Source organism: Rhamphochromis longiceps, linkage group LG1 (genome assembly GCF_057381845.1).
Source record: "Rhamphochromis longiceps isolate RC_006_pf linkage group LG1, R_longiceps_female_GT1.1, whole genome shotgun sequence".
Classification (NCBI taxonomy): Eukaryota; Metazoa; Chordata; class Actinopteri; order Cichliformes; family Cichlidae; genus Rhamphochromis; species Rhamphochromis longiceps.
In genome coordinates this window covers 42,360,421-42,504,599 of record NC_140557.1, presented here as the reverse complement: position 1 = coordinate 42,504,599, position 144,179 = coordinate 42,360,421, and the positions used below count along the sequence as shown (strand labels likewise).

Genomic DNA, 144,179 nt, shown 5'->3' with positions numbered 1-144,179 from the left:
ATACTCATGACAGAGATGATATAAAGCTACACGGTCTCGCCTCCTCTTTGTGCCCTGGAGGATGGAACGTCTGTGTTTCACTTTTTCTTTGGTCCAACTAGAGATGATGGTTTTTCATTATTAGTGAATTCAGGAGCAGCAGCATTTCTGCGTTTCCCCCAACATGTTTGTAAACAACATTTCAGGTCTTTCGTTGCCCTTCTTTTTTATTTAAATTTGCATAGAAAACAAACAAACACTAAATATTTATGATTTCTTTTTACAGTTTTAATTAAATAGGGTTTACATTTATTCCAAACCATTGCACTTTGTTAAAACATTGTTTTCTTGATAAAAGCTTATTTAACCAACACATTTCCCCTTTGTAATTTCAAATTATTTGTTGAAACAGTTCAGTGAAGAAGTCTTTCAGAAAAACTCACTTTGAGGATTCTTGTCCAGTTTTTAAAATCCATAAAAGGAACATTTGCATTTTTTTACAGTGTGATTTGACGTCCTTTGATACTAGAAACCTAAACAAGTATATAAAAAGACTTTAAAGAGACAAGACTGTCTGAGACAGAATACAACATAATTCAAATTTCAGACACCAGCTACGGTGAAACTATGGCACATTCAGTTGGCTTAATTAAGATAATTATGTTGTTGTAAACTCCCTCAGGTGTGGTTCAGGTAAGATCGGGTGCAACAGCAGCATCGGCTGACAGCTGAGAGCCTCCAGTGTTAGATACAGCAGCTCAGAAATCCACGGCAGCCACTGATCACCTGCTAGTGAAGAAAGGCTGAGATGCTCACTGGACATCTGGCAGCAAAAGCGCTTTTGTTCTTTGAAACCTGAGAAAAGAGAAGATCCGTCCCTGTAAGCACAGTACTTTACCTCCTCTTGTTAATGAGATGGAGGCTGAGGAGTGACTGATTTCCTAACAAGCCGTCTGTATCCAGATGAAGGCACTGCAGTCTTGGTTGTGAGGTCCGATGTTTTTATCGTACTTTCCGGTAGTAAACAAAGGCTACCACCAATACTACTGATGCTACCATGGCTGCTGTCCTCCATCGAGAGAAACCACGGATCACCCCCTCCTGCAAGATCAACAGATCAATATTAGGAGCTGTGGATGTACCTGAGGCGTCCAAACAGAAGACCGCAATGAGCTTTATGAACGTTTACTCACTTACCCAGCCCCCTTGTGCCACAAGCCAGCTGTAGACCTGCTCCCTGATGACCTGGAGGACCCAGCTGATGATCATTTGGATGTTCTCTAAGTGATTGGCGGTAATAGCCTTTAAAGGAGAAACAGATATGGAACAAAGCCATTAACATAAGTCGTAGGAACCCTGCTGTCAAATGTGCATGAGACCCTCCTGCAGGCATTGTTAGCCCTGTATGCACACTTACTACAAGTCTGTATTTCTTTAATTAATGTGAGGAATTTTGACAGAATGCTGAACGTACTGGAACCTCAGTGAGGAAACATTACTTACAGTGCAGAGATTCCACCAGAAGAGCTGTTAAGCCCAGTGGCTGCAACACGTTTGTGCCACAGCAATTGCGGCCCTTTTGTGGGGGCTTTTTCTCACACCCATTATGTTTGTACGTTTGGTGGGTGTGAGAAAAAGCCACGCTGGGGAATTCCTTTCCTATATCCAGCATGAGGAGAAAGATTCTGACAGGCAGGGATCACAGAATACCAGCTGTGGCAGATGGTGTACCTTGTGTATAAGTTTACAGGCCAGATGGAAGAGAGCCACTACTCGACCCCAGTTGATGCCATCAGCAAAGATGTTTCTTGCAACTGCCATGAAGACATCTTGAACGCAGTTCCCCTGAACCTGGTTTATCAGTCTGATGGGAGGAAATGGACACATTCAAATATGAGAATGATTTGGCTGAACTGATTTACTGACCCAAATTCTTCTTGCTAGTACTGTTCATAGTTCAGATCTGCTCGCTCAGCAGTTTAATCGTATACCGACTTGTCATGCAAGTGCAACACAAACAATCTGAGTTTCCACAAAAGCGCTACCCCTCAGCCTCCTGGTATCATTTTGAAAACCTCAGGTGACATCTTTGTCTTTAATGTGTCCACAAGATTTTCAGAAGACATGACCTCTGACCCCGAGGTTGAGGTCACTGAGATCCGAACTCGACAGAGGTTTTTAGTAGCTGCACCCATTAGATTAATGGCAAAATTCTTAAGTTATCGCATTCACAAACTTGAGCACCCATGCTGTCCGTTCACCCAGCACGGTGACCACAATGCCACATCGGCCTTTTACAGCTGAGGAGTTAAAGCAGGGGTGGGGAACTCCAGGCCTCGAGGGCCGGTGTCCTGCAGGTTTTAGATGTCACCCTGGGTCAGCACACCTGAATCACATGATTAGTTCATTACCAGGCCTCTGGAGAACTTCAAGATATTTAAATCAGCTGTGATGGATCAAGGACACATCTAAAACCTGCAGGACACCAGCCCTCGAGGCCTGGAGTTCCCCACCCCTGGGTTAAAGAAAGTGACTCAATATTTTAATTCACTGCTAGAGAGCAGCAGTAGGTGGAGCCAATTCTCCAGTCAGTACCACTGTGCTACGAGATAGCATCATGGAAAGAGCCATGGTCAAGCTCAAGAAATGACACGTTCCAGTTTGTGTTTTTCCCAGATTTTCATCGTTACACTGGAAGTATAGAGTGAACTTTAACTGACATGAGTTAGGACATCGCACCGGGATATTAGGAGATGGGTGATGAAATCCTGCATTTTAATGTCACCAGTCACATTCAAAAGTTTGCCTTATATTTACATAATATGTAAACAATTGCTTTAAACACATTGAACTTTGAAAAGATGAAAAGAAAGTGAGGTTTTGCATTGTAAATCTGCCAATAGTAGTGTCAGCATGATGTGGAAAGAGCATATTGGTAATTGGTATTCAAAGAATCTGCTGAAACAGCTGATGCAGTCACCTCTGAAGCTCAGCATTGCGGTTTAAACTGTCGGCTATCTTGCGCAGCTGTTCTACCACTTCTTTGACTTGTGGATCCTGTTGTTCATCTGGCCTTCCTCCCAAATCCTCAGAAGTCACGTGTCGACTGGGCTCCTCTGTGTTTATATGTGCAATCACATACCTGTAGCAGACAAAAAACAACACCCACAATTTTATTATACAAAGATTCTCCTCAGTAAACTTCAAACAACACCAAATCACAGCAGCGGTCACCTCAAGGCGCTTTATATTGTAGGACCCTGCAATAATACAGAAAAAACAGAAAACCCCAACAATCAGAAGATCCACTATGAGCAAGCAAAAAAAAAAAAAAATCCCTTTTAACATGGAGAACCCTCCAGCAGAACCAGGCTCAGGGAGGGGCAGCTATCTATTAGGGGGACTGCATCACAGGAAGTAGAGCAGGTCATTTACCAGAGGTGTGACCAAGTCATTGTTTTGCAAGTCTCAAGTAAGTCTCAAGTCTTTATCCTCAAGTCACAAGTCAAGTCTCAAGTAATGGCAGTCAGAGTCGAGTCTCAAGTAAATGGTAAATGGTAAATGGCCTGTATTTATATAGCACTTTACTAGTCCCTAAGGACCCCAAAGCGCTTTACATATCCAGTCATCCACCCATTCACACACACATTCACACACTGGTGATGGCAAGCTACATTGTAGCCACAGCCACCCTGGGGCGCACTGACAGAGGCGAGGCTGCCGGACACTGGCGCCACCGGGCCCTCTGACCACCACCAGTAGGCAACGGGTGAAGTGTCTTGCCCAAGGACACAACGACCGAGACTGTCCAAGCCGGGGCTCGAACCGGCAACCTTCCGATTACGAGGCGAACTCCCAACTCTTGAGCCACGATCGCCCCATGTCACTGGTGTAAAAGTCCGAGTCAAGTCACAAGTCTGAAACTTTGAATTTCAAGTCCTTTCGAGTCTTTAAACAAAAAAAAAGAAAAAAGCATGTTGCAGTTATGCTAAATGTAAATATTAGACCATGTGATTTTTAATTCTGTGTTTTTCTCAACACATGTCGAAATAGTGAACTTAGAAAATATACACAAATTGTGAAATTGCACCTCTTTAAAATGCAGCTCAATTAAACCTAGCTCCAAGAATAATTTTCACCGACAGTTCTGAGATAAGCTGCATGTTATTCTTGGATGCCCTTGTAGGGCCGGCTTTAAAATCACATGACAAAAATATCATACACATTAAAGTTAGTTGACATCACAAAGTTAGATGAAGTCATGATCTCATCGTAGCAAGAGAGAACCTACCGTTCTTTATGCAACTTCAACTGTCGGACAAAGTTGGAAGTTGTTCCATCTCTGTCTGGGATTCTCTTCTTGCATGTTTTGCATATTGCATTTCGTTTTTTTGTTGACTACTTCATAGTTTATGTACCTGAAAAAAAATAACTCCTTACAGCATTTTTTTTTTTTCTTTTCTTTTTAAAAAAAAATCTGGTTAATTTGATTGGCTGTGCTACAGCTCACGCACACATACGTACGGAGTGTGGTTTGAATAAATGAATTGAATTAACGGTGCACACTTTCTATATAATATGCGTGTTAAATTTTATATTTGGGGTTAGGGCTGCTCGATTATGGCAAAAATGATAATCACGATTATTTTCACTGAAGTTGAGATCTCGATTATTTGACGATATTTATTTAACAATAACAATGTGTTGAATAATGACTTTAAAGTTTGTCAAAAAATAATATAAAATAGTGCAAATACTGATAACAGTGCAAATGTTTGCAATATAAAAAATAAATGAAAAATGTAAACATCTGTGTTTAGTGAACTTTGCAGTGTTGCTCTGTGGTGCAGCTACATTGTAGCAAAGTTTTCACACTGTGTCTACTTGATCCACGTCTGACTGAACCCATAATGTTTCCACACCACTGAAGGTTTTTTACCTCTCTTTTCAACCAACAGCAGTCACTCTCCTCTCCATATAACTTCTGCTGAGCTTTCCGAGCTTCCCTCGGGTCCTCTAATCAGCGGTCCCCAACCCCCGGGCCTCGGACCGGTATCGGTCCGTGAGTCGTTTGGTACCGGGCCGCGAGCGTTGAGGCTCAGGTGTGAAATGTATGGTTTTCAGGGTTTTTATCGGTTTTCAGCGTTATTTTGTTATCGTTTACTCGGTTTTCCTGGGTCTTTTCACGTGTGTCATGAATAAATTTTCTTTTTTTCGGTACCGGTACTAGTTTTATTTTGTTGTATTTATCCGCGACACCTTAAAGGCCGGTCCGTGAAAATATTGTCGGGCATAAACCGTCCGTGGCGCAAAAAAGGTTGGAGACCGCTGCTCTTAATTGTTGTGACGTATGTTCGAAATGCAGAGAGGTGCGCTCGATTTGCCACACGGAGCAGCGCGAGAGTAAAGCACGAGGGAGGGGCTAATAATCAGCTCAGTCATTTTTAATGATCGTTGAAAGCCCAGATCGTAATCGTGATTAAAATTCGATTAATTGAGCAGCCCTATTTGTGGTGAAATATCAAGTCTTTTGGGAGTTTGCATGTTCTCCCCGTGTTTGCGTGGGTTCTCTCCGGGTACTCCGGCTTCCTCCCACTGTCCAAAGACATGCAGTTAGTGGGGATAGGTTAATTGGTTAATCCAAATTGCCCATAGGTGTGAATGTGTGAGTGAATGTGAGCGCGAATGGTTGTCTGTCCCTGTGTGTTGGCCCTGCGACAGACTGGCGACCTGTCCAGGGTGTACCCCGCCTCTCGCCCTATGACAGCTGGGATAGGCTCCAGCGCCCCCACGACCCTGAAAAGGATAAGCGGACACGAATGGATGGATGGATGGATATCAAGTCTTTTCAAGTAAACCGGTTCAAGTCCAATTCAAGTCCCAGGTCATTGGTGTAAAAGTCCAAGTCAAGTCACAAGTCTTAGAACATTTTTTCAAGTCAAGTCTAAAGTCATAAAATTAATGACTCGAGTCCAAATCATGTGACCTCAGTCATTTACTAATCAGATGGTTGGTGGTTCAATCCTTGGCTGTTCCACTCTGCGTACAAATATCCTTGGGCAAGACACCTAACCCCAAGTTGTTGTTAGAAAGCACGTCAGCATTATAAAAAGTGCTTGTATAATTCACTGAGTGCTCAGGTGGAAAAGAAAAGCCAATTCGTTTGTCATCTAGCATCTGCTGTGACCAGCTGGACATGCAGATTTATATAGAGAAAGTACCATGATCATTTTTTTTTTAAAGTTTTGTCTGCAAAATAAACTACAAGCTCGATGTAAAACCTACCTATGATCAGTGTTGTGATTTTAGTTCAGACCAAACAACTCTGCTACATTGTCAGCCCAGTACCCAGTACTCTGCAGTCTATTTACACGTACAGTGCACATCCTGAAAAGGTAATGCTGATTTGAGCAGGCAAAGACGCACGGACTTCAAAGGAGTATAACAGGAATGACTGCTCGCCCACTGGGTCCCTAGCTGTCTTGCAACCTAATAGACTCCAGTTTGTGCATGTAAATGGAGAGTCCTCTTCACACACTGAGGTTAATTATGGAGTTCCACAGGGTTCAGTGCTAGGACCAATTCTGTTTACATTATACATGCTTCCCTTAGGCAGCATCATTAGAAGACATAGCATACATTTACACTGCTATGCTGATGACACCCAGCTCTATCTGTCCATGAAGCCAGATAACACACACCAATGAGTTAAACTGCAGGAATGTCTTAAAGACATAAAGACCTGGATGACCTGTAATTTCCTGATTCTAAATTCAGATAAAACTGAAGCTATTGTACTCGACCCTAAAAATCATAGAAATATGGTATCTAACCAAATGCTTATTCTGGGCTCCAATAACACTGTAAGGAATCTTGGAGTTGTTTTTGACCAGCACATGTCCTTCAATGCACATATTTTTAAGAAGTACGAAGAACTGCTTTCTTCTATTCATGCAAAATTTGTTTTACATGGGTTCTCTCCAGGTACTCCGGCTTCCTCCCACAGTCCAAAGACATGCAGTTAATGGGATTGGGTTAATTCAGGGGTAGGGAACTCCAGGCCTCGAAAGCCGGTGTCCTGCAGGTTTTAGGTGGGTCCTTGATCCAACACAGCTGATTTAAATGGATAAATGACCTCCTCAAACTATCTTAAAGTTCTCCAGAGGTCTGGTAATGAACTAATCATTTTATTCAGGTGTACCCCTGGGTTAATTGGTAATTCTAAATTGCCCATAGATGTAAATGTGAGTGTAAATGGTTGTCTCTCTCTATGCATTGGTGTTAGACAGACTGGCAACCTGTCCAGTGTGTACCCTGCCTCTCATCTTATGGTAGCTGGGATAGGCTCCAGTAGGGCTCGGCCATATCACATCGTTCACGGCAATACCGGTATAATGTTGGGCAACGATAAGAAAATCAAATATTGCGATAGAATATGGGTAAAACGCGCATGTGCAGTGCCTTTGTTTTCATATGCACATGGCGGAAAAAGCACGGCGGCGACGCAGAATGAGAAGGGCGAAAGCGGATCGTTGAATGAAACAGATGAACCAGAACTGGTTTGTAAAAATGCTGCAACTTCACTGGTGTGGAACTGGTTTAGCTTTCGTCCGTCAGATACACAACAAAGCACTATTTTTGGTAGCGCATGCTAGCGGGCCGTTGTTATTACCGTGTTGTTTGGAAAATACGGCGCACTTAAAATCAATCCTTTGATTTTTCTGAAAGTCGACAGAGCCCCTTATAATCCCGTGTGCCTTATGTATGAACTCTGGTTGTGTTTACTGACCTCGAAACGATTTTATGTGCACGGCGCTCGAAAATCTGTCAAATGTTTTACTACGACTCTGCTAAGCTACGAAGCCGCACCGCTTGATGGATTGTTGGAGCATTACGGCTATCGTAGGCGGAGCCTTGCGGAGTGATACGTACTGTGCTTCAACATGATATTACCGTATTGTGTGTATAACCTCTTTTTAAGTTTTGTGGATGTTATACTTGGTTATGCTGAGGATATGTCGGCCAGTTTCCACTGGAAATACCTTTTGGTTAAACTGTCAGCGAGGAATTTGCATTTGCACTGTTACATGTTTATATAAACTTTAATGCACATAAAAAACAGCTGCTTGTTTAAGTGAAAATACATTGATTTTTTTTTTGCACTAATAAAGTTGTGGAGTTGTAAAGTATTTTGTCTAGTGTCAATTATATCGTCAGTTATATCATTATCACAAATTTTCAAATGTATATCGTGATAAATATTTTTGGTCATATCGCCCTGCTCTAGGCTCCAGCCCCCTGCAACCCTGACAACAATAGGCAATCTCTGGCACTCTTCCACAGTGCCTGACCTGTCTTCCTCTCCCATCACCCCCAACTGTTTGCCGGAGAAGGCTGCCCCTCCCTGAGCCTTAATCTGCCAGAGGTTTCTTCGTGGTTAAAAAGGCCGTTTTACCTTCCCACTGTCACCAAACCACTAGTTCACAGGTGGTTATCTCTGTGTTATTGTAGAGTCTTTACCTTACAATATAAAGCACCTTGAGGCAACTGTTGTTGTGATTTGGCGCTGTATAAAGACATTGAATTGCAAGAGAGTTAATGGATGGAGACTTAAGACTACATCTTTCACCATCTACAGCTCTGTGATTGCAGCCATTCCCCTTCTGCCTGTGAATAGTACTCATGGATACTGATCAATGGAGATGTCAGTTTGCTTAATAGCTATCCTGAAACTGAGCTCATGGCCCACTGTTAGTCAGTCGTGCTAGTTTCAGCCATTGTTCAAATGCACTGTTTATCACGTTGGGCAAACCTGCAGTCAGCTGAGAGTGAACATTTCACTTGGAAGAGTGATGAAATGCTTCTCGCACTGAAAACACTACATCCAGATGAACAGAATCAACTTTCTGTATCCATCCTCAGTTTAAAATGTAAGATTTTTATGGTCAAACACATGGGTATGACCGTACCCAACAGCAATGCTGAGACTCACCCTCTAAAGACAACCGCACCTTCTTCGAGGATGGAATCATCAACAACATCTGGAAGAGCAAGCAGATAATTAATAGACTATTTACTCATATTTTTATTCAAGGTGGGGGAGGGGCATAAAACAAAACCTTTACAATCAGTAGCAAAGCAATGCCAACAGTACAAAACACAATGAAGTTTTTAAAAACTGCCAACCAACTTATGTCATCATTACTTGACAAAGACTGAATCAAAGAACATGGTGGTTTGTTTCTTAAGAGGTACTTTGAGCTTGCTTTCACTTTCGCCAAGATCCCTGTTTCCAGCTGTAATGTGTCCTGTGGAACAGCTGTTTGCAACAAAGCAGTGAAGAATCGCAGAATTCTGGTTAAAGCAGATATAAAGAAAACATTATTCACGTTCACTCCACCAGCCCACAGTCTCTAATAGTCGCATTATCAGTTAACTACATTAAAGTTGGGCTGTTAAACTTTGTCTTCGTGTGACGTCACGACGACGTCATGAGTGGCCATAATTATCAGAGGTGTAGCATAGTCCACACAGGCTTCCTGGTGAAAACTAGCAGGCCGACAGCGGCCTGTTGAGGCTGTAAAGCACACACTGTGTCGGGGCAAGTCCCGCATGGAGTCGGTACAGCCGCTGTTCTCCGGGCTGAGCTGAACCAGACTCGGGTTTAGTGACAGCAACCAAGGTGATCTCCAACACACCAGCCCCTCTAACTACTAAAAGTAGTTCGAAGCAATTCTTTCATCCTAACTTTTTATTCCGGTTCGGACTCGTTATACTTTTGCCTCCGTTTAGCTTTTAACTTCAGCGGCTGAACCAAAAATGTCTCCACCTACCGTCTCCACCCGCGGCGCCCCTCGGCTCCTGCTCCGGATTCTGCCCCCCTCGGCCGTCAGCCATGGAGCCAAACCTCGTGTCCGCGCGGAGATGGACGAGATTTGAGATATTTGAATGTTCAACGCTAACTTGACCTCGTACAACCAAGAAAGTCACGGTTACCTAGTCTGTGGAAACCCGCCTTTCAACAGAAGCACACGGAAGTGATACGGAAGTATCGTAGCGACGGGACCAGCAGTCCGTAGACACGCCTCACAGAAATCCCACAGATGGAGATACTCGCCCAGAAACCTGCCCACAGAGGAGTATTTATCTGTTTTACTTTGTGTTCTTCCACAGTTCAGATACTCCGTACGAACCATCATTGTCAAAGCAGGACACTTGCCCCAAGGCCCGCTTGAAGTGATGTTAGTGATGGCGTTTTGTTTTTTGTCATTTGTGCGCCGCGATGAAGCCAGCCGCTTCTGATCCACCCTATAAATTATCTTGCGCTTCAACACCAGCCTTTATGTCAGCGCATGCTCTCGTTCGTTCCTGATCGCGCGCGCGCACAAATGCACGCTCACACTCACACGCCAGCGCACGCGTTGCACTGGGACAGCCTGGTTGCATCATATTCACAAATTCATTACAAATCACCCTTGATAGTTGACATTAAACTTTTAACAGATTTTTTCTCTTATCTGGGCCAAGCTTCGTCCCAAACTGCTTTCATGCTCCCAAGAAATCAAAGGACAAGTCTCCTCAAATTCAAAAGCTTCAGAGGAATGTGATGATGTCCTGTGAGAAATCTATTAAAAATCATCTGTGATAGCTGAATTCCTCACAGATTCCTTTTCTTGGACACCCACACTAGTTTCATCAGTTTTTCACGCACAGTTTCATCTCAATCCACTGCATAATTCTGGGGAAATTAAAGGTCTTTTATGGTCAAATTCAACATGCTCAATCGATTATATCACATAAAGAATAATAACAAAAAAATCCTCTGTGATTGTTGACATGAAAATGTCATTTGACTCCTCTTCGTTACCTTTTCTGCATGCGTGTCAACCTTCATCACAAAATGCTGCATGATTCCAGAGAAATTAAAGGACATTTCTACTCACATTCAACAAGGTTATTTTAATAAACAAAACCTTACAAAAAAAGTCATCTTGACATAGTTGATAGTTGACATGAAAGTCTCCACAAATGCATCATCTCTGCACTCACACAAAATATCTGCAAAGTTTTGGATCCAACTACTGCTATATTTCTCTTTTTTGCCTTTACTGGATAGTGAAGTCAAGACAGACAGGAAAGTGGTGTTGAGTACCCCAGTATAACATGGATTGGCTGTCTGTTTAAAGAGTCCAAATCTCTGATTGGTTTTAGCCGGCAAACAGTGCAGAGCTTAGATTAAGCCGACGTATGAGAGGACTCGCCCAGTTGTAACCCTTCCCTGCCTCAAAAGCTCTCTGGGGCTGCCCTCTCTGATGCAAACTGAAATGTAGGTAGTTTTGCAGCATCTTCCCTGTAGCTCAGTGCACTTGGTAACTGTAGATTATTTGGTTAAATGATCACTCTGCACCATTTGTCTCATATGAGCTACCGTACCTGTGTTGGCTAATCCAGTACGTGGGGGGTTACGTTTTTGGCATTGGCCATTATGTGTACATGTGCTTGGATGGATTAAAGTTCGCAGTGGAATAATATCTGGAGTTGTCACTGAATCATAGCACCTCATGAGACTGCTACAGTAACTAACTGGGCTAAATTTAGTGGCTTGGAAAACAGCCCTAAGGGTCTGTTAGTTTTAACGGGCCAGAGTAACCTGTAAGAGGTATTTGTACTGTAGAGAATTAATAGCGTTTCGAGTTTTGTGGGTTCATAATTTCCTTTGGTTTTATGTAGTTATTCACGTTCTAGTTCTGCGGTGTTTCATCATTTGAATATAATGTTTTCCAGCACATCTGACAATTTCATGTCAACAATTTCAGATGATTTTTAATTTTTTTATGTGATGATATAATCGATCGAGCATGTTGAAAATTGACCAGAAAAGTCCTTTAATTTCTGTGCACACATACAGTGTGGGTGTCCAAGAAGAGGAATCTGTTGAGAAATTCATGTCAACTATCACAGATGATTTTAATACATTTGTAACATGATGTTATCACATTCCTTTAAAGTTTTGTAAATTTGAGCAGAATTGTCCTTTAATTTCTTGCGAGTATGAAAGTAGTTTGAGATGAAACTTGGCCCAGACGTAGAGTCGGTGGGCCAGAGGAGGAATGTGTTAAAAGTATGACCTCAACTATCAAGGATGATTGTTAATGAATTTTTGAATACGATGCCATTGTATTGCATCAAACATGAGCAAAAGCCATATATTATTTTTTCTGGAATATTGCAGTCAATAGAGATGAAACGTTGCCCAGAGCTACAGTAAGTGGACTAGAGGAGAAATATTTTGAAAGTTTGACATCAACTATCAAGGATGATTTTTAATGAATATTTGAATACTATTGTATTGCATCGACTGTATCAAAAAGTTGATTCAGTTCATCTGGACGCAGTGTTTTCAGTGGGAGAAAAGTTTCAAAACTCATCCAAGTGAATTCTTCAGGCTGAAGTGACAAAATGTTTCTCCCATTGAAGACGCTACGTCCAGATGAACAGAATCAACTTTTTGGGATTTCCCTGCCTGGATGATTGAGCATGCATCGAGGCATAACGTCACAGTGTAAATCTTTGTAAATTAAAGCTTCGCAAAATAAGAAAAACTTGAGCTGAAATCTAGCTGAAATACACACAAGCTTGTTGAAATCATTTATAATTATCATTTGGCAAATTTATGCTATGTGGATCAAATATATTTGACCCACAGAATATATTTAAAAAGGGTTAAAGACTATACCTTCTCAGATAGCATTGTGTTATTGTTAGAGCCAATCTATAGAGAAATATTTTTGATACTGTTTCAGTTATTATGTTACATGTTTAATTTTGTATGATATGTTGTTAGAGAATAAATGCTGCGCGTTTAATTTGTGTCGGGTAAGAAAACATTACAGCGCATGTGTGGTAGCAGAACGCTCTGGGTAGCAGGTTAGAGTGAGCCAGGACGGCAATGGAAATGTGCGCTGTAGCAGCAAATAGTTTTTTGACCGTGACATCTTTTGTTTGCATGTACGAGTCCGAAATAAATCTGAACAGCTCACATTAAGAAGTGGAAGAATTATTTTTTCGAAGCTTGGGACAGAAATTTGCCACTACAGTTATTTACATGTAATTCAATATCTTAATATGTATTTAATTCTATTTCTGAGCAGTTTGATATGAAAACTCTACCTTATAACTAAAAACAAAAGAGTTGTTCATTCAACAGGGCACAATGCTTTCAGGCAAGCTAACAGACAGTTAAACACAAAACTGTGCACTTGTCCATCTTTGTGAGTCACTAAAAACGTCACAGTCCTGGGCCCATTTGTGGCTGGATTATTCTGTGACGGTCTGTCAGACCGTGGAGCTGCAGGTGAGAAGTAGGACCCAAATGCAGGACTCCTATAATGAACAGTGAATTTATTTACAAAGTGCACGATGAATAACTCTTTACAAGTCCCAGGCACTCTTATAATGTAAGACAGACCCACGGGCAGGACAAACCGCGAGAACCCGGGTTAATCCAAAACACCCAGGACCATGACAGTAGCCTAAAGACCTGGAAAAGACAATAATAGTACCAATAATAGTAACATTTTTAGTATTTTGTTACAATAATAGTAACAAATCACATGAATACTACATTCATGTAGTTGTAAAAAGCATGATAATATATTAAGTAATCCAAAGTATTCAGAATACGTTACTCTCATTGAGTAACGTATCGGAATACATTACAAAATGTATTTTGGGGCATGTAATCTGTAATCTGTAGTGGAATACATTTTAAAAGTAACCTTCCCAACACTGCCTGCAAGCTCCACATGATGGCGATGTTGAAACGTTTTCTAGCACTCATATTTATTCAGAGGGATGGAACAGCGAGTCAGCGAGTAACATGTGGAGTTGTGTAATGAAGTGTTGAGCCCTCACTCATCACCACACCCAGCACTACCGTGTACTACAAAACTAAAACCAGTCAGTCAGGTTTTTTATCAGCCACATCCGAGTGAACGGCCTGAGTAAAACAGTGTGTATCCTGAGGAGCTGGTAGTTTCCCATTCTATAAGCTATTAGCGTCACAGTAAAAAACATACTTGCAAGACAAAACAGGCCCCTGCAAATGTGACAACAGTTCATGTATAACGTGAGTCTACTGCAAACACAAAAGTCCTCTTTTCAAAACTTTCTGCACTAAAAAGATGGAAAAAAAAGACTCACAGAGGGACAGAACAAATGTAAAGAGTAAAGGTGTGTATATATGAATGAGGCATTGGAACCACATCAAGCTGAAAAGATAGCAGTAGAAACATTTTCTTTTTTCTATTTTGAAAATAGATCTGGAGTTTAATGAATAGAGTTGATTACATGACTAAAAGTACTAAATGTTTAGCTTCATTTGACATTTCAAACTTAAAACTCTAATCTGGGCACTCTAATGGTTCTTTTCAGTAGTCTTTCAGTTGCAAGAATATGCATACATCTAGAATTTGTGAAAAGATCTCCCTACTGTCAGTAATGAAAATGTACAAAGTAGTTACACAGAAAGCAGTCATTATACTAGTGTGCACTCTTGTAGACATCAGAGTTAATATTTTCCACAAACTTAACCATGGCTATATTTTCTAAGATGATGATTGGTATTGGCCAGATTTAGCTCTGAGCTATGGGCAATGACTCTTGATGTAGCTGATGTATGTCCTGTATGGCATATCAACAAAGTGTGCATTTCATTTGTTTGTAAACTTCAGCACTATGCATCAAATTCAATTTTATGTATATTATTCCCCCCAAAAATCATGCTTACTCTAGTGCTGCACTAAATGTTTAACTTTAACATTAAACCGTTTAACATTTAACCTTATTGTTCGGTGGCCCTAAAAGTTCAAATGTAGTGCAACTTAGGATAATGCAGCAAAAGCACACAAACCACAAGAGCTGGGCTGTGTCCCAATCCAGCGACCGCATGCTTCGGAGTACGTGCAGTACGCGCACTGAGTACGCGGAAGTGAGAGGCTTGTGAAATGGGACGGTCTACCCATATGGAAAAGAAATAGTAAAAACTTATGTGATTTAGTCGTGAAAGTGGCCACTTTCTCATTACTTTCATATATTTAGTAAGTATCCAAAACATACAAGTTTCATTATAGAATTTTTCAAGGGATCTTATATCTGTTTTCACTCTTGTATGCTTTTCATACAAGTTTCACACAAGACAGATACAAACTTTATAAGATTTATATATATCTTTTCCATATGGGTAGCCTTCGTCGCGCTGCTCAGGTTGCCTAGCAACCATGATACTAACCGCGAGAAACGTTACATACAGCTTTGTGTGACAGAAATGAAGGAGAAAATGGTTTTTTGGTCATTCATTTTTTTATGACATCACTTTGATTACTTGAGTATCTGAGGCTGAGACCACAGGACTGTAAACATGATTGTTGGGCTTCATTTCTGTGCTGAACACTCATTTAAGATTAGTTAGGAAATAACAATTAGCTCATGTTGTTCATGAGACTAAAATCATCTCACTCTGGTAATGTAAATATAATATGGCCAATATTATAGTTATTGTCAGATTATTATGATATATATACAGGGTGGGCCATTTATATGGATACACCGTAATAAAATGGGAATGATTGGTGATATTAAAGTCCTGTTCGACATGTCAATGGCTGTGAACAAAGAGAAACTTGTAAATAACTCATGAAAGAATAAAGTTATGTTGAAACCAAGCACAGCATTGTTTTTCTTGTGACATTACCAATAAGTCTGATGTGTCACATGGCCCTCTTCCTACTGAAAAAACAAAAGTTGTATCCAAGATGGCCGACTTCTAAATGGCCACCATGGTCACCACCCATCTTGAGGAGTTTGCCCCTCACATATACTAATGTGCCACAAACAGGACTTTAATACCACCAACCATTCCCATGTTATTACGGTTTATCCATATAAATGCCCCACCCTGTACATTACAGGATATATTACAGCAGTGAGCTTGAACTCTGTGTCAAAGGTTCAAGTTGCATTTATTTATATTTCCTATCACCTTAAATCTTCACTCAAAGACAAGTATCTTTGACAGTGTATCTATAGATGCATTACATATAAGAGACAAATATTGTTCTTTTAATATGCTGGCATTGCTAAATGTGGCTCAATGCTTACATATATGTGTAAAAAGCAAATGTGCGAGCTGTGGTAACTGTGTCTGATAGAATGAAGAGTAGACTGATATATGAAATATTCCTTTATTGGGTGAGAAAATCAGACCATGTCATAACTGCTGTAAGTCACACAGAATAGATATCAGAGCCTTAAACAGGCTGACGTCTGCTAAATGGGTCAAACTGGGCAGAAAGTCTACAAACACATAACATCCTTATAGAATATGATGTAACACTATAGATCAACTTAGCTCAGAATATATAAAGCATATAAACAGTTACAGCAATATGATGCAACAAACACAGCAGCTACTGATCCAAAATACTCAAAGCTTCATAGAACTGAAACCAACATTTATTTTAGCTCCATTCTGCTGCTGATACAGACTTTAGGTTTCTGAACATTAAACTTGTTGCTGCCTTTCATGGTGTGTAACTTGAAGGCCCTGAGTACTCTGAGTACTTTCTCCCACACTGGAAACACTGGGATGATCACATTATTTGAACATTACCTAATAAGACTGATTCAGCACAGACAGTTCTGTTAAACTTTCCTAGCAGTCCTTCACAAACAGGGAACAGTCTGTCTATTCTCTCCATCTGTCAGCTGCTGCTGGCTCTTCCTCCTCCTCTTCCTCACACACTGCTGAGTTTGTCCTGGTGGATCATCAGGGCTGCAAAGCCTCACAGATGATGTGCAGCAGTGGGTCCCTCAGTCTGTCCTCACTCTGGACACTTGCAGTCGTCACACATGGAAATCAAATGTGTGATAAGCTGCAGGATTCAAACACAAGTGTAACTTATAAACACATGTTCATACTTTTATTCCACAATCAGAGAGAAAGAAACAGAGAGAGAGTGCAGGACAGACAGACAGGTGACAGTCTCAGGTGTACACACTGCTACACAACAGCACCAGAGAAGCAGGATTTAGTGTTTGTGTTATTACGAGTGTAAACAAGAAGAGTTCCAGATGGTGCAGTGGACACATGTGTGACTGCTGTGATTAAAGCATCTTTCTTTCAGCTTAACGAGTGAACCGTCAGCTCGTTCACACACACGTTAAAGTCCGTTTGGCTCGACACCACCGAACAGAGGCAGCAATATAACATAGCTAACATTAACAGTGCAGTGAATCCTGCTTGTGCTGTGATATTCAGGACTGCAAACCGAGCAGCATCACTGACTTTCAGCTTGTTGTGTTTGTGGATATATGACTGACTTTAATTATCCATCAAATCACCACATTCTCTGTAAGATTAAGGTCGACTATTGAACGGCGTATATTTTGAAGTAAAGGCTTTAAAACCAAGTTAGTACAAACGTCACTAATGTCACATAACTTTGCCAACATGTGGCCAACAGGAATGTTTTAATGTTCTTCATTATTAAACATTTGCAGATAAATAAGTGACATAATATTCAGTACTTACTTTTGACAGTTCACTCTTCCGCCGCTCCCCTTCTGCCCGGCTAAATTATCCACACCCACCGCCGCGCTATGCATTCTGGGATATGTTGGGCCACAAAGTCTACACCGCCACATCCTTAAAATTCAGGGGAATGAAGGACGCATTTGAGGGCTTCAAATTGATGTAATCGGCCTTAAAATGCAGCCTTTAAGGCTGCAGACCCTGAATTGGGATACAGCCCTCGTCACCTCTGCAGCTATTGCTTCCCCCAAAACAGACCTTCCCAAAGTGTGGGGCAAGGCCATTGCAGGGGGGGCGCGGTATGAAAAGGGAAAAAAATGCTTGGACGCTGCTAGCACGGGGCGCCCACACAAATGCAAAGCAGGAGATGAAGCGTCGCTGAATATGTTTCCAAACCAACTTCATTCTAAGACAAACACTAGAAAATATGGTGAAGCAAATCTTCCCTTTGGCTTCACCTGCACAGGTGCTGAGGTAGGTCTCCCTGCAGGGTTGGTTTCCCCTGCATCAGGAGCAGCGCTGGGCTGTTTAAATCACAGACAAACAGGATCCCACAGCTGTTTATGTTTTTGAACCCATGTTACACAGAGAGGCATTTTTTGAAAAATGTATTGATGCAATGTTGAACATTATTACACAGGAAAAAACAACAACACATAAAATAATGACAGCGTGACGCCTCTGCCTTTGTAAACGGAGGGACAGTAACTGTGTGTAAAACCTGCAGACAGTCAGATTAACAGTATTTCGTCTCTATCATTCTGCAGTTCATCTCATGTAAACAATAACGTGGCCACAGCGTGACGTGAAAAAGGCGCATACCTTTGACGCTGCGTGACCAACTCTGTATTCCTCGTCCACACGGAAACGCAAAAAAGGAGTTTTAAAAAATCTCCGTTTTCGGAGATTTGAAACGCCGTTTACGTGGACGAAACAGCTGCGTGTTCAAAATCACCCGTGTAGGTGCGGACGCAGCGTAAACAAGTTAGTAGTTTATTTTATTACTACCTGTAATTTATTGCTGTTTACTTGTATTTGCTTAACTGTTTACTAAATGTTTGAGGTGTGAAATAAACCACAATGGAGCAAAATATGGGCGCGTGTGGTTGGAGGGTGTGTGTGTGTGCGCGTGGGGGGGGGGGCTGCGAACATTTTTCTTGTAAAACAAAGGGGAAGGGGGGCCTAGCAAAAAAATCTTGGGAACTATGGGATCAGAACGATGCCACCTTGAAATGAAACCGAAAAAAAATTATTGTAACTAAAATAAATGTACTGAAAAATCTTGTATTGACACTGTAAAAAAATGGTTAGTGAAAAAAAATTAATTGAAACTGTAATTTTTTTGTTTTCGCTTACAATTTCTTTTTTCAGTTTCAATCCATTTTTCGGTTTCAAACCATTTTTCAGTTTCACTCTGCTGGTATGGGCTCAAAATGTGGTCATAAATAGTTTGTACTTGTAAATCAGGATTTGTATGTGTAAAAATAATTTGTGTGTGCGTAAAAAAGATTTGTGTGTGGACTTAGCCAAAAAAAAACATGTGAATCTCTGCAAGTTACAAGTACGAATTTTGACCCTATTTTTCTTCCTTTCATCATGTTAATCACAAATGTAACAATCCAATCAGAGAACAGATGGGTTTGGCTGTCGGAGGGGAGCTTTTTTGAACTGCAGGTCCTTGAAGGGTCATACAGTTTCAGTTAGAAATACCATTATTACTTTAGGATTAGTTTAATACAAAGTCACGGCTGACCCGGGACCATTGCTGTGAGTCACAGTGCGCAGCATAAAAGTCTGGACACAGGATGTGCTGCTAATGCTAACTGCTAACTAAAAGCAAAGGATCTAGAATTTGTTGCTGGCTGCTGGGCTCTGTGGGGTTTTGCAGCAGCTCTACCTGTGCTAGATGCACCTGCCCCTTGTCGTTTCTATCTCTGACTTTATGTCCTCTACAAGAGTTTCTGTGTTCTTTGCTAGTTCTTCAAATGTTCAATAAAAACGTGTATGCTAATTCATAACGAAGAAAGCTTTGTAGTGAAGACTGTCATTTTCAAAACACTGGACCGGCTAGGTGTTGCAAGTTTGGGATGCTTCGCGCACACTTTGCAACTTGTGGTGAATGAGGGACTGCTTGCACAACGTGGTGTATGTGATGCTGTGACAGTGGGCAGAAAAATAGTGGGTCACTTCAAACACTCACCACAGGCATATTCGCATTTGGAGGACATTCAAATGGAGCTGAACATGTCACCCAAACGTCTGATACAAGATGTGCGAACAAGATGGAATAGCACATATTATATGATCAAGACCCTCACAGAACAGAAGCGAGCCTTGTGTGCATATTCTGCAGAGTATGATCTGCCTGCCACACTTAGTGCACAGCAGTGGGGGTTACTGGAAAAGGTCCTGAGAGCTTTAGCTCCCTTTGAGGAGTTAACAAAGGAGGTAAGCGCATCATCCTCATCTGCATCTGATGTCATCCCTATTGTCTGCGTCCTTAAGCGCGTGCTCTCCCGAGAAAATGAGGCCGACGAAGGAATAAAGAAAATGAAAGGCACTCTTCTGTGCCTTTTATTCTATTCTATTCTATTCTAAAGCATAATTAATCCCGCAGAAAATGTAGAAAACATTTTCTCCGTAATATGGTGGTTCTGAGAGGTTGCAAACAAATTACTTTGAATAGAATAGAATAGAATTCAACTTTATTGTCATTGCACATGCACAGGTACAGGGCAACGAAATGCAGTTTGCATCCATCCAGAAGTGCTTTAGTAATATAGATATATTACAATATATATTAGCAATATATATTGAATCGCTACCTTATCGTGGTGGAGGGGTTTGTGTGTCACAGGGATCCCAGGGGCTATGTTGTCTGGGGGCTTTTGCCCCCTGGTAGGGTCTCCCATGGCAAATTGGCCCTGGGTGAGGGACCAGACAAAGAGCGATTCATAAGACCCTTATGAAAAGGACATCGAGGGAACAGTTTACCCTGCCCGGGATAGGGTTACTGGGGCCCCGCCCTGGAGCCAGGCCCGGGGAGGGTGCCCGAGGGCGAGCGTCTGGTGGCCGGGCCTTAGTCCATGGGGCCCGGCTGGGCACAGCCCGAAGAGGAGACATGGGCCCATCCTCCCGCAGGCCCACCACCCGCAGGAGGCGCCATAGGGGTCGGGTGCATTGTGTGCCGGGTGGCGGCCAGGAGCGGAGGCCCTGGCGGACTGACCCCCGGCTGCCAAGACTGGCAATAGGGACATGGAATGTCACCTCTCTGGTGGGGAAGGAGCCTGAGTTAGTGCGTGAGGTTGAGAGATACCGGCTAGATATAGTCGGGCTCACCTCTACGCATGGCTTGGGCTGGTGAGAGGCGGCGGGCTGGGGTGGGTATCCTAATATCCCCTCGGCTTGCTGCCGGTACGTTGGGGTTTTTCCCGGTGGACGAGAGGGTTTCTTCCCTGCGCCTTAGGGTCGGGGAACGGGTCCTGACTGTCATCTGCGCTTATGCGCCGAGTGGCAGTTCAGAGTACCCAGCCTTCTTAGAGTCCCTGGGGGGGGTGCTGGAGGGTGCTCCACCTGGAGACTCTGTTGTCCTGCTGGGAGACTTCAATGCTCACGTGGGTAACGACAGCGAGACCTGGAGGGGCGTGATTGGGAGGAACGGCTTCCCTGATCTGAACCTGAGCGGTGCTCTGTTATTGGACTTCTGTGCTAATCACAGTTTGGCCATAACGAACACCCTGTTCGAACATAAGAGTGTCCATAAGTGCACGTGGCACCAGGATGCTCTAGGCCGTAGGTCGATGATCGATTTTGTAATCGTATCAGCAGACCTGCGACCATATGTTCTGGACACTCGGGTAAAGAGAGGGGCTGAGCTGTCAACTGATCACTACCCGGTGGTGAGTTGGATCAGGTGGCGGGGGAAGACGCTGGACAGACCTGGTGCACCTAAACGCGTAGTGAGGGTGTGCTGGGAACGTCTAGCAGAGGCCCCAGTCCGCGAGATCTTCAACGCACACCTCCGGCAGAGCTTCAACAGCATTCCGAGGGAGACTGGGGACATTGAGTCCAAATGGACCATGTTCAGCGTCTCCATTGCCGAAGCTGCTGCATTGAGCTGCGGCCGCAAGGTGGTTGGTGCCTGCCGTGGTGGTAATCCTCGAACCAAATGGTGGACACCAGAGGTGAAGGGAGCCACCAGGCTGAAGAAGGAGTCCTATCGGGCTTGGTTAGCCTGTGGGACTCCGGAGGCAGCCGACAGGTATCGACAGGCCAAGCAGAATGCGGCTCGGGCAGTGGCTGAAGCAAAAACTCGGGTGTGGGAGGAGTTCGGAGAGGCCATGGAAAAAGACTTTCGGGCTGCCTCGAAGAGATTCTGGCAAACCGTCAGACGTCTCAGGAGGGGAAAGCGGTGCTCTACCTGCACTGTGTATAGTGCTGGTGGAGCGCTGCTGACGTCGACTGAGAAAATTGTCAGGCGGTGGAAGGAATACTTCGAGGACCTCCTTAATCCCACTGACACGTCTTCCGAGGAGGAAGCAGAGTCTGGGGATGAGGGGAATGACCCGCCAATTTCCGGGGGCGAGGTCACTGAGGCAGTTAAACAACTCCTTGGTGGCAGAGCCCCTGGTGTTGATGAGGTCCGCCCCGAGTTCCTGAAGGCTCTGGACGTTGTAGGGCTGTCCTGGTTGACACGCCTCTGCAATGTTGCGTGGAGATCAGGGGCAGTACCTGTGGACTGGCAGACCGGGGTGGTGGTCCCCATCTTCAAGAAAGGGGACCGGAGGGTGTGTTCCAACTACAGGGGGATCACACTCCTCAGCCTCCCTGGGAAAGTCTATGCCAGGGTGCTGGAAAGGAGAGTTCGTCCGTTAGTCGAACCTCGGATACAGGAGGAACAATGCGGTTTTCGTCCTGGTCGCGGAACACTGGACCAGCTCTTTATCCTCTCCAGGATACTTGAGGGTGCATGGGAGTTTGCCCAACCAGTCTACATGTGTTTTGTGGACTTGGAGAAGGCATTCGACCGTGTCCCTCGGGGTGTCCTGTGGGAGGTGTTGCGGGAATATGGGGTGTCTGGCCCATTGCTACGGGCCATTCGATCCCTATACAACCGTTGCAAGAGTTTAGTTCGCATTGCTGGCAATAAGTCGGACTCGTTCCCGGTGGGTGATGGGCTCCGCCAGGGCTGCCCTTTGTCTCCGGTTCTGTTCATAATTTTTATGGACAGGATTTCTAGGCGCAGCCAAGTGGCGGAGGGCTTTCGCTTTGGTGGCCTCAGAATCTCATCTCTGATTTTTGCAGATGATGTGGTTCTGTTGGCTTCATCGGGTGAGGGCCTCCAGCTCGCACTGGAGCAGTTCGCAGCCGAGTGTGAAGCAGCGGGAATGAGGATCAGCACCTCCAAATCTGAGGCCATGGTTCTCAGCCGAAAAAGGGTGGAGTGCCCACTCCGGGTCGGGGATGAGTTCCTGCCCCAAGTGGAGGAGTTCAAGTATCTCGGGGTCTTGTTCGCGAGTGATGGGAGAAGGGAGTCGGAGATCGACAGACGGATTGGGGCTGCAGCTGCAGTAATGCGGACACTGCACCGGTCCGTCGTGGTGAAGAGGGAGCTGAGTGTAAAAGCGAAGCTCTCAATTTACCGGTCGATCTACGTCCCTACCCTCACCTATGGCCACGAGCTGTGGGTAGTGACCGAAAGAACGAGATCGCGGATACAAGCGGCAGAAATGAGCTTCCTCCGAAGGGTGGCTGGCCTCTCCCTTAGAGATAGGGTGAGAAGTTCGGCCATCCGGGAGGGGCTCAGAGTAGAGCAGCTGCTGCTCCACATCGAAAGGAGCCAGCTGAGGTGGTTCGGGCATCTGACAAGGATGCCCCCTGGGTGCCTCCTGGGTGAGGTGTTCCAGGCATGTCCCACCGGGAGGAGGCCCCGGGGCAGACCCAGGACACGCTGGAGAGATTATATCTCTCGGCTGGCCTGGGAACGCCTTGGTATTCCCCCGGATAAGCTGGAGGAGGTGGCTGGGGAGAGGGAGGTCTGGGCCTCTTTGCTTAGGCTGCTGCCCCCGCGACCCGGCCCCGGACAAAGCGGATGAAAATGGATGGATGGATGGATTAGCAATAATATAGATATGTGAGTATATTACAGAAATGGGTCTATTATGGTATGTTATAATGTACACGGTATGAAGTATGTTGTGAATATTCTATAACTATAAGTATGTACAGGCTGTAGTGAGTACAAGCTATGTACAGGCTATGAACAGGATATAAATATGAAAAACTATACAGAATCTGAGATATACAGCTATACAGAAATGTGAACTATGCAGGTTGTAAACAGTTGTAGGATTAAAAATTATCGTATGTACAGAATGATTATTTACACAGAACTATACAGTAGTGCAGTTAAGATAAGTGAGATATGTGGATAATTCTACAGAGGCTGTATAAAGTGCTGGTGGTTGTGTCAACCTGAAATTCCAAAGAATTGAGTGTACAGCACTACCAATAAAAAAGCCCCTCTAATGGAGCAGATCATAGGCCACAGTCTGGATATAAGATTTGGTCTTAAACTTAGTGTCTTCAGAATAATGTTTTATATGTTATTTCAGCTATACTTGCAATACTCCAGCACTAAAAACTGACCGAAGTAACATGAAGCACAAAGTGACTCAACGGGATCATTGCTAGTTTCTGTTACACTGCCTGCTATCCCCCTGAGCGCTAACAGAGCTGTTTTGTGCTTGTCATTGTTGAGCGAACAGCTTTTAGATGTGCTAATTTCACTTTCACTGTGCATTACTCTGAGTCAGTAATAAAATCACAGTAACAAGTTCCAATATCTTATTAAGATGACTGAAGACAAAATATCTGAAATGAATGAAAGTTAATGCTCTCCAATAAAAACAGCTTGTTTTGTTTGTTAGATTGAAAGGCACACACTTAGGCCTGTATGAAAGTGTGGATGAGACGAGCTGTAGAAAGCACAGTAGAAAAGCTCTACACGAGGACAATTTCATTTACCATTTACACACACACACAAACCTACATACAGAATGTTTGCAAGTTGTACCCCAGCACTACTGACTGCCTCTATCTGCATAAGACTGAGAAAATATCCCAACATCAGCGTGTGCTGTGAACGGGTTTAAACTAACAGGCCATTTTAATTTCAGCCTTGTCATGACAGGAAGTTTATCTGTGTGTTTGTATGTGTGTGTGTGTGTGAGAGAGTGACAGAGTGAGGGGGGAGAGAGAAAGAAATAGAGAGTGTGTTTGGAGGAGTCTGGGGAACAGCGGTGGAGAGAATGATGATGGGAAATAGTTAATAGAGCTATTTCTGCAGAGGATGGTGGTGTGAGGAGGGCTTCTTGACCTTAGTCCTGTTCACACTGATGCTAAATATGGCAGCAAAGAATTAATATAAGTTGTGACTGCATGTTATTGCAAAAAGAAAAATGCAAGATCAAGACACAAAGAAGACAAAAATTTAAGCTAGATGTCCGTTACACTGACGTCACACATAATTCTCTGACAAGCATCTCATAACTTAAATAAATCCCGTAGGGAACCACCACCATACAGGGGAAGTGTCCGAACTCTTCTTTTCTTTTGTGTGTTTAGTTCCACACAGTGTGATTAAAGTCAGAGAGGAAATTGTACAGTTCTAATATCAACTAGTGCGTGCCACATGTCATCTGCAGTCAATGTTGTCTGATATCGGTGACAACAAAAAAGGAAGCCTGGAGTTGTCCGTTCATGTATTTTCCACAGCAGGAAGAACACATACAGTGTAGACACACATGTAATAGCCTCCCTTTCTCTTTTTCTTTAAATTGCAAACATTTTTGTATGATAAAGATAAAGTGTCATAATCACAATTATGCTCTGCCTATCAACAATACTGATCCGATACCGATGCTCTGTACAAAAACTTATATTTCATTGTATTTCATAATACAATATACAATTGTATTATGTAATTGTAATAATAATATAGCTTCATAATCATTACAGGACATCAGACTACTTGTTCCCATTGCTTAATAACACAGTATAATCATATAGAAATAAAAAACCTGAAGTTGTACACTATCTGAGCATGTTGCCTGCCTGCAGCACTTTCCAGATTTACTTTCCTGGATGATTGAGAATGCATCGAGACCTGCAGCACTAAAGGACGAGAGACGTCTGTCTCGCCCCAGCAGCACCCGTCCCTCTCCTCCTCTTCAGTTCGTCTCAACATAAGCTCATCATACTCTGTGATATGATTTACTCTGAGGTGTTTGACGAGGTCAGTGGTGTTGCCACAACACCTCACTGTCTTTCCACATGTATCACAAACCGCGTCTGGGCTGTTTGTGGAGGTAAAATATGACCGCACATGACTCTGTTTACGCTCAGCCATTGTTGTGAGTGCCCACGCCAGGGGCTGCGACACATTTATGTCTATGAAAGGCGTAAGAGGAAGTAGTTCCTTCAAATTTAGACGATCCCAATGATGTAGTTTCTTTCCACTGTGTTCCCGTTAATGAAAAACTACAAATTTACCCCAGAGTACTAAAATATCGATATTTTAATGTGAGAATCAATTCTAGAACATAAATTGCTGGTATCGGAGGAACTGAGATTTCAATATCGATCCGCACACCACTACTGGAACCTGTGGATTATTTTCGCTGGTGACTGTACGAAGTTTTGTTTCCTCACCAGGATTTTTGTCTCCCTTTTTCTCCGGATCGCCTCGTTTGGTTTGTTTCCCTTTCGGAGGTTTTTGGCAAACAGTACTAAGTAAGTTCTCCAACTCTCGGTAAAGTCTCTTTTATAGTTTTCTCGGTTTCGGGCAAGACCCTCCTAATTCTCCTGTTCCTCTCTCCTCAGATCGAGTGCCAGTGTGCATCTCCTCACCCGCATGTCCCGGCTCCGCGTTCACATTTTATTGTATATACACTGTCCCTGAAAATGCATCCCCTTCACTGTAAATAAATTGTTTCACCGCAACTCTGTGCCTCCGTGCGTTCTGCCCGGTATGTTTCATGACATTTAGAGTCATTTAAATCACTTTTCCCCACTCTAATGCTCGTTTTCAACTTCAGCACATTGTCTTATCCAGGTCTGCATGCCTAACTCTACAGTTGCTGTATATATTTTTGTTAATGGCAGCTGAATGCTTAACAGGCGTACCTAATATAATGGCTTGTCAACACAACGTTAAAGCTTACTGTTCCACAGCCTAGTAAAGGAGACATTAAAATCACTTCTGTTTGTCACAGAAAAAAGTATTTTTAATGTGACAGATTGAACAGGCATTCTTGGTGTGTTCTGGTAGCTGCCATTGCAACAGTGTAAAATGGTCAATGAAACAAACTGACACTGACAGACAACCTGCTGGTCACAAGAGCAGCGCCCTGTATGGACAGAAACAATGAAAATAGACTTAGCAGCAAATTTAAATGAAGCATAAAAACATTTTTTAAATCACCAAGCGCAAGCGCAGATGGACACCTACAGACCAGTGCGCTCTAAAAACGAAAACTGATATTTACTTAACATTTTTGAGGCAACGCCTTTACACTTAAAAATATTGAGTAGATTGGAAACCAGTCAAATCTGTTCAATATACTTGATCAATTGCATAACTAAAGCTTGAACTAAAGCTTGAACATATTAAGTTGAAATGAATAATTGTAGTTGTTACAGAAACATGAAAAAATTGAGTAAATAACACTGACATGCTTGGTCATGTAACTGAAATATAGATGTCAGTTAATCCAAACTTTTGTTCCATTTGCTTAATATTGTAAACTGAACGTGATCAAAATTGTACTAATAAATAGTATTTGTATGTCGCTTTACTCAGTCCCTATGGACCCCAAAGTGCTTTACACTACATCCAGTCATCCACCCACTCACACACACTGGTGACGGCAGCTACGTTGCAGCCACAGCTGCCCTGGGGGGCACTGACAGAGCAGGCCAGGCGACTGAGACTGTGCCGGGGCTCGAACCGGCAACCTTCCGATTACAAGAGTACCTGCCAACTCCTGAGCCACGATCGCCCCCTGACATTCAAACATGAATGTTATTGTATTTCACTGGTAGTTTAAGGCTAAAAAACCAAACTAATATGTAGTTGTGTGTTTCATAATACATGCATGAAAAACGACCACATCTTAAACATTTTTCCAAATAAAAATTTTATTCTCATAAACATGGCGATAACTTGAAATAAACAAGCACTAAAAAGACAAGAGCCTCTCCCCTTTTAGCTCAAAGCCTCACATACTTGCAGGATGAATGTCAAACCAGGAGAGCAAACACAAACGCTCAGAGTATTTAAAAAACAAAATGAACAAAACAAGGAAAAAGGCTCATGGTACTCAATTACTCTACGTTATCGTGTTTTACTTGTTTATGATTTTAGTCCAAGATACTGATGAGTATAGATACCTATTTCTCAAATATTTTGATTCAATTTTAAACAAAAATATTAAGCACATGCAAAGAAGGTATTCTGTGAAGCACATACTGAATTTTTTGTCTGAGATAACAACCTTAATTTAACACAAACATATATGTTAACATTTTAGACATTTATTTCAACTTATCAAACTCAAATAATTACTAAAGGGATAAGATAGATTTTATCAGGCTCGTCTAACTTATATTTATAGTGATATTTACTAAGCCTCTGAAATACTTAGACTCTTTCAATGATGAGGATGTAACATCCTGGACAAGCAGGAACGCTGGTTTGAGGGCGGAGTCAAGGAGGCCATTTACGTGAAAAGGGAAAGACCATCTCTGAATGGAGGAGGGGCCTAAGGGTACATCTGTCACCATCTTACAATGCTGTGATTGCAGCCATTCCCCAACTCTCTGTGAATGGGACTCATGGCCATTGGTCAGTGGTTGCTGATCAGTGGTCATGACAATTTGCATATTAATGATCAAAAAACTCCCATCACAGCCCATTCTTCACCAGTGGTGGTCGTTTCAGTCGTTATACAAATGTACTGTTTATAACACAGGGGTTCAAACTTGCGGCCTGGGGGCCACTTGCGGCCCACGTCACCCCTACTTACGGCCTGTATATTTACGTAAAGAAATTAGTGCTGTCAGTGTTAATCTCATTAAAATGACGTTAACGCCATAATCGCATTAACGCAGCAAATCTCTGTTAGCGAGTTAACACGGATCGCCCTGCGCGTGGGGCACGGCGTCAACACGTTAGCACCTTAGCACCGTCCAGCCCCAACCATGGGATGATCCGCGTTAACTCGCTAACGGAGATTTGCCACGTTAACAACATTTTTTTCAGATTAACGCTGACAGCACTAAAATAAATGTAATGCAATTTGGCCCTTGAAGTTGTGAAGTTGTGCTAATGTGGTAGTGGTTCTGGTAGTTCAATGAAAGGCTTCAGTCAGTTAAGAGTGAGGAAAACACAAAAGATCTGCACTCACATTTGCAGTTTTGTCTAAAAAACAAACAAAACGTTACATTTTTGGATATATTTCTGGGTGTTTTCTTGTTTGTTTGATTTTTTTTGTACTACTTGAACAACACTAAAGTGGCTCTCCACTGAGGTGACAGTGGCAACAGTGGCCAACAGCTCATTTATGCTTGATACCCCAGGTTTATAAGGTTGGGGAAACCTGCAGTCAGCCGACTCTGGATGAGTGACGAAATGTTTCTCCCACTGAAAACGTTACGTCCAGATGAAGCTTTTGGGATCAGCTCTGAAAGTGAGCCACAGCTGATCAGAATCCAGCTAAAAAGACAAGGGGAAAGTAACCGTAAATGGGCGTAGCCCTGGGTCTGTGGCCCAGTGTGTTTTCTAGTTTAATTAAAATGAGTTGAATTTGTGTTATATTTCTAGCTCTTAGGTTCTTGTTCATGTAATCTGTATAACACAGATGAACACATATTCTGGCTCTCTTGGTCTGTGTTCTCCCAGCCTGTCGTGTCTCTCGCCCTCTCCGTCTCCTCAGTCTGATTGTTCCCATGTCTCTCTCCCCCAAGTCCCAGTGTCAAGATTTTATCTTTTAGTCTGCATCTCAGTGTGTTTCTTGTTTTATTTTGAAAGCCTCTCGTCCTGTGTTCAGTTTTGCTTCCTCCCTGCCCAATTGTGTCTGATTACTTCAAGATGTGTCTGTGAAGGTTCCCAGTCATCCAGGTTATTGTCTAAGAAGCTTGGAAAGAAAAGTGTCTGAATTTCTTTAAGTTTCCTTTAGAGATGGACCGATCCGATATTACGTATCGGTATCGGTCCGATACTGACCTAAATTACTGGATCGGATATCGGAGAAAAATAAAAAATGTAATCCGATCCATTAAATATCACGAAAGCACCTCACAAAACTTGCAACACGCCGTAACTCACCTCAGAACGTTAGCACGTCGGAGCAGTATGCATCACGTGATAGAGCAGCTGTGGCATGCGGGACCTGTCGGTGGTCTGGATAGCATGTGGAGCGTCGCTAGCAACCTGGCATTTCATCTCCGACAAAGTGATCCCGAGAGAAGTAAAGCAAGTGTGTAAGTCCATCTCTGAATGTTTGTAAAGCATTCCTGCGTTAAGCTTAACAAGCGATATATGGAGCGACTGCCTCTCCTGCTGCTACTTCAATCATGAAACTGCTTAACGATCAGCTTTTCTGTCGGGAGTCCGTGTCTCTAGTTTGTTTTTGGCCCACTTTGCACCAGAAAGAGGAAACCAGCGGCTGAACAACAGCAGCACGTTTAAGCTTGATAAGCTGTTGTTAGAATGTATTTAATATTACTTTCTACTCGAGGATCTTTTTCTACGTAGCTGACGGCTGGTAACTGTGCAGGGGCGGATCTAGCAAAGTTTAGCCAGGGGGGCCGATAGGGCATTAACAGGGAAAAGGGGGCACAAAGACATACTTTTCTTTCTTATTCTCATTTAAAATGTCGAGCTTTTAATAAATAATTATCTGACACCCAAAGTTTTAATTTGATGCAAAATGAATAGAAGTCAATTACTGTATATAGTAACTATTAAGTCTAATATATATACCCTAGTAAGCTATAGTACTTTTTCCTTTGGGAAGGTACCATCTGTGCAGTCTGCAGCTCTGTTGAAGAAAGATGTTGAATCTATTTAATATTTCTTGAAAAATAATTGATTTCTGTGCATTTTTTTTCACACTGCATCAAATTAAGGTTGATTACGTCGATTAAGCATCATGAGGTGGAGCGTGAGGGGTGGTTCCCTATTTTTTATTTATTTATTTTTGTTGTTGCTGGGAGTTGGAACCCTATTAGTTAGGTTGCTTAATATTTATGCTAAGTACTCTTTAAAATACCAGAATAGGGAGGATGGTGTAGGTTTAAGTTTATTAGATTGATCAGTATTGCTGAACTATGAAATATTCTTTTTTGCATACAGGTATAACAGAATAGCTTTAGTGTAGTTGTTGTTTTAAACTTGAGTATGAACTTATACAAAATGCAGCAAGATATTTAAAAAACAGTTTTGTTGATTAAAAAACACTATATCGGATTCATATCGGTATCGGCAGATATCCAAATTTATGATATCGGTATCAGTATCGGACATAAAAAAGTGGTATCGTGCCATCTCTAGTTTCCTTAACCTCCTAGGACCTGATGTCCACATATGTGGACATCAGATTTTGGGTTGTCTACACCAAAATACAGTGGAACCCCGACTTACGAAATTAATTCGTTCAAGACGGTCTGTCGTAAGTCAAAATTTTCGTAAGTCGAAGCACCTTTTTCCATCGCCTTTTGAGTGAGGCGATGCTGGCTGAAGACGAAGTTCTTGGTGGAGGTGGCGGAGGTTGAAGAAAGCATACGTATGCATGCATACATACGTACATGTGCATGTACATAACATGGAATTTCATTTCATTTTTTCTAATTTTCTATTTTTTCTATTTCGTTACGCGGGCATTTTGCCGTACCTCGGGCAGACATATTGCTTTTAAGTGCCTTCGTAACTTTAATTTTTCGTTAAACGGGGTCTTCGTAAGCCGGGGTTCCACTGTGTTGTAAAGACCCACGTTTTAGCACATCCCAGCACACCCACTCACTTCACCAGATGCACCTTGTTTACTTCTCTCCCCTTTGATTGGGTGTGGTGCTTGTCCTTAATTGCACTCACCTGTCACACATTATATAAGGACTGCATTCACTTTTGGCTCACTCTTTCTTCACTCCCACACGGGGCCCCAGCAGAGGTGAGGTTCTGTTTGGGGGTTTTTATTTTATGTATTGTTTAAGGTAATGAGTAACTTAAATCTGTTTTCTTTCAGCATTGGCAGTCCATGTGTGTCTTTCCTTCCTTCTTTGCTTTATTGATTTGGAGAATAAAAGGAGAACCCTGTGAATGATTAGATGACTGCTTATTCTTATTCTAATCGGATGAGCTCATGATGCTGATTACTTAAGCCCTGAGCCTTCCTTCCTTCCTAACACGCTGTATTACGTTTTGCTCTACAAGGGCCTGATATCCACTTACGAGGACATTAAACTGCCACTGTTCTATTGAAATTTTAAACAAATATCCTCATATGTGGATCTCATTTTTCTCAGAAACAAAAATTATGTAAAAAAAAAAAAATCTGGTAATTCTTTGTTTTTACATTCATCAGGTGCCAATCAGTCCAAATATCAAAGAGAAATTTAGATGAATGTCATGGAAGAGTTTGGGTGTTAGGCGGTTAAAGATATTTCCCCTCTCATCTGAGAAGCTTTTTCAGTTCTGAAGAACTGAAACGTCTTCAAGGAAACTAAAGAAGCCCAGACACTTTTCTTTTCACGCTCCTTAGATTTCAAGATGTTTTCCCTCCTGTTTCCTGTTCTCTCGTGATCCTGTGTTTTGAAGTCCTCTGTTGTCGTGTTGTCCCTTATTGCTGTGTGTCCCTTATTGCTACTCCCTGCTCCTAGTTTCTAGTTCCCAGTTTCTTAGTTTACTGTTCCTAGGTTCTAGTTTAGGTTTCGTTTTGTTTGTATTGTTTGAATTTTTCATAGCAATAAAGCTCCTTCTTTTTGTTTATCCCTTTGTGTTATGAGTCCTGATTTTGGGACCAATTTCACACATGACAAGACAAAAGGAAGTACCAAAATAAAACAGAAAGCAACTAAAAATAATAGGGACTTGGCATCAACGCACTGTAGAAACTAGCCCAATACCAGCATGAGTAAACTGAAAACAAAATGACAGTTCTAACAGAACCCAGAAATGCTAAAATAATCATGAAAACAATAAGAAAACTCCATTTACAATAATAACGAGAACTAATTGTCATAGCAACAAAACTAATTTCGAATGGTCAATAATAACCATCCATCCATCCATTCGCTTCCGCTTATCCTTTTTCAGGGTCGCGAGGGGCGCTGGAGCCTATCCCAGCTGTCATAGGGCGAGAGGCGGGGTACACCCTGGACAGGTCGCCAGTCTGTTACAGGGCTAACACACAGGGACAGGGACAATAATAACCAGAAACCCCAAAATAAGCCAACAAAAACAGACATATTTAACATACATGGACTACACACTGGGGGATGGTTGAATGAAGAAACTCTGCAACCATCCACCATGACTGCAGTGGTGTCTCCCCAGAGAAGTCTTAAGAAAAACTTGGGTGTGGGCTCTTTAAAGCAACACCCAGGGCAACGAAAGTCTTTTTATTATTGAGAAACACAGTAGGTAGACTAAGCTCATTAAAATGCACACCTCTTTTCCCTTCTAGCATAGCCTGTTCTGAAATTACCACTGTGAAGGCTTGAGTTTCAGCACCAGTGTCCATACTGACAGTCATGATGAAAATGTGGCAAATTCTTTGCAAACAGCAGTCCCTGGTTTGATTTGAAGCAGCTGTTGTAGGGTTAAAAGCACAGATGCTATAGTCTGACATCAGGCTATACCCCACACAGGTCAGGTTTGATTGCTTTCACTGTTGCATTAAGGAACTGTGCATTCACCAACAGTGTATACATGAATTTGCATGCATATGTGCATTTAGTCCTGATGTATGCACGTAAGCAGCGGCACCCAGTTCTGCTCTACAGATGAAAGAGCTTCCTCTTGACAGCGAGTAGATGTAAAATTCCACACCACCACATCTGCTCCTCCCACTGCAGCTCTTTGCAAATAGTAAACTGAATGTGCTTTTATTTTGTAGGGGCAAAAGTTTACAGTTCAACCATTCATAAGGTGTTTCTGTAATTATTGCAACTGCTGTTACTGCTGCTGCTTTTTCTACTTTTGCTGCTAATACTGCTACTACAACTGCATTTGTTGTTGTTCCCATTAAAGGAAGCAGGAGGTCGAAGGACTAAACGTAGAATAGATGGAAATACGACAGGATAAAGTGCATGGTTTAGAATGGCAAATAATATGATAATGCTTGTCCACACTGCTTAAGACAAAGCTATCTTTAGTGATGCACCACACCCGTTCTATAGTCAGTATGAGGTATTACGATCAGGATGGAGTAACAGGACACTATCTTTGCATGGTTTGGACCCACAGAAAAGGATCTAGATCACTTGTTCTAGACCAGCAATGCACAAGACATGCATTCATTTTTTAGTGGATTTTTTACTACTAGCTCTTCCTTTTCTAAACAGGAAACCTCTGCACACAAAGTTGCACTTTGAATAGGGAAATACACATGCTGCTGAAACATTTGGTAGGAAAACATTTAAGAAGGGTTCCCGATTGTTGTTCGTTTTTCTCTGCAACGCATTGCACATTGCCTGGTTACTGTCAACAAAACAAGACAGTTTCCTACATATATGCAGTTTGTCTGTTCTTTAAAAAATTTGCTCTGTCCTTAAACATGACTTCAGAGGATGTGTGTGTGTGTGTTTCAGAACTGGAAAACTACCAGGAGTCTTCTGCAAGTCTGAACATGCCTGTATGGGAATGACTGTTTCTGAGTTGCCTCCCTGTCTGCATTTGTGATATTGCCTTGCCTCTGTCCATCCATCCTTAATAAAGAAATTCATGCTATCACATCTATCAGCCTGACAGTCACAGCATGCATGTTTTATTTGCTTTTGGATATGTACTCTGTGGGCTTCGCACCATTCAGTCCCATGCTTGTACAGTGCCACATCACACAACCCACCAATTACTTAATTGTTGTGGGAGGAGAGTCTTTACCTGAGAAGACCAGAGGCACTTCCTCCTCCACCCTCTCTGTACAGGTGAGAGGGAAGTATTAGCTTGTCAGTACTTGCATTTACCTTCTACTAAACTTTGCTCTGCAACTCCGGAAAAACAGGTAAATATTCATTACTATCAACGAGACAGTTTTCCTTTAAACTGGTAGGAAAGTTGCACTTGCTGTCTCCTGCTTTCTTTATGCTTTTTGCAGAATGCAGCTCAGCCTGTTTGTTTTTATGTCATTTGTCTATATGGTGTGTGATAGCTGATCTCTCTCTCTTTGATTGACTTTAAAAACATGCATTTATTGTCTGTTTTGCGTCAAACGACGCGATACGCGTTTGCCTATGCGCGTTCATTTAAATCTTCGAGAGTCGTGTTTGTGCTGGCCCGCGGAAGGAGACGCGCTTACAGTTGTTTGCTTCATGAATTACAAAATGGATCGGTCGCGGTTCATTCGCGTCGTTTCCAGTCTCCGAGAGTTTAGACCTCAATATTCGCGATTAACTCTCCAGAAGGTGTCACAGTGTGACAGTCACACTGAAGGCTGGCGAGCATTCCCCCTGTGGGCACGGAGAGCAGACACACTGCAGTCTAACATGGAGAGAAGAAGCATTTCTTTCTGGTCTGGGTAGAAAATGTCCTAAACTGACAGAGTTCTTTAGAGCAGACCGATATCTCAGACTGCGGCGGCGTTTATAGACGTCCATAGCTGCTTTCTGCGGGCTTGGATCAGTCTGTTCCTGATTGCCACTTTACGCTCACCTCGCACCCACTGGAAAAGACCCCAGCTCGAGTAGGCGGCACCAGTTGACTCAGTGATGCTCAGGCTCGACAAAAATGCGGCATTCACATCTGACAGGAAATCATAAGCTCTACAGTTGAAGCAATTCCTGAGCTCCCATTGCATTTCTTTACTAATTTGCTAGTGCACATTTTAAATATTTGTCATCACAGCTGTTTGTACAGCAGATCTCTAATCTTACATCCACCAAAATGGAGGGCTGTGGGACAAGGTCGGGTTTCTATGTCCACATGCTGTCTTTAAATGTAATGACAGCATGGATGTAACTTGACCTCTGCACAAGAATTCCAATGTGCATGGACTGTTGGTCCTGTGCGCAAAATGCAAATAGAAATCTTGAATCTCACCTGCTTAGCTGTCTTATAAATGACCGTCTCACTGCCATAAATCAACGTTCATATTTAATTAGTACTTGTCTTGTGCTTTTAAATGAACAGTCATGTCTTGTACACGCCCTCTCAGCTTGTAAATGACATGTAAATGTCCTCCTCCTCTCCCCTCCTTGAGACTGGTTCTGCCCGAGGTTTCGTCCTCTTAAAAGGGAGTTTATCCTTCCCACTGTTGCCAAACAGCTTGCTCATAGGGGGTCATATGATTGTTGATTATTATATATATTACTGCTACTAATAATGTATGTTAATGAAGCTTTTCCTTTTCGGAGATATTTACGATTCCCAACCGCGAGTGAAACGTTTCCCTGTTTTTATCATGGAAATGAATGCAACATGCTTGTGGGGCTTTTTTTCAGCACGATCTTTCGCTGAGCGCCCGCGCGTTAATGCTGTGCTGTTTGTATCCAAAAGACGTGTTCGCACACACGGGCATGGTCATTTTGACACATTTCATGTAGACGGGGCTAATTAAATTCTGAAGGACCTCCACTTTTCATCGCAGTCACACAGTCGCGTCTCTGGTGCAGTTTCTTTGGAAACAGTTGCTTTTAGTCTCCGAGCTGTCCAAAGGATCGGTAGGTGGCAGCTCTCAGTCCAGCGTTTCCATGCAACAGCGCGGGCGGCTGTGAGGAATAGATGATGCAGCAGAGGGCCATGTTTCTGTAGATTTGGTAGGGTATCTGTGGAACCCTGAGCGCCTTCATATTTCCGATGGACCGTCAGAGGAAGCGGGCGGATAGCTTGGACCAAAATGATAGCGCATTGGAGCTCGGTAAGAGGTTTAACATTTTCGCTGGAATGAGTTTGATGATGATGAAATAAAGCTCTATTTTTGTCATCCGGGGAAGACCTTTAAGCCATTTCAGTAGCTTTCGCTGTATTGTGGCTGTAGCTGGGCACATAGGCGCACTGATACAGAGTCGATGGGGCTGTAGTGCTGCGCCATAGTCTCTAATCATGTTGCTACATTAAGATGCTGATGGCTTTGAGTGCCGTAGACTTGATGCCCATTTAACTTGCACGCAGGCCTGCTAGTACCGAAGTGAACTCCTATTACTTTACCAGCCTTGACCTTTAAACGGCTAGTTCAGATTTTGTAGTAGCTAATAAACAACGTGCCATTTTCATTTGAATGGCTTCTCTGATTTAGCCCGCAGGTCCTCTGGGGCTAAATCACAGAATACTGAATACTTGCTTTGCATGTTTCTACGGACCAGAGCGTGACCACATACACAACGTTGCGTTGACACAGTGTCCTACTTTGTCTTGGTCCCTGTTAGCTCCTGAGAAAACTGCCTGGATCTTCAGCTACTGAAGGCTGCACTGGGCTCACCTGTTGATCTTTCCTTTTGTCTGTGAGGTCGGGTAGAGTGCTGTGGCATGTCACAGCTTATTGGTAGGTTCAATTAGGTTGTGTGAAATCTGTGAACCAGAACAGACCGCATCAAAAAGTTTAATGTCAATCTCGAGGAGCACATTGTTTTCATCCTCACTGAATGAGATGTTCTCAAAAATGTAGATTTCAACACTGTTTTGTGCAGTAAATGAATGTAATGTAACAAATGTATTTCCACATATTAACATAAAAATATGCATTTAATTTTAACATTTTAATTATAGAAATTTCCAAAGAAAGCTGTTGATGTGAAGCTGCACGCGTGTGGTATACACTGCTCAGGAATTCCTGATGTAGCACACAATGACCAATCCACCATGCCATACAAGCAACACCAGTTTCACCTCTGGCATTTCAGGCTCTTGAGTATAAACAGGCAATATTTGTTCTCTTATGGTTACTGCACACATTACTCGAGGTGTGTCTGTGTGGGCAGGCCAGGTAAGGTCAAGGAAAGTTTAAAAAAAAAGAAAAGTTAAATCCTTAATAAAACAAACAAATTTTGAACTAACTGGGTTTTGAAGTACGCGTGTTTTATACAGAATTGTAGAAAGGTGGTCATTTTGAAATGGCTCGGCATTCTGCCACTTATATCTTATTGTATCAGTATTAGTAAATTTTCGCTAATAGAAACTGACAAAGAGGGAAAACTCCCTAATACGTACGTCCATAGTAAAGAGTATGTCCTCGCTCTTTGCCGTAAATGGACACAACCTCTTAAGACACGAGGTTCTTTATATTTCTGTCAGAGAGAGTACTTCAGAATACTTTTAGATGAGGTACATCACTAGGGTTTTCAGTCATTTTCAGAGTTGTGCGTCCACATTGAAACGTCTGAAAATGCTCACGTTCCAGTCCTGCGCATGCGTGAAACCAAGAAGATTCGGCCTGCCTCATTTCTGTCTGCCGTTAATTTACTTTCCAGCTCGTTGAAACGTCGCGGCAAAATGTCAAGGAAAAGCACCGAGTTTTTTTTTTAAATGGACCAACAATGAGCTGGAGTTGTTGCTGCGAGTAACACAAAAGTACAAAGTTGCAAAAGCGAGTGAGAGTTAAAGAATTTGAAGAAAAGCTCTCAGGAGCGCGTGCAGACTGATGTTAATCTTTAATAGGGCTGTCAAACCTGAGAGCAAACAAAACAACTGCTGTATAATGCCCTCCGCTATCTTAGTTTGATTGGTCACATGACTGCATCATATGACTAACATGTGTCATCGTTTTGGAAAGTTTGCACTTTCGCTGTCCACACTGCGACGCGAAAGCACCGTTTTCAAAATGCTGCGTTTTCCAACAGTGAAAACGCAGCATGGACGGGAGGCCAAAACAGAGAGAAAAAGATGCGTTTCCAAATGAAAACGCATTATTGTGGACATAGCCATAAATAGTCTCTGGTTTCTGAAAACTTTGACTCCAGCTCCATGTTTAACACAGCACTGTGAGAGTGGCAACCCTCTTCTTGAATTTCAAGTTCTTTCTTCAAAAAGCCAAACATGGGGTGCATATATCTGTGATGTGCTCATAATAATGAAATAAAAATACATCATAGATTAAAAACATCGATCGAATTACCGGTGTTCTTTTGAAATGTATATAGATTTGTATAAGCACGTTGGTGGGCTACAGAGAGCCCTTTATGAACGTGGTAAAGAACTGAACACTAGTATATTCAACTGAATATTACTTATTGATCAACAGACTGCTCTGCATATCATATTTAAAAACATTATACATGTATTCATAATTACCATTGCTCATTAAAGAGAAAAACATATTTTTCTTATCATCTTTTTGTTCTAGTAGACTCAGAGAATTTATAAGAGACGGCTGGTGTGTAGAATACTGTTGAATAAATATTAAGAACCTTTTCTGGAATAGGCCTGGTATCGCTGTTTTGGATATCCAAAGACAGTGTCAGCATCACCCATGGGAGTGGCTGTTGCTCAGGAGGTAAAGCAAGTCATCTACTGATTGGAAGGTCAGTGGTTCGACCCTGGCTCCTCGAGGCTGTATGGCAAGATACTAACCCCAAGTTGCTCTCTGATGCATCTATCGGAGTGTAAATGTGTATGAATGTTAGCTAGGAAGCACTAAGAAATTTATAAGAAAGTGCTTGGGTGAATGTGGCATGTTGGATTGAGTGCTTTGAGTGCTCCGGGAGAGTAGAAAACCGCTATATTAGAATCAGTCCACTTACCATTAGATATCACCTAAATGGGGGATAAACAGAGGATATAACTCAGTGAGACGTGTCTGTCTGTAGGGGGGTTTCAGGGCTTTAGCTTTGATGAATCCTCAATACCAAATATTCGAAGATTGCACCTTAAAAAAAATCTTAAGTGTATTTTATAGCACAGTAACTTTCAAAGCTTTACACAATTGAGACAATTGATTCTAAATGCACTCCAGGATGCTTCGTTCCGTTATCAGGGATATAGCAAGGCAACCAAGCAGATGTCAGGGTCTGCTGATGAGCCACCGTGACAGGTTGGATTATTTGAATGCTTCTCAGTGTAAATGATATGAGCAGTTTCTTGGGAAAGTGGTTTCATTTCAAAAGATGGTGTCAACACTGCTGATTATCACATTATGTTCATTTTCAACAGTTTTAGTGAAATATCAGAGAATAGAGGTCAAAATCAGCGGTGTGCAATACCACAACCTGCGGTGAGACAACAAAGGCAAGATTTCCTGAGACAGTTTGAAAAATCTACAAAATTCAGTAACTTGAATTAGTGGTACTAATAGAGCTGCGCCATTGTATTCTTATTGTTTACTGAGGCAGATTTAACAGGACTTTCTTTTTCAGGATTCATCAAAAGTGAAATGTTCAGCAGAAACATGATTTGTATTTTAAAAAGCTCTAAATGCATTTCTGATTTCCTCCTCAGATTCTAGCCCCCTATCATCTTGTGAGCACTCAAGCAGCCTGCAGCAGACGCATCCTACAATTATGAGTGCTGATTATGAGCCGGTCTGTAGTGAGGAGAAGAACCTGGACGTGGATTTTGTCACCAGGGCAAAGAACAATGAGTCTATAGTAGGTATCTGCTATAAAGGTTTCCACAGGTCTCAGAAATACATAGAAACTGTATGATGTGAAGGGGGTGGCTGCAGGAATGTGTTTGCAACTGCTATGCAATTGCAAATTTATAGCACCCTATCCCGTAAATGCAGGGAGGTGTAACACGCAGTGAGTGAAAAGAGGTGACTGAAGAAGAAATACTCAGTGCATCACGGGAATCCCCGGCAGCCTGGAGCTATTGCAGCATAACTAAGGGAGGATTCAGGGTCACCTGATCCAGTCCTAACTATATGCTGTAGTAAAAACGAAAGTTTGAAGCCTAATCTTACAAGGAGAGCTAGTGTCTGTCTCTCCACAGAAAGGGCCCTGAAAGCTGAAGGCTCTGCCTCCCATTGTACTTCTAAATATTCTAGGAACCAGGAGTGAAGCGCTCTCAGACTATGAGGTCTTTGAGATAAGATGGGACTTCTCCTTTCAGCAAGACAAGGCCAAATCACACACTCAGGTTGTCAGCAGCAAAAGCTTGAATTAACTGTACCAAAGACTGATTGGAGTCGTTTGGACGTAGATGTTTGACCTGATGCATCATTTGCAATAATAATAATGAAGGGATGACTGATGTTTGCAGTAAATTGATAAAGAAAAAAATCAATCATCAAAAATTTCCAAAGAACAGAAAACAAATGAAATAGAAAAAAAACAAATAAAAAAATCAGATGAAACTAAAACGGAACAAGTAGACACAAGAACAAAAATTTAAAAAGGCCTGGAACTCAAATTTTAATGCAATCGTAGCATCCCAGGCTCGACAGTTACTAGAGTCAATATCTTTTTCTTAATTCATGTCCATGAAATCAGTCGAGCTTTTTTTACTCCACCCAGTGTTACCAATTAATGCTACAAAGACACTCTTCACAATAAAAGAATCGAAAAATGTAGTCAGTATTATTATGCACTAAAATAAGATGCCTTGGAGCTTGATTATTATTTCTCACTGTCGAGTAGGGCTGCCACGATTAGTCGACTAGTCACGATTACATCGACTATCAAAATCGTCGACGACTGATAGTCGACGCATCGTTTGAAGCTTTGCAAGCTCACAAAAGACGCAGGAATAAGTAGCAGGATTTAAGAGTGTAATAACGGACTGAAACAGAAGATGGCAGCACTGCATGTACAAGGATGCCAGCTGCCGTTAAACCCCGAAGAAGAAGAAGAAGCTGTGTCCCAGAATTCATAGCGCAGCTCAGTTTCCAACAATGGTGGCAGCTAGTTAGTTTTAATATTACTCTTATTATTCTTTCTGGGTCACAAAATAAACGTTTTACATATTTTCAGGCGAGAATGTAGCTGTGTAAACCTCAAATATCTGCTCAGTTTATCAGGACACCAAATATTTTCAAAAGCGCTCCGACGTTTTCGGAGACGTCTGTTACCCACTAGCTCGATAGCGAGCCGGGGGCTAGGTCACTAGAGCCGCGAGAACACCGGACTCCCGGCAGATCGTTTTCAAACCCACCGCCGTCTTTCGCTACTCAGGTTAAACATGATATATGAGTCACTTAGATAACTTAAAATGTTATTGTTTGGCTTTTTTTAGTATTTTATTTGTTCCTGAGTAAATCGGTTTGGCTGAGATTAAAGTTATAGTTTTTACACAGCTGAATAAACTTCAAGCAGACAGCTGATCATCAGAAGTGTGAGATGCTCGAGAATTTACTGAATTTACTATTAAACTTCACCGAAACAATCTGCAAATTTCATTAAAATTTAATAAACTATCATCTTGTCTTTATTGTTAGTTAGCACAGACCTTAAACACTTAAAGCTGTAAGCTAATGATAGTTATATAAGAGCAGATGCTGCTGGTGCAATAAGCTGTAGTTTTACATCCAATGGATGATGATCTGATTAGTCGACTAATCGCAAAAATAATCGGTGACTAGTCGACTATCAAAATAATTGTTTGTGGCAGCCCTATTGTCAAGATTCTCCTAGTTTTAAGTAGAGCTGGGCGATATAAGATTTTTTCATATCACGATATGTTTTTTCATTTCAGGCGATAACGATATCTATCACGATATAAGCCAAATAACTATATTTGTAAGATTTAAATGTGCCGTTGCTCACAAGTAAAATGTGAAATAATCAGCAGCTTGTTTTTATTTAAATATTTATTTCCCATAATAAGTTCAACAGGGTAGATGTACTTAAGGAACATGAGACTTTTTCAGATAAATAAAGGCAAATATTGCAAACTACACAAAAGGCAGCCGCTAAAGCGTTTAAGTTTCAAAATAGAACAAACGAAACAGACTAAATTGTCAATTCCACTTAGAAACAAAATATTAATTCTAAAAATAAATCTTAGTTTGTTTTACAGAAGAACAGACAAAACTGACTAACTTTAGCGTTTTGAGCTAACAGCTACAATAAGCATAACAGTTACTGTACGGCTATCATTTGTTAACATGACGCTTGTTCTTATACATGTAATACATTTATTACCAACCTGAGAGTTTATCCGCTGGTCATTCGACATGACGAATGACTTCTGAAGTCTTAATTCAGCTCAAGACGCTGTAGATTCCCGTCAGTAACACTTTCGGTCCGCTAGTAAAACGTAGTTCTATTAATCTGCACTAATCACACTCTAACCGGATTTAAGTCCCAAAAAGCTGAACTGTAGAACTGAAACTGAATGGTGAGAAGTGAATCTGAAATTATTCGAGAGCTGAATTTTTAAAGGATAAAATGCAGTTTCAAAGCAAATGAATTCAATTTCAAAATATAAAATTCAATTTCAATTTAGTGATCGATTTAGTGATCATTTTCAAACCAATAAATTGAATTTCAAATTGGGCTAATTCAAATTCAGTTTTTAAAAACATTTATTCAAGTTACAATTCAGATTCGATCCGAGCAATTCAAATTCAAATTTAACTTATTCAACTTCAGTTTCTGATGGCACAGATTTCTGCCCATACATTTTTCTGTGCTTCCACACAATGACCTTTCTAAAACATAGTGACTTACAGAATTTAAAATGGGAGGCTATAACTATCAAAAGTTCCTTCCACCTCTCCTGTTCACTCCATTGTTGATTTCACTCTTCTCGAGTTAAAACAGAAGTGAAGGAACTAATTTCATTGTTATTTTTAGTGTTAGACACGCGCACACAAACTTACTGCTTTAGCCCTTTTTATCAAGTTTTTGACTGGATGTCCTTACCGGGCAAAGTTATTCCAGGGTCCTTCATTGAGAACATATTAAATCAGGAATAAAATGCTTCTAATTGGTGGATTCAAATGGAGTTCTCTCTGGTCTGTCTCTGCTGGACTGCATTACATCAAAATTCAAATTTTAATGTGGCCGTGGCATAAAGACAATCACAGGGAAGAAGCACCATTCAAAATTTCTCCTCAACTTGCTGCTGTGTCTGCTTAATGCGCCTTATAATCTGGTGTGTCTTATGGCCCAAAAAATACAGTATCTTCTACCTTCATTTACTTCATTTATGTCCAAAGTCCAACTTTTTGTGCGATGGTTAGCATCTTCCTCTGCCTTTTGGGTGCTACTGCAGGTGCCCTCCCATATGGAAAAGAAATAGTAAAAACTTACATGATTTACTCATGAAAGTGGCCACTTTCTCATTACTTTCATATATTTAGTAAGTATCCAAAACATACAAGTTTCATTTATATAATTTTTCAAGGGATATTATATCTGTTTTTACTCTTGTATGCTTTTCATACAAGTTTCACACAAGACAGATACAAGCTTTATAAGATTTATAAATATCTTTTCCATTTGGGTTTGACGGTGCAAAACGTTTCGTCGACATTGTTGTTTGTTGGGGAGAAAACGTACAAACATAAAGTACAGTATTTCAGAGTCACACTGCTAGCGATCGAAGATTTATGTCAATTCAACAAGCTGAATGCATTCTGTACGGCACGGCACAATACTGATCGACAATGGTCTCCAGCCAATCAGGATGCAGAACACAATGCGCTGTTTAAAGAAAAAGAAAAGCGTGCAAAATTGCACAAACAAATCTGCAAAACAACGAGGCCGCGAAAGGTGAACCGCGTTACAGCGAAGTTTGGAGTCTTTAGTGAATAACTCCATGACTCTACAGGAAGTTGGCGACCTCTGTGCACTATGCGCCTCCGCTCTGTGATTTTACTTGGCCTACTATTTTGTGACTGAGTTGATGTCGTTCCTAATTGCTTACACTTTGTTATAATACCATTAACAGTTGACTGTGTAAAGTTTTGTAGCGAGGAAACTCCATGACTAGACTTGCTGCACAAGTGGCATTCTGTCACTGTACCAAGCTGGAATTAACGGAGTACCAGCTGAGTGACCCATTCATTCACAAATGTTTGTAGATGCAGTCTGCATGCATGGTGAACACCTAAATTCAATTTGGGTGGAAGATGTTATAAATAAATTAGGGTGGCTCAACACTTTTGTAGAATACTATAGTTATTGTTAATATGAAGCATTTTAAAAGGTTAATTTGGTCTGTCCATTCAGGATATCCAGGTGCTTTTTGCAGCATAATTGAAGCTGCATTGTATCAGTTTTATATTACCGTATATTGAGCTAGTGTCAGAAAAACAAATGTGCAGATGCCATCCATTCTTGAAACCAAATGAATTATTTCAGTGACATTGCCTTTGACAAAGAATCATCTGTTGTGTGCTACATGTAAAAAAGCTTAACTTCACACAAGGCCTCTTCAAAGCTCATGTAGCTCGTGTGTAAACATGACTCCCAACAGCTACCTGTACTGTTTAGTATATCAACATCGGTCCTGTTTAAATAATAATATCAGTGAGGTTTTCAACATTGAAGGTTAAAACTGCTCAATGTGCCTGACTTGCATTAAAAATACAGAAGAGAAGAAAAATCATATCAAGAATGTCGTATATTTTTCCTCTGATTTTATTGCATACATAATCAGTGACGATCAATGATACTCCCTGTAAGTGTAAAGTAGTTTAAACAAGACTTTGCATTTAATCATCAGTTGTTATTATTCTCTGGTTCCCTTCCACAGTGGGCGATTTGTCTTCCTCCCCTCAGCCAGTTACAGCTCTATGGCCCTTCCTGTTCTGCTGCAGGTTTCCTGTTAAAAGGGAGGTTTTCTCTCCCACTGTCACTAAACCACTTGCTCAAGGGAGGAAGGGGGGTGTAATTGTTGGGGATTTTTTTTGTATTATTTTAGGGGCTTCACCTTACAGTATAAAATGCTTTGGTCCTATATAATGCTATATAAATACAATTTAATGGAAATGTTTTGAATCTCTGTCTTGCTTCCAGCCAATGAAGGATCTATGCTCAGACAAAGTGCTTGGCCTGTACTTCTCTGATGGGAAGCGACGTGTGGACTATGTTCTGACTTACCATATCCAAAAGTCTGGCAGCACACGAAGACAGTCATCGAAGTTTGGGGATAACAGCTTCATACGACGACTTCGGCGCAGCCTGAGCAAGAGAAGCAGCCGAGCTCCGCTACAACCAAAAGAAGACCCAGAGGTTGCCGCACAGGAGCATCAGACTGACTATCATGAGGATGACAAGCGCTTTAAACGGGATGAGTTTGAGGAAAACCTCCAGAAGACAGGGCTAGAACTGGAAAAGGATGAAGGGGTGAGAAGGGAGAGGGCTGGGGTGAGGGAAATTGTTTGATTAGGGTAATGTAATGATGACATTTTGATTTTAACATAATCCTGTTCGTTTTTGCTCAGGTTTATCCCTGCTCTCAGTTAATAACAGGACTGATTTGCTAACAAAAAGTCCTCTAAGCCGGTGGTCCCCAACCCACCACGGACTGGTTCATGTCCGACAGTATTTTCACAGACTGGCCTTTAAGGTGTCAGAGACAAATACAACAAAATAAAACCAGTACCGGTAACAAAAGAGAAGATTTATTCATAACACGTGGGAAAAGACCCAGGGAAACCGAGTTAACAATAAAAACCCTGAAAACCATAAATTTCACACCCGAGCCTCAACTTTCGCGGCCCGGTACTAAACGACTCATGGACCGATAGCGGTCCGTGGCTCGGGGGTTGGGGACCACTGCACTAAGCAGTATGTGCTGATTCTTGATCATCAGCTAATGGTGATGTTTCATTTCTTTTGCACTTCAGAAAACTATTAATCCCTAAGGAAATTCATACATGTGGTCAGCTGCTCCCGCACTCAATAAAAGGCAACAGTCACTCTATAATGAGTTGATCCAATAACGAATACAAAATATATTCATTAACAATAATTCAAAATAAGAACACACTTCCTCCTGAGGGTCCAAGTTCACCAACAATTGAGCCTTTTTGATTATTTTATTTAGTCTGTGAATGTTCTTTTTGAAACAGCACCCCCAGCACCACATAGAGAAGCATACTGGGAACCATCGACTGTTAAACTCACTCCAGCAGATGTTAAGATACAAGCCTCCATAGGGAGGTCCTTCCTGTAGAGAAGGTTGGTGTTAGGGGTGGGTTTTGATTATCGGTTTATCGATTAAAATCGATTCTGGCTTGGATAAGGTGATATCAATCGATTACAATCCTGAAATGATTTTTAATATAAATGTATTTTAGCCAAAATGCCAGAATCTCAGGTTAAACCTCACAAAATTTCAACAACCGCTAAGACAGTAATGAGAGCAGGAACACGGATTCTGCACAGAGACGTGAACACACAGCGCCGACCCGCCGACAGATCAGAATCAGTGAGATGCAACTTTCTCACGGTCGGGGCTGAAAGCCGACAGCTCGCTGATTCTGATGTTTCGGCGGGTCGGCGCTTTGTGTTCACGCCCCTTTTTGCGCTGATTCTAAAGCTGTTAGTTTGATCTCTCTCCAAACAACATTGACTGAACCAGCAGCAAAAGAAGATCCAAACTGGGCTTCACATAAACATCGTTATGGATTCAGTCTGACTTTTATTGTTTTGCTTCCACCAGGATAAAACCACACTTCATGCACAGCTCTCTCTCTCTCTCTCTCTCTCGCTCTCTCTCTCTCGCTCGCTCTCTCTCTTCAAGAACAGTTTCCTGTCTAAAAATCTGTTTTCTGCATTATTCGCTTGCTTGTTACGCACAAGTCTACCGTTGTTTACAGGCTGTTGGCCGCTGTTTTTTCCCTTTTACTTACTTCCAAAAAGAAAGCCTCATTTCTGCTGTTCAATACTGAACAAATTTAAACTTTAAAATTATGCAAAATTGCAAAACGCTGTGTCTCTAATAAAACCTGTAACTTTGCTCTGCTTCACGTCAGCAGCATCAGGTAACGTTCATATGTTGATTAATGGTTTTCTTTTGTTTTTGATCTACTGCAGAATGTTTTTATAAAATCCCAGGCCAGGAAATCACCTTCATGTTTTTCTGTGTTTTATGCTCAGACATCGGCTCTGATGCTCACACCTTTGACAAAGTCCCACAAGTGTCAGCTTTCTTTTTATAGATATAAAATTATCTGAATTATAATATTTCTGACTGTCTGAGGCAAAAATTCCCCGATTCGAATTGAATCGAATTGTGGATCGAATCGATTCGGGACCTTGTGAATTGGAATTGAATCGAAATCAGTGATGATACCCAGCCCTAGTTGGTGTTTGGCTCACAGTCCAGTTTATTGTCTAGTAGGAACCCCAGATATTTAGAACGCGAGTATCCCTACAGATGAAGACACTCCAAATTGACATTCCTGTGGCGTTCAAGAAGACGAGGACTTTGTTTTTGAAGCCCTTCAGTCTCAGATGCCATCTGATGGTTATGGGGCTGCAGCTACAGTAACTGCCTTAATCTGAGTCGAGGATTGTCCAGTGTCTTGGCGGACAGCCAATTGGATCCTCCGGCTCAGGACTGGTGACATTTTCCACTTGACTTTTTCGTTCCATAACCCTCAGGATCATTTAAGAAATTCCAAATGACTGTCTTCCTGCAACCCACCATCCCAACAGTGATGGCGTGTTGCAAGAGACCCTGCTTGTGCAGCTGAACAACGTTCAAGAGGGGAAAGTTTCTTTACCTGACAGAAAATGACAGTGAATCCAGATTTTTTTTGCACAGATTTACAGATTTGGCCTTTTAAAGGCATGAGGTCCTAAACTGTAAAACAGCAAAATATTTCAAAATATTTTTCAAGGTAAAAGAGTGCAAATGCATTTATAAAAATAAAAGGAAGAAAGAAAGAAGGAAAATGAAAGGAAAATAAAATTAAAAAGATGTTTTTTCTACTGGGTTACACAGTCTCTCCTGCATTAAGTCCAGATGGGTGGGTGTTTGATGCTACAAAGCTGACTCGGAGCTGTAAAATCCTCCATGAGTATGGTAGGGAACAGATTGCATTATTTAATTGTAGTAATAATATAGCTTCATAGTGATTACACGACATCAGACTACTTGTTCTCATTGCTTAATAATGCAGAATAATCATATAGAAATAAAAAAAAAATCTGAAGTTGTGCGCTAATTGAGCATGTTGCCTGCCTGCAGCACTAAAGGACTCTGCGAGAGACGTCTGTCTCGCCCCAGCAGCACCTTCCCCGTCCTCCTCCTCAACATAAGCTCATCATATTCTGTGATATGATTTACTCTGACGTGTTTGATGAGGTCAGTGGTGTTGCCACAACACCTCACTGTCTTGACACATGTATCGCAAACCGCGTCTGGGCTGTTTGCGGAGGTAAAATACGTCCACACAGGACTCCGTTTACGCTCAGCCATTGTTGTGAGTGCGCACGCCAGGGGCTGGACACATTTACACAACTGTGTTTTGCATATGACTATGAAAGGCGGAAGAGGAAGTAGTTCCTTCCAATTTAGATGATCCAAATGATATAGTTTCTTTCCACTGCGTTCCTTTTAATGGGGAAAAACTACAAAATTACCCCAGAGTACTAAAATATCGATATTTTAATATGAGAATCAATTCTAGAACATAAATAACTGGTATCTGAAGAATCGATATTTCAATATCGATCCGCACACCACTAGTCAACACACAAACAAAGACACAAAAATAATTGGTTGATGTTTACATTTTCTAAAGTATCAGCAGTGATTTAATAACTTTATGACCTCTGCGAAAATAATTTCCACATCATTTACTGTATATAATACAGCATTCAGGGCCTTTGTATCTTATCTTCTGTACCTTTACCACACGTTTGACTAGCTTTAGGTACTGTACAAATTCTACTGATTGAAATATACTGGACATTCAATGCTAAGATTCAGCATACCGTGTTCGGGGCTGGGATTGGATAAATTCATAAAACATCCAACTTTTATGTATTAATTTTCAAATTGCATTAATAAAGACAGGCATCATGTAAAAAATAAAACTGCACATTATCCTCGATCATCATTTATCTGCAGAATGAATGTGTGCACTCACGTATTCAAATAAATTAACTTAAATAGTGCCATCTCCAGTCTTAGCAGACACGAGAGAACTGACAGCTATCCGGTCGTTCAGTCTGACGTCACTAGCCGTGTCTGGGCCTAAACTCCGCTGCAGGTCCATATATCAAACGATCACTGTGGCATTACTGAGAGTTGAAAAACTGTCTAAAGTCTTTCATCTTTAATAAAATGATCAGCGTTCTGCTCTACCAGGTGTAACAATTGAGTTTAACATCCAGGCATCCATGAAAACGGAATTTATGACATTTAACAGAGTTAGAAGTTAGCAGGAAGTTAGCTCGCTAGCTTCTATCTAAATACAATATAGCATGTCCTGACTGCGGGGTTTTGGAAACAAATTAAAACGTACAGCTCAGCTATCACTTCCAGCATAAATGAAGACAGAAAACTAAACAGCATGACGTTTGTAGGGTTACTGAAGTTTGGCTAGCTGGTATATAATGATGTGCTACGTGACCGCTAGCGACACAGCTATGTTAGCATAATATAAACACGCTAACTTTTTTTCCACTCGATAAAAGTTAACGTGAGTGTTCTCGGTGGTCAGGAACAAATGTAATCGCATGGCAGGATGCTGTAAAAGGACCAAACTTTCAGCCAGGAGAACAACTGAGATAATCCATCCACAGTGTTGGGGAGTAACGGAATACATGTGCCGCCGTTACGTATTTAAAATACAAAATATGAGTAACTGTATTCCGTTACAGTTACCGTTTAAAAAGGTGGTATTCAGAATACAGTTACTTTGTTGAAATAAATGGATTACACTGCGGTACTTTCCTGTTTCATATTGTCGCGGGTCAGGACTGTTTGGGTTTTGTTTGACAGCTACGTTCTGTTGTTCCAGGCGGCAGCGTTACGGTTGCCATGGTTACAGGGCGACGCTCTCTCTCTCTCTCTCTCTGCGACTGTGTGTTTCCTGGGTGAGAGAGCGCCTTTTCGTTGTTGTTGTGCTAAGCTAACAGGCAGAATGCTACAAGCATAGCTCTAAAGAATGTAGCATCATGGGCAGTGTAGTCCGTGTTGCAGGGAGAATGGACTGCCATACACATTATGGGTCTGTGAGCGCGAGGAGGGAGAAAAAGGGGAGCTGGAAGCATGTAAATATAATAATAACCACTGCAGCCAAGAAGAGAGCCTGACGAGCCCAGCTGTAAGTAAGCTATTAAGACTCGACTGTACACCGTGTTCCTGTTTTCCTCCGAAAACAATAAGTTCCGTTGGAGCAGCCTTTCAACGCCTCTCTCTCTCTTTCGCAAGAAAAGTTGACCCACACAACAAAGTAAAGCTAGTTTTCGGCTACGAGCCGACAGGGACCCCGCCATATTAGTCAGAGGTCCCTTTACTACAGTTCGGAGTCGCGGACCTTCAGTAACAGTAATAAATCACACAGCAATAGTACATTCACGTTGTTGTAAAAAGCATGATAATATATTAAGTAATCCAAAGTATTCAGAATACGTTACTGTCATTGAGTAACGTAACGTAATACGTTACAGAATACATTTTGGGGCATGTATTCTGTATTCTGTAATGGAATACATTTTAAAAGTAACCTTCCCAACACTGCACATCCACAATACGAGGTTAGTCATTCATATACTGCTGCATGGGCTGGGCTGTAGTTACATCCTAAGGTTTTAAAAACTGAGCTTAAATAAATGATTAGCGGTAATAAAAGCCGAGGGAGGTCAACAGTGATCACTGACTGTTTTAGGAGCTTTTTGAGATTAAATAGAAGAAAATACATAACATTAAACATGTTAACAACACAAAAGCCATATTAAACGCAGACGACTTTAGGCCCGGAAGCAGGATTCGTCATGTCATCACTTAATGACCGGATTATTTTAATCACCATGTCTCAGTTCTTTTAACTCTTTTAATGTAACTGGGCTCAGTGTTGGTTCAAGCCTTTATTCGTGGAAAGCCCATTAGCTTACAAAAACGGCTTGTACTAAAATATGAATACGTAATATTTGTGATGCTAACTAACATTAGTCATGTTAGCACCTTGACTTCAACAAGCGCACAGTTCTCATTTCACTGCAAAGACGCTTCATTCTTCATATATCCGTGTTGGACAGAGTCTAAATGCCGAAGCTGAAAGACCTTTGCACAAGCACACACACTTCTTAGCTTCGCTGTGCAAAACTATGTGCACAAACAGGAGTGTAAAAAAGGCAGGCAACAAGCCTGTCTGTCTAACCAATCAGAGACCACCTTACATCACACTGTGTGGCTAATTTGCATTGCTCCGGGATTTCTGAAATGAGATCCAGTCTTTAAGTGATAACGTGATGAATTCTGCTTCCGGGCCCAAACTACTCTGTGTTTAATGAGCCTTTTATGTTTTTTTACATGTTTTAATGCTTTGTATCTTGTTCTATTTAATCTCAACAAGTTCCTAAAAACAGTCAGTGATCACTGTCGGCCTCTCTCTGGTTTTATTACCGCTAATCATTTTAAAGCTCAGTTTTTAAAACCTTATGATGTAACTACAGCCCAGCCCATGCAGCACTATATTAATAACTAACCTCGTACTGTGGATGGATTATCTCAGTTGTTCTCCCGATTGAAGTTTGGCCCATTTACAGCATCCTGCCCGAACCTTCGGGAACCCTCACGTTAACTTTTATTGAGTGGAAAAAAGTTATTGTTCATTCACCAGCTTCACTGTTTATATTATGCTAACATAGCTGTGTTGCTAGCAATCACGTAGCGACACAGCTATGTTAGCCAAACTTCAGTAACCCTACCTATGTCACAGCCGTTTAGTTTTCTGTCTGCATTTATGTTGGAAGTGATAGTAGAGCTGTACGTCTTAATTTGTTTCAGAAATCTCTCTGTCAGAACACGGTATATCATGTTTACGTGGAAACTAGCGAGCTAACTTCCTGCTGACTTCTAACTCCGTTAAATTTCATAAATTCGGTTTTCATGGATGCCTGGATGTTAAACTTAATTGTTACACCTGGTAAAGCAGCAACGCTGATCATTTTGTTACAGATGAAAGAATTTAAACTGTTTTTAACTCTCAGTGATGCCGCAGTGATCATGTGACTTGGGGACCTGCAGCTGAGTTTGGGCCCAGGCACGGCTAATGGCGTCAGACTTAAAGACCGGATAGCTAATCCAATAGTTATTAGTTAAAAAGTTAATTCACAGATTTGCTAATATAATAGCAAGTCTGTGAGCTAACAGGAAAGGGAAAAGGAAAGGCATTTTCAAATGAGGAATGGAATCACCATTTTTAATGTGATAGTTGGAGAAGATTATATTTTTATAACTCTTTTTGAACAGTTTTATGTTTGGACGTTGCTTTAATTCCATATTCAGACTGTTCCACAGTTTCACTCCATGAACAGAAACACAAAACCTTTTTCTTGTAGTACGTACCTTCCCTGTTTTGAAGTTACAAAAACCCCTTAAATTATAACTTCTTTCAAAAAAACATACTCTGAATATTACCTGGCAGTTCTTTATTTTTTGCTTTGAATAGAATTTGTGCTGTCTGGAATTTTACTAGATCGACTGCAAAATAGTGAGTTTGTATGTTCCCTGTAACCTGCAATGTGGATGATTCGAATTGCTTTTTTTTTGAAGAGTAAAAAGTGAATGTAATGTGGTTTTATAGTTATTGCCCCAGACCTCTGCACAATAGTTTAAGTATGGTGAAACCAGTGAACAGTATAGAATATGAAGTGATGTTCTGTCGAATATCAAGTATTTATTAATGGACTAATAATTCATTTTGAAATATTGATTTATAAATAGTGTTTTTATTTTTAATTAAATTGCTAAGTAATAAATTACTAATGTTTCAGTACATAAAATAATTAATAATGAATTTACAAATACATATCTGATTGCATAATTCATTATTCAAGCACAGAATCTCGATATGTGTGACTCTTGTGGTCCTCCATGCTCCCTGTGTTACTCCGGGTACACCAGCTTCCTCCCACAGCTAAAAGACATGCACTTAACTGGTGAATCCAAATATCCCCTAAGTGTGAGTCCAAATGGTTGTCTGTCTCTGGGTGGGAGCCCTGCGACAGACTGGCGACCTGTCCAGGGTGTACCCCGCCTCTTGCTGTATGGTAGCTGGCTCCAGCCCCCTGCGATCCTGATAAGGATAGGCTCTGGATAAGAGCCTCTCAAAGTTATTTATTAATTTTGTTTTTGTTTTTTTAAAAACAAAATCACAAAGGTGTTCTTTTGTGATTTTGCTTCCATCCATTTTTGTAAAATTGTGTCATTAGAGGACATAGCATACATTTTCACTGCTATGCAGGTAATACTCTGCTTTATCTGTTCATAAAGCCATATACCACACCAGTTAGTTAAAACGTGGAAAATTCCTTAAAGACATAAATGAACAGTTTTATAGGGGTATGGGCTATCATGATAATGATCAAAATCAAAGCGTCCTCTGAACACTCTGTTTCCTGACTTTTGTAGCTGATGAAAAAAATATTTAAAAAAAAATACTCCAGGATGCTTCACCTCAGTCTGTGTAAATGGTTTGTGAATTTTGTTGAGATGCTAGGCTTAGATCTTGATGCCTAAAGGTCAAACTGGCTCAGAATTGCATAGGGGTATTTGCATCCTTTTATAATTGCTTATATCTGTACTTGTTATTCTTCACTGTGCATAAGTAATGGTATATATAAAAGTGATTTTAACTCTGCCCTTATGGATATAACTGAATTAAGTTTTACTTTAAATGATGAAAAAGGCTCTCTGCAGAAACACATAAGCATGTTTTTAACTTGATTCCTGCTAAGAAAACAGTAGAATGTGTATATATTATGTTTGTGCACTTTGCAATTTAGGATGTGCTCTTTTTTTTGGAATTAATCTGTTAGAATTTTTAATGATGTTTTTTTTTTTTTTTTTTTTTAATATCCAAACCTCTGTTGTATTTCAGAGTACTATCCCTGGAGTTGGCTTCTTAAAGATCCATGCTCCTTGGAATGTTTTGTGTCGAGAGGCTGAATTCATGAAACTCAAAATGCCAACAAAGAAGGTACTCCACCAATTATTTCCCATTTCTAAAATATGAACTCAGTGTTGCTGCTGTGCTTTGACTTCAGAAGTGTTCAGATGCTGTCCTGTAGCACAATCCTTTGCACAAAATACAAAATATCAGCTGACTCAGTCCAAAAATATCATATCATATCATACAGTCCCCTATTTGTATTAGTTTGTGCTTTTCTTAAAGTGTTTTGAAAGTATCTCCAATAATGTAGTCCAGTTTATGATCGCTGTAGTACCCAAGTAAATTATTTTTAAATTTATTGACCATCAGCCTGTTTTTAATAAACTGACAGCAAAATGTATGTGAAAGAACACAGCAACAGAAAGAACTACAGCTCTCTACACCTCAACCTTTCAAGGCTCTTGAAGTGAATGGCTGGTAAACACAAAATGGAAAAAGTATATATTACATTTTAGCTCTTGGAATGAAATCATTATTCAATCAAATTGCTACTTTTGGGTAGTTTTTGGATTGTTTGGTTTTGGTTTTTTTTTTATTTCTTTTCTTTTCTTTTATTATTTGGATCTCCTCTGCAGGTTTATGAAGTGAAACAAGGCAGTAGTGTGGTGGAGAAGATCAGGATGTTCATTCACAAAGTTACAGCTCCTCTCCACCCTAAAGTCGATACCAGCCGAGCACAGTGTCAGAAACCCCTCTCTCACCCCTTCTCCAGAGAAAAACAGCACCTGTAAGTAAAATATCTGGTTATAATTATAAAGACAATTGAAAAATAGTATATCTCAAACTTAGGCTTTTACACATGTTCTTAGGCATACACTATAGAACCCGTGTGTGTTGTCTCTGAGTTGTCCAGTTTGTTGACAACCACAAATTTGTAGCTTGTTACTAATTTCCAATTTCAACTCCAAAAGTTGATTCTGTTCATCTGGACGTTTTCAGTGGGAGAAACGTGTCGTCACTCATCCAGGTGACTTCTTCAGTACATACTTCTTATAAACAGTACAGTAAATGTCCTGTTTATAAGATTGGGGAAACCTGCAGTCAGCTGAGACTGAAGAAGTCACTTTTTACTTTTAACTGCATTTTCACAAGTTTTACAAAAACCCACCCCGTGTTATTCACAATACAGCAAAGTAATTGATAATTTCTCTAATTTTACACATTTAATTCTTGTAGTTTAAGACCAAAGCGTCATGCTTTGATGCTTTGGTCTTAAACTACAGGGAGTGCAGAATTATTAGGCAAGTTGTATTTTTGAGGAATAATTTTATTATTGAACAACAACCATGTTCTCAATGAACCCAAAAAACTCATTAATATCAAAGCTGAATGTTTGTGGAAGTAGTTTTTAGTTTGTTTTTAGTTTTAGCTATTTTAGGGGGATATCTGTGTGTGCAGGTGACTATTACTGTGCATAATTATTAGGCAACTTAACAAAAAACAAATATATACCCATTTCAATGATTTATTTTTACCAGTGAAACCAATATAACATCTCCACATTCACAAATATACATTTCTGACATTCAAAAACAAAACAAAAACAAATCAGCGACCAATATAGCCACCTTTCTTTGCAAGGACACTCAAAAGCCTGCCATCCATGGATTCTGTCAGTGTTTTGATCTGTTCACCATCAACATTGCGTGCAGCAGCAACCACAGCCTCCCAGACACTGTTCAGAGAGGTGTACTGTTTTCCCTCCTTGTAAATCTCACATTTGATGATGGACCACAGGTTCTCAATGGGGTTCAGATCAGGTGAACAAGGAGGCCATGTCATTAGTTTTTCTTCTTTTATACCCTTTCTTGCCAGCCACGCTGTGGAGTACTTGGACACGTGTGATGGAGCATTGTCCTGCATGAAAATCATGTTTTTCTTGAAGGATGCAGACTTCTTCCTGTACCACTGCTTGAAGAAGGTGTCTTCCAGAAACTGGCAGTAGGACTGGGAGTTGAGCTTGACTCCATCCTCAACCCGAAAAGGCCCCACAAGCTCATCTTTGATGATACCAGCCCAAACCAGTACTCCACCTCCACCTTGCTGGCGTCTGAGTCGGACTGGAGCTCTCTGCCCTTTACCAATCCAGCCACGGGCCCATCCATCTGGCCCATCAAGACTCACTCTCATTTCATCAGTCCATAAAACCTTAGAAAAACCAGTCTTGAGATATTTCTTGGCCCAGTCTTGACGTTTCAGCTTGTGTGTCTTGTTCAGTGGTGGTCGTCTTTCAGCCTTTCTTACCTTGGCCATGTCTCTGAGTATTGCACACCTTGTGCTTTTGGGCACTCCAGTGATGTTGCAGCTCTGAAATATGGCCAAACTGGTGGCAAGTGGCATCTTGGCAGCTGCACGCTTGACTTTTCTCAGTTCATGGGCAGTTATTTTGCGCCTTGGTTTTTCCACACGCTTCTTGCGACCCTGTTGACTATTTTGAATGAAACGCTTGATTGTTCGATGATCACGCTTCAGAAGCTTTGCAATTTTGAGACTGCTGCATCCCTCTGCAAGATATCTCACTATTTTTGACTTTTCTGAGCCTGTCAAGTCCTTCTTTTGACCCATTTTGCCAAAGGAAAGGACGTTGCCTAATAATTATGCACACCTGATATAGGGTGTTGATGTCATTAGACCACACCCCTTCTCATTACAGAGATGCACATCACCTAATATGCTTAATTGGTAGTAGGCTTTCGAGCCTATACAGCTTGGAGTAAGACAACATGCATGAAGAGGATGATGTGGACAAAATACTTATTTGCTTAATAATTCTGCACTCCCTGTATTTTAAGAGCTGCTTTTCTTTCATTGGCAGCATTTCTTTATCTTTGTGGGACAAACACACAATTATCCCATACATGATGTATTTGCCCAAAAACAAGGTTAACAAATCATCACTTAATTTAATTGTCGTAAAAGGAACTGTCCAATTAATTATTAATTACATTTATTAACTTGAAAAATGAATGTGTGTTTGACATATACCTTGACATTCAAAGGGCTGTGCATAAAAATATCTAAAAAGAGAATCAAATATGCTGGAGCCTACTTCCATAAAGTTAAACAGAAATTGCTTGCATCTTTAATTACATACCAACCGATGATATCCAGGTAAGTAAATCTCCAAAGGTTTATTCTGTTCATCTGGACGTAGCATTTTCAGTGGGAGAAACGTTTCGTCACTCATCCAGGACTGCCTAGAGCTTGGACGTCAGTATGAGCAAACAGCACGTAAGATGGCGGATAACAGGAACCACCTGAGATTCAGCCTCAGATGCCGACAAAACAGGATTACTCCTAAAAGTCTGCAAATGAGCTCTTCAGTTAAAGGCTTCCGGGCAACAAAAATCCTCCAGAAGGCACAGCATCAGCTGCTTAATGAACGGGTGAGGCAAACAAATTTTACCATCGACATGCTAAAATCTCAAGAAGAGCGGATGCGACAGAGACTGACAATGCTTCTAGATGAGAATACTCTTAAAAAGGTGTTTGACTACACTGAGAAGGCTCGTCTAGCACAGCACACGAAGTCTCAGACCAGGCAACAAAGGAATTTTGACTTACTTGTTGTATGTCGGAAACCACGGCAAAATACGGAGAGTGTCCTCAACAGCCAGAAGAGAGAAGGATGCAACACCGATGTGGACAAGTGGGTGAAGAATTTGTCTGACAGACAGATCACCCAAACAGAGAAAAACATCCTTGCTAAAGGGTTGAATTTTGCTGTCATGCCGAGACAAATCCCGCTAGTGGACCTGATCACAGCCACAGAAACAGCAATTTGAAACAACAATATTGCAAAGTGGAAGCAGAGCAACTACGGACGAAAGTTTTAGCCTGTCTCAGCAATGCAAAGCCCCCAGCGTCCAACATCACCATGGAGGAGAGGAAGGCACTCACATCACTTAGTAATGACAACAACATCATCATCCTTCCGGCAGACAACTGTCACTGCTCAATCATGAAAATACTTATGAGCCCCTGAAACGAGACCCAGGTAGTGGTTATAGGAAGAGGGTGATAGACCGTCTGAAGCAGTTAGAACAAGACAATGTTGTTGACCGGACCTCATACCACAGGCTGTACCCAGGGGGGTCTACACCAAGTCTGTATGGTTTACCAAAGATACATAAACAGGACGCACCTTTAAGACCGATTGTCTGTATGATCAACTCGGTCAAGCCCAAGACAAGGTCTAGAGTGTGGCCCTTGCGTGTTGGCCCAGACACAAATTGTGTGAAGTTTAAGGAATCAAGTACATTCAAGAAATCTTTGACCAGGGGTTTATCCTCACAACACAGATGAATATTAAAGTCCCCCACTATAAGAATCCTTTCATAGTGAGTGATAAAACATGTCAAGAAGTCTGAAAATTACGAAGTAAACAAGTCATTATATTTAGGTGGACGATAGATGACTATAATTAGAACCACAGGACAGCCTAAAGTCAGAAGTTGGGACTCAAATGAGGTAAAAACACCAGGACTTTGTTTTAAATGCAAACAGATACAGTGTTTGATGATAGAGGCTACCCCGCCTCCCCTCCCACACAACCTGGGGGAGCTGAAGAAGCTGGCATCGGTGGGGCAGAGTTCCAGCAAGGGTGCCACTTACCAACGCGCAGCCATGTCTCAGTTAGGAGCATGGCATCCAGCTTATGAGTACCAAAGAAGTCCCGAAGAACATGAGTTCTATTTGATACGGATCTTGCGTTTAAGAGAGCTAATTTAACTCTCTGTCCATCCGTGGCAGCAGGCAGTATTTGTAGGTTGTTCATATTTGCTCCACCGCTCCTCGTATCCCGTCGGCATGGCGACCAATGAAGCAGCCTCGGGTGAGCGTGCTCCGATGATGTCGGGTAAATAGGAAGAAGGCAGCGCTGTTTGAGGCCAAAATAAAGTCCTAAACAGCCAGGGTCACCAATGGTAAGGACCCGCCGCATCCGAGTTCTGACCCGAACACGCTTCCCAGAGTGTGTGCCGCGCATTCGCACTGCCGTTTCAAAGGATTCCAGGGGGGATCACGGCGATGTAGTTCCCCCGGTACCGACGCCAGAGCGAGTCCTCCACATCGCTCGCTAACGCTGGAGAGCTTCAGTAGTGAGTCACGGATGTAAAGCAGCGTCTGTCGCTCATATACCAACAGGGAGTGAGTTTTTAAAACTAGCAGGGACACCACTAAGAACATAAAACGTAAACATTGCAGAACCGAGAGACGGCGTGCCATGACATCCGGCACCATCTTCAATCTATTATTTAAAACAAAATTAAAATGAAGACAACAAAGTAGTTGACCCTATGTGAAATTTGCAAGTAAGCTTGCTTACTGGTTTGAGTTTCCAAAAATTCAGTGACGATATATTCAACAGGGATTCAAACCTTACCCAGGGCACCACCCTAGAGCCAATTCATTTGAAAGCATGTAGGCCTTAACCCATAGGGCCTGGCTGGGCTCAGCTTATATAGGTAAAGACCTACAGATCCCGTATTTTGTGGATTAGTGTACAGTTGAAGGTCTTGGTGATCTAATATACAGCTCCTTTAGGCATATGGAGTGCCACCTCTCTGGTGTGGAAGGAGCCTGAGCTTATGGTTGAGAAACCTCAACCTCATTTCACAGCCTTTTTGCTGAGGAGGCAGCACAGACCTTTCATTATTTGGTAGCTGCTACTTGTTGTAGCACCAGTACATGATCTACATGGTGGACACCAGAGATGAAAAATGCTGTCAGGTGAAAGCAGTCCTGTTGAGCTTTGTTGGCTTTTGGGATCCTGGATACACCTGTTAGGTACCAACTGAAACAAAACCTTGGTGATTTCTGAAAGGCTTTTGTTTGGTTCAAAGTCATTCGGGCAGACCATCAGAAAATTTTGGAAAGGGAAAATTTTCCCTACCCACTGTTTACTGGATTGCTATTGACTTCAACTTAGGATGCATTCAGGCAGTAGCAGCAATTTGAGTTTTCCTAAACAGTACTGACATGTCTGCTGTAGAGAAGGTAGTCTGGAAACACAGGGTCAGCTGAGATCCCTGGGATGGTTAAAAACATGCTTTAAATGTTGGGGGTTATCCTAGTTATTGTCTGAATTGCTGTGGTGGTCCACCTATTAAAAAGGGGGAACAAATAGTGTGCTTTAACAATTCTCAGATTCCCTGAGGAGCTCTATTTGAGGATACTAGAGAAGAACGTCTCCCCGTTAGTCAAATCTTGAATTCAGAAGTTAAAATGTAGCTTTTATCCCAGTAGTGGGACACTCAAGGCTATTCAAGGATACATGGAAGGTTGTCCAGCCAGTCTTCATCTGAGTTTTGCACTTCAAGAATGTATTCAAATGCATCCTTTGAGATGTACACTACAGGGAGCTTTGGTAATATGGGGTTCTGGGCTTAATGGTTTTGGCTATTTGGACCCTGTGCAACCATTGTGGAAACTTGGTTTTGTACTGCTGGCAAAGAGTAAGACTTCGCTGAGTGTACTGGACTCCAGTCTCTGTCACCAGTTTTAGTCATAATTTATGGATCAAATTTCTAGGCACAGCTAAGAGGTTGAGGATGTTGGATTCAATTTTCTCTGCATCTAATCCTAGCTTTTTCCAGTTGGTGTGATTCTGTTGGCTTTATGAAGCATTTAGGTTACTCTGGGGTTTCTGCAGCCAAAAGTAGAGCTACTAAGATGTGGATTGGAACTTCTGAGTCTGAGGCCATGGTTCTCAGTTGGAAAAGGTTGCAGTGCCACCTCCAGGTTGGGAATGAATTTCTGCCCCAAGTGAAAACATTCAAGTATCTTCGTGGCTTTCTAGAAAGAGCCTAGAAACCCACTTTATACTCAGTAGCAAATAGCAGTAAGATAAGAAGCTATAAGGCTGTTTCTGAACAAGTCTTAAATAACAATTTTCAGTGCCTGCTGTACATTGAAACAGAGGCGATACAAAATGAAAATATAGGTTTTAGATTTATCAAGTGACCAAAAACTAATTTAAAAATATGCTAATTGTGTTTGATGTCCGTTGTGTGTTAATTTTAAACACCTTTAAAATGTGGATAATAAAGAAAGGAAGCTCGATGTATCCATTCAAAAACATTAAATAGTTGAATAAATGAGCAATGTTAGCTGACAGAGAGTGTTCTCCGAGGGAAACAAGAACATTACTATCAGTTTTAGAATTAAAAACCAGAGAGAAGATAACTGCAAATCTGGAATCAGAGAAAAATACATTCACAGGATAGACTTTGATATTTCATATTGTTTTTCTAAACTGAACTGAAGTTGGAACTGGCAACTTTACAACTTTATAACAGGAAAGCTGAAGCTTTCATCATGATCAGGTTCGCATAGTGATCAAATAAAGCTAGTCTACAGCAAACATTTATTTTATCAGCACAATGAAAGAGAAATCCCAGAATAAAAGATTTAGAATAACTTGACTAAATATAGGCTGCACAGGCTTTATGTTCTCTCTATAAGTGAATTTGCTTTTAAAGGCAGTAATAAGAGAACACTAATGTCTTACAGTCATCCTGCTGGGATGTATGGAGGAGAGAGTGGGCAGTGAGCAGCTATATTTGGAGCTCTGACTAACAGCTTGCAAGAGATATCCCTCCACATTTTCTCTGTTACTTAATGTTCGGCTCTGAAATCACTCTAACCTAAGCAACTTTCCTAGTTCTAGATTACAAAATGTATCTTACAAAGCATTTCTGGCTTCATTAGAAATGCTTTTGATTCCTACATATCTCCACAGTTGTCTTGAACTAAATGATGTAATTTCCAAAGAAATGTTACGTTTCTTGGTATGAAACAAGAACACCATTCAACCAATAAAACTGCAGCTGTAACATATTAATGCTGGCTGACAGAGCTGATGGAACTTATAAACAAGGCCAAACAACTACTATGAAAAACACAATTGCTGATTGACTGGAATGATTCAAAATGACCAACAGAATATCACCGAGAGGCTAATAAACATCACAGAACTGGAAAGAAGAACATGAGATGGGTGGGAGTGCCTGATCTGAAAAGAAACAGTTCATAATGAAATGATTAATAAATAATAATTAATAAATGAAAAAAAAGCCAAAAGCTTTATTTAAGTTGAGGGTTATCGAGGTAACATGGGGAATAGCTTTGTGGAATTCCTGTCTGATATTGGAATTATAACGGATTCACTCAGTTCAGACTTTCTGTATGTTTTTCTTTTCCTGCATCTATTATATAGACTACATAGTGAAAAAGAGCACATTTCACAAACATGCCACAAGTGTTTCTTTGCATCTGTAACTCATCTGTGTTGTTTTCTTTTTTCTTTCTTATCAGATTTGATCTCTCTGACAAGAACAAGTTCTTTGACAGCAAGACTCGGAGCTCCATAGTAAGTATTTGTTTTAGTAGATGGATGGTTGAAGAGTTAATCCTGTATATATTGATACATGTCAAAATAAAGAAATAATTGTTTGGCTTATGATTATAAGGTTCTAATTCTGTACAACAAGAGAGTGGCTGGAATTTAACCAAAACACTTCATGAATCGGAGTTCCCTGCTTTGTTTTCTGTCAAATGTTCAGCTCCTCATCCTCAAAGAGACAAACTGCATTATTGCTACAGTTTTCTTTTTTGTTGTTTAACGGTCAGGTCTATGAGGTACTGAAGAGGACAAAATGCATCAAACCCAAATATCCCTTGGGTAAGAAATCTGCCTTTCTGATACTAGGAATGAATCAATGTGCAATTAATCCTAGTCTCTCTTTGATTAGGTCCACAGGCCGAGAGCGGTCTTGACACATGTAGAATTCCCCATCATGTCCATTTTAACCATATCAGTACAATAGCTGAAATATTAGATAATGAACGTCAATAATCCCACAGAGGATTTTTGACTGTGTGAGAAACAGAATTGTACTGAAAAAACTCCTTTATTCTAACACGAAAAAACAGCCTAACACAGTGAAACAATTTTTAAAGTCCACTTCTAGGTTTTAACAGCACCTGAAGAAAAATATTAAATTAAATTAAGAATATAAAATGTAGCTGACAGTCACATAACTCAGACGAAGGTCAGATTTGCACAACAAATGATAATAAAATTGTGACCACCAGCACTGTTATTATCAGCAAAAGTGGCAGTGATCTGCACAACTGTTCAAAATACAGAAACTCTGTAGGACAGCAGCTTTGCACTAGCTTTTATTTATGAGCGATTTACTGAATATGTTGATGATCAGAGCCGACTGTGACATTATGCTCAAAAGCAACTCAAGGGCTTCAGATAACGAACTAATGGTTGATCATGCACTCTTTTCTGCATTTAATTATACAACATGGTGTGTGTGTGTGTGTGTGTGTGTGTGTGTGTGTGTGTGTGTGTGTGTGTGTGTGTGTGTGTGTGTGTGTGTTTCTGAATTATAATTCTGTTAAATGTGCCTTCATGCAGGGCTCACCAGTCTGCTAGCCAATGGTGTGTACACATCTGCTTATCCTCTCCATGATGTGAGTATCACACTTTTGGGCTCCCCCATGTTTGACTGAGAAGGCTGATGTTTATACACCACGATAATGATTATAGTTCAGTGGGTTTCCTAAAATCTACAATTACTAAGCTGCTTGTACACTATTATTTAAAAAGAAACAAAAAAACCAAAACATTGTTTACATTTACTCTCAGCTCTCTCTGTGATTTTATGTATTTTTATGTAGCTCAGTTTAAGACAGTAATATTTTTTAATTGTGATGCTGTAATTGGGGCGGCTGTAGCTCAGGTGGTAGAGCAGGTCACCTAATAACCAAAGGTTGGTGGTTTGATCCCAGTCTGCTGTGTGACTCGTGAATGTACAAGTTGTGTAAAGTGCTGTGTGTGTGTTTTTAGTTCATGGTGTATTGACTTTTATTTCCATGGTGTCTTTCTACTGTTTTATCTTATATCTGCTGTGATTTTGTTGTTTAGTTGCTTGTAAAATGTAAATAAAATGTATTATTGTTGTTATTTTTACCAATATTCCTTTTCTAAATGTTAACCTAAAGTCAACTAGGGAGGCTGTTATACAGTGGAAATGTGTATAATACTGAATATGAAACCTGTGTGTTACAGGGAGACATTGAAGGGGTGAGTGCAGAACCTAATGACAGGAAGGTAAGTAGAGAATACAAATACTTCTTTGTAACAGTATTACACCAAAACATAGTCTATTAAAAAAAATCTCACTTATATTCAACCTAAACTGACTGATGACAAAACTGTGACCTTACACCCTGTTTTTAACTGACAATGGAGTTTGGAAGCTATCGTGGAAGCTCAAGTGAAGTAGAAAAGCACTACGTAATAACTAATAACGAGTCCATTTAGCATTACAGATACTGAATTAACTATCATGTATCTGGATGCACGCTCAATCTTCCAGGTAAGGAAATCACAAAAGGTTGATTCTGTTCATCTGGACGTTTTCAGTGGGAGAAACGTGTCGTCACTCGTCCAGGTGACTTCTTCAGTCTCAGCTGACTGCAGGTTTCCTCTTCCTCTGATGGCCATGAGTCCCATTCACAGAGAGTTGGGGAATGGCTCCAATCACAGCATTGTGAGATGGTGACAGATGGACAATTAGACCCCCTGCTCGATTCAGAGATGGTCTCTCTCTTTTCACGTAAATGGCCTCCTTGACTCACCCTTAAACCAGCGTTCCTCGCTGTACAGGATGTGTACATTCTCATTGAAAGAGTGTCCACTGGCCTGTAGGTGTCACCCACATACCTGAATCAGTGACTTGGTCGTGTTCCTGGATAGGATAACATGGCCCTCTTTTCTACTTCTTCTATGTACAAGTTGGCCACGATGGGTGAAACTGGGAGCCCACGGCACACCTGCGTTTCTGTCTGTAGCACCGACCCTTGTATGTGAAATAGGTGGAATGAAGACACAGTTCAAACACACTTGATCGGTGCTGAGATCGGGGTCATCCTGTAATCTCTTACGCACTACGTCGACTGCTTCAGTGACTCGAACACAAGTAAGAGAGACGTAACATCATACAACACCATGGTTTCATCTGCCTCCATAATGACATCTCTCAAAATCTGAAATGTTGTGGATGTGGTGCTCAGAGCTGCCCACCAGCGGGTTGAGGACTGAAGCCAGAAACTTGGAGATGTTACAGGTGACCGAGTGGATCATACAGACTGTTGGTCTTAAAGGTGCACCCTGTTTATGTAACTTTGGTAAACCTTTCAGACTTGGTGTAGCTTCCCTCTGGTTATATTAGTGATCAAAAACTGATCTCACAGCCATTGTTCATGTAGTGGGCTGGTTTCAGTCATTGTGCAAATGTACTGTTTATAAGGTTGGGGAAACCTGCAGTCAGCTGAGGCTGAAGAAGTCATTTGGATGAGTGACGAAACGTTTCTCCCCCTGAAAACGTCCAGATGAACAGAATCAACCTTTTGGGCTAACTGTCATGTGCTGTCCCCCTGCTAGAATTAGGAAATGAGAATGTGCAGAGCTAATGCAGTCAACTGCTTTATAACTGCATCATATAGCAGTTGGGTGTGGGCATGACTATATATGTGAATGGTTGTCTGTTTCTGTGTCAGCCATGTAATAGACTGCTGATCCCCGAACCCCCAATAATGAATGGATGGATGATTATGAAATTAAAATCTGGAAACATTTCTTTTGGCACAATAAATGTTATTGCATTAGGACGTATAACGTGAAACTGATAAAAACTGATTCAATTCAGTTTTATTTATATAGCGCCAAATCACAACAAAAGTGGCCTCAAGGCGCTTCATAGATAAAAATTGATAAATCTGCAAAAAAATAGCCTCTAATTCTTTAAAAAAAGAAAAAAAATATATATATATAAATAATATATATATATATATATATTTGTAGCATGTGATATATTTATTGAGTCGTGCTTCTGTTCACAGCTCCTGTACGAACAGTGGGCAAGCTACAGTGTCTTCTACAAGTACCAGCCCATTGGACTTATCAGGTGAGATCCATATCTGGCATGAAATTGCTGACAGGAAATGCAGTTTGCAAAACCACAATTTATTTGTCCTCTGACTTTAAATTGAGGAAATTAATTTTAATCAGATAGGTCTTGTAATTATGACTTTAATAGTGGCATACATGACCTATTTACATGGAATTAAGCTCAACTATTAAGGAATCACAGTTAATTTTGCAGTGATGGATTTGACAGTGATGTGACCTCTGTATCTCCTCTCACCCAGGAAATATTTTGGGGAAAAGATTGGACTGTATTTTGCCTGGTTGGGAGTCTACACACAGATGCTGATCCCTGCTGCCATCATTGGAGTAATTGTATTTCTCTATGGCTGTGCTACTGTCGATGATAACATACCTAGGTACGCTGGACATATTTATTTATTTTTTATTGCCTTTATTGCAAGTGTCAGCTTGCTATGATTCCAATTTTGTCTAAAACTCACCGCAGGTAGGTAACATTTTTGTGATTTTATTTTATTTTATTTTATTTTATTTTATTTGTGACCTGTTGACATTTGCATCACAAATGGAGTGAACAAATTTCTCATTTTCATGTCTTAATAACAAGAAGAACGTAGCCAGGAGTACAAGAAAGCGTAGGTCTACAGTAAAGAGAGAGGTGGCAATGGAAAAGGCTTAGAGTGAGTTGTATGTGGAGCTAGAAGCTAAGAAACGAGAAAGGGACTTGTACCAAGCCAGAAAGGGTGTGCAACAGATTTTAGGTTTGACAAAAATGGAAATGTGCTAAGAAATGACGGAAATGTGTTGAGAAGATGAGCGAAGTACTAGAGGACTGTTGGTAAATCAGGAGGTGGAGAGGATTAGTAAGGAAGAAGTGAGAGTGGGATGAAAAGTGCATAGGAAGTATAGCAAGTTGGTCTCAGTAACAGACGGGAAGGTGTCTCCGGCTTTTGGCTTAGACTGATTCATATCTGAAATCTATTCTTTTTTGTTAGCATGGAAATTTGTGATCCCAGAAACAATATTACCATGTGTCCACTATGCGACCAAGCCTGCAGCTACTGGAAGCTGGTTACAGCATGTGGCACAGCCCGAGCCAGCCATCTGTTTGACAATGCAGCCACTGTGTTCTTCTCTGTCTTCATGGCTCTATGGGGTGAGTACAAATTGCTGTCCAAATATATAGGCAACAACCAGAAAATATGCAGACCACCAACAAATAAAGCTCGTGCAGCAAAGCATCGCTAAAACTGTACCAAATTCAAGACTGCATTGTCTGTAAAGGTTCTCAGTCATCCAGGTCATCGTAGTCTAAGGAGCTCGGAACAGAAGACTGTATTATTTTAAAGCTTTGATCTATGGAACCAGCACCTTTGTTTCAGTGTATTTTTAGTGCCAAATACTGCCAGACTTTATATTTCATATTTTATATTAAGAAATATGAAAGGTGCAATCATACAAGTGGAGTCATCAACTGTGAGCAATGTAACATCAGCACATCTTATTATGAACCCCTTATATGAATTAACAAAAAGCATTTGGAGGATTGTAAAATGTGCATGATTTCCAAATCGTTTTATAAATCCGTACTTTTTAAATAAAGGCACTGCTTGCTGTTGATTATGTACATTATGTAACAAAACTTGCATAACCTTATATGAACAGGTACAATAAAAGTATAAAATGTTCACACTCTCTATGGTTGCCATTTATATATACGGAAAATAGCAAGAAACATGTTGCAGCTGGTGTCCGAGCATGCGTTGAGTTTGTGTGTCTTATTATGTAGCTGTTCTCTTTATGGAGCACTGGAAGAGGCGGCAGATGAGACTCAACTATGTCTGGGACCTCACAGGGTTTGGAGAGGAGGAGGAGGTGAGATAACCCCACATGTGTTTTAATGCACAGAGCATAATTGTTACCTAGTGTTAATTAGTAAATAGTGATAATGAATAATAAGTTTGCACTTTTTGCACAAGTTCTTTTTCTGTGCAAATATTACTGTCCATCTTTTTAATGTTAATGTGCTAATTATATTTTTAGGACCACAATAACTACAAAACCTGCACAGTTTGTAGTATAAACGTGTGATGCTAGAAACACAAATGAAATAGAAACTTGAAGTTTGTTGTTGCAGTGCCATATGTTCCAGTTGATCTTTGCTCGTTTTACAAAGTGCTTTGGTCAAACATGAAAGCAGATGTTAAGGTTTAACAACACTCTTCTTCAAACAGAGACAAATATGGATATAAAGGATACAGGAATCTTCTATGCAGCTATCTTAAAAACACATTCCTACAGTAATAAGTAACATAATGGTTGAGATAAGATAAGGTTCCCACACAAACCTTTAGGAGTGAATGTCTTTTAAATCATAATGTACACAGTACAATTCAATACAATATCATATCGTCATTATATTACTCTTAAAAAACATGAAATGTTTTTAACTTGACACGTAAACTGATATCGCTTTTATGTTCTTGTGTGTTTGGTTTACTTCACAGGGGGAACACAAGGTTTGACTTCTTTTTCACTAACTGTTACAGATCTGTTCTGACTTTTCTTCTCTTTTAAGGTGTCTAACAGTCTCCATGTGGTCTTTTTACCTGACTTTGTCTCTGTGGTTCAGTTGTGTTGCACATCTGGCTTGACTATCTTTTGAGGTTTGTTCTGAAGATGTGGTCCAGTTAATTAGTTGATCAATACAGCAGTCTTGGCATTTCTAGGACTCACAGCTCTGAAGTTGTCTGACTTTTATCTTTTTTATCCATTTTTTTATTTTTGGTGGGAATAACTTAGAAATGACCACATTATGACATTCTGGTTTCTTCCTTGTCACCCTGCTATTACAGTGTTATTACGGAGCTGTATTTCCATATTATTACCCCCAGTTTTGGCGCTCTTATTATCCTATTACTGTAATTTCATGGTAATAATACTCAACTGTAACTACTGTTGCTACCATTATATTACCTGCATATTAAGTGGTTATTACTTTAGTAATTGCATAGTAACGAGTTAGAAATTACCATATTATTACTCTTGTTACCTACTATTACCCCTTTATTACTGAGCTGTAATAGCAAGTGCTACCAATTCTTGACTTTTAATCTTCTTGAAATAAAAATCTCAAATGCAATGAGGATTCAATACAGGCAGGATATTTTGGCGCCATGTTTGATGTGTATTTAAAATGGTTTAACAATTCATTGACTGAGACACGCCTTAGATGAAGGAGCAACTAAGAATGTTCTAGAGAAGCTGCTAGCTGACCTTTGAGTTCAGAGAGAGCAAATGCAGGTAGAAGTCTCTGAGAAGGAAATGGAGCCAAGCTATGAAACATAAAAAGCTTGTAAGCAGATGAATTAAGGTAAAGTAATTCAGTGTTATTCATGAGATGCTGTAGCCCAGCACAAGGTCCAGTGTAGTTGGCTTTTGACTGACTTTTCAAGATTAAATGTCTCGAACATGGTGATTAAAACGAGCAGTAAAGCTAGAAAAAGAAGAAAGAGAGCAAAGGTAATTATGTGTGGTTGTTATTACAAACGATAGCCATCCCACTCCCATATTTGAGTTGCTAGGCATGAGTAGTTAGGATGGCCTCTCTTTGTCAGCGGGATGTGGTATCCCATCCTTTGGCAGGACTCAGTGATGAAGATGTTGTGAATAAAATACATCTTTGGGACCTCATTAAGTCAACAAAACAAAGAAAAAACAAAACCTAGTAGAAAAACTAGAATCGGTGATAAATACAGCTGAAGGTTGTGATGGCTTGCATAAAAAACTGAGTTAGTTACTGAAACAGAATTATTAGGGCAGAAATGTCCACGTACAGTAAGGCAGATGCAGAGTAAATGGTGGGGGTTCAGCACGACCTTGTGAAACATGCTGAGGAGGATTGACTTGTAGGATAGGTCGTGCAAGGTTCAGGAACGTTGCAATGCAAATGGCATCATCTGTGTAAGTGGCAAATATGTTGGTCCTACTGATCCAGGTCTGCAGGTTATGGGGTTCAGTTAAAGCACAGGCTTAGGTAGGTCCACATAATACAGAATTATGAACTTCAAAATGCTTTTAGATCACTTTTAGCTCCGGTGGTACCTCAGTGGACATGTAGGCTGGTAGAATAATCTTATGTCAAATACATGTATTTTCTCCAAAATGGATCAAATAAAAAATCTCAGTGGAAATATGGAAGCAAATACATTCTTCATGTCGTCTACTTTCTGTAGTTCATACGTCAGTGTTGAAATCGACACTGTGATAATGTAAAGCAGGTTCTGAATTAATGTCTTGTTAAACATCTAGATGAGATGGTATAAAAAATGGTTACTTGAAAAAGTTCAAGCTATTTCTACTTGATCGGTCCACATGAAAAATAGCCTTGTTCAGCACAGACCAGTTCTTCTGCTTACTCAGCTGTACTGGACAACATTGTCATTTTTCCTATTTGGAAGCTTGCTCATGTGTGTTTCACTGAGCCTGTGTGTCTGTACATTAGTCTGACACATGTACCTTTAGGCCACTGTCTAACCGTCAGCTTTGTTTTCTAGTGATGCAGTTTCTCTTTACACACAGCTCCTCCTCCGCTGGGTACACATCCATTCAATTCTGGCTGCATATCACATTCCTTAAGATATAAACATGTATTTCTCACCATTAAAGGAACATTTCACCATCAGCTACACACGTCACTATTACACAACCATTTAATTTCATTTGTAAATTAAATGGTTAAGAGTTAAAATTTGGAAGGAAAGAATAAAAATTGGGAACCAATCTAATGTTTAAGAATACAGAGAAGAAAAATAACGGTATTAATCCTAAAGGAAAAATTATATGCATCATTAATCATCATCATGTGTCATTGTTTTAAACTTTATGTAATACTTGTTTGTTCGTATCTTTGGGGATTTTTGTTTTTTTGGGGGGGGTCCCAGAAATATAAGAAATCCCCAAAATACTGCCTTTTTAATAAAGGCAGTAAATTTCTAAATGAGCTAGAAATATGATGGATTGATGCTTTCCACCTTAAAATTCTGTAAATGCCAAAATAGGATAAACTACTGGTGTAGCTGGTGTATTTCTTTCATGGTGAGTTGATACATATCTTCCTTTTCTTGTGCAGAGTTGTACAGAAACCTAAACACCAAGTGCTTATTTTGCAAAACTTTTTGCCACAAGGCTGTTTAACTTATTCCTGTCTCCATTCTGAATTCCAAATGGGATCTTCTCTTGCAAGTTTAACGTCTTGCACATTTAGTACTAATCAACAAAAAGCACCATCAATAAAAGTAACAAGCAAATGTTCTCTTCCAGGACCACAATCGAGCTGAGTACGAGTTCCGGGTCATGGAAAAGAAAGTGAAACTGGAACATTCGGACTTGATGGTAAAATTAAGTCAATTTTTTTCTGACAAAATCTTTTCATGTTTCCAGTGCTTTATGAAAATATGGATATTGGATGCATCACAATTTTATTTACATAGACAGTTGCTGATTTAAAATAGTGTTGGTTCAGTGGTTGCTGTCACGTCACCTTTTCCCAAAGTTCAAATTGATGCATGTTAGGTTAACTGGTTATTCTAAATTGCCATTGGATGTAGATATAAGCACATATGATAAAGCACTGTGTGCGAAATGGTCAATGTGGGTTTAATGTAAATCACTATGTAATATGTTGTGTTCTGCTATGTAATGACCTGCAAGCCACAGAGGTCACTACATAGTGATAACTTGCTTGGTTTAACTGGTTTTCTGAGTACAGCCTGATTTAATCTAATTGGTTGTTAATGATGTTGCTTTTGAATAAAGATAAGGCTCAAAGTGTAAGATATCCTGAGCCCCCCCAAAAATCCTTGCGTTATATCAAGGACACACCTTTTTCATCCTATAAACATGGAGTCATCTCAGCATCTTGACCCAATTTTAAGTCACTCAAATGTGACACTACAGCTGAGGGCAGAATTAACTCTGCTCCACTGGAGCCACTGATTTGTGTCTATGCTTGTTATATGTGCTTTGTGCAACTCCATGACCAGTGTATAAAGGGCTGCTACTGAAAGACAGAAATAAGGCAGTGGAAGGGGAATTGCACATCTGCATCAGGTCTTAATGCCCTTCATTGTGTGTGTGTGTGTGTGTGTGTGTGTGTGTGTGTGTGTGTGTGTGTGCGTGTGCGTGCGTGTGTGTGTGTGTGTGTGTGTGTGTGTGTGTGTGTGTGTGTGTGTGTGTGTGTGTGTGTGTGTGCGTGTGTGTATAGGATGAAAAGGTGAAGCTGACATGTACAGATAGGCTGCCTGCTTACCTGACTACTGTGGTCATGATGGGTTTTATGGTGAGTACCAGTAGTCTCCCACTGTGTTCACCAACATGTGTTTCTGAAGCATGAGTGATGATGTCATTGTCCCATATTATTTCTGTTTCTGGCAATACTATGTTGAAAGGTTTTTGTAAATGAGAAAGGCGAGAATATAATGTTACTACATAAGTTTTAGGATTTGGACGACAATAATGTGCTTAATCACAAAATGAATTCAGGCTCTTATTAATTGAAGTATTGACAATGTATTTATATTTGCCTACAAATACTTGAAGATAGGCACACTTCAATACATGGGTGATATTAAACCTGCTTCTTTGGTCCCCATGATAGGACAGAGAAAACCCGACTCAGTGGTCAAAACATTTATAATTGTTTATTCAATCATCAGAAGAGAGAGCCCTGCACAGCCCAAAGCCAGCTGCAGAATCTCTGACATTAGCAGCCAAACATGTGTCTCATATAGGTGTTATTTTGGTCCTTGTATGTACTAGTTCCGCTTTTCTGTCTGGTTTCATGTATTCCTATACCTCTGCAGCTCTACCCTAGACTACCTGTTTTTCAGTCTGGCTAAGCACTTGGTTTATCAAAAGTGGCCTTGCTTTACAAACCTTCATTATTAAAGTACATAAAAACAATATAATCAGAAAATAAGCACTAAGAATATATTAATTACATGACAGTGACAAGTCAGTTTTTACAGAAAACAACTGTGAAAACTGTAATTTAGCAGAAAAACAAGTATTTCCTCATCTCACATCATAAATATGCAGTAGTTTCTGGGCAGGAACTATATTATGGAGGCGATTCATTGTTCATGCCTTTACATCTTTAATAGTCAGTGTTTATATGCTTGATGGATGTTTTATTAACTCCTCATTTTATCAACGTAAATGTGATAAATGCTGTTCTACCCTACCAACTTACAAGAAAAATGAATACCATAAAAATGTCCTGGCTGATGTGACCTTATAACAATAAAGCCAAGTCTAACTTTTTTTAAATACATTTCACTGTTCAAACATAACTTTCAAAAGTGTTTCCTGTCCTTTAAAATACCTGGACCTTAGGCAAGGTTAAGCCACTCAAAACATGACCTGAAACGCGTACTTTCAGTTTGAAAGTTTTATTTGTCACATACACAATCATACACAGTATGACATACAGGGAAATGCTTATTGTTTTGCAATCAGATTGACAGTGAACAAAAACAGTTATTGGTCATTATTTTGTTATTAAGTGCATGGAACGTGTCGAGAGCCCAGTCTTACATGTTTCCCACCCTCACTGACTGGTGAGGATCCACTGACAGTGGTCCTAGTTGGTGAAAAGAGCTGAGGGGATTATACTACTGAACTACGGAAACTTAAAATGTTATTATTGTAAAATGCATGAAGTTATACACTACTTACATGGTTAATGGCGTGATTTTTATATAGCACTTTATACAGCATGGCATGCAGACTGGAGCAGCCAGGGATCTAACCACCAACCTTATGATTAGTAGATGACCTGCTCTGTCTAGTAGTGTGTTAGCATTCTCTTTTGCCAATCTCAAAGAAATTGTAGACATTTTACCTTTAGCACCACTTTCAGTCATTAATCCTTAAAGACAATATGAACTCCTCCTCATACCAGTGTCTTAAAAGTTGTTTTTTTTATACCACTTAACAAATGCAAGTACATTCCCATAACAAGGTCCTTAGAATTACAAGGTCATCAAACAACTTGGCTATGGAGCATACATTACCTTTGCAAAGCACTTTATAGGGTATTTATTATGTGATTATGTGGAATGAAATGAAGGCTGCGATTGAATATGCTGTTGTATGAAAATGTGGGTATTTAATAATAATAATTCATTGCATTTATATAGCGCTTTTCGAGACCCTCAAAGCGCTTAACAATGCCACTATTCATTCACTCTCACATCCACACACTGGTGGAGGCAGCTACAGTTGTAGCCACAGCTGCCCTGGGGCAGACTGACAGAAGCGAGGCTGCCATATCGCACCATCGGCCCCTCTGACCACCACCAGTAGGCGGCAGGTGAAGTGTCTCGCCCAAGGACACAACGACCTTCTGATTACAAGACAAAAACACCCAACTCTTGAGCCACGATCGCCCTAAATAAATGTGTCTTCTACAAAAAACTGGAATCAAAATACTGAACTTAAGCTGCTACTGAAATTTCATCAAGACCAATCTAAATGCTTCAATATGGTGGTTAGGTTAACTGGTGATTTTAATTTGCCCCTCAATATGTGTTAGATAAAGCATGCAGAATAATCCACTATGTGCTTAGAATAGAATAGAATTCAACTTTATTGTTATTGCACATGTCACAAGTACAAGGCAACGAAAAACGGTTTGCATCCATCCAGAAAGTGCTTTAGACATAATATAGATATATTACAGAATGGGTCTATTATGGGTATGTTACAATGTACACGGTATTAAGGTATGTTATGAATATGCTATAACTATATGTACAGGCTATGAACAGGATATAAATATAAAGCTATACAGAAATATGAACTATGCAAGTTATAAACAGAATGATTGTCTATACAGCATTTACAGTAGTGCAGTTAAGAAATATGTGGATAATTTCCACAGAGGTATATAAAGTGCTGGTGGTTGTGAGTGGTGGTTCAGTCCATGTTGTTATTGTGTGTATGAGGGTACAGTTGTCCATTTGTTTGTTTTTGTCCATTTTGTGTGTGTTCAGTTATAGGTGGTTGTGTGTGTGTTCAGTCCATGAGTTTAATGTGGGTCAGATGTCAGGAGGCAGAGCTTGAGAGAGCTGTAAGACTAGAAAAGGGCTCTCAAAAAGGCCTGTCCATTAAGTTGTCACTAGAGAGTTTTTGATGTAAGGGTCCTTGGAAAGGGACTTGATCCCCTAGAACGCAGAGCGAAGATCATTCTCTGGGAAGTTGGGTTTGTTTTGGTCTCACGGTGCTCACTGTGTGCCGCAGGTTCAGTAGCTGAAAACCAAGCTTTTTCCGTGTGGACGCATTTAACCAACACACTTATTAATTCTGCCTCTCTTGTATTTTAGATAATTGTGACGTTTGTTATAGTCTTTGGAGTCATCCTGTACCGGATTAGCATTAAGGCAGCGCTGCACATGAGCAGCCACCCTGTAGTTCGGTATAATATCCGAGCCACAGTCAAAACCACTGCTGCCATCATCAACCTCATCATCATCATCATCTTGGATGAAATCTATGGAGCCATTGCCCGCTGGCTCACTAGACTGGGTGAGGCACATTTTGTTGGATTGATGTTCTTACCAAATATTATTTTCTTCCTACTGTTTGTAGTAGTATTTGTATGCCACACAAAAGGACTTTAGAACACAAAGTGTCATAATAGGTTGTGTGCAGGAAAGGACCCAATCGCAGCACTCTCAAAGACAGGACTTAACTCAAAACGCAGCATCTGTTGCTGGAAAAACTCCTCATGAATAAAACTGAAACAAAACAAAACTCTGCACATAGGAACTGAGCCACTAAACCGGAGTACAAGCCAAAACACACAGCACACAGAGGGTAGCAACATTAACGACGTGACAGAGAGCAAAGAGAAACACAGGGCTTATGTACACAGAGGGACAATCAGGGAATGGGAAACAGGAGACACAGCTGGGAGAAATTAGGCCTAACGAGACAGGGGGAAGTAAAACCGAATACACTGACATAAGACATGGACCTTCAAAGTAAAACAGGAAACAAGAAACAAATAACAAAGACGCAGACGTGACACTGAACTAAATCTAGAACAATAATAATCAAAACAGCACAACTAAAGAATCAGAACATAAATCCTAATACAGAAAAAACACCAAAATATAAGAAACAGGAAATGCTGGGTCAAAATGAGCAAGAGCCATGACACAAAGCCTTTCTTTTTATCAGTCCTTTTTAATTTGATTATCTGAAGTAAGTTGTGGTGGCAGGAGGGTGTTCCTGGTACCCTTTTCTCCAGCAGTGTTTTCATTCATCCTGGGCAGAAACACCAATCCCCTTCCAGACCACATGAGAGATAATAAAGAGAATTATGGGTCTTCTCTTAGTTTGGTGTGCATGGTAAGCTTGCCCGTGCCCAAATCTAGCCATTATGGACATGCAACAATTACTCTGAGCTGCCTTAAAAGTTCTCTAAGCCCGAGCGCCACCTTAATGATATCTTTCTTTCAGACATTACCTTGAGCTTGTGGCCAAATGTGAGCGCTAGAATATCTTCAGCTCAACAGTCTAGAACAACAGCTGCATTAGTGCAGATGTCATTCCACCTTCTCATTGTTTGTTTAGACATCTTTAAATTTGCTTGGGGCTGCAACAGCCCCCACAAATGTGGAAACCATAGAAAGCCGAGGATGTCTCATCGACAGTACAGCATTAGTCCTATAGATTGCATAAATGGTGCTTGACGTAGCAATCTCAGACTAATGTCCCCGACATAGGACGAGAATGGCATCTTAGGAGAGTCTAACACTACATCGACTGTGCGCTTTTTCAGAGGTTCCAAAGACGGACAAGAGCTTTGAGGAACGCCTCATCTTCAAGACTTTTATCTTGAAGTTCGTCAATGCCTTCACACCCATTGTCTACTTGGCCTTTTTCAGGGGCAGGTAAAACAACAGTTTCTCACATAATTTAGTTTCAGATCATTTTAGTCAAACTAAACTGGACTGTAGGGAAATCAAGCACTATAATGTGTTACTGACAATGCACACACAGCTTTATCCAACTCACTGTTGTCTGCAGATGTTTTGCTGGAAGAAGGAAACATGATGATTCTGTAAAGTCAATGCTTTCTTTGTCAGACTTTGTGACTGTGGTTTTGTTTTTATAGGCTTGTTGGGAGGCCTGGAAACTACTTGTATGTTGTTGGGTCTTACAGGATGGAAGAGGTAATCCACTTTAAATATGCTCAAGAGAAGAGAGGGAGGGAATGGAGCCAGTTGTCTCTAGATAACAATTAACAGCTAGATTAGATGGTGCTTTATGACTAAGAGCACACAGTCACCTTTATTTTTAGTTTAACATTCTCATATAAAGATTAAGGGGAAAAAATCCTAGTAACTAATAGTAAGTTAAATTTTACATTTCTTTTCTCAAATGGTCTGTTTCGAATGTTTCACTATTGTCTGTTTCTACACTTGTTCACTGTCTCTCCTACAGTGTGCCCATGCAGGTTGCCTCATGGAGCTGTGCATTCAGTTGTGCATCACTATGCTAGGCAAACAGCTCATCCAGAACAACTTGTTTGAGATTGGCTTACCGTGAGTGCAAAACAGAGACTGCAGCAAGCTCAAAAACACACTTGAACACAGATTGAATGAGGGATCGGCATCAAATCAAATCAGTTTTATTGACACGTTACATGTGCTGATACACTGGTACAGCACACATGAGGGAAATTCTTGTGTGCAAGCTTCACAAGCAACAGTGGTGTGCACAGATCCCACTGTGTGGGTTCAGTAAGTCACAGATCACATAATGCACACCCACTCAGTTATGTGTATGTCTGAGAATACTGCTCGTCTAGTTTTCATCTACATTTCCCTGGAAACCGGACAGCACCTTGCTGAACTGTAAGCCTGTAGTCTGCTCAGCCTCTCTGTGCACATACACTGTGACTGAGGTTTATGCCACATGTTTGGCTCTTCCAGCAGTGTTAGACATCCAAATTATCATCCCTAACAATTAAGAACTCAAGACTTTGAAGAATTTACCACTTATCGTAGTCGTAGTATTCAGAATAGAGTTCCTGTATTTGTCCAAATGTGGTTAATAATCTCCCAAATTTTAGGATACATAATCCATTAAGTTAAGGAGAAATCTACAACAACAACAAAAATCAAAGATGCGCATGCATTTGCACAATAACACTTTAGAAACTGAGTGATGCTTTTACAAATCTCATTGTGTAATTTCTTAATGGATTGTTGGGATTTGCAGGAAGCTGAAAAAAATGCTCCGCAGGAGGAAGTCAGAAATGGTTTCCATTCAAGAGCCAGTGCCGCATAAAACTCTGAAACGCTATGAGAAGGACCAGCTCCTGGGTCCATTTGTTGGCCTCAATCCAGAGTACATGGAAATGAGTAAATAAGTTTCATCACTTTTGTTAATCATGTTGTTAGCAAATAAATAAATTACCTGGTTTGCACTAAATGCATTTAAAGAGTAGTGGTGGACAAAGACGAGCAGAGCAAATAAAGTTTGTTTCTGACATACCTGATTAAGCTCAAACTACAGTTACAAGAAACTCAGTAATAATTGTAACATTAGGAGGCAGCCAGAATCTCGTGACTTTAAACATGGCATGCTTAAACAGAAATAGGTTTTCACAACTGTCCACCGCTATCAAAATTGGCTTTCTTTTCATTTTTAAAGAAATTCTGAAGGAATTTTTTTTTCATGCTTATTTATAGATGTTAAAAATAGTTTTCTGTATTAATTTTCTTTCACCCAATCGAGGATGAGTCATTGCTAAATGCTGTTCTATTTGTCTGTTTTTTCCCTTTTCCTTTAGTAATCCAGTTTGGGATGGTGACTCTGTTCGTGGCCTCCTTCCCTCTGGCGCCGCTCTTTGCTCTTCTGAATAACATAATTGAAATTCGTCTGGATGCTAAGAAGTTTGTTACCGAGCTTCGCAGGCCTATTGCAGCTAAAGCCAAAGACATTGGTTCGTTTCTTTTATCTCTATGTGAGATTAAACCCTCTTAAAATTGCAGTAACATCTGCTGTTAAGAAATGTGTTTTACTAATGTTACAAAAATATAAACCCAGTACAAAAAATCCACACAGACTGAAAACAGCACACAAAAGTAGCACATTGCAATTGCTAATAGTGCTCGTTTGTGTATTTTTCTTTTGCAGCCTTTAGTCAGTTTAATCAATGAACTAAATTAGCACTCTGTTATTCAGACTTCAAGAAAATATGCCCTAAGATGTCTTCAACAGCATTTCTTTCATTTGGGTGAAAAAAGAGGTGAATTTGCAGTACAGTGTCCCGACAAACTGAAACTAAATACATGTATCCTCACCCATCTGTCTTTGGAGGTGGCCCCCATCCCATGAACTTGTTTCTGTCAGTGGTTTCTTCCTGTTAAAGGGAGTTTCCCTTCCCATTGTTGTGCACTCAAACGGGATCATCTCATTGTTGAGGTTTCCTCTCTGTTATTGTAAGGTCTATAGCTTACAATATGAAAAGCCTGAAGGTGACTGTCCTCGTGGTTTGAGGCTATATGAATAAAATACATTTCAATTGATTTCAAATTAAATTTATGACTCTCACACTAGGCAGAACACATAAAAATAAGGACTGCTACATATGCCATTCTAGTAGGCTGCTGTAAGGAAAAAGACTCTGCTTACAGCTGAATTACACTACAGCAAACCTATTATGAAGCTAACATTGTGTAGAGTTATATGTTGCAAGACTGAAATCTCTGAAAGCTGGTTTTCTTCACGTAGAGAAGTTAAGTGACTCGATTAAGTAGCTTAATCTCAGAACCCGTCTGCAGTGGCATTTCCAATATGCAGAGAACACTCAGCACCAGTGAGTTGCAGTTGTACTAAATCACCCTGTGCAAACTCTAGTCGTGTGCATGTCGGAGCTGCTGTTTTCTCATGAATAACGGCTCTTCTGTCTTTCTGCAGGGATCTGGTACAACCTCTTGAGGGGCCTCAGCAAGGTAGCGGTCATTGTCAACGTAAGTCTTATCAGCAATCTGTATGGTTATACAATGCCAATATAAAAACAATGCCAAGGCTGTCCTGGAAAACGATTTTCACTCAGTTAGGACTACACTAGTACATTGTCTTGGTCCTCTTAGTACCATTGATGTTAAGTTAGACTCTTTTTCTCCAATTGATCTTTCTGAGTTAACTTCAATAATTACTTCCTCCAAACCATCAACGTGTCTTTTAGACCCCATTCCTACAAAACTGCTCAAAGAAGTCCTGCCATTAATTAATTCTTCGATCTTAAATATGATCAACCTATCTCTAATGATCAGCTATGTACCACAGGCCTTCAAGCTGGCTGTAGTTAAACCTTTACTCAAAAAGCATCTCTAGACCCAGCAGTCTTAGCTAATTATAGGCCAATCTCCAACCTTCCTTTATATCAAACATCCTTGAAAGAGTAGTTGTCAAACAGCTAACAGATCATCTGCAGAGGCTTGTTTGAAGAGTTTCAGTCAGGTTTCAGAGCTCATCACAGCACAGAAACAGCTTTAGTGAAGGTTACAAATGATCTTCTTATGGCCTCTGACAGTGGACTCATCTCTGTGCTTGTCCTGCTAGACCTCAGTGCAGCGTTCGATACTGTCGACCATAATATCCTATTAGAGCGATTAGAACATGCTGTAGGTATTACAGGTACTGCACTGCAGTGGTTTGTATCATATCTATCTAATAGACTCCAGTTTGTGCATGTAAATGGGGAGTCCTCTTCACACACTGAGGTTAATTATGGAGTTCCACAGGGTTCAGTGCTAGGACCAATTCTGTTTACATTATACATGCTTCCCTTAGGCAGTATCATTAGAAGACATAGCATACATTTACACTGCTATGCAGATGACAACTTCATATATCCATAAAGATATGAAGACCTGGATGACCTCTAATTTTCTGCTTCTAAATTCAGATCCAACTGAGGTTATTGTACTCGGCCCTAAAAATCTTAGAAATATGGTGTCTAACCAGATTCTTAGTCTGGACAGCATTACCTTGGCCAGACAGACACTATCTCTACTTTCAAGATCAGGCTTCAAACTTTCCTTTTTGCTAAAGCATATAGTTAGGGCTGGACCAGGTGACCCTGAATCCTCCCTTAGTTATGCTGCAGTGGGTCTAGGCTGCTGAGAGATTCCCATGATGCACTGGGTGTTTCTTCTACAGTCACCTTTCTCACTCACTCTGTGTTTATACACATTTCTGCTTTCAGTTATTAGTTATTATTCATCTCTGGCTCTCTTCCACAGCATGTCTTTGTCTTGTCTTCCTCCCCTCACCCCGACCGGTCATGGCTCCTCCTGCCTGAGCTTGTTTTTTTTTGTTAAAAGAAAGTTCTTACGTCCCACTGTCACCAAAATGTTTTCTTATGAGGGTTCATATGATTGTTGCTGTTGTTTTGAGTTGGTGCTATATAAAGAAATTGAATTGAACTTTTTGTCTTCCAGGCCTTTGTCATCGCTTTCACCTCTGACTTCATCCCTCGGCTTGTCTACCAATACATGTACAGTCCTGACGGCACCTTGCATGGCTTTGTCAACCACACTCTGTCATACTTCAATGTCACTGACTTCGATCCAGGCACAGAACCTCTGCAGCCAATGCACCTGGGCTACAAGGTATCAGTATGCAGGTAAGCTTTTGCTTTCCTAGGGTCTGGAAACTGAGGCTGCTGAAGTCATCAGACGATATTCATATAATGAAGACTCAATATATCCAAACATATTCAAATTTCTCATTTATCTATTATAAAAGCACAACAACAGTTTGAATAAACTTTATGTAAAAAAGCTTTTGTGTTTTTTACTGCTAGATACAAGGACTACAGAGATCCTCCCTGGTCCAGTACGAAATATGAACTTTCCAAGGAATTCTGGGCCATTCTAGCAGCTCGTCTCGCCTTCGTTATTGTTTTTCAGGTTCGGAACAATGCACAGATAAGATCGCACAAAGCAAACAAACCATTTATGATTTCGTTTATTTCATGAAATAAGTCGTTGATAGAAATCGTCTGAACATAGCCTGTGACATCTCATTTGAAGGTACTCATTTTCCTAACCTGCTGTTTCACAGCCTTAAGTGCAGAGTACTCGTCAGTCATAAAACATTAGTATAAAAACAGGAAGTTGAGTTCTACAGTTGACTTATTGAGGTAGCTGTAATTCAGGAGTTAGAGCATATTATCTGCTAATCAGAAGGTCAATCCCTGGCTGCTCCAGTCTGCATGCCAAGACATGGCATCAGACAAGTTCCTCTCCAACGTGTCCATCAGTCTGAAATGTGTGAATGTTAGATAGAAAGCCATTAAGCATAGAAAAGGGTGTATGCAAACCTATATGAGTAAGTGTGAATGGGGGAATGAGACATGTTGTATAAAGCACGTTGAGTCCTCAGTAGTGTAGAAAAGCACTATATCAGGTCTTATTAGGTGATGAACCTGCTTCCAGGTCCGAACCACTCTGCATTTATTACGGCGTTTTTAACCTGTTTTCATGGATGCCTGCATGTTAAACTTCATAGTTACACCTGGTGGAGCAGCGACACTGATCATTTTATTAAAGATGAAAGAATTTACAGTTTTTAACTCAGTGATGCTGCAGTAGTCGTTTGACTTTGGGACCTGAAGCGAATATTTGGACCCGGAAACGTCTGATGACGTCAGACTTAAAGGACTGGATAAGAACCAGTCCATTTATTCCTTTAACCTCCTAAAACCCGAACTCTTCCACGGCAGCATTTTTAATTTCTCTTTGATATTTGGGCTGATTGGGGCCCGATGAATGTAAAAAGAATTACCTGATTTTTGTTTGTTTTTTACCTGATTTTTGTTTCTAAGAAAAATGAGAGCCACGTATGAGGATATTCATTTAAATTTTGATAGAACTGTAGCAGCATAATGTCCTCGTAAGTGGATATCAGGCCCCTGTAGAGCAAAATTAAGTATTTTGGTCTAAATAACCCAAAATGTGATGTCCACATATGTGGACGCAGGTCCTAGGAGGTTAAAACTAATGTTGAGTCTACACAGAGCCATATGAATTATTATGTTCCTGCCATTTTCAGCGATCTTCTCTGAACTTGTTGAACTTATGCTTCTGTAGATTTGAGATTTCTGTAGAGCTCCACTCATATGCTGTCTTCCTCCTCTATCTAAAAGGAGGTAAATGATATAACTATTAGTTGATTTAGCACTCTTTGCTACTTCTGTTGCAGCTGACTTGGATTAATGGTTTATTTATTGCACATTTTATTCTTAATGTAAGAGAAGAAGAAGAAAGGTTCAATCACTAATGAGAATTGTTTTATAATGATCTGTGTTCTCTGTTGACTCTGCCCTTTGCAGAATGTGGTGATGCTTATGAGTGACTTTGTGGACTGGCTTATCCCAGACATTCCTAAGGACATCAGCCTCCAGATCCACAAGGAGAAGATCCTAATGGTGGAGCTCTTTATGAAAGAGGAGCAGGGGAAAAGGTTTGCAGCAAGAGACAACCAAGACAACTGCACAGTTCCTCTGTCAGCTAATCAGAGGCCACCACAGCCACGCTCACGCCCTGTTTCACAGGCAAACTGCTCCTAACCTGTTGGTTGGTGGGAAAAGAATCACAAATGGCAATAAGCAAAACAAATTCTTACTGAGCTGTTAGAGCGGTCTGGTTGAGGTACAAGCTAACTGTGTAAAGTCCACATTAACAGTCAGTTTTGTAATATCAGCAAAGGTTTTGCTGCACTTGCATGTGACATTTTCCATCTTAGACCACTAACCATAAATCCTCAACTTATTTTACCAACTTCTTCTTTATTGGATGTAAACAAGGAAAGAAAAAGCCATTCAGCCTTCAGCCTCTCTCTTTAACCCATTCTCTACTCAGCAAATGGAACCTGTCGGCTTTACAGAGCCCAGAAGAAGTGATTCAAACTCTAAAACAATTTACAGCATTTCAGGTGCCATTTTATTTATTTGAAGATTTTGCCAAAGAAAAACATTTTCCACTACAGCCGCTCACACTTTGCAATTCAAGCTATTATTTTGCATAGCTAGCTATCAACTATGAGTAAGTAAATGTCCGGTGCATTTTCTTAATTACTAGTGTAGAGTTTGTGTGCTAATAAGGGAAAGGAAATATAGTAGTAAGTGTTTGCGGTGTGCGTGTTATTGTGTTTTTAAAATGTGGAGTGTCAACAAGACAAGAACTTTGCATTTTTTTAAGTTGTTGATGTCTCTGAAAAGTTGGACCAGTGTATCACATAAAGTCACCACAGGAACAGGTTTGAACCCGGTCAAAGCGTTACGAAGTTGTCTGCCTTAAATCACTCAACTCAACAGATTTCCAGCATGAGATGATCATCTTTCTGTCGACAATGATCATTCACCATTTTTCATATATTTGTATTTAAAAACATTACCTTGCAACAATTTTTAAAGCTGCAATTCCAGCTTTTTAAGCACAAAGCATGAATAACGTTGTCTTTTATATTTATTCAATGAATTCGTTTCATGAATCCGTAGGTGACCAGGGATCTACTAACTTTAGCTACTTTCTAAAAATGTTTTATTGTTGTCCCAATTTGAATTCATAGTTTTGTAAACAAGAAACTATAACTATTCTTATCACTAACGGTGTAACTTCTTTCTGAGCTGTGACAAAAACTGCACATTTTAATTTACCAAATAATTTTCCCATTAGTAATCTCTGGCTTAGTTGGTTAGTAGTCATAGTCATTAATAGAGCACATGTACGGGGTAGTAGTGCCTTTGTTAGCTTAATTTCTTTCCATCACAGCCTTTTATAACTTTGTAAAACCTGATGTCGTACATGAACACCCTCTTTGGATTGCCCTGATGAGATCATATTCTCCTGTTTTCAACACTAATGAAACAACAAATGTAACATCCTAGTATTTAAACTAATGTGTGTCAGTGCACATTCATGGCTGTCTTTGATAACTTGTCTGTTTATTATTTATATTTACTGCAAAATAAAGGGTGAATGTCCTCAAGTTGTTTTATGTGTTGAGTAATTTCACATCTTTTGCACAGTTGGAGTCAGGGTAGATTTGGAGTTTGTATTATTTGCTCAAGTTGTGACTGCACGAGTCAGCAGAGACAGTTTGTGTTAGATAATAGTTTTATTTGTTTTTAGTGAGGTTTTTAGGGCAGGGATAGCTCAGTAGGTAGAGTGGTTGCCCCATGATCGGAAGGTCGGGGGTTCGATTCCCCTTAACAGCTACCCTGAGGTGCCCCTGAGCAAGGTACCGTCCCTACACACTGCTCCCCGGGCGCCCAATGGCTGCCCACTGCTTCACTGAGTGAATGGGTTAAATGCAGAGAGCAATTTCCCCACGGGGCTCAATAAAGTACAATAATGTGTATCACTAATAAAGGTATGTTTAATACCTTTATGATATATATATAAATATATAAATAATTTGTGTGTGTGTGACTGAATTGTATCTGTAGGTACTTTGTTACTATAGCAGCCTTTTACAAAACACAGTTCGTTCCAACTTCTTTAGTTAAACCCATGAATATTGACTAACTGCTAGTATATTATTTTATTTTCCAACTTAAAATTCTGTTTACATGCTACACTGTGTGCGCTTACTTTACATATGGGTGAAGTAGCTAAGATATGCTTTTTGGGGTCAATCTTGGGAGCACTGTCTGCCACAGCACAACGTTACCATCGCATTATTAAATAATAACTGTAACAACACGTGATTCTATCACAACTGTTTAATTCAAAGAAAAGTCTTTGGCGGTCTGAGCCGCTGGGATCAGCGGACCAGCTCCTGTGCGCCCTCGGATCTAGCATAACCGTAACACCGCTCAGCAGACGGGCATGCTTACGGCAAACCTCCCCCATCCCCGCAAACACACTCCTCGGTGTTGTACGTGTGCCGTGTTTCCATTGGTTATCGGTAAGCGGAAGTTTAACAACAGACACGCCGGATAGACGTAACTCACCGAAATGAAAGTGAAAGTCAGCCGCCCAGAGGCTGTGCTGTGTTTGTGCTCGATCCTGTCGACATGAGCGCCTTACAGTTTAACAGCGTTTTGTTGGAGATCTCTAACGCCATGTCTGCTGATCAGCTGAATGAAATGAAGTTCCTGGTTCTACAAGAGATCGGGAAAAGAAATCTGGAAAAGATCGGCAGCGGCCGGGAACTCTTTCAGCTTTTCAGGGAAAGAGGCAAACTGTCAGAAGATAACACGGCCTTTCTTTCAAAGCTTCTCAGAGAAATTAAGCGACAAGATCTCTCGGACAAGATAGACAACTTCAGTATTCAGCCTGAAGCTGACGATGGCCTGAGTGAGGAGGAGAAAGGTACGACATGAACGTGTTCGTGTGAGCACAGTCGCAGTGTGGGGAGACAAGAGCAACAGTAATAATAATGCACGTCTGCAGAGTATCGTGCTCCAAAGTATGGGCGCTGATTTATACAGAAAACGAGTGACTTTCACTTTAGACACCAGCATGTTTGATTGTATCAACCGCATACTCGAGAAACACGGCTGGAGCCTTCCTCATTTAGTGCCAGACATTCAAATATTCTTTTTAGGCAATAAAACATGTCGTCTCACAAGCTTCATTTGAGGTTTATACAAAGAGTGCCAAAGGATGCACTGGGTTCCTGTGACTGGGCAGAGTTAGCCATTTATTCTGTCTGAGCTTCCACCCATACTTAACACAGCTGACCACATCTGTGAAGTCGTCTGGTCATTGGAGGGTAAAGGATGCTGTCACAGTGCAGGATGAAAGCTGCTTTGTTTAGCAGTCACACACTTACTCCTGCCACCGATTGCAAAGAGAAAAAAGAGAAAATGAAAAGTTCTCAATCCTGAAATCTTTCGACCAAAAATGTTTTCAGAAGCCTGAGACACTGTTTTTGTGTCGTTCAGTATAAAATCACCCAAATGCCACAATAGTTTCCAGCTGACCTCAAAATCAAGTAATTGTTGTAATGTACAGTAACTTTAGCTTTTTGACGTATTTAACTACGTTTATGGTGTAATTAATCTTTATTTTTTAATTAAGACGTGCCAAAATCTTGTGTTCTTATTAGTAAAAAAGGCCCTGGATGTACCAGGACAATGTTTATCACAAGACTCTGCAGACTCACGATTCAGGGACTTGTGGAACCGTGTTCAGCAGCAATAACGTGAACGAATGGTTTTCTGTTTGACTTTCAGTGTTTCACATAATTGTAGAGGAAGTCTTCCCCACTCTTCTTAACAAAGGTTATGGAGGCATTAATTTACTCTTAGCTGTCCTAACGTCACACCACAGTGTTAGTTAGTTAGGTCGAGGTCTGGACTTTGACTTTTTCAGTGTTTTTCTAACTACACTGACTTGAAATGTAACATTTTTCAGGCCTGTAGAGTGGGTTATGGTGTCTGTGATTTTGGGCTAGGACACACATAAATGATCAAAAAAGTTTTGGTTTTACAGCGTTTGTCACATCTGCTGATAATCAATTAATCACATTTGATGAGCAGCACCTGTCTGCCACATGCCCTCTTAATTTTTATGAAATTGGTAAGGATGCACTTGTGCTAAAGACGTTTATGACACTACTACCTCAGGTTGTAGAGAGAAAGAAAACCCTACCTCACGACCCTCTAAGCGAAAGCATGTAACGACAGTGGGAAGGAAAAAATCTGGAGCAGAACCAGGCTCAGGGAGGGGCGGGGCCATCTGCCATGAACAGTTGGGGGTGAGTGGAGAGAGAAGAGAGCACAGACACACCGCTTAAAAGATGCTCATGGGAGAGAGCCAGAGTTTTAACCCTCTCAGGCCCAATTAAGTTTTTTGTTGCTAATGCACAACCAAGTCCTGCAGTGGTACTTCTGAGTAAAGCAACTCATAAAATATGTCTGTGGGGTGATCAGGTTGTTAGTTCTTAACGGTTGCAAATCTGCAGCGTCTGCCTGGAGAGGGTTAAAAACCTGCTGGGGGGAGTTTTTCCTTCCCACTGTCGTCACGTGCTTTCTCTTAGAGGGTTGTGAGGTAGGGTTTTATCTCTACATACAACAAAGCAGATTTGCACTGTTGTATGTATAACCATAAATACATCAAGAATGTATTGTATTGTCTGCAGACTTATGCCGTCTGCAACAGTCATTGACTAGATAAGTGGAATTATAAGTAGGTCTTTACGCAGGGAGTTTTAGATAGGCTTGTTTCTAGTTGTCCCTGTTTGGGGCCACGTTTCATTGTTTCCTGGTAGGGTGTTTAGATGGCTGCCCTGGTTTCCAGAAAGTATCTTAAAGTTGAATCTTTACCCATATCAGAAAAATGTTTTATATTTAACCTGTTAATATGCTTTTCTCCTTTGCAGCAAAACTGAAAATTGCCACAGAGGTAATTGCCGAAAATCTTGGAAAGAGTTGGCGAAAACTAGGCCGCAAATTAGGTTTGAGTGAAACCAAGCTGGAGTCCATCTCTAACAGGCGTCCAACAGATCTCGAGGAGACGGCAGTGGAGCTGCTCAAGGAGTGGAGGAAGAGTCAAGGAGCTGAAGCCCAAACAAAGATGCTGATAGATGCTTTGAGAGCTTGCCAGTTGAATATGACTGCTGATAAAGTAGAGGAAAGACTCTAGCAACCTAGAATACACTCTTAAATTGAAAATTGTTGCTCAAGGAAATGGCAAACAAAAAGGTTAAAAGTCATGAAAGTAATTTGAGTGATTGATTGTATCTCTATGTCCTGTTATCGTTATTATTAGTTTGCTGTTTGGGTCTCCTGCTTTGTGAAAGCAATGTTGCTCTCAGTCTTTCAAGGTGACTAAATTGCTCGTGATATTTGTTAATATGGCTCATATATAAAAGTGTTCAACTGTATTGAGGTACAGGATCTTCTCATCAAGCGTTCCAAAATTATGAAAGATGTTTTTTATGTCACACTATTCATCCAAGATTTTGCTCTTGATTCACAATTTAGACGAAAAGGGAAATAATTAGGAAAAGAAGCTGATTTTGGAAAGTAAAATGAGATTTGTGTTGTTGTTCTTTTTATTCTTTGTCAACAGACAGCTTTGTATTTCAATGCTTTTGCTCGTCTAACCCAAAATATACCCCGAATCCAACTCTTTTCCCTCGTAGGCTTTGATGTCATCAAGGTGGCAGGTCCTCTGCCCAGGGTGCAGTTTCTGCAGACAAAAATGAATCTCATTAAGGGAACCTTTCTGTAAGAACCAAAATGGGACTGACAGATGATAACTGTGACACGGTGGGAAGGAAATATTCCCTTTAGCAGGAGGAAGGCTCGGGGACTTACCTGTTGGGAGTGAGGGGAAAGAGAAAAGCAGAAGCACACAAAATAAAAGGCATGAGAGCCAGCGTTTAAAAGGAACGAATAATAATTCAATAGAGAGTGAAATGAGAAAGAAGAAACAACGCCCTAACTATATGCTTCAGCAAAAAAGAAAGTTTTAAGCCTAGTCTAAAGAAACCAGAGGGTGTCTGTCTCCCAAATCCAACCTGGGAGCCGTTTCCACAGAGGAGAGGCTCTGCCTCCCATTCTACTTTTAAATATCCTAGGAACCAAAAGTAAGCCCGCAGTCTTTTCTCACTCTTTTCTGATTACAGTACTATGAAGTCTTTAAGATAGGATGGGCCCCGATTATGCAAGTAGCATTTTAAACCGAATCTGCAAAGGAATGTTTGTAAAGTTAGAGATGTTGCACAAAATTAAGCAGAAGCGTCCAACTTTTCAGCTTTTCAGGGAGTTTTTAGGAAATCCTGATAATAATGAATTACAGTCGTCCAGTCTAGAAGTAATAAATGCAGGAACTAGTTTTTCAGCGTCACTCTGCGGATGTTTTTTTTATTTTAGAGATATTGCACAAATGGAAAGCAGTCCTACATATCTGTTTAATTTACACATTGAAGGACAAATCCTGGTCGAATATGATCTCACAGTGTTACTGTTGACGCCATCTAACGCAAATATCTGGTCAGACAGGATATTTCTTTGTGACTGCAGTTTAACAATGCCAGGATAATTAATAATAATAACTAAATGGTGTCTCATATTGTGTGGGATAGAAACAATTTCATGCTTAAAAACAACGAACCTTTGATTGGATGGTTCACCCTGATCTCCTTTCTGTGTGGCTCTCTGTGTAGCTACAGATGGTGCTAGCATATGAACATGAACTGATGCTAGTTTGGGTCACTTGCAGAAATCTGCATTTTCCTCTTTTGAGGAAATTCGGGGCAAACCTGCTGCAGGGCAGTTCAAAAAATCCATGCATGAGACTTATTTTCATTTTACATGATATCTACTTGACTTGGTCTGCTAAAGCTTTTTTTAATTTCACTTTAATGTTGGGATATATTTCTTACACAGAATGAAGACCCAGGTTCACCCCCAAAAACTAGAGCTGAAAGTGTAAGATTTCCATGCAAGAAAGGAGCTTTAAAGACCTCCAGACTTTGTCTTTTCAGACACAGTTTCTCATTTTAAAAGTTAGCTGACTTTGCAGTACAGTATCACTTTGTGTGTTTGTTGTTGCAGTATACTTACAGCACTGGTAGAGTCTGTTCAACCTATCGATATCATTTTTGCTCATCTGAGTGGCCCCGCCCAACATTACATTGCTATTAGGAATGGGCACCATAGTGGGTTGGTTGTTCTTGGAGAAGGCGTACCTGAAAACAAGTTAAGTTCATTTTTCTGGTGATTTAGCTCCTCAGTACATCATGTTCTAATCTTTGAAAGCATATTTGCACTGGTTTTACTCAACACACTTGTATAGGACGGTATGCACAGACAAGTTATGATTGTGCACAGGCTCTGCTCTGCTAGCAGTATGCTGCAGGGACAGTTGATGGTTTCTTCATGTGAAAATAATAGGAACACCCAAATTCCTAACTTGATACATAGTTTACTTGGACTTATGTGTAAAAAAAGTATAAAAGTAACATATGTAAATAAAAGTATGAATTTATTCTTACCTCTCATATTGCATGACAGAGTTGTAGTCATAAGGAGTTCCCTGGTTTAGAGTATCAATCTTATAGAAATTGTACACCATGTCTGTGAGAATAAGGAGATATGTTCATGATGTGTGGGAACTCAAATATCTAACAAATGCACATTTTTATATTATCATTCTAATAAAGCAGCCGTTGAACCTCATCCCATTTAGGGTTGTTGTCATGAACTAATTTTAAGCTAAAAACTAAAATTATGTCTTAAAAAGTAAATCAAATCAATAAAACATGAACTCCACTAACAATAAAAAATAACTAAAGATTTAAAGTAATAAAAACATGGTTGAAAGGGCTGCACCCACTCTGGAGATAACTAAGAGGCTCTAAGCGGTAAATTGATCAGTAACTATATAGCACTTGTCTGATTTAATTAAATGCTCAAAGTGCCTTTTACTATGAGCCTCATTAGCCCATTTACGGTGGGCTACAGCCACGGTGGGGTGGCTGTAGCTCAGGTGGCAGAGCAGGTCAGCCACTAATCAGAAGGTCGCTGGTTCCGTCCTTGGGCAAGATACTAACCCCGTGTTTGCCTACTGGTGGTGGTCAGAGGGCCCGGTGGCGTCAGTGTCCGGCAGCCTCGCCTCTGTCAGTGCGCCCCAGGGTGGCTGTGGCTACAATGTAGCTGCCATCACCAGTGTGTGAATGTGTGTGTGAATGGGTGAATGACTGGATATGTAAAGCGCTTTGGGGTCCTTAGGGACTAGTAAAGCGCTATATAAATACAGGCCATTTACACACACATTCATAAACAGCTTTATTCTAAAGTTGTATTCATCTTTGTTGACAGATTATGCTGTCATCTTTAGTTTTTTTTTAAATTTTATTTACTGAACTTTAGCTCAGTGCAATAAAACCTTAATCTCAACCTTAATTAGACTATTTCTTTCTCTAGAACTGCTTTGTGCTTTGAACTACTTTAACACAAAATCCAAATTAGCACAGAAAATGGTGACTGACCATCGAGGATGTTTTCCCAGTACACCCTGATGTAGTTGTCCCTGTCAGAGCGGGTCTGTTCGTGATTGAAGCCTAGGGCATGGAGTAATTCATGCTGGACAGTGCTGTGGTAAAGACAGCCCTGACGGCTTAGAGACACAGTTTGACCACCGCCCTGGCGACCCACATAGGAGTAGCAGCTGTTAAAACAGAAAAGTCCAGCAATATTTAGAAATCACAAAAGCCTTTTGTATATCTGTAAGGCAAGTGCTGCTTTACACACCTCATAGGACAACAATAATGTATTTGAACATATGATGAATTATGTTGAATCCTTATTGTTTAAACTGGCCAGTAGTCACTCATTGGCTACTTAAAATATTAGTGGTCCCTAAAACATTTGTAATCATCCATCCATTCACTTCCGCTTCTCCTTTTCAGGGTCGCGGGGGGCGCTGGAGTCTATCCCAGCTGTCATAGGGCGAGAGGCGGGGTCCACCCTGGACAGGTCACCAGTCTGTCGCAGGGCCAACACACAGGGACAGACAACCATTCACACTCACATTCACACCTAGTGACAATTTGGATTATCCAATTAACCTATCCCCACAAGCTGCATGTCTTTGGACGGTGGGAGGAAGCCGGAGTACCCGGAGGGAACCCACGCAAACACGGGGAGAACATGCAAACTCCACACAGAAAGACCCCGGCCTGATGGTGGAATTGAACTCAGGATCTTCTTGCTGTGCGGCAACAGTGCTAACCACCGTGCCACCGTGCTGCCCATTTGTAATCACTTCCTTTGTAATACAGTGATTAAAGAGTGGGTTTTCTTTCATTATAAACTAATGAAAGGAGGAGTTGTGATACTTTTAAATTAAAACAGAAAACTTACAATCTCCAGGTAAATTTTTAATCCTACTAACTGCATGTGGCTCACCGAAGGTGGTAAGAATAAAAAAAATGGTCAGACTCGGAGCTTTACCCATTTCTGGACTCGATGCTCAGCCACTCATGATCGCCATCCTGGTAGGGTCTGAAACGAATGCAGGAAACTGAAGAGAAGGACTCTAGTCCACGAGTGATGATGGCAATCTCACGGGAAGCTGGTAAAACATGGAATTATGTAGTAAACAAAAAATGTGAAATAACTAAAAACAAAGGGTGGCTGTTTTGAAGAAATAGCCACCCTTTGTTTTGATTACTGCTTTGCACACTCTTGGCATTCTCTCGATGAGAGAGGTAGTCACATAAAATGATTTTCCAACAGTCTTGAAAGAGTTCCCAGAGATGCTGAGCACTTGTTGACCCTTTTGCCTTCACTTTGTGGTCCTCATCCCCAAACATCTCCATTGGGTTTAGCTCAGGTGACTGTGGAAGCCCGGCCATCTGACGCAGCACTCCATCACTCTCCTTCTTGGTCAAATAGCCCTCACACAGCCTGGAAGTGTGTTTGGGGTCATTGTCCTGTTGAAAAATAAATGATGGTCTAACTAAATGCAAACCAGATGGGATGGCATGTTGCTGCAGGGTGCTGTGGTAGCCATGCTGGTTCCCAACAGTGTCACCAGCAAAGTACCCCCACACCATCACACCACCTCATCCATGCTTCACGGTGGGAACCATGCATGTAGAGACCATCTGTTGACCCAAACAAATCTCTTCTGCTTGTTGCTTTTCCTTAGTCGTGCTTTCTTAGCAGCTATTTGACCATAATGGCCTGATTCGTGCAGTCTCCTTTGAACAGCTGATTAACTCTAACTAGAGGTGCTGTTAACTTGTGATTTCTGAGGCTGATGACTCTTGGTCTTCCTTTCCTGGGGTGGTCCTCGTGTGAGCCAGTTTCATCGTACCATTTGATGGTTTTTGCTACTGCACTTGGGGACACATTCAATCTTTTAGCAATTTTCCAGACTGACTGACCTTAGTTCTTAAAGTAATGATGGACTGTGGTTTCTCTTTCCTTAGCTGATTGGTTCTTACCATAATATGAATTCTAGCAGTTTAGCACAACACATCTGATGGTCCCAACCCCATTAAGAAGGCAAGAAATTCCACAAATGAACCCTGACAGGCTCACCTGTGAAGGGAAAACCGTTTCAGGTGACTACATCATAAAGCTCATCGAGATATGGCCAAGGGTTTGCAGCGCTGTCAACAAAGCAAAGGGTGGCTACTTTCAGCAATCTAAGATATAATAAATATTTAGTTATTTATCAACTTTTTCTTTGCTACATAATTTCGTATGTCTTGCTTCATATATTTGATGTCTTCAGTATGTATGTACAATGTAGAATGTAGTAAAAATGAAGAAAAAACGTTAAATGAGAAGGTGTGTCCAACCTTTTAACTGGTGCATATGTCAGGTTATTGATTCAGGAAAGTGCTTGTGGTATATTCATGTATTAATTCTTAAAATGAAGATTAGTTGGTATCAAAGGGCAGAGTCTGAAAGTCATTAGATTTAATACAAATAGAGATGTTATAATAACAAGTCAGTGTAAAGATGAATTGTTGTCCACCAGGCATAAACACTGTACATAACTTGGCATTGGCCTGTTCCATGATTAAGAAAACAATACTTACAGTAGTGATTGGCAATGTAGTATGGGACATAGACTTTCCCATCAGTCCACTTTCCCCACATACAGCCTCTGGAGGTGCAGGGGTCAGCATTTCTGTCAGCTTCAGACTTGATAGCAACGTCACCTCCGATTAATGTCGGCTCATCAATGTCAGGTGCTGTAAGAAAAACAGAGTCAGCTCCTTGTCTTCAACATGCAGAATAGCAGTGGTTTATTATAGGTGGCACTGCCGTCATCAGTCATGCAATTCATACATCAGTCATAACAACTGATGAAAGTTCATATTAGCAGAACTAGGCCACCTCTCATGACAAATGACAAAGACCAGATTCAAATGCAAATGTTTAGAAAAACCGATAAAATGCATTTTTACTGGAAAAATCACAACATTGTACGTGGCCCCAGTCTAGGGTGTAATTAAAATAGCCAGTCCAGAGCCATTTTGCTTGTCTATTATTAGCACTTGTGATCTGGATCATGTGTAGACCTGAAGCTGCTAAAAAAAGCTTTTTCCTTTAAAAGTCATGTAACATAAAAAGTACAAATTTTGGTCAGTGTTGTTTCCCAGAATAGCTACACATTTTGCATGGAAAGTTTAGTGGCTGTAATTTGCTTTGTATGAGGAAAGATTATGCACTCGGTGGCATAGCTGAGTTAGATTTGGATCTAGTTCTCCGTTGTTATTGGTTCAGTTTTTGTTTGTATGAAAATGAGCTGTAGCTGGATGCGCCTTAAATTTCTTGTTCAGGGGTATGTCTTCCTGTGCCTATTGTGATGACAACATAAGTTATAGCTATATATAGTACACAGTTTAATATTTGCTTGACCGATAATTCAGTGTGGAGTGAATTACCAGTTAAACAGGAAAAGACTATCAAACTACGTTAAATCCACGTTGCTAACATCCCCACTTCTGTACCACCAATGCTGCTGCAACAAATATGTGCAAGTAAGTTCTAAAACAGGTAACCAACTTACTGTAGTTTCTATTGGCTCTCTCCAGCAGCTGACCTACAGAGAGCTCTCTGGGTATGTCCTCGTCAGTGCTAGGAATCTCTGCATAAGATAATATATTCACAGTAGACATGATCATTTTGAACACCAGCTCAGTTACAGCTGGATAGCTTTTACTTCAAATGGACTGACTGTTGCTTAACTTTCTTTTAATTGATATCCAATAGCACAAAAAGTAGAATTTTAAAACCTGTAATAAATCTTCCCTTACTGGTGACTTTTGAATTATATCATAAAAAGCAATTATTTGTTTCTTACCTTCCTGTACTCAGCCACAGCAACATTACAAAGAACAGACAAAAGAGACATTAGTTTGTAACTGTAACTGAAAAGCAAAGGGACAACGGAAAATTAAAACAACTGAAATATGCATTTCATAATGAAATAAACACGACTAACAAAACTCTCATTATAAAACTGATACAACTCTTTGTACCAATTGTTTCTTTAATAACATTTTTTATTTCAAATGTAATACTTTTTTGCATCAGGGGGAATTTGGCCTACACACAATTTAATTTAACACGCATGGTTGTCTCTGGAAGTTTCTACCTGAGCCCAGGAAGAGGATAGCAGCAGCAGAGTGACAAGACACCAACAGAAAACCAACATGGCTGCAAAAGATTTGTGATATAGACCACATTATTGTATGTTATCAAGCAGCATAGCTCATGCACATTAAAGTACTTAAAATGCAAAATTTCAAGGAAATCAGAAAATTAGCATGTGAACGATGGAGTTTGCGGTGATGACAGAAGACCTGTCTTACCTGAAACGCTGATGAGTGAGCGTCTTTCTGTCAAGTTTTATACTGTTCCCTGGCTCGCCAACGATAACAGGATGTGTCGAAAGGTGCAAACACAAGTGTTATCACTGCAGATGGAAAACTGTGAGTCATTGCAACTGGTGTGAAACTTTGCATCTGTCACAGGTTTAGTGTACACGCGTGTCATAAGAGCATGAAGTATTCAGATACATATATATACATCACACACACACACATATGTATGTAGTGTTTTTCATTTTATGTCATAATGTAAGTTACTGTACTAACTAGAAAAAAAGAACATTTGAGAAAACGTTGTGGAGCATGCTAATATTCCTAAAGATACATTTTCTTCAAAAGTCTAATAACCCACAGTCTGTATTTACAGGGGTGCTGTAGCTCAGGTGGCAGAGCAGGTCAGCCACTAATCAGAAGGTTGCTGGTTCCGTCCTTGGGCAAGATACTAACCCCGTGTTTGCCTACTGGTGGTGGTCAGAGGGCCCGGTGGCGCCAGTGTCCGGCAGCCTCGGCTCTGTCAGTGCGCCCCAGGGTGGCTGTGGCTACAATGTAGCTGCCATCACCAGTGTGTGAATGACCGAATGTAGTGTAGCGCTTTGGGGTCCTTAGGGACTAGCAAAGCACTATACAAATGCAGGCCATTTATTAATGTTAATATTAAGGACCTCAATTAACAATATTCATTGAACCTGACAAGCTTTAATAAATCCTTATAGCATTTTCTCAACTTCTGATGTCTGCAGAATTTTTTAATTCTAGCCCATTCCTCGTGCCAAAAGCTGTCAGCTCAGTTTGTATTCTGTGCTGTGACTGTTTGTATAAAACGGCTGAATGTGAGTCAATTCAGGAAAATAAATTTAAAAAACAAGCAGAAAAGTGGACACCATGAGAGGCTTAACTGGTAGTTGGAATGTTGAACTTACAGGTGAAAAACATGGTTTACCAAGGATGCCATCACCACCCCTACAAACCTGCACAAAATACTTCCAGTGCTTTTGACCGTGTATGACAAAAATGCTGCAAAGAAATACTATTTTCTCAGCTTACATGCATGTAATACCGTTGAAGGTACTGCAGACACAAGTATTTCCACATAGAAATCACTCATAATTCAACTTTGTATTTATTTATCTTTTTGTGGTACAGAGAGCAGATTTCTCCCATATTAGCTTCTCTTCATCGGCTTCCTGTTAAATACAGATTTGAATTTAAAATGTTTCTCACTACTTACAAGTTTTTTGAATAATCAGACCAAATCTTATCTTACTTGCGGTTCCTGGACTATTTAAAAGTAGAATGGGAGGCAGAGCCTTCATCATTCAGGCCCCTCTTCTGTGGAAGCAGCTTCCAGGTTGGATTCAGGGGACAGAATAGCCTCTCTTCTTTTTCAACATTAATCTTAAATCTTTCCTTTTTGCTAAAGCATGTAGTCAGGGCTGGATCAGGTGACCCTGAATCCTCCCTTAGTTATGCTGCAATAGGTCTAGACCAGGGGTGCCCAATCCCGGTCCTCGAGAGCTACCGTCCTGCAGCTTTTAGATGCATCCCTACTCCAACACAGCTGAGTCAAATGGTTTGATTACCTCTTCAGCATGCCATCGTGTTTGGCAAAGGCCTGATAACATGCCATTCATTTGATTCAGCTGTGTTGGAGTAGGGATGCATCTAAAAGCTGCAGGACGGTAGCTCTCGAGGACCGGGATTGGGCAGCCCTGGTCTAGACTGATGAGGGATTCCCGTGATGCATTGAGTGGTTTTTCTTCTCTCACACCTTTCTCACTCACTATGTGTTAATATACCTCTCTGTATTTAATTATTAGTTGTTATTAATCATCCACATTAATTATCCACAGTTTCTCTTTTGTCCTGTTTTCTTCCCCTCATCCCCAACCATCCGCAGATGGCCTGTCCTCCCTAAGCCTGATTGTGCTGAAGGTTTCTTCCTATTTAACTGGAGTTTTTTCTTTCCACTGTCACCCAAGTGCCTGCTAACAGGGGGTCGTCTGACTGTTGGGGTTTCTCTGTATTATTATAGGATCTTTACTGTTACAATATAAAGCTCCTTCAGGCAACTGTTGTTACATTAAAACATTTATAAAATTGAATTTAATTGGTTTGTAAATGTTTGGACCACTTTTAGTAAACAGTACTTTATAGCTTGACGCAGCATGGTACCCAACTGCATTAGACAGGTAGCACAATTTAGTGATGACTCTAAATTCTTTGCTGGTATTAATGAGTGTTTTCGCTTCATTCTCTGTGTTGTTAATGTGATGGCCTGTCCACTCCACCTCTTCTCCATCCTATGACAGATGCTATCATAGTGGTGTCACTGCACAGGAAGAATGTTCTGGATTGATCTCTCCCAGTAGGCTAGGGTTTACGTGTGGAGTTTGCATGTTTTCAACATACCTGTGCAGGTCCTTGACCTTCCTCAAAAGATGTGCTCTTTAGGTTAACTGATGATTCTAATTTGTCTGCGGATGCGAGGAGATAGAGTACTCATAGGGTAAAATGTTGCCTATAGTATAAATCCATTTCCATCTATTATTATTGTCAAGCACATGTATTTAGGTGTTTTTGTAAGTGATGGGATATTTTTGACTATTCTTCTACAGCATGGTTAGACCTAAAGTAATACAGGCAGATAATTCACTGACATTTCTAAAAAGCAAAAGTAAGAATCACCCTGCATATAAATGTGTTGAGACGTCGCTGGAGTTTGATCATCTGTTAGTCTGTCTGAGAAAAAAAACATCTGCTGTTCTTATCAGCGTGAGATATTCAACATATTGCTGTCAATACAGCCTGACCTTGTCACAGTGAACAAGGCCAGGCATCATATTGACAGCAGTATGTTAACTCAGCAGATTCTATAGTGGGAAAGGCCAATTCCATCCAATTTTTCAACAAATTAATTAGCACAAAGAAAGCCTGTCCTCACTGTACCTGAGAAATGTTCAGGTTGAAAATCTTTACTCACACTGTGTAATTTGTTAAGACATAAAACAAATCATCAAGCTGCATTTATTAGTTCCAGGCTCGACTACTGTAATTCAAAAGCTGCAGCAAGAGTACTGACAGGGCTAGAGATGAGTGAGACGACACAAGAAGAAGGCACATAGTTTCAGTCTACCTGGGGAACATCACAGTTCAGCTCAGCCCAGTTTTTTAGTGGCATCCTCCCAATTTAAATATGATTGTTATTTGCAATGGAAATTACACATATTACACATTTTGAAGTAACAAAAAATAGAATTTTAAGTATTTTAAGCGCTTTTTTTCATATGATGTGTTTCATCGTGCCTAATAAGAACACAAGCACCAACAGTTACTACACGACTGAAACTCAAACTGAAAACGAGCAAAAGATTCATTTTCAAATATACTGAGAGCTCTCCAAGTGAGAGCTACTGCAAGACAGGACAGAATAGAAAAAGAAAAAGAAAGAAAGTTCACTTTGCTTGAAATCCAAGTTCATCTTGCTTTTACCAGCCAGCTGTCCACATGGTGACACAGCTAGCTAAGTATGTGGACAATGTCAGTTTTGCAATTTCCTCCAGTATTAACTGTATTACATTGACTCTTTAGGAACTGTATGGATAATATTATAAGTCCAGGGCAAGAAAAAACATAATTCCAGCAAATCATTTCATTGCATTTAAATTTACTTGTGCATAAAATCAACAACGCCCACACGCAGAACTCAGCAGCCACACGCGTTACCTTAATGTTGAAGAAATATTTAAATCAGAGGATTCTTTGGCAGGTTCTGAAGTATTGTTGTCCCAATAATCTGTGCACAGTATCACATAGCTTCTATGATTTAAACAAGTCATCATACTAAGAAGCACGCATCATTATGCTGTGTAAATAACTGTATTACGCACCATAGCTGCTGCGTGCTATATGTGCTTCATGCTTTGTGGTGATTGTGACTTTCTGATTTCTTAGCTGAAGTCATGCCTAAATATGGTCACGTCTTTATTGTTGGAGATCCATGTGTGTTGTCCTGATAAACAAAGAGATTCTTTTAATCTTACACAGTGGGTGGCTGGACGGACCTACACAAGTACGTGGACATACATTGGACCTTGTTTCAGCCTATGGCCTGCCCCTTTCTAACTTGACAACTTGATGATTTTAGATGCAATGTCTACAGATCATAAGCCTGTGTTCTTTGACATTGTATTGTCCATGAGGTGCATTAAGAACCACGCTCCTGCATGGCATTGTCACAGCCACTGCAGCGCAGTTTTCAGTTCTCTTACATCAGACTTAGATAAACTCTGCCTCAGAGGCGCTCAGCTGCTGGTTCCAGACAACTCGGCTGGATTTCTATAACTCATTGTACCTTGGTATCATTGTCACATCTTCAGCTCGTGGCTGCCACACGGCTTTAAACTGCTACAAGGAGAAGGGAGCATATTACTCCCGCTTTATCCTCACTCACTGGCCGCCTGTCACTCCGGTCCTGGACTTGAAGACCACAGGGTACACCACACATCTATCTGCCGCCTGTTGTCAATGATCAATTTCTTTTCAAGTTCTTTTCATCTTTGTTTGATAAGTTTAATATTTGTTTATTAAAAATCTTAATTGAGTTCATGAAGAGACTAGCAAGAACAATAGTAAAGAGCTGTTTCTGCTCTTACTTAGATCTGTGGTTATTAGTAAGGTTATTGTTCAATGTCTTAATGAACAGTGAACAAAAGCTCAGATTAAATGCAGATGAGGTACTGGCTGTTATGTTATTTTCTTTTCAGTGAACCCGCCCCCCAACAAATACAATTAGCGATACAAATGCCGGCTGCTTTGCACATCTCTAATGTAAGCATTAATCGGTGCTACACATCAGTCTTGAGGTTTTGACTTTTTGAAAAGTTTGCTGGTGTAACTACAGCTGTTATTTCTAATGTGCTGCAGTGGATGTATTGATTTATCACTAAGCGTCACTTTAATACTGAAAAACATCTTAAAAAACGTTTGGCGTCCAGTCATGTATGTGCAGTTACATGTGTTTGCTGCAGATTGAGCAACTTTGGCAGTATTTTGGCCAGATTCTGATAAATACTTCCATTCCTGATTCCCGTTAAGAGATTTTGGGGATGTTTCTTTTTTTAGTTTTTAAATCATAGAAGCAATGTAATACTGTACAAAAGATTAATGAGACGGCAGTATTTCAGAATGTGCCTCAGAATCCTCTGATTTAAATATTTCCAAAACATTGACGTAATCCAGTGACAGCTGTCTGCATTTCCACTGCTGCACAGCAAATATCAACGGTTGATAATTAATTCAGCAAACTTTATTTCTCAAATTGTAAACAAATACAGTTTAAAAAAGCATTTCTGTCGCTGCCTCAGTGTAGCTCAGTTTAACGAGGTAACCTGAAGTGTCCAAAAAAAGTGACCAATCACATTAGGACGCTGGTCTCCTTTAGACTCCGCCTCCAAACTGTCAAAAGTCAAAGTGAGTTGCTTATTGAATAAAAACAAATTGGATAATAGAATGCTTTTATTTTTATTTTATTAAACACTCAGAACTTACACTAGACAGCTGCTGTTTGGAAGAGAATTGAAAAAATACTAAAAACATAATTTCATCATCAATGGAACAGTCTTCAGGATCGCCATGTATCAACATGCTGGTGAAAATGTTTCCTCCTGGATTAAAATATGTTAGATTTTATTCAGAGTCATCTGTTAAAGTAAGAACAGAACATTTTACATCAGGTTCAGCTCAAAATATAATGACAGCTGTCAGTATATTTTGAGCTGAATATTTATTTAATTTTAAAGTAAAGCTTTAGATTTAAGGCTTTATTTAGCTAGAAAGAATGTGCCGGGAGTCAAGTCGTCCTCACCGGCTCTCTTCATCTCGCGGTCAACTACCGAGCTGGTGGGGTAACAGACATCTGCCAAAACGTTGGAGCACTTTTGCAAATATGTGATGTATTGGTAAAGCTAGCAGACATCTGAAGTTTACACATCTACATTCTTAAGAAAATATCTTAAAAGTTTTTTTTGTGTCACAGACAAAGTAATGTCTCCAAATTCATGGGCTGCATCCTCCTGAGGACCCGGCCTTCGCGGTCTACGTGGGCCGGGTCCTCAGAAGGTCGGGTAGGCCGGAAGTAAACGGCTGTGAAATTGGACGGTCCAGCCTTCAGATTAGCGTCACCGCTGTCTCGGTGGAGTTTAATAAACTCAGCCGTCTGCTCCTTGCTATCTAAAATATAACAGGACACTGGAGTAAACTCTCCACCATCTCACGCGTCTGTTTAATCAGTTTTCTGTCTGACGTTTATTCAGCTGTGTGAAAACCAAGGAGGAACCCACCCGGGGGATTAATAAAGTTTTATTTTATCTATTATCAATTATCTTTTATTTTATCTAATCTAATAACTTTAATCTCAGCCTCATGAACAAATAAAACACTGAAAAAAGCCCAACAATAACATTTTTAGGTTGTCTAAGTGACTTATATATTACTTTTAACCCAAGTAGCAAAAGTCCGCGGTGATCTGAACATGATGTGCCGGGAGTTTGCCGTTCTCTGCGGCTCTAATGACCCTCGAGCTCCCGGCTAGCTATCGACCCAGGAAGATTAATAAGAGTAATTTTAAAACTTAGTAGCGGCCGCCATTGCCGGAAACTGGAGTTTGGCTGGGCCGCGCTATGAATTCTGGGATATGGTGGGCTACGAAGGACGCACCCGACCCATCCTTCAAATTCGGGGAAAAGGAGGACGCATTTGTCGGCTGCATTCGGAGGAGTCTACGAATTTGGACAGCCTTCGGCGCGTCGCTGTGACGCAATCGGTTTACAAATGCGGCCTCAGGAGGATGCAGCCCATGAATTTGGACACCCCCTCAAACTTTACTTGTAGTTTTACCCGCTGTCTTCCGCCATTGCTGCGTTTGAGTTATGGACGAAATGCATTTTGGGATATTGGCTGCACCAAGTCCGTGGCATCCTCTGGTTCTATCGAGGACGCATTTTGAGCGTACTTGACATGATGCATGCTTTACTTTGGGTATCAGAATCTCATGAGAACGCAAGTACACAAATATGGCCAAATGTCTCTCCATACGTATCCCAGAATGCACTTCGTCCAAAACTCAAACACAGCAATGGCGGAGGAGAACTGAGTATTTCGCTCGTCCCCTGATGTAAAAATATGCCGGTCTTACTTTAACAGCTGAATTTAACAAAAGGAGAGGAAGAGAGAAAAGAAACAGTGAGAATCTGCTTCAACACCTGCTGAAAAAAAAGAAATGATACAGCAGAGAAACCACAGCAACAACCAGCATTTGCATAAATATCAGTTAATAATTAATGTTAATGAACAGCATACAGTATTAATAATACCATATATATTTATATGTATTTAACACCAGACATACCATGTGCTGTATGATAGATACCAAGAAAGTACACCTTGATCATTTAGAAATGTTTCAAAGTAATAGAAAATCAGTTTGTTGCTATGTTTTGTTTCACATTCTAAAACCTGCATGTATCACTTACACATGGCAAATCAACTAAAAATAAATGCAGAAAAATGTGTCAAATTAACCACTTTAGCTGTGGGAGGCCCTGCTGCTGTACCAGAAAGAACCAGTAACCAGGTCACATAGTCACAGGAGAACTACAGGAGGCGAGACCGCAGTCATAACAACAGAGTGAGGAAGAGGTGAAATTAAGGTGGTGAGAAAATAGATGAACAGACATACTTAGATTCATGGATTCGGGTAAAATGAATATTCTAAGGGGCTTGGAAAGAAAAGCATCTGGACTTCTTTAAGTTGCTTGAAGACGTTTCACCTCTCATCCGAACAGTTTTTTCAGTTCTAGGGTCAAATGGTGGAGGGTCCCAGATTTAAGCCCTGTGGAGTATCCCCCCGAGAGGGACAATGGACCCCCTAATGATCCTCTACTTAATCACACAAGCCAAGGTGTGAAAACGGGTGTGTGTCACAATCAGCCAAGGTTTCGGGTGAGCTCATTGTGAAACCTGGCCCCACCCTGTCATGTGATTTCCTGACGTCAAATGGCCCAGGATGTGAGTGGGCGTTAAGGCGTCTGGGAAGGGATCTCAAAACTGGATTATAGATGGCAGACAGTTGGTGTCGTAAACCCCGCCTCTGTTCAAAGATGGTCGCTCACAGTGGACATAGATGCTTCTTTCACTCCTCTTTCAAACCATCTGTCCTCTCTGTCCAAAATGTGAACATTGGCATCTGCGGATGATGCGGATGGACAGATGAGTCTTGTCCCGTGGAGATGGTAAAAGGAATGGCCGCTTTGACCACGAGGCACTGCTAATAGCTAAAGTGTAGCTTTAGCTATTAGCAGTGCAACTAATAACTAACCCAATAACAACTATTCAAACCTGATTAACAAGAAAATCTTTCAATATCAATAATGAAACAATATGAAATGTGTACATAATATATGGATGCTTCTTTTTTTCTTTTTTTTTTTGAGGGATGGACCGCCTAGACCAAAAATGTCAGGGAGGATTCTTTTATTCCAGTCCAGCCCTACTAGCAACCCATCCAATTCACACATGCAAAGAAATCATACCATAGATATCCATAAATTACATTAATAATACGAGAAAATGGCCTATGAAAAGGCGTCTCATTACCAAAGTGTCACACAACAAAGACGATGGATAAATTACGTTATCTGTAATAATGACACAGGGAAAAAGTACTTAACATGCTTACTCAAATGTATTTAATACTTCCTACAAAAGCCTGTGTTGGTGATGACAGCTTCAAGACACCTGTTGTATGGAGAAACTAGTTGCATGCATTTCTCAGGTGTGATTTTGGTTCATTCTTCCACACAGTCTTCAAATCCTGAAGGTTTCATGGGCTCTTACGTTTTTTCCATAGACTTTTAATTAGATGCAGGTCAGGTGGTTGGCTTGGCCATTCTAGCAGCTTTATTTCTTCCTCTGAAACTAATTGAGGTTGTTCTTGGCTTTGTTTGGTATCACTGTCTTGCTCAAACATTGATCCTCATCTCATCTTCATCGTCCCAGTAGATGGCAGCAGATCTTTATGAAGAATATCTCTGTCCTTTCCTCCAAACTTCACTGTTGGTATGGTATTTTTGAGGTGATATGTCTTTTGACCTCTAAATATGGTGTGTATTATGGCATCCAGAGAGTTCAATTTTGGTCTTATCTGACCAGACTATATGTTCCCAGTATTTCATAGGCTTGTGATGATGTCATCCAAAAAGGCAGTAGCATATGCAGCATGCAACTGCAGCACCCGGTCCATCAGGCGCTGGAATGTGACAGGGGCTCTGAACAAGTCGAACGGAAGTGTGACAAATTGGTACAAACTGTATGTACTGGAAAAGGCCATCTTTTCCTTGGACTCCGCACCCAGACAAGGGAATCTGCCAGTAGCCCTTGGTTAAATCGAGAACCATGAAAAAGCGAGCAGTGCATAACTGGTCCAGGAGCTCGTTGACCTGGGGCATGGGATAAGCATCAAACTGTGACACTTCATTCACCTTGCGATAATCAACACAGAACCGTATACAACCATCTTTCTTCACCACAGGAGCCGTGGGGCTACACCAAGTGCTGTGTGACTTTTCTATTTTTCCCACTTTTAGCATTTTGGCCAATTCAATCTGAACAATTTGTCTCTTATGCTCAGGTACCCTGTAGGGCCGTAAACACATTGTCATGCCAGGCTGTGTTTTAAAATGGTGCTCCATTTGCACAGCCGGGCAGCAGGGAGAACACATCTGCAAAATGCTGTTGCAGCGAGTAAAGTGCTTTGAGTGCTCAGACAAAGTAGAAAACCGCTATAAAAGAACCCGTCCATTTACCACTTATATATTATATACCATATATTAATCATTATTAGTTATTACAGCAGTGAACCTGAACTCTGTGTCAGCTACTGAGCTTCAGTAAAGATTCAAGTTTCAGTTATTTATATTTCCTATCACCTTAAATCTTCACTCAAAGACAAGTATCTGTTACAGTGTATATATAGGTGTGTTATATATAAGAGACAAATATTGTTCTTTTAATATGTTGACATGTCAATCCATACATATATGTGTAAAAATTCAATTTACGAGCTGTGATAACTGTTTCTGATAAAATGAAGAGTAAGGCAAGGCAAGGCAAGTTTATTTGTGTAGCACAATTCAACAACAAGGTGATTCAAAGTGCTTCACAGAGACATTAAAAAACAAAAGCAATAAAAAGCATGATTTAAAATAGATAAAAAAAAACAGTAGATAAAATCAGTAGTTAAATGTAAGTTTTGAAATTTAAGCTTAAAGTGTGGATTTGGTGCTTTATTCAAATGCAGCTGAGAACAGGTGAGTCTTCAGCCTGGATTTAAATAAACTGAGTGTTTCAGCTGATCTGAGGCTTTCTGGGAGTTTGTTCCAGATATAAGGAGCATAAAAGCTGAATGCAGCTTCTCCGTGTCTGGTTCTGACTCTGGGAACTGATAAAAGACCGGATCCAGATGACCTGAGGGATCTGGATGGTTCATACTGGGTCAGGAGGTCACTGATGTATTTTGGTCCTAAACCATTCAGAGCTTTATAGACCAGCATCAGAACTTTAAAGTCTATCCTCTGACGGACAGGCAGCCAGTGTAAAGACCTCAGAGCTGGACTGATGTGGTCCACTTTTTTGGTCTTAGTGAGGACTCGAGCAGAAGAGTTCTGAATGAGCTGTAGTTGTCTGACTGATTTTTTAGGTAGACCTGTAAAGATGCTGTTACAGTAATCAAGCCTACTAAAGATGAATGCATGGACTAGTTTTTCCAGGTCCTGTTGAGACATCAGATCTTTTATCCTTGAAATATTCTTGAGGTGATAGTAAGCTGACTTTGTTATTGTCTTAATGTGTTTTTCTAAGTTTAGGTCTGCATCCATCACTACACCCAAATTTCTCGCCTGGTTTGTGGTTTTTAGATGTATAGATTGAAGTTCTCTGGTGACCTGTAATCGTTTTTCTTTGGCGCCAAAGACTATTACCTCAGTTTTGTTTTTGTTTAGTTGGAGAAAATTGTGGCACAACCAGTCATTGATTTCCTCAATGCATTTACCAAGAGCCTGTACAGGGCCTCGGTCTCCTGGTGACATTGTGATATATATTTGTGTGTCATCTGCATAGCTGTGATAGTTTATTTTGTTGTTGTTTATAATCTGTGCCAGTGGGAGCATGTAGATGTTAAACAGAAGGGGTCCCAAGATGGAACCTTGGGGAACTCCACATGTGATACTTGTCTGCTCAGATGTGAAGTTACCTATTGATACAAAGTATTTCCTGTTTTCTACGTATGTTTTGAACCAGTTTAGTACAGTTCCTGAAAGACCTGCCCAGTTCTCCAGTCGTTTGAGTAATATGTTGTGGTCAACTGTATCAAATGCTGCACTGAGATCCAGTAAAACTAGGACTGACATTTTTCCACTGTCTGTGTTCAGACATATGTCATTGAACACTTTGGTCAGAGCGGTTTCAGTGCTGTGGTTCTGTCTAAAACCTGACTGGAAGGCATCGTAGCAATTATTCTGTTTTAAGAAGTAACTGAGCTGTTGAGAAACTGCTTTTTCAATGATCTTACTTAAAAACGGGAGATTTGAGATCGGCCTGTAGTTGTTCATTTGTGTCTTGTCAAGATTGTCCTTTTTCAGTATAGGTTTGATTACAGCAGTTTTTAGTGATTCTGGAAATACACCTGATAATAAAGAAAAGTTGACGATCTGTAACAGGTCTGACTCCAAAGTCTTTGAGACCTTTTTGAAAAAACTTGTTGGCAGGACATCTAAACAGCAGGAGGAGGAGTTCAGTTGACCTAAGATGTCCTCCAGGTCTTTGCTGTTAATAGGTTGAAACTGTTTCATGGTGTTTAAACAGTTTTTTGGTGGACACAGTACATATCCTGGATCTGCTGTTGATGTACCAATTGCTTGTCTAATTTTTTGGATTTTTTCAGTGAAGAATTTGGCAAAGTCATTGCAGGCCATGGTCGAATGAAGTTCAGCTGCCACTGACACAGGAGGGTTTGTTAGCCTGTCAACTGTAGAAAATAAGACCCGAGCATTATGGCTGTTTTTAGTGATGATGTCAGAGAAGTAGGACCTCCTTGCACTCCTCAGTTGTAAATTATAATTGTGAAGTTTCTCTTTATAAATGTCATAATGAACCTGGAGGTTTGTTTTTCTCCATCTGCGCTCAGCTTTCCTACACTCTCTTTTTTCATTTTTCACCAGTGTGGAGTTTCTCCATGGAGACTTTTTCCTTCCAGAGATAACCTTCACCTTAATGGGAGCAATAGTGTCCATTACATTTAACATGTTAGCATTGAAGCTATTGACGAGCTCATTGACTGACCCTCTGGACAGGTCAGGTGTTAATGGGAAGACCTGGTTAAAGATCTCACTACTGTTTTCAGTTATACACCGTTTTGTGATCACTGCTGTTGATATATTTGTGTGGGCTGAAATTTTACTTTCAAAGAAAACACAGTAATGATCAGACAGGCCCACATCAGACACAGTAACCTTTGAAATGCTCAGGCCTTTGGAGATCAGTAGGTCAAGAGTGTGTCCTCTATTATGTGTGGCCTCTGTTACATGCTGAGTCAGCCCAAAGTTCCCCAGAGTGTTACTCAGGTCTTTAGTCCCTTTGTCCTGAGGGTTGTCCACATGAATGTTAAAATCCCCAACAATAATTACACAGTCAAAATCATTTAAGGTCATTTAAGTGAAAAAAAGAAAAAGAAAAGAAAAAGACAGCAGCCGAAAGCGCTATAAACAACGGTAGACTGGTGGGTAATAAGCGAATGAATAATACAGAAAACAGAGATTGGAGACGGGAAACTGTTCTTGAAGTACAGAGAGAGAGAGAGAGAGCTGTGCATGGATGTGATTTTAATAGTCGTGGAAGCAAAACAGCAAAATTCATGACGACGTTGATCAAATGTGAAGCGCAGTTTGCTGCTTCTTTTGCTGCTGGCTTGGTGGATTTTGGTTGGAGAGACAAAACCTGCAGCTCAGAATCAGCACAAAAAGACGTAAACACAGCGCGGACCGGACGCATCAGGATCGCTGAGCTCCGACAGCGTGTCCGTCTACGGGCCGTCGGGTGAGAAAGCCGAGAAAGACAAAGCTGATTCTGATGCGTCGGGTCTGTGTTTACGTCTTTGTGTGGAATCCGTGTACCTGCTCTCATTTGCTGTTTGGTTGTTGTTGAAATGGTTTTGTGAGCTTTAATCTGAGAATCTGGCGTTTCTGGCAAAACACAGTTAGATTTAAAAGTCGATTCAGGATTTAATGAATTGATATCGCTTTATTCAAGCTACTCACCTCCCACTTCCACCTGCACTTTCAACTGGACCAAGGCCAATCAGAGAGGTCCCACCCCTTACTATCTCTGATTGGTTTAGTCCACGATAGGGGCAAAATGTGTGTCTGTTGTTGACCACAGGGAAGGTTGCAGATTTTTTTTTTTTTTTTTGCTACCCGAACATTTGGTCGCACAGGTGCAGCCAAATTATTTTTTTTTAGTCGCACCACTGAAAAATTTGGTCGCATTTGCGACCAAATTGGTCGCACTCTAGAGCCCTGCTAGTATGTATTTAAAGTAACCAATTTTAGGAGTTAGAAACTAAGTAAGAAATAAAAGATCCCAAAACAAGATTCATAATCTTATACTTCCTGCTCTTGCTTGGTATATCACTTTACAAACAAGATCAAAAAGACTTTTTGGCTGGATATAAGATTGTAAGAGTTGGTTAGACGGCCAGTTTTTGCAGTCCAGGTATTGAATAATCACACCCCATCTTATCTTAATGACCTTATAGTTCCTTATCACCCCAATAGAGTACTTCACTCTTTCCTAGAGTATTTAAAAGTAGAAGGTGAGGCAGAGTCTTCAGTTTTCAGGCCCCTCTTCTGTGAAACCAACTCCCAGTTTGATTTCAGAAGACAGACACCCTCTGTACTTTTAAGATCAGGCTTAAAACATTTCCTTTTGATAAAGCATATAGTTAGTGCTGGATCAGGTGACCCTAAATCCTACCTTAGTTATGCTGCAATAAGTGTGGGCTGTTGGGGATTCCTATGATGGACTGTGTCTTTCTCCTTCTCTCACCCCTTTTTACTCACCATATGTTTATTCAGCTCTCTGCATTTAGTCATTAGTTATTATTAATCTCTAGTTCTCTTAGTCCTATGTTCCTTCCCTCACCCCAAAACAGTTGTGGCAGATCCCAAACAGTTTAATCTGTTCATCTGGACATGGCGTTTTCAGTGGGAGAAATGTTTGGTCACTCACCCAAGTGTCTCAGCTGACTGCAGGTTTCCCCAACCTTATAAACAGTACATTGAACAATGGGCCGTGAGGTGAGTTCACTGATCATTAATCTGCAAATTGTCATTACCATTGATCAACAAGCACTGATCAAAGACCGTTGATCACTGATCAAAGGCCATGAGTCCCACTCACAGAGAGTTGGGGAATGGCTGCAATCACAGCAGTGTAAGATGTTGACAGATGTACCCTTAGGCCCCTCCTCGATTCAGAGATGGTCTTTCCCTTTTCATATAAGTGGCCTCCTTGACTCTCTGCTCAAACCAGCGTTCCTCCCTGTCCAGAATGTTACATCCTCATCATTGAAAGAGTGTCCACCAGCCTGTAGAGGTAGACTGAGGAGTCCTGGCCTGACGAGTTAGCTCTTCTATGTTGTGCCATCCGTTTCGCCGATGTATAAATCCTGGCAATCCTCCTGGCACTTAACAGTCTACACTATATAACTCTGTTTGTGTCAGGAGACCCGATCCTTGGGGTCCCCTGACACGCTTTTGGCAAAGTGTGTTTTGAGGTTTCAAAGCCACAGGGACATGGTGTTTAGAAAAAATGTGTCTCAACTGTTCCAATATTCCTGACACATACAGGATCTCTAACTGTTTTTACTTGGGCAGCAGTTGTCCATCTCTCCTGGATCAGCTGGAGCTTTCTTTGTGTGCCTTCTCAGCTTTGACAAATGACAAAAACTCAGGGCCTCCTTGATGTGCTGTTCTTCTGCTTCCCTGGCTGCTGTGCCTGTGGGGAAGGTGTTTGCTCTGTGTTGTAGCGTCCTGATGACACTCAGTTTGTGCTCCAGTGGATGATTTCCACTTCTTCCATGAACAAGTTGGCCACAGTGGGTGAAACTGGGGAACCCATGGCACACCCATATAGTACTGACCCTTGTATGTCAAATAGGTGGAATTAAGACACAGTTCTAAAAGCAAACACACTTGGTCGGTGCTGAGAGTGGTCCTGTTGCTGAGGTGGGGGTCATCCTGTAATATCTTAAAGGCTACCTCCAACACTTCAGACAGAAACGTGTGTTCCAGTCGACCACAGCATGTCTGTCTGAAGAGCTGCCACTCGGACAACATCCAGCACAGGGACGCCACAGGGGACGGTCCTATCACCCTTCCTCTTCACCCTCTACATGTCTGACTTCAGGTACAAGTCTCAGTCATGTCATCTGCAGAAATTCTCTGATGACTCTGCCATTGTGGGCTGTATCAGGGATGGACAGGAAGAGGAATACAGGAGTGTGGTGGACAGCTTTGTTGAGTGGTGGGAGCTAAACCATTTACAACTTAACATCACAAAGACAAAGGAACCTGGACTTTAGGAAGCATGCTCCTCCTCCTATCTGTCACCATCAGAGGGGCTGACGTGGAGGTAGTTGAGGACTACCGGTACCTGAGGGTACACAATGATCAAATGCTTCGATCGGTGGATCTGGATGTCACTGCCGTGGAGGTCTCCGAACCAGCTCCCCTCAGGTTGGGTTTAATAAATGCCAGATCGGTGGCGAATAAGACCTTCATCCTGAAGGATTTCTTTTCTTCCCATGCATTGGATTTCCTCTGTTTGACTGAAACACCCGGTGAGTTAAGCATCTTTTCTGAACTGCTGAACTGCTGGCTGTGCTTATTTTAGCACTCCGAGAGCTACTGGTCGTGGCGGGGGGTTAGCTGTTGTTTTTAAAGCACACTTTGAGTTTAAGCAACTGTCCTCATGGACACGCCACACAAGCTTTGAACTTTGCCTGTGTGAACTTGGCCACTCGCCTTCATTGCTGTGTGCAATAGTTTATCGGCCTCCTAAATATAACAAGGAGTTTTTATCTGAGTTTTCGGAGTTTCTCGCTGACTGTGCATCCCGGTGTTCCAGATCTACTGCCGTTTAGATCAACTGCTGTTGGTCGAACAGATGTGTGGCAGTCTTGCGTTTCAGGAGTTGCTACCGACAAACCAGCATGCAAATAAACCTTTGAAATGAATGAAATGACACTAATATTTCACTAGTGTTGTAACATCACATGTCGTTAGAGTAGTCTGCCTGTTTCTTTTCTCTGCGAACAAACATTTTAGAGTTGGTAGTTATATACAGTCTGTATAAGTGTGGTTAATCTAATAAACATTTGTAAGGAGATGGCAGTTACTGTGAATTCACAGCAGTTACACAGTGATTAGTAATAAACAGAGTGAGTGGATTTAAGAAAGTCAGTGACTCAGGTGTGGAGATTGGTTGCCTCAGGGCTGTGTTTTAAGCCCCCTGCTGTACTCACTATACACATTGCAGTTATCCTTCTATCTTCTAGTCTCCCTCAGCATGTATCACCTGGAAAGTTACGCCAGTGAAGCTTAAGACCCTTAATGAACCGAACATCAACTCAAAATAAGCACAGATATGCAATGTGTGTAAAATACTTCTAACCGTACTTGTAATAAAAGTTAACATAATGGAAGGATCCTCAAATGGACATCTTCAATCAACAACTGTAATGCAGTATCAATACTGTGAGAAATATTATTAGATGAAATAATGCTGTAAAGAATGTTATTAATGCAGTTATAATGATGCAGATTATATGGCAGCAATAAAAGAATTTCTGTATCTCCACACTGTGTAGCCACATCAGACACCACCTCCATTGTCAAGTTTGCTGACGACACTGCTGTTGTGGGCCTGATCTCCGACAACATCGAGACGGCCAACCTGGAGGAGATTAGGAACCTGGAGACCTGGTGCAGGGAGAATAACCTCCTCCTAAACATCAGCAAGACTAAGGAGCTGATCGTGGACTTCACTAAAAAGCAGGCGAGGAATTACAAACCCCTCATCATCAGTGGCACGCCAGTGGAGAGAGTGGACAGTTTCCTATACCTGGGTGTCCACATCACTCAGGACCTGTCATGGTCCTGTCACATCAACACTCTGGTTAAGAAAGCCCATCAGCGTCTGTTCTTCCTCAGAAGACTTAGAGACTTCCATCTGCCACTGAAGGTGCTCAAGAACTTCTAAATGGTAAATGGCCTGCATTTGCATAGCGCTTTTCTAGTCCCTAAGGACCCCAAAGCACTTTACACATTGTTACGAAATCAGTTTTACCCTGGTTCTTTTTATTCCTCGAGCATTCAGAGATGGCACCGGACTCAGTAGTCATTTTCACAAAACTTTATTCATCTTTACTCATCTTCATTTAAGGGAAGACTGGCAAGGGAAGACTTGCCAGGCCGGTGCCCCTCAGCAAAATCTACACTCCTTTGTCTGTGAAACACAGTTTTGTAGGGGCGACCCTATCATAAAACCCCCCACGGTGTGCTGCAAACTCTGTGTCTGTGTGCACGAGCACATGAATGCCTACATGTGCGCGTTCCCGCGTGTCTATGTGAGTGCTCGTGTGTGACCGTGTACGCATACCTGTGTGTATGTGTGAGTGCGCGTGTGGATGTGTGTGGGTGAATTTCCACTCAGCATTAACTCCTCTCTGTTTTACTTTCACAGTTCAAGTGGGGGAGGGGTCTCCTACAATCTACTCCTAAGTTCACGACACAGTGAAGCCTTTATTATATTGAGGGCAGTGTCAGTGTCTCTATGTTAACACATTTCTAAACTCTAAAATAGGCTAAACATTCTACAACATCCAGTCATTCCCATTCACACATACATTGGCGACGGCAGCTACATTGTAGCCACAGCTGCCCTGGGGCGCACTGACAGAGGCGAGGCTGCCGGACACTGGCGCCACCGGGCCCTCTGACCACCACCAGTAGGCAGACATAGTATCTTGCCCAAGGATATTTGGCATGCAGCCAGGAGGCAGCCTGGGATCGAACCACCAACCTTCTGATTAGTGGCTGACCTGCTCTGCCACCTGAGCTACAGCCACCCACTTCTACTCCTGCACTATCGAGAGCGTCCTGACGGCAAACATCTGCACCTGGTTTGGGAACAGCACCAAGCAGGACAGGCGAGATCTGCAAAGAGTGGTGCGCTCGGCCGAACGCATCATTCAATCAGAGCTCCCTGACCTGCTGTCCATCTACACCAAGCGGTGCAAGTCCAAAGCTAGGAAGACTATGATGGACCTCTCCCATCCCAACAATGGACTCTTCTCACTGTTGAGGTCTGGGAAGCGCTTCCGCTCCCTTAAGGCCAAAACAGAGAGAATGAGGAGGAGCTTCTTCCCCCAGGCTATTCGGGCCCTGAACCAGGTGTAGGACTGGACTCTCCCACACACGTCACTATAAGACTGGACTCTCACACACATCACCACACGCACCACCACACATTTCCTATAATCCTATAATTCCTATAATTTATAATCTTTATAATCTCTTCTGCTATTTGCACATTCTTTACTGTAAATTCCTAAGTTCATTTGTAAATTTTGTAGTAAACTGTAAATTGTAAATATTGTAAAACTTTTCTTCTGTCATTTAATGGTCGGGCATTGTACAGCTACAAGCATTTCACCCCCATGTCATACTGTGTATGGTTGTGTGTGTGTGTGACAAATAAAATTTGAATTTGAATTTGAAAATTTGATTTGGTTTGTCATCTGTTTTTGAGACTGGAGGAGACGTAGAAATCTTTTGTTTTAAATCGTAGTTAGGAAGATTCCTGTTTGAAAACAAGCACTTTTTGTGAGAAATGCAAGAAGTACATCTGCAGAAAGCACACAGTTACATTCTGTCCATCATGTGGACAAAATTGAAAATGTTGAGCATTGAAAAACTGAGAACGTTGGGCAAGTTCAAAAGAAATGTGTTTGTAAGAACGAAAAACCAAATGGTACCTACAATAGTTATGGAAAGTCTAACTGTTGTATGTCTGTGTTCTACATGTTTATCTGATGGGAAATAAAGTTGCTATTGTTTTATTGCAGTTTTTTGACAATTCTGAGTGGATTTACACAGTACGGGTCACAATGACCCACAACAAAATCAATGTCATTTTTTTGTTTTTCAACATAATACAAGGGTTCATTTCCAAAACTTGCATATGATCTTCAATTTGTAGCAGATGCACTATTACACAGCAGCTGGAGCAGTCTCCAATGGAGGTCAGTCCAATGCTGCCACCTGTGGCCAAGTACCATAGCCTACTACTAGATTAACTTGTGACACATCTGCACCTGCTGCTATGATCACATTGAGTAGAGGCTGAGTGGCTGCACTTACCCCTGGTACATCCACATCTACCCACAAACATGTTGAAAGATGCAAACCCAGCAATGTGGATTGTCAACACTGAAAACAATCAGTAAGCAAAGACAACAGGGATCAATTTTGTCTGTTTATTTAGCACCCACAACATTTGTAGTCGTCTTCTGCACAGGGGAAGTCCACACACACCGTGTGGTACCACTTTCCACAGAAGGTGCAATCTGCAAGACTGAATGAGATCGTCAGAGTCATTGTCTGACTGTTTATTACTAATCACCTGCTGTACATTCACAGTAACTGCCATCTCCTTATAAATGTTCGTTAGATTAACCACACTTAAACAGACTGTATATAACTACCAACTCTAAAATGTTTGTTTGCAGAGAAAAGACACAATTTTTCAATTCAATTCAATTTTTTTCTTTATTGTCCCACAAGGGGAAATTAGTTTAGCAGCAGGAGGATAAGAACAACAGAACAATACTATAAAACAATAATAACAATAATAATGATAGAAAATTCAAGGACAATTATTTGCCATTAAGGAGACAAGACGCAGTAGGGATAAAAGAGACCTGGAGTCTTTTAGTCCTCCTCGGAGGTACTCTAAAACGGCGGCCGGAAGGCAACAACTCAAACTCACTGTGAAGTGGATGGTTCACACAATTAATAATAGACTGAGCCTTTCTAAGCACGTTTCTATTGTAAATGGCCAAACGTCCATCTTGCTAGCGCCCTGAAATTTTGCTAGCGGTTTTTACCAGAAATCCCAACCGATTCTTATTCTTCACCGTCAGGTTACCAAACCAGGCAGCGATACAAAAAGACATCACAGATTCGATAAAACTTCTATAAAACAAAGACAACATCTCAGATGAGACATTAAAAGATCTCATTTTCCTTAAAAAGAACAGTCTTTGTTGAACTTTTTTAGTAGTGGCATCAGCATGAGATTCAAAACACAGTTTATGGTCAAGTACCACACCTAGATATTTATAACTCTCAACGATCCCAACATCGGCAGTTTTAATGATAGTGGGTGATGAGCTATAAGAGGACTTCCTAAAATCAATAATCATGTCTTTAGTTTTTGACACGTTCAGTGAGAGGAAGGACTCATCACACCAATTCACAAAATCATCTACAACCTGTCCATGGCCTGACTCGCCCCCACTAGAAGACTGATGATCACTGTGTCGTCAGCAAACTTCAGGATGTGTCTGTTTGTGAAATTGCTGCGACACTCATTTGTGTACAGAATGAACAGAAGGGGAGAGAGGCAGCAACCCTGGGGTGATGCAGTAGAGGAGGAGAGCACATCAGAAAAGACATGATTCACCCTCACACATTGTGACCTATTAGTCAGAAAGTCTGTCACCCAGCCGACCAGACTAGTGTCAAGCTTGAAATGATTGTAGAGCCTGTCAGCGAGTAAGAGGGGTTGAATTGTATTAAATGCAGATGAAAAGTCAGCAAATAATAATCTTGCATGGGTGTGGGGGGGCCTCAAGATGCTTATACAAGAGATGCAGGAGTGTGACAGCAGCATCCTCCACACCTCTCCCTGCTCTATAGGCAAACTGGAAGGGGTCAAGATGGTGTTCAACATGCATTAAAATCTCCTTCTTAATTATCTTCTCAAATGTCTTCATCACTAAAGAAGTCAGAGCCACAGGCCTAAAATCATTCAGTGCCTTAGGAGAACTGCCCTTAGCAACAGGAACAATGATCGCATGTTTCCAAATCTTAGGTACCATCTGTAGCTCTAAAGAAAGTGAGAAGATATAGTGAAAAATCCCACTCAGCTGATCAGCACAAGTTCTCAGTACCTGTCCACAGATGTTATCAGGTCCAGGACTCTTGCTTTTGGTGTGTCTGAAAAGATTAGCTACCCCTGTCTCATCAATACACAATACAGATTGTGTACCACTTTAAAAATGGCATCGGCAGCAACTTTAACGTCAGCCTTAGGATGAATGTAAACAACAGTGACAAAAATTTGAGGGAACTCCCTCGGTAAGTAAAAAGGCCTGACAGATACTGAAAGGAGCTCGATGTCAGAAAGACACAACCGCTCCCGCACAGTAAAATTATTACACCAGCCCTGGTTGATATATAAACAAACCCCTCCTCCGTGAGATTTGCGTGTTACTCCACAGTTCCGATCCAGCCTGACAGGGGTCCCAAAGCCGCTGATTCGCAGTGAAGTGTCACTGTCCATATCGGTCAGCCATGTCTCGGTAAGCGCCATCAGACAAGCCTCCCTGTATTCCCGTAGATGAAGCACATTCCCTTGTAATTCATCCGTTTTGTTCCTAAGAGATTGGACATTGGCCAGAATCATAGAAGGCAGAGGAACACGATTCCTCCTCCGAAGTTTTCTTACACGCTGACGCACACCGCCTTTCTTTCCGCGTTTTCTCAAGCGGCGGGGCTTTCCAAAATTAGTCTTTGACCGGGGAAATAAATCCTCACCAAGAATCACATCTGTCCGAGCATTAGAAGAGTCGTGCATAGACAAACAGGACCACCGTAATCCAAGGAGTTCCTCGCGTGTATAAGTGATTGTCAGTGAGAGTGAATGACTCCAGGTGAATATCGCCAACAACAATAAAACTAAGGTGTAGAAGATCTCCATCTCGGCAAAAAGTTAAAACCACGGTTAAGAACAGAGTTAAAAACAAAGGTTAAAAACAAAAAGAGAAAGTAAATGCCAATAAACACCTGCTGCAGGTCGCCACAAGAGCAGCGCCCGTCTCACAGCTGGTCGCCGCAGGCAGACTACGCTAACGACATGTGATGTTACAACACTAGTGAAATATTAGTGTCATTTCATTCTTTTCAAAGGTTTATTTGCATGACGCACAAACTGACAAGTTTGAAAGGTACAAATGTGTTGTGCATGAAACGAATTCAAACGTGGTGCAGATGTGTGTCACAGGCTGATCTGGCTGTAGGCTGTGGCACTTGGCCAGAGGTGGCGCTGGTTGATTCGAGTCCATGTTAGAGCACAAAGTAAACTGCTCGCTGTAGTTGTGAAGCAAAAACGCTGAAACCGGAGAAATAAAACGTAGGAGAGGAACGATAACGACGACGATTCTCACTCCCTTAGCTCCTCCGCTTGATAAAATGACATCCATCAGTTTTGGAGTGCAATGGTCAAGTGTAGCCATTCAAGACTTGCAGTGGTTATTCTCTTGAACTCCTCCTTTATCTGTAGACCACACAAACAGAAGAATTAAACCTTGCAGACTATTAGCTATACCGCATTAATGAATGCTCTAATACATTGCGCAACGACGTACTGGGAAACTCACAGAAAACCTCCGCCTACCCCACTCCTGCTTTACAGGTGAAAATAGAGCAACAGGACCGCTGAGTCTTTGACTTTATTTATTTTCTGCTGTGTTTTACTTGCATCTATTTGAAAGACTGAGTGTAAACACAAAAATATTTTATTTTATGAGCTGGAATGTGTAGAAAATAGGTTTAAATGTTAAACTAATTTATTCAAGTCAGAGAATGTTGCATATAATTAAATGTTTGCTTGATGCATGAAGTTAAAAGATTAAAACTAATAAAACAAGTTAAAAAAAGAGACTTTTCCATTTGATTACATTTTGTATGATGGATTATGCAGAAAAAGTAGAATTGGGCTGTCACGGTCTCGCTGGCAGACCGTGGGGATGTGGGGAAAGGAGGACCCAAAATGCAGGACTCTACAGTGCAACAGTGTTTATTTACAGTGGTGACAATCCGAACAACAATAAATCCCCCCGTGCGATCCCAACTCCCGTTCCGTGTCTTCTCCTTTATCCCGTGCTCCGTGCTCTGTCTCCGTTCCCTGTGTACTCTCCGTGTGCTGCCTCCTGGTCGCCACAATTCCTCCTGAGGAAACACGCATACCAAAGGCAGCCGTGAGTACAAAACCTAACAGTAGACTTGCACTAACCTTGCACAATACACTTAAGACTGACGGGAAGTCACTCAACGATCCAGCGTCGAGGAGCTCTCAGCCACACTGTTTTGAAGCTCCTCTGACGAGGCTTGATCGGCGCCAGGTGTGTGTGGATTCCTGGGTGGGACCGGTCAGCTGGCAGGGCCACACCCACCAGGCCTAAAAGTGCCTGCCACGACCGCACCCTCACATACACAAGCACACACCCCTAAACACCTGACAGTACACCAACACGGAAAAACAGGACAGCAGACACAACCATAATAACAACAACCACAATAATGATAATAATAATAATAATGATAATAATAATAATAATAATAATAATAACTACAATAGTAGTCCACACTGCTCACGGACCCCGAATCCCTGGAACTGGGTCCGTGACATGGGCTGAAAAATCTATCGCTTTATCACCTACTCAGGTTGTAAATCGTGTTTTTAAAAAGTAACTAAGTAACTAAGTAATTAATTACTTTTGAAAATAAGTAATCAGTAAAGTAACGGGATTACTTTTTTGGGGAAGTAATCAGTAATTAGTTACTGATTACTTTTTTCAAGTAACTTGACCAACACTGACTATCAGTAACATCATAGCACCACCCAGATGTATAGAAACTCCGTCATGCTAGCTCACGCAGTACGAGTTATTGTAACTGACTGTAAAAAGTCAGCACAACGAAAATAAACTCCAGCTAAACTTGGTTTATATCTGACCCAGATAGACTGCAGGTCATAACTGAGAAACACCAAACACTCTTCATGTTATCATTCATATTTCATCCACACAAATATTTTATTTCTTTTTGTCCACTGGGCAGGTGACCTGCAGAATCATGTCTGCCCCAGCTGGATACCTTTTCACACACACCGTGACGTCAGACACACTCACTTCTGCTTAGCGCACAATTTCACTTCATTCGTCAACCATCCACACACCACGTACTGCCCAATAAATACTTTGCAGTGTATTTCACCCTTGGACTTCTTTTACGTTTGCGGCAGGAAACGCGACTTACTCCAAAACCCAGGCTACGTGTACACAACAGATCACAGAATTCTAGTTTCTAGGTATGTGTGTGCATGTGAGTGTGTGCATGTGTGTGCATGTGTCTGTGTGTGTGTGTATGCGTGTCCATGTGTGTGTGTTTTTGGGGATGCATTTGTGTGACCTCCTGCTCACCAAAAGGGTCATAAAGGCAGGACGTTTACTAAAGAAGAAAACAGAACCCTCACATAGGCTGTGCCTATAATAAAAGACTACAGCCTCCCCCCACCATTCAACAGGCTGGGGAGGGGGTCACAAACACAGGAATGTGCTTTTTTTCATGTATTCATGTCCAGGTTTGTTCATGTTCATGTCAGGGTTCTTCATGTTGTGTTTTAGTTCACCCAGTTTAGGTTAAAGTTTAGTTTTGCATCAGTTTGCCTTGCCCCTTTCTTTGTACCCTTCGATCAGCCTTATTGAACTGCTGGAGTGATGATGTCCTATGACAATGAGATTATCACATGACATTTTTGAATGGGGATATTTCTTTTGAACTGTTTTCAATTTAACGTAATATTTAAGTGTTTCTTAGTTTCAGACTAGTTGGTTAGTCTATTTCAATGTTTTAAACCATATCCCAGGGTTTTTACTTCACCATTGATGGGGTTTTAACAAGCAAATAAAAGACAGAGCTTAATTCTGTAAAGATTAGATGAAAAATACTCAAAGGATAAATTCAATTGGTTTATTATTTTGTTACATAAGTTGAAAAAAGTAAAACAAGTAACTACAGAAACAACAAAAGAAAAGTTAAACAAGTAAATGAAGGGGGGAAAGGAGGAGGGGAGAAAACCCCAACAATCCCCTCTGAGCAAGCACGAGGCGACAGTGGTGAGGAAAAACTGCCTTTTGACGGGCAGAAACCTCCAGCAGAACCAGGCTCAGGAGGGGACAGTCAACTGCTGGGACTGGTTGGGGGGGGGGGAGGGTGAAAAAAGATGAAGAAGGTGGAGAATATGTGTTGGGGGGACAGGAGAGGTGCAAAGTAAGATGGGGCACAGGTGGAGGAGGACGAGGCTAAATCATCTGAATAAGCGGCAGAACCAGCCTTTTTTCTTCTTTTTCAGGTATTTTTCCATGAGCTCGTTCTCCAGGATAAGGGTTCTCAACTGATCGTTTGTTTCTGCATTCTGCTGCTCGAGTTGCTGGCATCTTTGCTCCATTTCTTTTAAGGTTGCTTGTTTTTTTCTAAGCTTTTCTTGCTTTTTGTTGTGCATCTCTTCTAACAGCTCGTTTTTTCTCTGGATTTCTTGACTCGTACGCTGCAGGTCTTCATGCATTTTCTCCTGTTGTTGCTTTTGTGCCTGCATTTCAATTATTTGGCTCTTCAAGTCACTGGACTTCAACAACATCTCCTTAATGACCTTTGAGTGTTTTCTCTTCATTCCATCAATCCTACACTGCATCTCTGAACATCGTTTTTCCAGTATTTCCTTTTCTCTTTGCAGTTCAGGAGTTTCATCACAAAGTTCTAGCAATGCTAGATTTCTTCTCTCAAAGTCCTGGATAATACGTTTTTCTTCTTCCTGTTGCTTTTTTTCTTCAAGAAGCTCTTTATTTTTGCGCTTTATTTGACCAAACCTGACTATCAGATTGTTGTACAATTTCCGTGTGGCTTTGAGTTTGTCCTTCATTTGTATTTCCTTTTCTCTTTTCAGTTGAAGTGTTTCCTCATTTTTTTTATTGCAAAATTCTTGCAATTCTAGATGCCTTCTCTCAAAGTCCTGGATAATACGTTTTTCTTCTTCCTGTTGCTTTTTCTCTTCAAGAAGCTCTTTATTTTTGCGCTTTGTTTCACCACACTTGACTTTCAGATCGTTGTACAATTTCTGCATGGCTTTGAGTTTGTCCTGCATTTGTATTTCCTGTTCAGTCTTCTGTTGGTGGATTTTTTCAATTGTTTTCTCCGCTGCATTGAGCTTTCCTCGAAGCACCTGATTCTGTTTCTCAATGTTTTGGAGATCCCACTGTATCTCCTCAATAGTAGCTTTCTTTCCTTGAAGCTGGGCAGATGTTTCTTTTAATTCAGCACTCTGTGTTCCTGATGAAAGAAAACGAGAAAAAATCTCCTCTCGTCCTTCACCAAACTTCACTCCCGAGCCCTCATTGATCATTTTTATATCAGGCTGGCGTTGCTGTTTTTCTTCCAGGTCTTTATTTCGTGCTTCCAGTTGTCTGCACTTTTCCACTAGTTGAAGCTTCTCTTCTTCAATTTGTTTAATTTTGTAATGTAGGTCAGATTTTTCCTTCTGACTTTCCTGTAATGTTCTTAGGACTGATAAGACACCATCCGTGGTAATTTCTCCTGAAGAGATTGGCCGCACAATTTCTCCTGGAGAGATTGGCCGCACAATTTCTCCTGGAGAGATTGGCCGCACAATTTCTCCTGGAGAGATTGGCTGGCCAGAACACAAAGGACAGGCAGCATAATCTTTTTGTCTTTGTTGGCCTTTTCGTGGAGGCATGTTGGAGCCTGTGCACAGTGACTCTGAAAAGGCTTAGAAATATTTCCAAATGGATCTCTGGTCGAACGTTTGAAGGCTGTGAACAAACTGATAAATTGCTGCTTCTGACCCCTATTTATAGACTTCAGATCAAAGGCAACATAGTCCTTGTGACATCATCACTCCGTAAGCCAATCAGATTGTCACATGACATTTTAGAATGGGGATGTTTTGTTTTAAATTGTTTTCAAATTTAACTTTAGTGTTTCTTAGTTTAAGACCAGTTGGGCCAACACTTTCAGGCTGCTCACAAGGTGCAAAATGGCGGTACCTGCTCCACGTCACGGGTTCTATTTATGGACTCACCTGGCAACTTTAGTGATGTCACTGCTGATGTCACTGTTGGTGTGACCTCATGACTCATTCATGCTATCTGAACTGTGGTGTAATTATGAGGTCACAGGGGGACGTGAATTTATTCACAAAGTTGATAGAGAGTTTGGGTCATAACTCAAAGACGCAATGATGCAGTCAAATCATTTGGAATTAAATATCTCTGTCAGTGCGCCCCAGGGTGGCAGTGGCTACAATGTAGCTTGCCGTCACCGGTGTGTGAATGGGTGGATGACTGGATGTGTAAGGTGCTTTGGGGTCCTTAGGGACTAGTAAAGCGCTATACAAATACAGGCCATTTACCATCTGTAAATTACAACATTTAGAGGGTTCTGACATCACATCCAGTCTCTCTGCTGTGATGTCAAATATCAATGCCAGACTTGCTTCTCTGTTGTGATGTTAAATATCAATGCCAGACTTGCTTCTCTGTTGTGATGTTAAATATCAATGCCAGACTCGCTTCTCTGTTGTGATGTCAAATATCAATGCCAGACTTGCTTCTCTGTTGTGATGTCAAATATCAATGCCAGACTTGCTTCTCTGTTGTGATGTCAAATATCAAGCTGAAGTCTATGTATCACGTGTCTCTCCCATTTTGTAGAATTTGCGACCACAAAGTCTGGGTTCTTTTCTAGGTCAGCTCTTACTCGTTCTGGTAGACCTGCCAGATTCATCTCTCTGTTGTGATGTCAAATATCAATGTTTGACACAATTTCGGACCATCTGCTCAAGCCCAACAATAACAAGCATTGCCCTGGTGATTGAGGATCAGATTGTCCTCAATGACGTCTGTGATTTCCCTAATGCAGTTGCACTTTTTCTTGGACTCATCTATGCACTTAACCTGGACTATCTAAAGGACTTAAGGTACACTTTTGAAGTAATTCAAAAGGTGTTCGTGGGTCTTGGTACTCAGTGCTCTGCCTGGGGTTCATGCTTTAAAGAATAATTTGCTGAAACGGTGGGCAGAAAAGTGTTCGTGATAACAAAATCTGTTCTCATGCTGGTTTTTTTTTTTTAAGTAACCCAGTGCTATGATTTGACCATGATTTGGTCAATAAAGTCATCTTAAAAGTCACTGCATACACTTCAGTAATTATTTAATTTATTTCTTTTTATATTCATACTAGAAAAAAAAGCAATATCTGACTAATATTTCATATTATCAGTTCCATTGATATCGTACAGATAAAAATATTGGTAACAGCATTGTTTGTTTCTGTGGGTATGTTCTTGGTATCTTAGCAGTTCTTGTCATTACCGCTTGATTATAGTACACCTGAACTATCCAGTGCTGGCTCTGCACTTAGGATGTATCATGATTTAATAGTTAGTTAGTTTTTATTTTCATGTGCTATGAAACAAGTGTGTGTTTCACTTTACATGTTTGAACCTTAGGGGTGACACAGGACTTTGTATTGCTAGAAAAACTTAAAGAAACAGAATAAAACATTTTCCCATCGTAAAGAAAACTCCCTTAAAATATGGACAATAACAAATCTCTGTGTAAAAGAACAGTACCAAAAAAGATGTGTCACAGTTTCTGGATGATCCCCACAGAAAGTACAATTAGTATTTATGTCCCTTTTAAATTTGACCATGTAGTGACTGGCTGGATAACATTTATGTAGAATTTTAAAAGAGACTTCTTTCACCTTATTTATGTAGCCCTGTCTGCAATTATTCGGGCTTGCAGTATAAAGAAAAAGTCTACTGTTATAAAAAGTGGTTAAAATATAAATAGTTGATAAAAGGTTTAAAAATCAAATGCAAGTACAAATGTATTTCATTTACAGTTAAGAGTCCAATAAATAAAAGGGTTTCATGATTTAGAGTTCATTTTCTGTGCACACTAAATATGTTGGGGTGTAACCTAAGCTTATTTACCCATCTAATGTCAGTTATCTCAATATTGTATTGTCATTGGTTGTTGTGCTGACGAGCCAGTCAATGTCACTCTTCTCTGTTATGGGGGCGGGACGAGTGGTAACAGTTTGTGTGAATCTGTGGGAGCGGACACAGAAGCTAAGTCCGAAGAGAGAGATGTCGTAAGGCAAACGTGGTGTGGATTTTGCATCTAAGTGTATCATTGAGGTCGACTACCCGTGGTCCTGATATTACTTATTTGTGATCTGCAAGAGGTAAATGAGACTGTGTGCCTTGACATTTGTACTGTAACTATTCGTTATAGTGATGCTAACTAGCGACTTGCTAATTAGCGCAGCTTACCGCGTTATGTGCTGTGATGCCATGCTGTATGTTTAGCTCTGTGATTTTCAGTCAAAGCATGCTAATGCTAAATCGTTATGTGATAGCATTTGGTATTGTTAGCTCAAGTGTTTTAATATGTTTAGAAGCCGAGGGACGCTCTGAAAGGAGAGGGAGAGAGAGGTTTCTGCCCGGATGGACCCTGCTATTTCCTCGCCCCTGACTGTTTTCTTACCCCTGAATGTCTTCACTACTGGTGAACTAACTGCTAACTGCCCGTTTCTGATTGCCCCACTAACAAACTCATTGGACTTGTGAGTACTAACTGGAACTAAAGTGCACGTATTTTGTTTATTGCTCAGTTTGAGTGAAGCGGCCATCAGTTTTAGGCCTCACCGCACCCGAACTTCGAATCAGGCCTGCAACAAGCACTGTGCTACCGGTGTAGTGTGGACAGGTTAAAGTGTGTGTGTGTTTGTGTGTGGGGGCCCACTGTTACAAATTTAGTTTAAATTGAGTAAGTGTTGTAGTTTTAATCAAAGTTATTATCAAAGGTTGAAATTCATCCCTTTTAAAGGTGTGAGCTGTTGTAACTGAAATAACAGTTGGCACTAAAGAAAGAGGTATTTTGTGTTGATAATCTTTTATTGAAAATCCATGTAGTCACATTTACAGTATTTTTGTTTGTTCATTTGAATTCAATTCATTTTATAAAAGTAACTGTTTATTTTATTCATTTCTTTTTGTCTAAACAAATACCCGGTGAGGGATAAATTTGTGTAAAATACAGTTGTGGTGGTCCTTATTAGTTAAATTAGAGGGTATCAGGTATCATTACTGTTAGATTTGTATTGTTGATTGTCATTTATGCTTAGAAATATTTACTCATATATGCTTAGAAGTGTATATAATCATTGGTGGATTGAAAGGATGTTTCATCCTAAAGTAACAGCTCTGTGTAGCATGAAGGGGGAGTGCGTTCACTCCCTCTACAGAGTGTTCCGGCATAGATTACACACACACACACACACACACACAGTATTCTTTGTTCACATGTATACCTATGTAAGATGTCATATGTTAATGACCCTATGCATATTCATGTAACCACAATAAAAGGAGTGCTATGGGGAGCCTGGCTGAGAGTCTGATGGAGGCTAGGTGGTGGGACGACACTTGGCTCCAGCCAGATTTCCCTCATGCATGAGTAAACCAGCCTGCTTGTGTCTTGCTTTGCAGTGTAATTATATTGTCTTCAACGTTCCAGCGGATAGGTACAAGGTTTGTAGCTTGTACCTATCATTAATTGGTCCTTCGATGCCGGAGCCCTGGGATCGCATTCACCGAGGGGGGGGAGAGGCACGCTGAAAGACTGACGTCAGCCAGGAAGTTCCTGTGGATTCGCTGTCTGTCCTTTCTCCTCGATGAATGACGATCGGCGGGATTCGAGGCTACATTACACGCTAAGCAACACCGAGTAAGTTTAAGTCTTTGCCGCTGTGTGCAGCAAAGCACGCGGTCACTGTGTGAGGTTGCGTTGTAAGTCTTTATCACTGTGTGCGATAAAGCGCGTGATCACTGCTATGTAAGTCTTTGCCACTGTGTGCGGCAGAGCACGTGGTCACTGTGTGAGACTGCGTTGAGACAATAGGCCTAATTTTTGTTGGTTGTGAGTGAGGATATTTGTTGTTGTTGTTGTGTGAGTGTGTGCGGAGTAGAACACGTGGTCTGCGACACCGACTGTTGTTGTTATCATGGTTTCCTAAGCAGCCAGGAGTGTGTGGAAAAGGCCAGCCCACATCAGCAGCTGTGCTCTGGTGGGTGGCTTTCCCCCCACCCCTTGCTGACACAAAATGTTAACTCTTTAGCTTGCCCTGTTCGACAACAGCCTGTGTGCCAAACCATTGAGGTGGATAGTTGTTAAAAGTAACCTACATTAAGCTTGTGGTTGCTCAAATTCAGTACAATGACATGTGAGGTGAAGTGATATAGGTAAATATTTAAACTCATGAAGTGCATAGAGGCACTTGACCTGTGTGGAAGACTGTCGTCTTATTATGAGCCATTGTTGAGATATAGAGCACATCTGTGAAAACAACTAATATGCTGCAACTACTGTGTGATGTCGCGTTGCAGTTTTGTTTTTGGTTTTTGAGCTGATGAGCAAGCTACACATTATCAGATCAAGAGCTGTCTGAGAACTACTCAAAGAGAGGGGAAACAGAGAGTGTGCAGCGTTTCCATGAGCAGTTTTTCTGCACCTTGACTAGTGTGTGTGTAGCATCAGCATCATGTTTTTGTTTATTTGTTTTGTTGGATTAAAAATAATTAAATAAACTGGTGATCATGCCTATGGATCACCATGGCACATATCTCCAGCCATATGATTTATTTATGCAGAAGAAAAAGTGAGTGTGAATGTGTCTGACATCACAGTGTTTTTGTGCACTGTGCAAAAGTAATTGCCTTTGATTGTGAGTGAGAGCAGTGATTTTGCGGATCACAAGCTATTGTAAAGAAAAAAAAAAAGAGTGAAAAAGAGACAAATTACATTGTAGACGAAGAAAAATAATCATAGGAAAAAGGTTTTGTGTTGATCAGCCAAAAAACAACTACAATGTCATTTTCTGCTTTAAGAAAGGATTGTTCACACAAACACGGACAGAGAGAGAGAGAGAGAGAGATGTGTGTTGATTAAGCAGTGATGATAATGAACATGTCTTAGTTTGTCACTTTCAGGTGAAAAGCAGACCTGTATCAATTTTCCACATGCAGCGGTCGGACGGAAGAAATTTATAGTTAAACATCATTGGAAACATGCAGGCCAAGTTCTGGCTGACTTATATACAGCGCAATGTGTTTCTCAACCTCACAAACTCACAAGCAAGCTCACTCCTCCCTGAAGAATGCAGCTCCAAAGCAATAACATGGCAGATAAAGAGACAGCAGCAAGTCCTGAGCAAAAAGTCTCAGCAAGCAGCAGCAATGTGGACAAACAGCATCAGAGAAGAGCAAACCCATCATCCTGACTGATCGGATGAATGGCACTGTGTTTACAACAAGCTGCAACTTCACTATGCATGTGAAGAAAACTTTTGAGGAGACTGTTGGAGTTTGACATTTGCCACCTGTGGAGTAAAATGGCAAGAAGAGACAGTGGAACACAGGACAAAGCTGAAGGAGAACTGCCGGCTGGGGACTGTTGCAAGTGGGAGAGGACAACAGAGTGAGATGACAACAGAGTGAGAGTAAGTGGAAACACAGAGGAATGCTGTTATTAAATGTGGGAAATCAAAATTTGGGTTAGCAAATCTGGGGAAAAGAAAACTGACTGCTTAAGTTGGAAAATTGTGAAGGAGTCTGAAACAAATAGAAACATACAAAATCACACAAACAAGCAGAACATGAATTAACTTTACTAACAATTCCAAACACAAAATGACTCATGAAGACTCATAGCACATTAGTTAAGAAATGATCAAATAATAGCAGAGAAGTGTGTAGGAAAGGCAGCTTTAAGAACATGCTCTGCTGCATATGCAGCTCCACAGACATGCATTAGACCTGTCTAATTACACAAACCTGCAATGAAAATTAGTTTGTTATCTTTCATCAGTGTTAAAATAGTGTCAATTTAGCAGACACTTGTTATCAAATACTGAATTTATCCTAAAAAAAATTGACTCTCCAAGTTGCAGGACAACAATTTACCCTTTGTGGGAAAAAAAAAAAAAAAAAATCCTGGTTTGATGAATCAGTGATCAGGCAATAAATTTAGTGTTAAAATGGTAAATTGGGAGAAGCTTCCTGCTTGATTGATGCAGCAAGTAATTTACTGTATGAGGGAAATTGTCTTTTGTGATACTATTTTGAACATGCTTTCCTGTCGTCCTGTCAACTTAGTGGGTTAATGGCTGATATGCAAATTAGTTGATCGGTTTTAGATTAATGAAAGGTGACTGAATTCTAGCACGAGTGGATGAGATGTGTTTGAGTGGAAACTCTAAAACACTGAGTTCCCTGCTTTGATGTGCGAGTGAATTCTGTATCTAGATATACAACTCTGAATACGTCAGAACAAACGTCTTTTGTGAAGTGCATGACAGCATGTCACATGTTTTATGATGAAGGGAAAAGGAAAATTGAATAAAATAGATCTGTGGCCTAAATGAGTGAAGAGCACAGACCTGGTGATTAAACTCATAAGTTAATAAGACATTAGACTGTTGTGTGTTGTGCAGCTGATGGTTGGTTTGGAGTGAATCTAGCTGATGATTCTTCTCCTGTTGTGAAGTTGATGAGGAGCTTGTGTCATGACTTAACAAGGCCTTTTTATTTTGATACTTTCACAGTGCACTGAAAGTTTGGTTTGATAATTTGTTATTTTTCATTTTTTATCTTTTGAACAGGCACTGATTTTGTTTGTTTATTTCTTTTCTTTAAGCAGATCTGCACGTCGGGAATTGAAAGTGCTATACGACCGATCGAGAAAGCCACTTATTTGGGACAATTATGTCCCAGCCTAAAAAAAAAAAGGATTCAGCGAGCATTACAGTTCTTCATGTGGTTTGCTCACATGATTTATACCAGGACACCTGGTTGATGTTTTTCCTACTACAGGATTTTTGGGTTTATGTGTGAGGAAAACTGTGTTTACAGGTTATGAGTGGTGATGCTGTTACACTGTGTTTTGGGAAAATGTGACGTTACTTTGATGGTTGATTTTATGGTGTTTTTATGGCACCTCTGGAACCTGTTGACCTGTGTCTGACCTCCGTCTGACCACAGTCAATGTGTATTGCTAATGTTTGTTTCCTTGAGAATGCTGTGGAAGATTCAGCTGAAACGGACAAGTGACATGAGTAAAACAAATAAGAGATTACGGTATTTATGGAATAGTTTATTATGGGCTCTTTGCTGGCCACTTTGAGCCCATAATAATAATATGTGAGTGGAGTGACTTTGCTTAAGAGAAGTCACCGATTACATTAATGTTAACTGAGCACATGGGATGATCCATGTTTGAGGCGAATTATGGTAATAATAGTGATTTAATGATTTGAGAAAACCTGCACATGACACTTGTCTTGCCCGTGCTGAATGCTTATTACTCTTTTGATATAATTTTTATACGTGTGAAGTTTGATTTTATTTCCAGATTTTGAGTATGCAGGCTCCTGGTGGAGCCAGTTTTTAAGACAGGGATCCAGGTTTGGTGAGTTGACGCATGAGAGTGTCCATGCGTCAAGAGGTGGGGTCCAGAATTAACATTAAACAATGTTTACTATTATTGTTGCAGTGATTTGTGTGATTAGCCGTTTATTTACAAGTATTAAACCTATGCAAGTGGTGCATCCATGTTCAGATGAGGCTTTGATGGCCTATAAGTGAAGTTCACTGAACTAAAGAATGTGGTTTGATGATTGTTGACATGCTCTCCAAATAGAAGTTTTTCTGAAATACAGGTGCAGCAGTGAGAAGCAAGAAACATTCCAGGCATAGCTGACAGCCCAGGCAGTGGTTGAGGTCAAAGGTCAAGCTGGTTGGGGCCCATCATGAGATCAGACCTTGGAGCCACTGCAAAGAGGTCGAGGTCCCAGGAAACCCCCAAGACAGCACAATAGAGAAATCTCACACTTGGTTGTTTCAGTGGTGAGGGGGGAGTGCTGATTGAGCCCCCGTAGGGTAAGCTCGCACTTCAACCTCCAGCCTCTGATCAACTCTAAGGCAACCAAGTGCGAGGCGTGACGGCTGAATCAGCTGAACCCGGAGGAAGGCGGAGAAGCTGAGTGTTTTGAGACAGATCCAGCAGGCCCAAAATCAGGACTATGCGTGACGAAAAGGAGTGCCTGAGAGGATCGTCCACAAGATGGGAGCTGAGGCCAGGAGAGAGGCTTCAGGAGGATCAGAGATCATCTTCACCACAGCAGACATGACACAGAGAGCTGTGCTACTGAGCTTCCAGGAGATTTTAAATAAAATGAAAGATTCAATATTGACGCTGAGGAAGACAGCTAAGGTGTACGACGTGCTCTGCCTTAAACCTTCAGCAGCGTTGGAACATGAAAACTCGAGGGATGAGGAGCGTGCCAAGCTCCATCGACAGCGCAGAAGGAGGTCGAGGATGACATCATGATTCTGTGAAAGCACAGGAACCAGAAGCTATGGTGGTGATGACAGCAGTTTCCTATGAACATCACCTAATGCGGTGCCACTATACTGTACATACGATGACACTCTGAAGGCTGCTGGGATCATAACAGCAGTAAGACAACTGAACCCTGCACCGTTTTCACAGAGGTGTTTCTCTGCAGAGCGTGGACAATGAAGGAGTCATAAATATCCCCCTCACAGGACGAAGGCCTGAAGTGAGGTAATGGGAGGCCATAAAACTAGAGTGCTGAGAGGTCTGCAGCTCTGGAAATAGCTGAGACCCATGTTGACAAACAACAAAACCAACTGGTATGTTTGAATGTTTATTCTACATACATTTGGACTCTGGTCCTATGGACAATGATGGAAACATCTGGAAGAGACATTCATGACGCCCTGCAGAGCTCAAACCACCCTGCAGAGAGACATGTGATTTGCACACCCGCAGGAAGCATCACCAAGCTGAGATGTTTTTGAAAATGTTACTTTCTTATTTTCACTATTAAATTAACAATTTCTTTGTTTGCTTGTAGGATGCAGTTTGCCATGAGATGAGATCAATGAGGACTGGGATAACTGCTAATACATTTGTTAAACTGTGTATTTTTTCAGTAATTTAGGGTGATTTGACATATGCTGAATATAACAATGTTTGCATTGAAACTGTCAGACATGAGGTATTCATAACTGGGAACTTTTCAAGCATAAAGGTCAAAAAGGGGGGAAATGTTAGATTTGTATTGTTGATTGTCATTTATGCTTAGAAATATTTACTCATATATGCTTAGAAGTGTATATAATCATTGGTGGATTGAAAGGATGTTTCATCCTAAAGTAACAGCTCTGTGTAGCATGAAGGGGGAGTGCGTTCACTCCCTCTACAGAGTGTTCCGGCATAGATTACACACACACACAGTATTCTTTGTTCACATGTATACCTATGTAAGATGTCATATGTTAATGACCCTATGCATATTCATGTAACCACAATAAAAGGAGTGCTATGGGGAGCCTGGCTGAGAGTCTGATGGAGGCTAGGTGGTGGGACGACACTTGGCTCCAGCCAGATTTCCCTCATGCATGAGTAAACCAGCCTGCTTGTGTCTTGCTTTGCAGTGTAATTATATTGTCTTCAACGTTCCAGCGGATAGGTTTGTAGCTTGTACCTATCAATTACTAGTAGCACTACGAACCCAGGCCCAGTCTCATTGTACTACATACTCTAGCTTTACCATAGCTACGTGGGACCTGGGTTACATTTACAATCAAATATTTATGGGGGACCATCCAGACTGTCTTCCACTTGATATCTGTTTGCACTATAATATAATATAATACATCATGTTGCTATTTAATGTTTTTTGTTCGTGTTGCAGCTGCTCTGTGAGCCAAGCTTTCGTTGTCTAAATTCAATGGCAATATATCTCTGCACCACACGATAGCGATAGACACAGTCTGTGCTCTGCTTCCGCCACCAGTCATCTTTAAATCTTTTTTTATTCAATGAAACCTTTATTTAACTGTCCATCTCGCAGCATTACTTAAAAAAATCATATTTAAATACAAAAATTAAATACATGAACGACAGTAGTAGAAAATTGATAAAATAACAGCAAATAAATATATTTACAAATGATAGCAACATCAATGGAATAAAACCATGAACACCAGCAGCAGGAGAAAGAGGCCTGTATCTACATTATTACTCTGGCAGCTCAGTCTCCATACAGACAGGACACGTTGCAGCGTAATTGCAGACAGGTGCGTGGGCCTGAGCTCCGCCCCGGCAGAATGACGAGTGGAAGAAAGCAGCAACACAATAAACATATGTAGCCTTGCGGAGCCGGCCGGGCAGACACTGAGACCGTGACAGAGTGCAAAGATTTTATATGTGACAACACACAAAAAAACACAAAAATCAGAATGTGTTTGTGATTTGGATTTTTATTTAAAGGTGGAAGCTTTTTTCTTTTCTTTTTTTGCCAGATTAGACATTGTGATTCATTTCATTGAAGTATACTTTAGTTTTTTTGTTTTACTTTGATGCTATAATAGATGTGCATCAATTTGCATCATGGCAAAACAACAGTCTCCTCAAGCTGCTTTATACTGTAAGGTGAAAACACTACAGTAAAAGCCAGAAAACCCCAACAATCCAATGATCCCCTTTTGAGCAAGCACTGGGCGACAGTGGAGAGGAAAAACTCCCTTTAGGAAGAAACCTCCAGCAGAACCAGGCTCAAGAAGGGACGGCCATCTGCTGCGACCGGTTGGGGGTGGCTGGGCATTCTCAGTCCACGAGGGCCGGGGACACCGGCCCTCGTGGACTGAGAATGCCCAGCCATGATATAGGAAGACAAGATGAAGTATACTTCTAATGGCCTATTTTAGCAGTTAATTTTTAACAATCAACTGGTGGTAATCCATCATCAGAATTGAGGAAAGGTGGTGTTGATGGAGACTCTACAGGAGGATTCACTGGGGAAGCCATACCTGCACTTCTGCCAGGGTGTCTTGGACGTACCTGAATAAATGTAGTTTTCCCTGGAAGTGGACGAGGATTAATCTGAGACGGAGTCTCCTCATAACATCTCCCCATCATGCTTCTATGGTCCAACGATGCCAGCTTTTGCCACAATTTCTCCTGGAGAGATTGGCCGCACAATTTCTCCTGGAGAGATTGGCCGCACAATTTCTCCTGGAGAGATTGGCCGCACAATTTCTCCTGGAGAGATTGGCCGCACAATTTCTCCTGGAGAGATTGGCCGCACAATTTCTCCTGGAGAGATTGGCCGCACAATTTCTCCTGGAGAGATTGGCCGCACAATTTCTCCTGGAGAGATTGGCCGCACAATTTCTCCTGGAGAGATTGGCTGGCCAGAACACAAAGGACAGGCAGCATAATCTTTTTGTCTTTGTTGGCCTTTTCGTGGAGGCATGTTGGAGCCTGTGCACAGTGACTCTGAAAAGGCTTAGAAATATTTCCAAATGGATCTCTGGTCGAACGTTTGAAGGCTGTGAACAAACTGATTAATTGCTGCTTCTGACCCCTATTTATAGACTTCAGATCAAAGGCAACATAGTCCTTGTGACATCATCACTCCGTAAGCCAATCAGATTGTCACATGACATTTTAGAATGGGGATGTTTTGTTTTAAATTGTTTTCAAATTTAACTTTAGTGTTTCTTAGTTTAAGACCAGTTGGGCCAACACCCCCCTCCCCCCCGCCCCATTTAGTTGATTCACATATTTATTGCCACAAACATGTGTCAATAATAAATTTTATGATAAATGTTTTTTCATTATCCTACTTTTATAAAAGGAAACATTATTTAAAGCAGCGGTCCCCAACCTTTTTTGCGCCACGGACCGGTTTATACCCGACAATATTTTCACGGACCGGCCTTTAAGGTGTCGCGGATACATACAACAAAATAAAACCAGTACCGGTACCAAAAAACAGATTTATTCATAACACACGTGAAAAGACCAGGAAAACCGAGTTAACGATAAAAACGATAACAAAATAACGCTGAAAACCGATGTGGAGCAGGGAAATTTTACTGCTATTGTTAAATAATTATCATCATTACCATTGCATTAATAATATAATCTTCGGTGGTAAAATTCGGTGGTCTGAGGTGGTCTGACGGGCAGACATGAATTCCAGTAGTCGAAGTGAGTGGGCATAAGCCGGCTTATCCAAAGGTAAGGCACTACCTGTTGAATTATTTCCAAAGTGTGCCAAATTGGACATGATAACATTTAAGTCTACTCACTGAAATTACTGGTGGATGTCTGTTTTGATTTTGATGAAAAATCTCATGCGTAGAAGCAGTAGAGTCTGCTAAGAAGAAAGAAATGAAAGCAGTTAGAGTCTGCTAGGAAAAGTTTAAATACTGGGTTAAAGTCCCGGTTGGTCATTAGGTCAGACCTTTGTTGGTCATTTTGTGGGTTAGAGTCCCCATTGTCCATCAGGGTAGATCTGCCTCAGTTACACTGCAAAAACTCAAAATCTTACCAAGTATATTTGTCTTATTTCAAGTCAAAATATCTAATCACACTTAAAATAAGCCATAATCAGCTAAAGAGTAACGTTTCAGTGAGATATAGGAACTTGTTTTTAGACAGTGCATCTTGGATATCTTGTTAAGTGAAAAACTCTTGAAAACATATTGTTTTGAGTCATATCTCACACGAAACAAGCTTTTTTGGCATTTCATAAACGTTTTAAGCTGCTGTGTTATTTGTAAAAGATTTATCATCTTGTTTCAAGAAATAGACCTAACTTGAATCAGGACATCAAATCTACTTTATTGAGAACTGCAGGTTAATATCATGCCCAACATTACATTATTATGAGTCTTAGTATCTTAAGCACAGTGTATTTATCAGTCAAACCATATCAATGTGACATTGAAAAAGAGGCAAAACACTGAAATTGTTTCCCTCTCAGTTGTGTTGCACTGAACAGATTGCGCCAAAAGTAAAATAAAAAGTAAATAGAACAATTTTTTTTGCCAGTCTTTAAAAACCTTATTTCAGCCCACATATTCACAAAAGACTCAAGAATAATGTTTGATGATGTCAGTTAGATCATACTTCACTGGAATGTACTTGCTGTTATTAAAGTTTACATAGTGGTATGCTGTATAATCAACAAGATTTCCAGCATCCACAAAAATATTTGCCTGAGCTAGACAGGGAACTTCTACCTCATAAGCTAAATATTGATCATTCCACCCAACTGTAGAGAGAGGCTGGCATTCAAAACAATACACAGATGCATTTACAATATAGATGTTTTTAACAAGTGCAAACTCTGGAGCATCATTTATGACATCAGAAATAACCAAAGATTTTTCACATGAATGTATATTTCCATGTAGCATAATCCACTGTACAGAAACTACATGTTCAACTTGCTCAATGAAGTCTTTAATCTTGCCTTCTACATAATGAACATTTTTCACCTCTTTGGCTGGAACCATGTCGACTTCACTTGAAAAAATGGGATGTTTCTCATGCACGTTCTGACTACATTCATAAAGTTGGTTGTGCTTCACAAGAGATTTACAAATATTCTTAAAACTACTTTTCAGAGCCCACTGCTTGAAGAAACAATGTTTTGACTCAAAACGCATACACATATGCCTCACTGTAGGACCAAGAGCCTTAATCTGAGAAGGAAGATGCAGTAAATAATGCTGTTTAGGTATAATATTTTCATCTGGAAACAGTTGTTTGAAATGTTTTAAATGCTGCTCTATTAAAAGCTTCAATCTGGAGAGAGTTGAGACAGCAATAATAGGTGAAAACAGAATTTTTATGATCTCTAACATGTTACGTAGCATTTGTGTGTAATGATTTTCTCCAATTTTGTCCATAAGAAATGGAAGGATCTTCAACAAAACCAGCATCTGCCCAGCTGACTGTTTCAATTTATTGTCATTTGATGAAAGCGTACTGACAGATATGGGGCAAGGCTTATCCCTCACATCAACAGGAGAATAAGGGAAACACAAAATTGCACTATTGAATGAATCTTAGTTCATTTGCCCTGAAAGCACAAGATTCTTTAAAACACATTTGATTTCATATGGGGCAACGCCTTCAAGGATAACATGCATGATGTCTTGCGGGGTTTGATTGATTATATCAACGTGAGGAGAGTCTGTTAACTTGCTTCTCCTGTTTATACCATACGTTATTTTTAGTTTGTCTTTCAGAAAGTCCGTACTTGCCTTCTCAATGTCATTACATTGCCTGTTATGACTGGCCATGGTCCTTTTAACAAAAAAATCTTCATTAAATTTTTCCTGCATGTCTTCAAAGTGGCATTCGCAGTGCCTGCATTTACTGTAGGCAAAACCCACTCCTTCCTTAAATCCAGCCACTTCATGCTGAGCTAGAGTGTCTCCACACACAGATATGAGTGCCCCATGAATTGTCCTCTCACCCCTTGCAGTGACAACTTGGACACCATCACACAGCTCAATTAAGTCACGGTTAATCCTCTCAAATATCTCATCTATACCACAACGGGAAAGATCTTTTGATTTTACCATGGCAAGCAGACGAATAGCAGGAAGTCTTGATCTGTACTTAGGGCTGATGTTACCTAAGGTGTAATAAATCAATAACAGCTTGTTCTTGTTTGCCCTAGATCCAAGAGGATTGCATAGTTCAATTTCATCTGTATATAAAATCAACTGTAATGCTGTAGGGACTTTAATAAACAGTGGGTGCCACTTAAAAATGTCTCCATCAATGAAATCATGAAGAAAGCCATCCTTGCATGGCTTTGGCCTCTCATCAATCATTGCAAGCATTCTTGGATGTGATAGCAGCTGCTCCAAACTTTTCAACAACGGTATGTAATGAAAACAATGGTCTTTAATGGCAAGAACCCTGGAGTCTCCACGCTTCGAATAACAGACTGTTTGTTTTGTGACAATAATCTCTGGTTCAACTGGTTTTAACAGTTCTTTGATAGTCTTTTCCTGCAAATGTGTGGAAGCAATTTGAGTGAAAGGGTCAACAAACTGGTCAAATACCCCCACTGCATCACTCTTTAGTTGATCCAGGTCCCCAGAATGTCTCTCAATCATGTCACTCATTTGTTGTTTTAAGTGCTCCAATAATACGGCCTGATATTGCTGGATTCCACTCACGAAGTGGTTAACAGCTCTCTGTGGAAGAGGAAAAACAAAGGAAAAAACCTTAATTACAAAATTCATATGAAAACACAGTCAACATGCAAACTCACAGACACAATTTTTGAAAAAGGAAACCTTCAGTTACATAAAGTTAGTGCGATGCAATGAGCAAAATAAGTTACCCCCACCACCCAATTTTTTTTGTAAAGAATAATATTGCCTTATGCAACGTTAAAACCTTGTATTCACTTAATTATAATGCATTTTGAGGAATCGGATCATAGGTGGAAATGCAAATTGAAAATTTGTGTTGTGTGTATTATGTTGTCTCTATTCTTAGCTCATGCTAAGGAAATATAGTGATAGGCAGATTTTGGATGCAACATACATGTCTATTTCCATATATAGTGGGGGAGTGAGATCTGAGTGGTCACCCATGAAGTACATGGAGACACATTCGAATGTCAGGTGTTTCACTCACATACCTAAAGCTGTCCATTTATGACATCTTGAATGATCTATTCAAGATGCCAGGTCTGAACAGTGCCCAAGTTATAGCTTGAGCACTGTTCAGCATAAGTTAAGCATATTGCTTTTAGGTTCTCTAACAATGAAATACAATTCAATGGAAAATTAATGGCATAAATTACCTGTGTCAGTCGATGGGTTTCCTTGGCTTGAAGAAGAAATGCAGTTGCATGTTTATAAATGTCAAGATTCAGGTGACCCTCTCCATCTTCTTGAAATCCACTCTGAAACAGAATAACAAAAACATATCTATTAAAACAGAAATAAATAATTGCATTGATAGGTAGCAATCACCAAACAATATTGCATTCATTAGTTAGCTAGATTCATGCCCATAAGGTACAAGGTAGATGTATTTTTACTGACTGATGTCTTTAATTTGAGCTTTTAAAATGACAACTAAAATGACAAACAAAGCAGTACTTGATAATAGATTAATAAGACTAGCAAAGCACATGGAGAGTTCAGTACAGTATAGTTTAAATTCCTTGATCATGCCTGATCACCCCCAAAATTGAATTACTTGTTTATTGGCCCATTTGTGACATTTCCTGAAAATTTAAAATCTGTCCATAACTTTGAGTTATTTTGCTAACAGTCAGACAAATGCCACCAAAAACACAACCTCCTGAGTTACTAAGAAAAAAAGGTAAAGAAAAGAAAAACAAAAGATAGTTTTAGAAAAGAAAAGTAACAGTTAATGTTGTCAGTAGTCTTACTGTTACTTCAGAAATGCAAATAGTTATTTATAACTGATTACTCATTTAAAAAAATATACAAAATAACTTACTGATTGGTTTGTATGAAAGTAATTAGTTATGTCAGTTATTTACTGTCGGACAAGTTACTGACAATTTGAAATATGTTATATTTAGTAGTTTCACCTTTAAAAAAAAAAAGACCAATACTGACAATAAAAGTAATATTGACTTTAATGCTCCTATTAATGTGAAGATGAGTATTTTTTTGTGTGTTTAAATTTTTTTTGACAGTAACTCTGAACAAATCATGTAATTTTGGTTTGCTTTGCCTAATAGTCATTCTCTTAGGCTACATCCACACGTACCCGGGTATTTTTGAAAACGCAGATTTCTCTATGCGTTTGCACCTTTCGTCCACACGTAAACGGCGTTTTTGGTCACTGAAAACGGAGATTTTTAAAAACTCCGGCCAGGGTGGATATTTTCTAAAACTCCGTTTTTGCATTTATGTGTGGACAGAAAAATGGAGAAAACGCAGTGTCAAAGGTGTGCTCATTTTTTGACGTCACACTGTGCGCCACGTTATTGTTTCGGTGAAATGAATTTCTACAATACTGTTACTGTTAATTCTACTCTCTGCACTGCCTCCACACATACGACTCGGTTCTGCTTCTATGCCCCAGCTTTGTTTACTTTTTCCCACCGAGGCTTCTAGACTTCTGATTGGCCAACATTTCTGCACGGTTAGGAATATATCGCCACCTGTTGCTTTGGCATGTTCATAGCAGCGTTTTCCTTCATTTCTGCCTTTACGTGTGGACGGGATTATTTTTTAAAACGAAAACGGAAAATCTCTGTTTTCAAAAATACCCGTGTACGTGTGGACATGGCTTAAGTTGACCTTGAACACATATGTAAACATGATAGTGACCTATTCAGTTAGCTGACTGGCTTTTACCAGCTGATTTCAACATGTATTTCAACAATATATCAACTTTTTTTAAACTAATAGGACTTTCTGCAAAGTTTGGATGCATTCACCGGAGCGAACGAACGGATGACTGAAAAAAAAAACAGTCTGACAAGACTGCAGCTTTGCGTTTCTGCCACAGCTCTCATTTACGTTTCAGGTGAGTTACTTAATTTAGCGAAACAACTAGTTCGACACTCATCACTATTAAAATAAAAGTACAACATGAGTCTGTCAAAAACAACACATTTAATGGACGTACTTGGATCAGCCAAAGTAAATGCTAACATTATGTTACAGCTTCTGCAGCTCGTTTCTCTGGCTTTTGTTAAAATAACTTACCGTTGGTGCGGAGATGCTTGAGCCCTCGTCAGTTACTGAAGAACTGGCGTTAGTTTACTGGTGTCAAGCCAGCCTCCAGTTTGTTTTACGTTCCCTGTGTATTCAAAGTATTACGGGAATGGATGTGGAAACCGGATTTCAAAATAAAAGCCAACTTCGAGTGAATTAACAGATATGTTAAGAACATAATAACATATAATTTAGGCTTTTTTTTTTTTTTTTAGAAACTCTAATGTTACATCTACATGACACAGCCTTGTACCCTAATTGTGCCCTGTCACTATCAAGGCCATCTTATTTTGGATTTCAAAGTAAAAGCCCTGTGAATCTTCATTTTTGAACTACTCTTTCAATGACTTAATAATGCTCTTAAAAGCAAAAGTCGTATTTCCAAATACTATTTGAACTTTGTATCAACACTTTCCAACCGCAGTCTTTTTCACAGTAATACCATATCAATATCAATTCTTTCTGATTTTGCTTTTCATAGTAATGGCCCTTTGAAATTGCGGATATTTGACTTAATCTCCTAACGATTCAAAATGCTCTAAAATGAAAACTTCTTGTTTCCACAGGGTAATTCCACTTTAGATCAACAGTATACAACCCCACAGTGATACCATATCAATATCAAGTCATTCTGATTTTGCTTTCAAAAATAAAAGCCCTTTCAAATTGTCCATAATTGACCTAACTTTCAGTGATTTCAAAATGCTCTAAAATGGAAAATTCCTGTTTCCACAGGGTAATTCCACCTTAGATCGACAGTATACAACCCCACAGTGATACCATATCAATATCAAGTCATTCTGATTTTGCTTTCAAAAATAAAAGCCCTTTCAAATTGTCCATAATTGACCTAACTTTCAGTGATTTCAAAATGCTCTAAAATGGAAAATTCCTGTTTCCACAGGGTAATTCCACCTGAGATCAACAGTATACAGACCCACAGTGATACCATATCAATATCAAGTCATTCTGATTTTGCTTTTCATAGTAATGGCCCATTGAAATTGCGGATATTTGACTTAATCTTCTAACGATTCAAAATGCTCTAAAATGAAAAATTCTTGTTTCCACAGGGTAATTCCACTTTAGATCAATAGTATACAACCCCACAGTGATACCATATCAATATCAAGTCATTCTGATTTTGCTTTCAAAAATAAAAGCCTTTTCAAATTGTCCATAATTGACCTAACTTTCAGTGATTTCAAAATGCTCTAAAATGGAAAATTCCTGTTTCCACAGGGTAATTCCACCTTAGATCAACAGTATACAGCCCCGCAGTGATACAATATCAATATCAAGTCAAGTAGGTCAAGAGTGTGTCCTCTATTATGTGTGGCCTCTGTTACATGCTGAGTCAGCCCAAAGTTGCCCAGAATGTTACTCAGGTCTTTAGTCCCTTTGTCCTGAGGGTTGTCCACATGAATGTTAAAATCCCCAGCAATAATTACACAGTCAAAATCAACACAGATCACAGACAGCAGTTCACTGAGGTCATTAAAAAAGTCTGTGCAGTATTTGGGAGGCCTGTAAACATTAAGAAACACAACTTTGGATGGGGCCTTCAGCTGTAAAGCCACATATTCAAAAGACTGAAAACTTCCAGGAGATAGCTGCTTACATTGAAATGATTCATTAAATAAGACAGCAACCCCTCCTCCTCTCCTGCTCGCCCTGACCTCACTGATAAAACAGTAGTTAGGAGGGGTCGTCTCGATGAGAACAGCTCCACTGTTACTTTGGTCCAACCAAGTTTCAGTTAAAAACATAAAATCAAGGCTGTGCTCAGTGATTAAATCATTAATTAAAAATGTTTTCCCAGCTAGAGATCTAATGTTTAATAAAGCCAACTTAAGTGTTTTAGAGGTATTACTTGTCCCCTCGTGTTTGGGAGCAGTCTGTGGCACACAAGGTATGTTTACTATGTTTAAAGATCTTTTAGAGTGCAGCTCTCTGTGTTTTGACCAGGCCACATGTCTCCTTCTGTCACCTAAAAGTACAGAGATTTTAAAACCTTCTAGTAAACAGGGTCCCAGCTTCTCCTGGGAAAAGTCATCACTGCCATAATCCT

At 40.6% G+C, this 144,179-nt stretch overlaps 5 protein-coding genes and 2 long non-coding RNA genes across 11 annotated transcripts; 4 read left to right on the top strand and 3 right to left on the bottom strand.

The window, feature by feature from the left end:
• Window positions 1-171: 171 nt before the first annotated feature.
• Window positions 172-10,238, bottom strand: LOC146679265 (apoptosis regulator BAX). 2 transcript variants are annotated; one of them, XM_085409918.1, is made up of 7 exons: window positions 9,976-10,238; window positions 9,813-9,886; window positions 8,972-9,020; window positions 2,960-3,121; window positions 1,711-1,843; window positions 1,177-1,281; window positions 172-1,080 (listed from the first exon to the last, which is right to left on the bottom strand). In XM_085409918.1, exons 1-7 carry the CDS (start codon window positions 10,176-10,178, stop codon window positions 982-984), a joined length of 825 nt encoding a protein of 274 aa, XP_085266044.1. In that variant the 5' UTR covers window positions 10,179-10,238; the 3' UTR covers window positions 172-981. The 2 variants fall into 2 exon arrangements, with proteins under 2 accessions (XP_085266044.1, XP_085266035.1); XM_085409909.1 differs by having other exon boundaries at window positions 178-1,080; window positions 9,813-10,011.
• Window positions 10,239-25,784: 15,546 nt separating this feature from the next.
• LOC146679264 (uncharacterized) lies at window positions 25,785-26,568 on the top strand. The gene is made up of 3 exons (XR_014912128.1): window positions 25,785-25,938; window positions 26,285-26,362; window positions 26,453-26,568. It is a non-coding gene; the product is annotated as an uncharacterized LOC146679264 (long non-coding RNA).
• Window positions 26,569-34,698: 8,130 nt separating this feature from the next.
• Window positions 34,699-85,849, top strand: ano1a (anoctamin 1, calcium activated chloride channel a). 4 transcript variants are annotated; one of them, XM_085409821.1, is made up of 26 exons: window positions 34,699-34,854; window positions 40,218-40,366; window positions 45,683-46,012; window positions 54,733-54,831; window positions 55,380-55,531; window positions 63,121-63,175; window positions 63,436-63,487; window positions 64,235-64,290; window positions 64,889-64,930; window positions 66,724-66,788; window positions 67,033-67,167; window positions 67,765-67,925; window positions 68,559-68,644; window positions 69,277-69,288; window positions 72,092-72,163; window positions 73,035-73,109; window positions 76,156-76,357; window positions 77,619-77,730; window positions 77,955-78,012; window positions 78,284-78,384; window positions 79,064-79,206; window positions 79,638-79,790; window positions 80,768-80,820; window positions 82,297-82,481; window positions 82,662-82,767; window positions 84,192-85,849. In XM_085409821.1, exons 2-26 carry the CDS (start codon window positions 40,280-40,282, stop codon window positions 84,426-84,428), a joined length of 2,829 nt encoding a protein of 942 aa, XP_085265947.1. In that variant the 5' UTR covers window positions 34,699-34,854; window positions 40,218-40,279; the 3' UTR covers window positions 84,429-85,849. The 4 variants fall into 4 exon arrangements, with proteins under 4 accessions (XP_085265947.1, XP_085265923.1, XP_085265931.1 ...); XM_085409797.1 differs by lacking the exon at window positions 34,699-34,854 and adding an exon at window positions 36,112-36,705; XM_085409813.1 differs by lacking the exon at window positions 34,699-34,854 and adding an exon at window positions 37,299-37,329.
• Window positions 85,850-86,812: 963 nt separating this feature from the next.
• fadd (Fas (tnfrsf6)-associated via death domain) lies at window positions 86,813-89,843 on the top strand. The gene is made up of 2 exons (XM_085409953.1): window positions 86,813-87,177; window positions 89,192-89,843. Exons 1-2 carry the CDS (start codon window positions 86,880-86,882, stop codon window positions 89,452-89,454), a joined length of 561 nt encoding a protein of 186 aa, XP_085266079.1. The 5' UTR covers window positions 86,813-86,879; the 3' UTR covers window positions 89,455-89,843.
• LOC146679261 (hatching enzyme 1.2-like) lies at window positions 89,836-97,019 on the bottom strand. The gene is made up of 9 exons (XM_085409980.1): window positions 96,940-97,019; window positions 96,646-96,649; window positions 96,352-96,429; window positions 95,375-95,530; window positions 93,774-93,894; window positions 92,810-92,988; window positions 91,814-91,895; window positions 91,383-91,507; window positions 89,836-90,003 (listed from the first exon to the last, which is right to left on the bottom strand). Coding segments are annotated over exons 1-9 (807 nt in total). The 5' UTR covers window positions 97,000-97,019; the 3' UTR covers window positions 89,836-90,001.
• A 27,978-nt stretch (window positions 97,020-124,997) lies between these two features.
• Window positions 124,998-127,961, top strand: LOC146679260 (uncharacterized). The gene is made up of 2 exons (XR_014912124.1): window positions 124,998-126,678; window positions 126,892-127,961. It is a non-coding gene; the product is annotated as an uncharacterized LOC146679260 (long non-coding RNA).
• Window positions 127,962-136,963: 9,002 nt separating this feature from the next.
• LOC146679259 (uncharacterized) lies at window positions 136,964-140,337 on the bottom strand (the record flags this gene model as incomplete). Its single annotated transcript, XM_085407008.1, has 2 exons — window positions 136,964-139,591; window positions 140,209-140,337. Coding segments are annotated over 2 exons (1,275 nt in total), but the record flags the coding sequence as incomplete, so codon positions are not given.
• Between the last annotated feature and the right edge of the window lie 3,842 nt (window positions 140,338-144,179).

What these genes read in the sequence shown, in the direction of transcription:
- fadd (XM_085409953.1), top strand. Translation starts at nt 86,880, where the DNA reads ATGAGCGCCTTACAGTTTAACAGCGTTTTGTTGGAGATCTCTAACGCC. An exon ending in CCTGAGTGAGGAGGAGAAAG is followed by an intron (nt 87,178 to 89,191) that starts GTACGACATGAA and finishes TCTCCTTTGCAG; the next exon opens with CAAAACTGAAAATTGCCACA.
- LOC146679261 (XM_085409980.1), bottom strand. Translation starts at nt 96,999, where the DNA reads ATGTTGGTTTTCTGTTGGTGTCTTGTCACTCTGCTGCTGCTATCCTCT. An exon ending in GAGAGCCAATAGAAACTACA is followed by an intron (nt 95,531 to 96,351) that starts GTAAGTTGGTTA and finishes TTTTTCTTACAG; the next exon opens with CACCTGACATTGATGAGCCG. An exon ending in CTGGGAAAACATCCTCGATG is followed by an intron (nt 91,896 to 92,809) that starts GTCAGTCACCAT and finishes TTATTCTCACAG; the next exon opens with ACATGGTGTACAATTTCTAT.
- LOC146679265 (XM_085409918.1), bottom strand. Translation starts at nt 10,178, where the DNA reads ATGATGGTTCGTACGGAGTATCTGAACTGTGGAAGAACACAAAGTAAA. An exon ending in GGGCGCCGCGGGTGGAGACG is followed by an intron (nt 9,021 to 9,812) that starts GTAGGTGGAGAC and finishes TTGCTCTTCCAG; the next exon opens with ATGTTGTTGATGATTCCATC. An exon ending in CGCAATGCTGAGCTTCAGAG is followed by an intron (nt 1,844 to 2,959) that starts GTGACTGCATCA and finishes TCCTCCCATCAG; the next exon opens with ACTGATAAACCAGGTTCAGG.
- ano1a (XM_085409797.1), top strand. Translation starts at nt 36,645, where the DNA reads ATGGACCGTCAGAGGAAGCGGGCGGATAGCTTGGACCAAAATGATAGC. An exon ending in TTGGCCTTTTTCAGGGGCAG is followed by an intron (nt 77,731 to 77,954) that starts GTAAAACAACAG and finishes TTGTTTTTATAG; the next exon opens with GCTTGTTGGGAGGCCTGGAA. An exon ending in GGTCTTACAGGATGGAAGAG is followed by an intron (nt 78,013 to 78,283) that starts GTAATCCACTTT and finishes TCTCTCCTACAG; the next exon opens with TGTGCCCATGCAGGTTGCCT.